At 43.7% G+C, this 144,179-nt stretch overlaps 2 protein-coding genes across 5 annotated transcripts; both read right to left on the bottom strand.

The window, feature by feature from the left end:
• Nucleotides 1-35,014: 35,014 nt before the first annotated feature.
• LOC147635504 (ubiquitin-like-specific protease ESD4) lies at nt 35,015-120,037 on the bottom strand. 4 transcript variants are annotated; one of them, XM_086802808.1, is made up of 9 exons: nt 119,023-120,037; nt 118,833-118,903; nt 118,540-118,633; nt 118,236-118,334; nt 118,008-118,100; nt 117,794-117,913; nt 113,336-113,439; nt 70,871-70,943; nt 35,015-35,842 (listed from the first exon to the last, which is right to left on the bottom strand). In XM_086802808.1, exons 1-9 carry the CDS (start codon nt 119,758-119,760, stop codon nt 35,780-35,782), a joined length of 1,455 nt encoding a protein of 484 aa, XP_086658934.1. In that variant the 5' UTR covers nt 119,761-120,037; the 3' UTR covers nt 35,015-35,779. The 4 variants fall into 4 exon arrangements, 2 of the variants coding, with proteins under 2 accessions (XP_086658934.1, XP_086658935.1); XR_015266660.1 differs by having other exon boundaries at nt 35,468-35,842; nt 113,389-113,439; XM_086802809.1 differs by lacking the exon at nt 70,871-70,943.
• On the bottom strand, nt 43,330-44,941 carry LOC147635505 (uncharacterized). Its single transcript, XM_086803241.1, has 2 exons — nt 44,612-44,941; nt 43,330-44,496 (listed from the first exon to the last, which is right to left on the bottom strand). The coding sequence occupies exons 1-2, from the start codon at nt 44,939-44,941 to the stop codon at nt 43,330-43,332; spliced, it is 1,497 nt and encodes a 498-aa protein (XP_086659367.1).
• Nucleotides 120,038-144,179: the final 24,142 nt, after the last annotated feature.

Raw genomic sequence — 144,179 nt, 5'->3', positions numbered from 1 at the left:
ATTTCCGTGCGTATGTGCACGTACGCAACGCAACCAAACACTCTCAAGCGCTTGTATGACGGAGGCTTCCCTGTCCATACTTCTTCTGGCACTTTCCCACCAAGCCTCGTGTTAGGTGACCTGTTTATAAGGTGAACGGCTGTCATAACAGCTTCAACCCAAAAACCATGAGGTAATGCAGCATGTGACAACATAGAACGAACCTTCTCCTGTATGGTCCTGTTCATCCTCTCTGCTGTCCCGTTTTGTGGAGGATCATAAGGAGTAGAGAGCTCCCTCTTGATGCCTTTAGCATCACAAAAGTCCTGAAACTGTTTGGACATGTACTCTCCACCATTGTCGAAACGCAAAGCCTTCAGTGTTTTGCCAGTTTGATTCTCAACATGAGCAACAAACTTCTGAAACACTGAGAATGTATCACTCTTCAAACGAAGAGGATAAACCCACACCTTGCGTGTGGCATCATCTATAAAAGACACAAAATATTTTGCCCCTCCCAAAGAAAGCTGAGGCATCTCACATACATCTGTATGCACAAGCTCTAACTGAGCATCTTTCTGTCCAAGAGCTTTCTTGTGGGGGCACTGTACTTGCCTACCATATATACAATGCTCACAAAACTGAAAACTTGAAAACTTTAGAGAAGGCAAGTAACCCAAACGAGACAATTGCTCCATTCCCTTGACACTCATGTGTCCCAACCGGCTATGCCACATAGAAATTTCCGGCAGCTCGGTTGCATTTACATTAGCATGGTGACAAACACCTGCATGCATAAAGTAAAGAGTGTCCACCTTAGAGCCTCTGGCAACAACCAGTGAGCCCTTACTAATCTTCCACTTTCCACGACCAAATGTGGTAACATAATCAGCATCATCAAGCTGTCCAGTAGAAAGCAGATTCTTCTTGATCTCAGGCACATGCCTGACATCATGGAGCATAAGCTATGAGCCATCTGAAAACACAAGCCTCACATCACCTCTGCCAAGAATCTTGCATGCATGGTTATCACCCAAATAAACCACTCCTTCATTGCCAGCAGTATACCTGACAAACAAGTCTCTGCAACCTGTGACATGAAAGGAGGCACCTGAATCAATGATCCATGAGTGCATACCATGACCACTTGTAAGAAGTGAATGCAAGTGAAGACGTAAAGAGGACCTCATCCTCACTGCCACCTGCATGTGACACATTGATTTCTTCAATTTTGACTCCACTTTTGCCCTTTGGCTTTACATCTTTGGCTTCATCTTTCTCTTTGTCTTTGCCTTTTCCCTTTTCCTTTTGATCATTTTTCCATTTGTAGCATTGCTTTTTAATGTGTCCCTTCTTGCCACAATAATGGCATTCCAAATCCTTTTTGGAGCGAGACTTGCTCCTTCCCCGTTCTTGGCTTTTTCCCCTTTGCTAGGATCTCCCACGTGCATTCATTGCATTGGACTTTCCAACAGAGTTGTTTTTCCTGTTCATCTCCTCTTGAAGGAGAGCACCCTCAACATCTGCATATGACAGCATAGCATGCGAATTGCTAGTGGCTGTCCTGAATGTGTCCCAACTCTCTGGCAAAGTGCATAACAAAAAAGTGGCTTTGAACTCATTGTCCATTACCAACTTTTGATTAATGACCTGGCTGACAATACCATTAAACTCATTTAGATGGGCTGTCATAGACGCCCCTTCCTTCATCTGAAGACCTATGAGTTTCTTCAACCAATACACTTTGCTTGAGGCACTTTGTTGGGCATACAAGTCCTGCAATCTCTGCCACATTCCCCAAGCTGTCTTCTCTTCACGAATGCTGAAAAGTAATGAGTCTGACACAGACAACATGATAGTAGATCTTGCCAGCTCATCCATATCTTCCCACTCTTCAGCAGTAAGAGAAGCGGGCATTACAGCCCTTTCTTTGATAGGCTTGTGCTGCTTTTTCTGAAGCAACACATTGTAGCACTGGGTTTGCCAAATATCATAATTATGCGAGCCTTCAAGCTTCTTGATGTGAAGCAATGAAGAGCTCTCACCTGTGGTTGCCATAGCAATATGCAACCTGTCAATGCCTGACTCCCTGCAAAATGTGCAAACACTGCACCAAAAGCACACAAAGTGCTCACAGTTGTTCTCCCAAGCTTTATCTCCCACTGCGGAAGCAAGAATGCAACTTTTCTCCCACTTTATGTGATGAAATCACCAAAATCTGGTTGCTGCAGATTTTGGACAGCACCTTAAATGTGCTCTATTGCCCTTCCAAAGTACTGTATAACAGTACCAAGTGCTCATAAATGATGTACCAAACCTGTACCGGCAAGTACAGCAGCTGAAATTGAACCTTTTGGTCACTCAAAACAGTGTACAACCATGCCAAAACTTGCACAAAGCTGTGCCAAATCTGTACCAACAGGTACAATAGCAATAAATACTCTCCTGGCTGTCCAAACGAGTAAAAATCAGACTTTTACAGTCCCGAACACTGCATAAAACAGTCCCGCACAGAAATTGGGCAAAAGCCCCTTGACTGCAAGCTGATTTTTGAGGATTCAAGGCATAAATGTCTTGCCTGCTGCTTTGCCAAGCTCAACAAGCATACGAACTTGAAAAGCCCCTTGAATTAAGATCAATTTCTGATCATACATGGTACATTGACGCACATGAAGGCATCCAGAGTGTTCACGATGCTTCCCCCTGGCCACATATACATCAAATACATGAAAGCCCCTTGATTTACAGGCACATTGAGTGCTTGTAAGGCATCAGCACATTATCCACAGCATCAAATGCGATTGCCTGCATGCAAATCAACCAAATCGGCACAAAAGCCCCTTGATTTGCACTGCAATTTGCTGCAATTTTGCCCAAATGTGCGATTTTTCACATCATACAGCATGTATGAGTGCTTAATTGCACAATTACATCAAAAGCCCCAAATTTCGACATTCAATTTCCTGCAAATTGATCCTGATTGTGACCAATTTCCTGCAAATTGATCCTGATTGTGACCAATGTCACCCAATTTTGCCAATTTCGCTCAAAATTGAGCAATTCGGCACCTGTAAATTGATTGAATTGATAAGAAATTTCCAAAATTGAAGGCAAATACCTCTTAATTTTTTGAATTTCTCTGATCTGTAGGCTGAATTTCAGTTGTTGCAAGAGAAAGAGGTTGATGATGCTACTGCTGCTTTTGCAAAAATGGGCAATTGAAGGAGCTGCTGTGCAGGTTCTTGGAGGTGATCCTTGCTGCAGATTTGATGGATGCTCCAATCAAGCTGATGCGTTTGCTGCTCGCAACCCGTGGCTTCAGACAAGCTGTTGAGTCTGATGAGAGGTGTGTTGCCTATGGCTTCTAAGACTCCACCTCTCCGACTGTTAATTTGCTTTTGCTGCGTTGTCCATGGCCATGCGCGAGCCTCCAGTAACGTCGATACAGAATTGTCGCTATGAACAGTGTGAGAGACGCTGCAGTTGCAGGAATCAAGCCTCGCGCAAGCTTTGAGCTCCCCATGTCATAGTTGTCTCTCGAGTCTGGAGTCTAGACATCAGTGCCTCCGCGTGCAGATTTAAGCTGATTACTGCTGTGCGCTTCAAAGTTGCCGCCACCTTCGCCTAGTGCTCGCTACACGTGTTTTGTTACCACACTCGCCTGGTTGCTACACGCGACAAGCGTGTTTTTATTGACGTCGCCTCTTCGCTCACGCCCAGCAGCCAGCTTGTATGTTCACCTTCATTGGACGCCTGGCTGTGGTTCGCAGCCTGCTTCTTCGCTTGATTGGCTGCGCCTGACTCCTTGTCCGCCTGGCTGCTGTGACCCTGATGCAAGCTGCTCAGCGCTCTCTGCCACAGCTGTAGTATGACAGCAGCAAAGCAAGCAGCTCGTTCAGCTATCAAGGAGAAGAGGGAAGAGGGAGGGATCACTAAGCTCTGATACCAGTTGATGGGAGAAGGAAGAATTAGGGTTAGGTCATGTAGGAGATATACACAGAGAAGCACAAGGGAGAGAGAGAGAGAGAGAGAGAGAGAGTTGTGGGGATAAGTCAACTCATGAGGCACGAGTGTGTGACTCCCCTATCACACATGTATATTGCACTAGTACACATAGTGCACTTAGTACATTAAAAGTACTAAGTGTACTATGTACTATAACTTATGGGCTTGTACACACTATAAGGGTGGGCATAATGCCTTTACCCCAACAATCACGATGCCACTCAAGTGGTGATAGCTCGAGAGCTTCTTAGAGCCATCAGCAAGTAGTGGGGGAGGTGGTGCGGTGTATGCTTTGTGAGAGGTGCACGATCACCTTCACCTATGATGATAAGTGACGTGCTCAAGGAGGGTGGGATGATTTGCTATACCGTAGATGAGGAGGGCAGACCTTATATGGATGACATGAGACGACGGGTTTATTATACCTTCCGTCATTTAGTCAACCAAATATATAAGGATGCCTTCAAACCAGGGGAAGAACAAAAAGACAAAGACTTCATGTATGTAGTTCAGCGCGTGCATGAGCAGTTTCCAAACCCACCAGGCACACGTTTTTTCGATGATTGGGCGAGAAATCGCATTATAAAGATCCTTAATAATAAGAGGTCTTGCACAAAGGGGTGCGTGTGAAAGAGGGAAAACAAATTCCTACCAACTACACCATTAAGGACTGGAAGAAGGCGAAGAAGGAAGCAAGGAAGAGTACTCAATAGCCTCAACAAATTCCTACCAACTACACCATTAAGGACTGGAAGAAGGCGAAGAAGGAAGCAAGGGAGAGTACTCAATAGCCTCAACAAAAGGCGACGCACGACGCGAGTCAACTACTGAAGTATGGTATGATGAAGTATGGATCCAGAGGAAAGGCAGCCTAGCTTGCACGATTTGTAAGTTTTCTCTTTGCTAATTTTCACTAAGTTTACTTCACGTATCGTCATGATATCTCATGCATATTGAAATTTGTTATATGTCCCCACATCTCACCCATTCTATACCCATTTTTTTTACAGACAATACATTGCTATAGCTTCTCATTGTATCCAGTGACATCGAAGTATTTTTTCATTGGTTCAATCCACTTTTCCACAGCCTCGCCCAAGTTTTTCCCTTCACTCTTGAAGGGACCTGGCTGTTTCTACTATCTTCAGCCTTACAAGAGCCAGTTTACTTTTCTCATTGTATCCAGTGACATCGAAGTATTCTTCCATTGCTTCGATCCACTTTTCCACAGCCTCGCCCAAGTTTTCCCCTTCACTCTTGAAGGGACCTGGCTGAGATCTGTCACTCTTGAAGGGACCTGGCTGAGATCTGTGAAGGGCTTTGCGAACATCGGGGTCAAGCTCTTCCTCATCTATGAGAGGATCTGGCTGCCAGGGTTGGCATGTCTCATGATTCTGCCAAAATGATACATCGTTAAATTTCTATTTAATTTCATCATCGAGATCCTAAGACTTAAGAAGTTCAAAAATAATTACTTTCAACAAGATAATCGATCTTATTAAAGATCTACGACATACGTCCGAGGAAACAGATCTTATTTCTTTAAACTCGATATTTGATAGTCACTTAGATAACTGGAAATTTTTCACAAAACATTCTTTATTTACATAAGGTTTGCAATATATACATAGAGTAACATGGCTCCAAAAAATCAAAACCTCCGTGGTATAAGCATGAGACGGCGATACTGGGCTACTAAGATGCCATGATACAATTGTTCCCTTACTGCTAAAGGTGCTACAATCTTACTTCCCGGGATAAAACATCTAAGAAGTCTATAAATATGACAAGAAAGCCTAAAATCTTGAGGTGTGGGGTGATACAAGATAACACCGCGAACCACCTTTAGCCTCAACAGGACCATGGCTAAAGAGATACTCTTCCTCAGCATTAGGCGGCGCTGGTTGCAAAAGGCGTGGACATATTGCCCTGCATGCCACTTATGTTGTCATCTCTCAGTCGAGTCCAAAAAATATAATTCCTCAAAATGATTTGTGAGTCTTGCTCTGCTTGTTCGAGGAGTCGTATAGCAGAGGAGAGGATATGCTCAAAAGAGAAAGCAGTCATATCTTGAGATTGAGTAGGATTGGGAATACCAGATAGACACAGAACGTCCATCTATAAAATCAAATTCATCGATTAAAAGTCTTCATTAATGAAGCTTAATCTAAATGAGAATACAACATGAAAATACATCTTTATAAGTTTTTATTAGAAATTTCTGATAAAATTTGTTTTTCCTTCTTAAGCTTTCAACAAAGCTCTAATACCAACTCTGAGACCCCTGCCCTCTCCGCGCGACCTTCCCCGAGGAGGCGCTGGTAGTGGAAGTAGCAGCCTCACGTGCGAGGCAGGGTTTCCCACTCAGGGCCTCGCCCATGAATGTCCAGACAAGAGACTAATCCGACGGTTCCTCCGAAACTGAGACCGAAAAAACTTCCCTCGCCCGAAAAGCACAGACGATTCTGCCAGGAAAATCATCTAACAAAAAATTTATCTAACAAGTCAAGGCCTTAACTAGCTTTTCTATTCCGACCAAACTCGTAGTAGGTCACATGGCCAGATCAAGGAAGGGACTTGCACTTGGCTCATAGAAATCACCGCTTTTTTTCCCTTAAGCGAGGCACAGCCACCCGCTGATTCTTTCCCACAGAACAAGAATCTTCTTGGGACTTATTCTAACTAATGTAACTTGAACGTATCTAACTGTACCGCAGGAATCCATCGATCCAGCCTAACCCCAATCGGCCCATGGGTTAGCCAACCGCCCAACCACTATATTGGTGGGATCTCTTTATATAAAAATTTGGTTGAGTTTTGTCCCGGGTACCAGGGAAAAGAGTTCCCATGCCCCCTAGCCAACACTCATGCAAAATACAAGTTAGACACACCACTTACGCACCTTGGCAGGCTTTGTCGCTGCCCACCGAGCGATGTCCTTTGACGACTCCGTGCCAACTGTTGCAACGTAACTCTCCTTAGTTTAAACCATAAGCCAAATGCTTCCTCCACCCAGCATTCTGGCGTAAGACAATCCCTTTCAAAAAACAGAGTTTCTATGCAAGTAAGAATATCCCATTGAGTTTGATTCCACAAGACCCTTTTTCTCAAAATCCAGACTTTCTTAATGAAAATCACGAATCTCGTATCTCGGTAATCCACCCATCAGTTACAACGAATTTATAACTTATTTTTCGTCGATTTCGGGTCTTAAGGAAAACTTCTCTAAATCAGTCCGGTAGTCCATTCTTCGTACTAAAGAAATGGGAATGGTCACAAGGTTTTGCTTAATTTCTGACTTGAGAGATGGGAAAACATCTTACTAGCCCACCATTCTCACGTGGTCGTGGTCTAACCATAAATTACTCAAATTTAATCCTAGCATTGATTCCTAAAGATTTTTCTTCTATTTATCTAATAAATTAATGGTGATTTCCAATCGTAAGGAAAAAAAATATGAAAATTTATTATTTCCTGGTCACAATAGAATTATAAATAGTTCTATTCAAGAATGATGGAATTTTATAAAGATAACTCTTTTTTTTAAAATCCATTTGTGAATATGCATAGATCATTTTATTGATTTATTCACATAGAAATATCTTAAAATATTTTTTTCTCCATTTTGATCCTCAACATTAATATACTATAATTTTCTACATGAAATTATGGTGAAACCTTCTCTTTTAACATTGAAATTAATTTATGCATTTTCTAATTAAAGTACGATGAAAATTTCTCTTTTCTAAAATAAATAAAAATACCCATATTTGAAATATGCCAAAAATTCCTCTTTTAATATTTAAAATATTTGTATCTAGAATATCGTGGGAATTCCTCTTTTTGCATCTAAATTTTTATGCATGTACATATATGTCAAAAATTTCTCTTTTAATATTTAAAATATTTGTATCTAGAATATCGTGGGAATTCCTCTCTTTGCATCTAAATTTTTATGTATGTACATATATAACAAAAATTCCTCTTTTCTCTATTTAAACAATTATGCATAAATACTACAAAAGAATTTTCCATAAATATGACAAAAATAGTTCTTTTAGCATAAAAATATCTATGCCTAGAATATGATGGGAATTCCTCTTTTTGCTTTATTCAATTTATGCATAAAAATAAGATTCATCTTTTTTCTAGAAAATTTTATCATAGCTTCGCTGCAATTTCTGAGAATGTTCAATGTTCTAATCTTAAATAAATACTCATAACTATGAAATGTGGTGAAAATTCCTCTTTTAAAATAAAAATTTATTTATGCATACATAACATAATTATAATCATAATTATAAGCATAATTACGATTAAATCTCTTGGTTATTCTTTAAAATATCCATTCATCATTCCTATGTGAAAATAATTGTAAAAATGTTAGCATAACTCTCTTTTTGACTGAAAATGAATTAAGCTTAGAATTAATCATCATTTTTAACTAGATTAAAATCATAAAAAAATATTTAATCTACTTCTCTAGCTTATCAAGCCTAGAGTTTTGGTTAAGATAATGAGATTATCATTAAGATCCATCCTTCTAACAAGGATCTAACCATAAAGATGATTAATCTTGCAAAAGGAGAGATTTACTAATAAAAAATATTATAATTAAGTATAAAGATTAGCATTAAACCATTTAAACATTATGAATCATTAAAAAGCTTGATTTCAAGAAAAAACCATTGATTAAAAAGCTTCCCAAGAATTAGAGGGGTTGGGAAGAAGATAACCATTGATAAAGATAGAAAAACACCATGGATTAAGGCTTACCCTTGATTTTTGGCTTGATTCTTTGATAAAGAAGTGAAGCCCACAAAGCAAGCTTGACCACCAAGATGGGGAGGGTAATCTCCAAGAGAGGATGGAGATTTGTGAAGCTCCAAAGCTTCCCAAAGTAGAGGTAAAATAGAGGGATAATAAAATTACACTAAAATAAAGATAATACTGGCATGTAAATACACAAAGATGAAAATACAAAGGAATGAGGGTCTATTTATAGGTGAGGTAGGCCACTAACCAAGTCCAACAGGGTTCTAGAGGCTTCTAGCTTCAGTTTGACCCAATTTGGACAAGATTTGGACCAGTTTGGCTCACTTTTTGATCTAGTTTACAGGAGGAGAGAGGAGAGATAAAAATATCTCATTTTTTTGAATTAAAAATTCAAGATAATGATAAAAAAAGGCACCTATTTCATGATCCCTCTCCCTCCTTACTGAGGTGTCAAAAATATATTTTTTAACTAATAAACCTTGCATCTATTGAGGTTGAGCTAAAGCCATATGAATGAGGCTCAAGGTGAGAGGGATTAGTGAAGGCTCCTTATCCCCTTCCCAAAGCTTTTTCAAGGGTTAATCTGCTTCCTGCTCATCACATGGAATATACATATTATCGTAAACATCCTTATAAAAATAGAACCTTAAGTTGGCCTCTACTTTACAGCCAGGCTTTTAGCCCAAGTTTGTTAGGTTTAATGGGGTCTATTTTGTTTGTTGACTGTTGGAGCATGAGAAGCTTTCTTTAACCCACATCATCCTAAGAGCTACCTAATCCACTATGCAAGTGCAAAGAAACCTTGTCTGAATGAGTCTAAACTTGAAGGGGCCTTTAGTTAACACAATTCTGGTCAAATAGTAATACCTTCAGTCTTGAAGGGATCCTCTCTCGATTCCATGGGCTCTACAAGATGTGGGATAGTCCAAAACCAAGATCCGTAGCTTCTTGAGGTAGAAAAAACTTGTTCTGGTGGCTATGAAAGACCAGGAACTTTTATAACCACAAGCTCAAAAAACTATTCCACTAGGGGTCTACCTTCATAGACTACTCTGTCTATGAGTTATTATCAAGCATAGAGAATTCCCTTTTTCCAAAGAGACTTAGGTTCCAGACTTAGAAAAAATTATGCTTTTTATTCAAGAGAAACCAAAACTAATGCAAAACTTGTTCGAATGGCACCAAAACTAAAAGTTGGGATGTTTGGAGTTAAGCACACTGTAGATGCTTCAACCCTAATTTTTCAATAAATAACTGCTAATTTTAGCAAGGACTACTAAAATAGGTAGTGATCCAACTTTGTCAAGTCAAATATAGTTATCATTGCACGAGAAGAGAGATAGAGCCATGCATGAAAATTAGGAGGGTTTTTATGTCTAGTTTAATCTCACATACTAGGTAGCAGCTCCAGATTTTGACTAGACATGGTTGGGGTATTGGGTCTTCTTTGTGCAAGATCATGTTTTGGGTCAACCTACTAGGAGATATGGCTAGGCATGTAAATTATTGAATTCGGCCCTAAAATCACAAGAGTTAGACTTATTCTCAGTCGAGAATAGCATGTCTAGGGGCTCTTTGGATTGGTCCTCAAAACATTGCTTAACATTAGTGGCACCTCAAAACTACTTTTTTGCTCTCTATCTACTAATTTTAGCTAGATGTGGAAACTAGAAGAGGCAAGGACGTAAGAAATAGGAACTTTTTAACCTTGCGAGTTTGAGATCAAACTTGGTAGATGGCAAGGTCCCATAGTTGTAAACAATGTACATTAGTCAAATCTAAGAAAAAGCAAATGGAGGGTGAATAGAAGAGGCAAGGACACAAGAAATGGTAACTTTTAAACCTTGTGAGTTTGAGGTCAAACTTGGTAGGTGGCAAGGTCCTATAGTTGTTAACAATGTACATTAGTCAAATCCAAAAAAAAGCAAACGGGGGGTGAATGATGAGAGCCATGAATGAAACTTGGCCTCTTTGATCTATTTCTTGGTCTGGGTCTCCCTTCTGCTCATGCACTCCACTCTGGGATCTAAAGTCGATGGCTTAGTAGTCCTACATAGGTCTACCTCCATGGTAGTCCTAAGTAGGTCTATCTTCATGCAAATGCTTGTCACACAGGAATGGATAATTCATGTGGTCTTTAGAACCAAACTTAGAAGTGCTTAGTAAAGGGGTGAAAACCCTCTTATAATTTAGCCCAAAGACCAGCTATGGGATTCGTCACCTAGACATAGATTGGCTAGTTGCCTATATCACTGGTGTCTAATCTAGGCACAAATGCATGCAAGCACTTGACAAACCAAATAGATGCAAAAGGAACACTAAATTCCAAACTAATTGTACTCAAGAAATCAGGTAATGAATTGGAATTCTAGAGCATATGGTGTAGACTCCATGGATGTCATGGATGCTTCCAACTTGGTTGTCTCCTATTCATCCCTTTGGCTACACTTTACTTCAACTAGAGATTCACAAACCTCCCTAAGCTTATGAGATCCTACCCAATAAAGAACAACAAACTGAAAAGGCATAAAAGTGTAATACCCAAGAGTAAAGAATCACTCAACAACTCCACTCATGCATGCATCAATGCTTAATGCATGCTTAGAGGTGTTGGAATAACTCCAAAAAGGCATAAAAGTGTAATACCCAAGAGTAAAGAATCACTCACCGACTCCACTCATGCATGCATCAAGGCCTAATTCATGCTTAGAGGTGTTGGAATGACCTCCAAGCTGGAAATTTGAAGTGTAAGCGTGGGATAGACAACTAGTTCTTGCATGGATGATGGCTTGTAGTAGTTCACGCTGCATGGATGATGGCTCGTAGTAGTTCAAGTTGCATGATGTGTTCTTTTCCCACACTTTAAAGCTTTCTTGAGCTGATTCTCCTTGTCCTTATAAACTTCAAAGCAATCCCATAATCTAAACACCAAATAAAATGTGCTAGAATGGGCCTGCTAGCTCCTAAAAGCACAACTAGACAACATAATGCATCAAAGCACCAAGTGTGTATGAAAGTACAACCACCAACACACACACACACATGGAGATGGATGAATGAGCCAGAGGCCAAGAAACAATAGCTTCTAGGGCCAAAAATGCATCCACCTCTGAGCTAGGAATAGGGAGTTCTTACCACACTTAAAATTTACCATTCTGTGGTTCTCTCTCTTTTTGATTCGGAACTCCACACTAGATTCTTTGGCTCACTCTCACCAACAAATGTTAGTAAACAAAGCTAAGAGATGAACGTCCATGAAACCTTCTAAGGATGCTATCATTGGATATGAATCAATGCATATAAGCTAAGAGATAACCATCCATGAAACCTTCTAAGGATGCTATCATTGGATATGAATCAATGCACATAAGCTCAAACAATGTTTGCAAAAATAAAATATGTAGTGGATAAGATAAACCAAGCAAAGATTAGATTAATCCCCTTGATTTAAGACTTAAACAAAAGTGATTAACTCATTATAATCTTTATACAGATGATAACATTAACCTACAATTACTCCTAACATATAATGCATTAACCTAAAAACTAAACTAATCACACCAATGCAAAGCTAAGTTAGCCTAGTTTAATATGATCTAGAACACTAATCAAGATTAGAGATCTAAAAATATAATATTTTACAACCTTAATCAACTCAAATTGAATCTATAAATGCGGCAAGGTTGATTCAAGCTTTCCAACAATTATGGTTTTGGATTTCTAAACAAAGTTTGAAATTAAAAGTTATGAGAAAATTAGTATTTGCTAGAAAATGGTTTAAAATATTGATGCTTGTGATTAAGAGTTAATCACTCATTAATCTAAGATTACTGAAAATCGATTTAAAAATTCACGATTGTGATTAAGAGTTATTCACTCATTAATCTAAGATTAACCAATCAACTAAATAAATAAATAAAAACTTATTAATGCGAATAAAATAATGATTGATTTTATTAATTGAATTATTAAAATAAATTTAGGTTAAATTAGTTATATGTGTAGAGTACTATAGAAAACTTAAAAAATGTGCTCGACACTAAAATCTAAGTAAAATAAACTCGAAAAGCTTAATTTATCCACAACTGCAAACCATGCAAAACCTCAAAACCACACAAAAATCAACACTAAAACACAAAATCAAGCCAAAAAATAGTGAAAATCCCATCCAAATCCATGGATGAAAGTAACCTCATTCATTCCTTTCTTTACCTTACCTTCATAGTCCCACAACTATAAACATAATAAAGCCTCAATGAAAGAAGATTAAGGTTAGAAAATTAATCATAAATGCTAAAGAAGCAACCACACCTCCCTGGCACTGACGCCAATGTAAAGCCAAACTCACAGGACTAAGGGATAAGATAAGACCACTATACCTACACAGAGAAGCATGTCAACCAAAACTAGTGAGCATACTTACCTGTTTGTTGTTGGCGAGGATGGCAGTGCAGCCTGTTTGTAGTCCTAAGGGAGGTTACCCATTTGTTGGAGCAACTAGTTCTTATAGGCATTGCTCACTTATCGCCCAAGTAGTTGACAATGAATCCTAAGGGCTGATCCCCCACAACAAAGCCACCATAGTAGTAGAGATAGTGATGTGGCTAGTTGACCCCGACTCTTGGATAATCTCAAGTCCTTCCCATCATCCTCTATGAGATCTTCTTGTGGGGTTGGCAATGGTGCTTTATTAAGGTTGGGCCTTCCATGGAAGGATTTGATGATGCTAGTGACAATCTCTATGGTCAAGTGGGGATGCCTGTGCGATCATTACTTACACATGGAAATGTGGGTGATGCCATTATTTAATTCCATATGTGTGAGGTATGTTTATCGGGGATATTTTATGTGCGGGATGTGCCTTTTATTTGAATCACTTTATAGGAATAACGAGTTTAATCAACTGTTGTGCATTGGTATGATAGTCAGGATTAATGTGTTTATTCGGCTTTATACACTAACTAATATTATTTTGATGTAGGTGATGATTGAGTGGCGAACTATTTATTAGTCATGGATGGAACATTTATTGGACAACAATGAGATATCTTGGAAGACATGTGAATACCTATTATGGTTACATATTTTGGCATTTATATTCTTTTTGTAAGGCTAAGGCCTCAAACCTTTGTACATACCAATTAGTATTTATACTTTCGCTCGGTCACAGATTGCATGGCATTGAGGTTCCTGAGTATATGCAGTGGTGGGGGGATATATGCTTTGTATGAGTATGTGACAGGCAGGGTCCGAGCTCCAGGCAGACTATCCGATGTGGTGACCAGCACGATAGGGGTGAAGCAGGGATGCCCGCTTCACCCACCCTCTTCTTTGGACTATACATTGATGTGGTCTCCGATTATGTAGACAGATTGAGAGGCCCAGGGGCATGTCTAGCAGGGGTGTTGATACCCATCTTGTTATATGCTGATGATATTGTTCTAATCTTAGACTCTCCGGAGGGATTACAAAGACACCTGGATCATTACAGGCTTTCTGTGTGGATAGGTATCTAACAGTAGTGAACCTTGGGAAAACCAAGGTTATGGTGTTTAACACCACACAAGCATGGGTGACGAGATCAGAGTCTCATTTCACTTTTCGACGGGAGCCGATTGAGTACGTCAGGTCATATGTCTACTTGGGAGTTACTTTCACATGACCGCGTTTCTCCTTGAAGGAGGCAGCAGCAGCTAGATTAGCTCGAGGGCATGCAGCCTTGGGGGCACTCGAGAGGCAGTGTGCACACATACAGTTTCAAGAGCCGCGTACCAAATTGTGGCTATTTGATACGCTTGTCACATCGACCCTCCTATTATACGGAGCTCCAATTTGGGGGCCCAACATACATCATAGATCTCAGAGAGGGATGGATAAGGGATGGAGGCAAATGGAGAGACCACTGTTTATGATGATTGCCCGCATGATTCGGAGCAAATCATCAGTACCACATGAGATTGTTCGGGCTGAGCTGGGTGTCGCACTAGTAGTGACCGAGGCCCTATTGCAGACAGTTACCTTTTTACAGCGGCTATGGGAGATCCCTCAGCAGAGGTACTCCCGATTGGCATTGGCCTCATCCATATAGTTGGCAAAGGATGGAGATACTCATTGCTGGTACGCTCAGATGAGATCATGGTTTGACCTACATGGTTTGCGGATAGAGGCACTACCACCTTTTAGTACAGTCTGGATTGTCCATTTTTGGATCTCACTCGCTCAAAGCAAAACCACATGATCATGATGGATATCATTAGAGTGGAAACAAAGAGGACATGGACTAGTCCCCTTGAGCCCTTAGGCACGAAAATGGCTCATTACAAGAGCCATTTTCTACACCTCTCACCAAATGATTTTATCACCCGCCCGGCATACATGGATGTACACCTATCACATGGGATACGTTGTGCCATTGGACAGATCCAGACCTCATCACACCAGTTGCGGATTGAGATAGGGCGATATGTGCATTAGATCCTAGATGATCGCATTTGTCAGCTATGCTACCAGGAGGCAAAGACAGAGGAGCACTACATTTGCCGATGTACAGTCTATTATGAGATTCGAGGGAGATATCACTGCCTCTTCCGAGAGGGTTTTGGGCCATTACGCAAACCTGAAATCCAAGGGAGATAAGATATCGGCTCATCTTATCACTCTAGGAATGAGGTGCTTGCTTCAAACCATATAAAGCTTTCTTCATCCATTTGATGCATTTCCCAACCATTTGCTGCAGCCATAGCAATGAGTGCTCTCACTGTTCCCATCTTTGCAACTGGACTAAATGTTTCATCATAGTCCAAGCCTTGGGGTTTGTGCATAACCCTTAGCTACCAATCTTGCTTTATGTCGCTCAATGGAACCATCTGACTTGCATTTCACTTTGTAAACCCATTTGCAACCAATGACATTTTTGTCCTGTGGTAATGCAACCAAATTCCATGTTTCATTAATGAACCAATGCGTCCATCTCAACATCCATTGCCTTCTCCCATACATGCTTCCCAATAGCTTCTGTATAGCATGTAGGTTCCACATGCTTCACAAAGAGGTCATATATGCATAATACATAGCAAAATCACGATATGTCGACCTGTCAACTGGATACCTGACCCTTTGGGATCTCCGCAATGCTTGCGGATCACTCTGAACACCTGTCACTCTAGCATGTGGAGGCACATATCTATCCTACCTTGCACCAGGTGTGCGTAAAACTGGTATGCCAAGTTCCTCATCCAAACTCTCTGAACTTGACGACTCATAACCTATAATGCCAATTCCTTCAACTTTCTTTTTCCCTTTATCCACAGCACTACTCCCAGTGCTCACACTCTCATGTCTCAAGTGTCCTGACCATGGACGTATAGTGCTACTCTCAGACTCTACTGGCCCAGACATAGAAATAGAACTTGCTTGTGGCAAGTTCACATGCACATCAGCATCAAGAGAATCAATGAAACCCTCATCCTTTGCTTTGTACCAACTAGCAAGTTCATCAAACACCACATCCCGTCAGATAACCACTTGCCTAGTTTGTGGATTGTAACATTTGTATGTCTTGCGATCCTGTGCTTGCATAATCAACAAACACACACTTCTCTGCCTTAGGATCCAACTTCCTCCTTTTCTCGTCAGGCACATGTACATAAGCTATGCAACCAAACACTTTGAGGTGTCCAATGTCTGGCCTAAAACCTGTAAGCTGCATCTTTGGCGTACTTCCATGTATGGCTGGTGTGGGTGTCTTATTAAGTATATACATTGCAGTGGCACATGCTTCTGCCCAATAATAATCTGGCATGCTCTTTTCAGTGAGCATTGCCCTGGCCACTTCACAAATGACTCTATTCTTTCTCTCAGCAACACCATTTTGTTGAGGTGTATGCCTGCAAGTTAACTGTCTTCTTATGCCATGCTTTCTCAAGAAATGCTCAAAAGCATGTGAGGTGTATTCCACCTCCATCTATCCTCAAACATTTTATCCAAGAGCCATATTGCTTCATTGCATACAGCAAAAGCTTTGAAATCCCATAAACTTTCCCAACACTTCACTTTTCTCTCTGTGAGAAAGTAAATCCAAGTCATTCTGCTGAAATCATCAATGAATGTCACATAATATAAACTGCCTTTAATGGATGGGTTTTGTGCAGGACCCCATACATCGCTATAAACTATTTCAAGTGGCCTGCTACTCATGTTGCCTTCTCTAGGAAATCGCAACCTCGCCTACTTTACAAACATGCATATTCCCATCATACTTGAATCTAGGCAGCCCACTAAAAATTCCTCTTGCCTGCATGTTCTTTAACCTTTGTATATTCACATGACCAATCCTCTTATGCCATATGTCAATGTCCTGTACCACATTTCGGCTTGTAGAGAACATGGTTGATTTCAACTCAGGAATCCCATCATCCAGCTTAAACAACCTGCCTTCTTTCTTGCCTTTGGCAATGACTCTACATCCATTTTTGAAATCCTCAACGAAGCAACCATGCTTGTTGAAACGAACCTGTAATCCCTGTTCCACCATTTGACCTAATCCCTGTTCCACCATTTGACCAACTGAGGCCAAACTTTTTATAATAGAAGGCACATACAAAACATCTGCCCCCCATAGACTTTGTTTCACCATTATGCATAACCAATGGTACACTTCCAACATGTGTAATGGCATGTTGGGTATCATCTCCTGTCTCCACACAGCCTTTCACATTCATAGGCTTCATATGCTCAAACCATTTACCATGACAAGTCATATGGTTTGATGCTCCAGAGTCCATATACCAAGTGTCATCATTTTCACCATTCGACATCATAGATCCCACAACATGTTTCATGGCAAACAAGTGATTTGCACTGCCATCATTACTGCTTGATACATAATTTTCACCACCATGTTGTGCATAATGTCCACCATGTTGTGCTCTACCCCCTCTCAAATCATTTTTGTTTGCGGAAACAATCATGTGCCATATGACCAAATTTCCCACAGTAATGGCATTCCACATTTTGCATAGATGTTTGTTGGCCTTGCCAACGTCCTCTACCACGAGGATTACCTCTGCCTCTCTGAGGTGTATATACACGACCACCTCTAGCACCATATGTAGGCTGAAAATTCTGTTGTGGTGACCTGTCCTGCCATCCACGACCATTACCACGGCCACGTGATGCAAATCTCCCCCTGCCTCTAGATCCCCTTTATGGAATAGAAAGCCTGATTTCTGCCATTATCATCATGGCTAGTAGATGCATCATGAAAGGAATCACTGAGTTTGATTTCCTCAACAAGCAAGAGTGAAACCAACTCATCAAAGTCTGGTAAACATGTACTCTGAACCGAGATGGATATATCAAAAGACTTATACTCCTTGCCAAGACCACGCAAGGTAATGTCTACCAAATTATCATTAGGCATGGGGGCATTGATTGTTGCCAATGCATCTGCATACTTCTTTATCTCTTGTACATAATCATTGATGCTCCTTCCTTTCCGTTTCACATTATGAATCTGTTGTCGCTTGCAACTGAGACTTGCAAGCACTAGTGTCTGTATCAAACAGCTTTACTAATGTATCCCATGCATCCTTGGGATTCTCAGCATCATGTATATGTATGAGTATAGCATCTAAAATACATATAGACAGATAATGCAAAACTTTGTATGCTCTTTTTGACCATTGCTTATTATGAGCTACAACCTGTTTTGCTGTGTAGGTTTTCAGGGTAGTTCCGCCGGCTCTGGCTCCGCACCTGTAATAAGATTCCAAAAACCTTTTCCCTTCAGAAAACTTTTGATCCTGTACTTCCATGCCTAGAAGTTCTGTCTATCCAATTTTTCACCCACAATTTGTACTGGATTATCCGACATATTTGCTTAATGCAAATGTAAGCTTCACAGCTTCTTCTTCCTCTTCTCTCACTCACTCATAAACCCTAATAGAGAGCAGCAGGCTCTGATACCATGATGAAAAATAGGTAGAGGAAGAGGAGACACACACATAGAAGCAAACCCTAATGTATATTGCAAACCCTAACCATAGAGGGAAGCCATCTCCCTTCTCACACAATGCATAAAGCCATAATCCATAATACACAAGACACACACTGTGTTGTGTCCACACATAGCTAACCCTAGCTAATGTCCACACACTATGACCAGCTGGACGCGGTCATTTATGTCTCACACATGCTGCTACCTAACATGCCAGCACATAGCACAGCTGGCACATGCTGACATTGAGCTTGAATCTCAACAGAAATCTACTCTGCAGTGGATGTTGCCAGAGTCTTCCTTAAGGAGATTTTCAAGCTGCATGGCTTACCCAGAAGAATCGTGAGCGACAGAGATTCTAAGTTCACATCAAGGTTTTGGACTGCATCCTTCAAAGCAGTAGGAACTTCCCTGGATCTCAGTACAGCTTATCATCCAGAGATAGATGGTCAGAGACTGAAAGAGTAAACCAAGTAATTGAAGATATTCCTCGGTCATGCTGTGGTGGCAGAGAGCCCAAGAAGTGGTTAAGATACTTACATCTAGTGGAGTTTGCTTACAATGCCTCTTATCACTGAAGTATCGGGATGAGCCCATTCAAAGATCTGTATGGACAAGATTGCCTCACACCATTAACTTGGTCCGCCCCATTGATCAGGGTGTCGAGATGTCCATACAGATGCTTGATGATATGGAGCAACAAATGCAAGAAATCCGCAAAGATATCAAGGCTGCCCACGATAGACAAAAGCAGTATGCTGACAAGAAGATATCAGAGAGAATGTTTGAAGAAGCAGATATGGTCTTCATTCATGTACGACCCAAGAGAAGTTCTTCATCTCTAGGGAAGTACAAAAAACTGTCTTCGAGATACTGTGGGCCGTACGCCATTACTAAGAAAGTAAGAGATCTAGCTTATGAACTTCTTCTACGTCCCCATCTCAAAGTACATAATGTATTCCATGTCAGTTTACTTAAAAAGTATACCCAACCCGAGTCATGTGTTGGATGATGAACAATTGACTTCTTCGAAAGGCGCCAGATGGTACTCCAACTCAAAGAAATCCTTAATGTTTGGGAGAAGGTTCTTAGGAACAGAGTCCCCAGAGAATTTTTGGTCTAGTGGAAGTTCTACCCTTTAGAGGACGCCACTTGGGAGAAAGAAGAAGAGCTGGTAAAGGATTACCCCCACTTTGTGGTGCGAGATGAGGACATCTTGTGTTTTTCAAGTGGGAGAGGATGTAAGGTTCCTCCTCAGCCCTAAAATATGTATAAGCTCTCATCTCAATCCCCTGTAATCATCCCCTATTTCAGAATGCAAGAAAACATTGTTTTCCCTTGTTTTTGGCCTAGAGAGAGAAAATGTTCTAGAGAGAGATAATAAAAAATTGAGATATTTTGGATACAAAGTTTCTCCTAATATCTAAGATGAATTCCCCTGAAACAGAAGTTCAATTTTTTTTCAATGTGCATTAGAAATTAATTGAATATGTGTATTAAAGACCTTAGCCTAAGGTTCCACATTTTGACTAAGGTCTAAATAAGGTTCTAAAGAGCCAATAGGATTAATCCAAGTGTTGGGATGACAAAAATACAAAGAATAAAAGAAAATACCCCAAAAATGAGTAAATGCTCACATAAGATAAAGAGTTGACCAAGCATTGGGTTTATTAGTAGCATAGTTTATTTTTATTATCTTTTTCTATTAATTTTTTTGAATCTAATTTTCCTTTGTTAAGTGTAGGTGTATATACATATATGCACACGTGCACCCAAGGCTTATTTTTAATTTTCTATGCATTTGAACCTTGTTCTCTCTATTCAAAAATGATTTTTCGGCCTCCTTGTGTTGGGATTACAACTTTCTCATCACATCAAGAATTTGATTGAGACTAGGCACATAAGGCTTCAACAAGCTTACATGAAATACATTGTGGACCTTAACATGGATTGGGAGTTGTAGCTTATAGGCACTTCTGCTCAAACACTTGATGACTATATAGGGCCCACACTATCTTGGGTTGAGTTTCTTATATTTCCCAAGTGATAGAGAGCTACACTTGGGTTGTACCCATGGAAGAACTTTGTCTCCTTCCTTGAAGATCCTTCAGACCTCCTTGTGTCGCCGTAATGTTTCTGCTAATCTTGAGTAGCTTTAATATCTTTCTGGATAGCCTTGGTATGCTCTTCCATCTCCTCAAGAAATTTTCCAGAGGCTTCGACTCTTAAGGTTGGCTCAGAGAAATTTAGAGGAGGTAAGCATTCTTGCCCATAGAGTGCCTTAAATGATGGCATCCCTACGCTATAGTAATAAGATGTATTATACTAGAGAGAGGTATTGAATCCATCTTCTTGGCTCCTGCCCTCAAATGTCTTTAATTACTTGGTTGACTCTCTCAGTCTGCCACCCATCGGTCTCTGGATGGTAAGCTATACTAAAGCAAAGTTGAGTACCCAAGGCCTGAATAAGGACTTCCAGAACTTTGAAGTGAAGTCAGAGTCCCATGACTATCCTTTTTAGTAAACCATGAAGCTTGAAGACCTCCTTGATGAATAATCGGGCAACATCAAAAGCTTGAAGACCTCCTTGATGAATAATCGGGCAACATTAAAAGCTTTGAAGGTTTTCTTTGTCGATATAAGATGAGCTACTTTGGTGAGCAAGTCCACCACTACAAAAACGGAATCATGTCCTCCTTGTACAGTGGGGAGACTTGTGACAAAATCCATACTAATGCATTCCCACTTCATTGGAGGAATATCCAAGGGTTGAAACATTCCAGGTATCTTGACTCTTTCAGCTTTGATCCTTTCACATGAGAGACATTGCTTCAAGTATCGAAGAGCATCATTTTTCAAGCCTACCCTAATGATAGCTCCTCCATAGAGCATTCAAGGTCTTTGCATAGCCTGGGTGCCTTGCAACGGGGCTATCATGAGCTTCATGGAGAGTATTATCTTCTTTAGGGAAGGGTCCTTAGGAATACACAGCCTGTGAGATTGAAGTAGAAGTAGCCCTTAATTAGATTTTTCTCTTTCTTTGAAGTTTCGCCTTCTTCGACTAAGTTCACCATCCTTTGGTAGTCAGGATTATGAAATGACACTTCTTTCACCTTGACTAGTAATGGGATCATTTGGCATAGAAATTGCACTCAAGAAAGATTTGTGGCTAAGTGCATCTGCTACCACATTATCCTTCCCAGGGCAAAATTTGATGTCAAAGTCATATTCTTGTAGGATTTCAACCCATCTTCTCTGCCTCATATTGAGGTTAGGTTGGGTGAAGATCCACTTTAGACTCTTGTGGCCGGTTATACAAGCTGGAACTTGCGTCCCAAGAGGTAATGTCTCCATAACTTGAGGCAATGAACAACTAATAAGAGTTCCAAATCATGGGTGGCATAGTTGGCCTCATATTGCTTCAGCTTGTAAGAAGTATAAGCCATCGGTCTTCCTTGTTGGGCTAAGACACCACCAAGTCCGAGACTATTAGCATCAGTAAACCACCTCAAATTCCCAGGTAAAATCAGGAAGTTTCTGGAGGACTGGTGCTGAGGTAATGATGGCTTTGAGCTGATCTGACTTGATGGATTGGAAAACCACACTATTTTTGTAATCCTTCTTAAGAAGATCGGTTAAGGGTGTAGCTACCAGGGAGTAATCTTTGATAAAAATCATGTACCATCCTATGATTCCCCAAAATCCATGAACTTCGCGGACTGAATTAGGGGGTGGCCACTCTAGTATATCTTTGACCTTGGCAGGATCTACTGAGATACCATCTTGGGAGACAATGAATCCAAGATACTCAATCTAGTGAGTAAAGAAGGTACATTTACTTTTCTTAGCATAGATTTTATGTCTACGCAGCAATTGTAGAACTCTACGCACATGCTCCTCATGCTCTTCCACTGACTTGGAGTAGACTAGAATGTTGTCAAAAAACACAAGAACAAATTCATCCAAGTAGGGACGGAATATATCTTGGATTAGGTGGCTGAAAGTTGTAGGAGCATTGGTTAATCTGAATGACATCATAGTAAACTCATAGTGGCCATAATGGGTATTGAAAGATATCTTGGATATATATGCTTCCTTGACTCTGATCTAATAGTAGCCAGATCTTAAATCTATCTTAGAGAAAACCTTGCCCCCATGAAGCCTATTAAGAAGCTCGTTGATGCGAGGGATAGGGTACTTGTTCTTGATAGTGACTTGATTTAGCCCCCGATAATCTATGCACAGACAAAGAGTGTCGTCCTTCTTCTTTTGGAAAACAATGGGTGCTCCCCAAGGATAACTGTTGGGGTGTACAAATCCTTGCTCAATGAGTTAATGAAGATGCTACTTGAGCTCAATGGTTTTAGGGAGAGACATCTTACAGGGTCTTTTGGAGACAGGTTGAGCACCATGAATTAGCTCAATCTCATGGTCAACTTCTCGAGGCGATGGTAGTCCTGTAAGCTCATTTAGGAAAGATGTCATAGAATTCTTGGAGCCAAGAGGGTTCTGATTCTTTATAGGGTTCAACAGTGTTGTTGAGCTTGATAAGGAAAACTTGTTATCCCTTATGTGCTCCCTTGAGAAGATGTTTTGCTTTGACTACCCTAGACTTGGTTTTACCTATCTTCCCCTGACCTAGTACTACTTGGCTATGCTCATTTTTTAAAGTGATAAGCCCCTCGGGTTACAGTCAATACTAGCATTGTTTGTGATTAACCAGTCCATCCCAAGGATGCCACATAAATGCCTAATGGTAGGACTCTAAAATGGCCATGAGTTTGTTCACTACCCAATTCAAAATAAAGGTTTCTTATAGAGTGGTGAGATACTACTTCTTCCTCCCCATTAGGTAGCTCTACAATCATTTTCCTAGCTGGTTTTTGATCCAGGTTTAATTTTCGTGAACACCTTAGAGAAAGAAATAAATGGGCACTGCCACAATCAATCAAAAGCTGGAATGGCTTACCATGATGCGCAGTTGGGTTTTGAATAACACCATGATGCGCAGTTGGGTTTTGAATAACACCAAATTGCTCGTTAGGATCTCGATGCTCTACCGCTGTATGGATGGTGGCACACACTTCTTTGGCCAATTCCAAAGTTGGTTCTTCATTTATAGCACATGCGCAAGCAACTACCTTGTGACCTTTGCCACATCCACCACCTCTTGCACCTTGGCAAAATGGGGGTTCCACAACCTTGATTTGCTCGACCACTTTGAGGAAAGGATGTCACAAGCTTGGGGCAATTTGGCCTTAAAGTGTGCGAGCTCATTGCAATGGAAACACACAAAGAGGTTGGTTGGCTAGCCTCGGATGTAGTTGGGAGCATTTGGCTGGGGCTTTTTGTAAGACTGATCCTTAGGGTTTGATTCAGGGTGAGATCTCTCATGGGGCCTAGCTTTTCAAGACTTTAGCTCCTTCACAAGAGGTTTGGCTCGTACGAGAGCAACTTGCAATGTACTCAGCCTCATTGCTTCGAGGCGAGAATCCAAAGGTTTATTCAAGCCTTAGTAGAAGTGGGCTACTTGCTGGGAGGTATTCATGGATGGGGCATATTTCTGGAGAGTGATGAACTTAGAGCAGTACTCCTCCAGAGTTAAGTTGACCTGCTTGAGGTTGAAGAACTCATTCATCTTGATAGACTCATGAGATGGGGGAAGATACCACTCCTTCACAGCTTGTTTAATGTCATCCCAAGTTTGGGAGTACTTGGTAACTTCCTTATCGTGTTCGTGGCACCATTGCTTCCACCAGAACTTAGCGTCCCTGGTGAGGCAAAATTGTGTAAGCATTGATTTGTTCACAGCTCTTGTATTGGCGGCGGCTAAGAAGTAATCGTCTATTGTTTCAATCCATGCCTTGGCATCCTTCTCAATTTTTGAGCCTTCCCCTTTAAAGGAGGGAGGTTGCATCTGTTTGAGTAGGAGTTTCTTCTCCTATGTGTCTGTGTATAGCGCATTGGGGGGAGGAAACTAATCGTCCTGGACATCATTGCAAAATTAAATTTAGGATCACGAGACTTATACCTTTGTTAACCCATTCCTAGGGTTAGCAAGAGCTACTACCATTATCTTATATCAAGGAGTAAAGGTAGATACACCAAAAGGTCATACCATTCAAGATACAGGGATAATATTGATAATAAGGATTTCAAACTAATTATTCAGTCTCATTTGTAATTAAAAAAATAGACTCCTAGGCTTGCTCTAGGGCATAAGACTCGTGCGGTTCACGTAGGTAAAATATGGGGCTTCTGTCGTGGTTTCTAAGATACGAAAAACTAATTGAAGGGGAGGTAGACTCTGGATTGTATTGTGTTCCATAACAGCTACTCGGGCATCGGGTAAGACTTGCATTACTTGGTTATACACCCAATTGTTATGTGGTATATGGTTCCCTTCTATGGTCACGTAACTATTTGGCCTAGGGGTACCCATGAACCAAAATAAGCGAACCATTTTCAGCTTTTCTCGATCCAACGAACTCGCTTCAAATCGATAGTGAGATTCCCAATTCGTCTGCTCGGATGATAAAGTATCTTGGCCCATGACTCTAAAAGTGGTCTCTACCCCCCTCTTTGGATATAGGAGGGATGAGGGAGGGACAAATTCTCAAGTATTTGCATCATCGTATCACAAAATTTAAAATTTGAGGAACGACAAGCTGTCTCGAAGATGCATTGGAAGACTAGGAATCTGGGGTAAGCGTCTTCCTCCTCCTACAATCATCAATTCATTTACCAATCAAGTTTCCTAAGTAAGGTATTTCATTAAGCAACATCTAATTGAGGTAAAACATATGCTTCAAAATAACCCTAAATAAAAAATCCTAAGAACTAAAATCTAGCCCTGATAGCAATTGTAAGGTCCCCAACCTAAAAAGAGGAATCCTTAAGATCATCTACTAAGCCTTTAAAAGAAATTCCTAGCATCGAGACCTTGCGAGGATACGAGTACTAGGCAAGACCTAGCTCTATCTTGCAGGGGGAGCGTGGTCCCCTAAATAGTTCTAAAAATCGAATCACCCATAAAGTGATTAACCTATCTTGGGCAACCTCTATCCTTGATTCCTAGAAGCAATACCTTTATCGCCATCTATGCGAGTAGTCCTCTAGAATAGAATTGCCTAGGGACTTATTTACCTAGCGTAGTGTAATTGATTAGATTTGTTGGAAAGCTACCTGACTAATTAGGTCCACCCGTCCATAGGATGGTGCTCAGGGCGATCCACCCTCCCACTTTCCACCCGTCGCCTATCATTTTTGTTTTCTAATTAATCCTACCACACTGTGTGACATATAGGGATCTTACACGATGTTCATTAAAACAACCACTTAACTTAAAGCAATGACACAGCAATACTAGAAGACAAAGGACTTAATTAAAAAAATAATTCCAAAGGTTCAATTCCAGCTATAGTCGGATCCAGGCTCTCTTATTATATGTTTTATTCTGCCGATGATCTAGAATTTGGCTTCCACTCTCCATAGACTAGGCAATCCCTACGGGACCATACACCTCGTCGTTGGTAAACCAACGAGAACTTAAGCCGGCCTATTGCCCTCTCATGCTCCATCACTTGATCCTATCGCTTCTCAGAGGGATGTCTACGTGCTAGGGTGGGCTTATTTACCACACTAGCATATGCCTACAGAACTAGGCAGTATCCATGGTTCTCACCAAACTGGCGAGTTCCAACTTCCCAATGGTATGAGGGATACCTTGGGCTGAATTTAGGCCTCGCTAACATCGTCGCCCGGCTACACAAGCACATGAATAGGGTTAGCATCAAGGCGGGGAGAAGATGTACTTGTATTTTAATTTAAGAAAGATAGCAACATAATAATTCAATCCAACCGTATAAGATATGAGATACCACATTCTCTTTTCAAGAAAGCAACAAGAGGAGATTTGATATTTTTAAAATAAGGGAAAAAAATAGCATCCTTTATCTTTCTTAATTAATACTAACATCAAGGATTAATCCAAAAACCTCTTTCTAAATAAGGGAAAAAAAATAGCATCCTTTATCTTTCTTAATTAATACTAACATCAAGGATTAATCCAAAAACCTCTTTCTAAATGATTTTTAAGCTAACCTGGCCATTTCCTCCATGAGGGACTCCCAAGGGAAGAGTTGGGGCTGCGTTTGGAGTATTCCCTCTTGCGTTGTTATCGTGCACGCTTCTTGAGGCAACATTTTGGCATCTTCAAGGAGGAGCCATACTATCCACTCTCTCATAGTTTGCATAATCGTGAACTCAACGCTCGAGACGGATTGCGATTTGGGGTTGGTTTGCTCACTTTATGAGCAAAAGACTCTTCCGTGTGGAAACCACCTCTTACAACAAAAGTGGGCTTGCTAAAGTCTCTTTATATTTGGGGGTAAAAAGTAGAGTGTTATTAAGTTGAGAGAAAGGGCTGGCTGGAAACTAAACCAGAGGGCTTCGGGGAGAAGAAGGGTTCTCCCCTTAAGTCAATTCAAACCGTGACACCCCCTCCATAAGACAAAAGGGCTGGCTATGAGAGCTTGGCTGGAGAGAGTTTAGTTGGAGAGGGCTGCTAGACAAAGGTTGGCTACTCTGTAGAGAGCAGTCGGGGAGAGCTTCCATGCATAGAGGCGGCTGTTGGGCGGGCTGGGGGGAGGAGTGCAGCCCATTCGTCAATCGAACACCCGAACATGCATTTATTAAGGTCGGAAGTTTACCGTAATTTAACTAAAAATTTATGTAAATACTTATTCTGGTGTCCATTTGTAAAATCCATTATTATGGTAAAAACGTGCATAGATTTGAAATTTGGACTTGAAAATTTTAAGATTCCAAGTAAAAATAGCTCAATTATTAAAATGTTGATTTTTTTGCTATAAAAATAACCATAATTTCATTTATTAAATGGACATATATTATTATTGAAGATGGGCATGTTACAAATAGAGGGCACCTTGCTTGAAAGCTTATCACAACATCGCAATAGTTCCCATGACATAATTAGGGAGGGTTTGTGCTAATCATTTTTTGATAACTTTACTTTTATAATGTGCAAAATGCAATAAGAGCTCTCATTTTATGCAATGCACTCCATGATTACATATACGTGGGATGCTAAGTTATTAAGTTTACATAAAGAAAGTCACATGTATGATGTTATGTACATAGTCTAAAGTAACAATCTTTTGAGAATAAGGCATTTTGAATATTCCATGGGTAGCTAGATGTAAACGAAGAGGCCATGTATATGAGACAATTTTTAATAATAAGAAACACAACAATCCCATTAAGCAATTTGAGTATTGAGTTTGCTCTTGTGCTTTGTACATGCATGCTTTTCTATGTGCATGTGAGTGGGATTGACTTTTCCACTTGAGAGTATTTTGTGTTATTCTTCATCTTCACCTTCTTTCCCCCCCCCCCTCAAGAAAGAGGTTAGCATAGGAAGGTTAAGTGGAGAAATCCATTGCTCTAATCTCTTGCTTCCACATATTGAATTCGGTCTTTAAAAGATTGACAACACAAAAGGGGATACAATCAAGGACTCTAGCTTTTCGGCAACATGTAGGTTGCTAATCAAGTTACAAATTGGTAGATTCCATGTAATGACTTTTTTCTTGTAAGGTTATATAGTTCCTACAAGTGAACAAGCATCCCCAATAGATCCTTGTGTTTTGAGAATTTTAAAGCCTCATAAATTTTTAAATGCTCTACAGCTCAAGTCTAGTTTTAGAACCAATTCTTGACTTATTTAAGATCAAATTATAAATCCAAGTGAGGTGGTTATATTAAAGAAATAGTGCTTCAAGTGTGTGTAATTTGGTACACTATGGTTGCTTAAATCTCAATATGATTATCATTGTTTCTCATATTATTATAATTAATAAATGAGTATCTTCTTTATTTAAGACTCCTTCATGTAAGGTTTACATTAGTTATAGTGGGAGAGGTCTATGAGTTGTCCATAGAGCGAAGTTGAATTCAGATGAGGCAAATGTATGGTAGCTCATGGATGATATTTATTTCAGATACATTGAGCAATTTAAATTGATCATGAATCCGATCTGTTGGCTAGATAATTTATAGAACTAAAAGTTGGAAAATGGATTTAGTGGATTTGGAAGTAGATCCAAAGGACAATCCGGTGATTTAACTATAAACCCCCAAGGACCAAAGGTGACATCCACCATGGCTACTCAAACCATAGAAAATAAAGAAAACAAGTAGTAGACTCATGAGCAAATGTATACTGGCATGCTAAAGAGATCACCATTGTCTATGAGCAAGCACATGATTATGCTCATAGAGCTATATGATGAAAATTTGGCTTTATACTAGCAAAACTACAGCTCGAGAAAAACCAAGCTAAGATGGTGGAACAATAAAAGATAAAATAGATAGCTTGCTGAAGCCTGATTAAGGGCATAATTCCATGCTACATCATGAAATTAAAGAAATACGAACTTTAGATTAATCTAATAAAAGACGAACATGAAGAACAATTGGATTTGGATTTGGTCAAGAAATCAAGAAGAATATTCACTTTCTAACTCAATTAAAGTCTTGGAACAAGAAATACACAGATGACACATTCATTCAACATTATGCTAAATTTATATTTTCTCATAATTTGGACTTTTCACCTAATTTGAATACCATAAAAATGATAGTCCAACATTTTAGCAAGAATGTGCAGCCTATTGCGCTCATCAATCTCCTATTTCCAGCTATTGCTAAAGGTTCATTTGGATCCCACTTAAAAGCAGCTTCTGTTTGAGCAACTTCTCAGCCAAGTGGTGCTCTGCCCACTCGCACATAGGGGTGTAGTCACTTGACTATTTGGCTATTGAAGGCAGCTAGCTAGGTTTGAACAAACATGCAGTTTTTCTGATCCAAATCGACTTGATTTACAAAAGCCATTTTCATATCATCTTGAAAGTGTTTTATAAATTGAATCATCCAAAAGCTACTATAATAGACGTTATACTTAGGCATCCACATGATACATGAGGGTTGGGTTGTTTTGGATATGCTATTTCTTACCTTGAGAGTGACCTATACAAATATGTAAGTCTGATCTTTGCCCATGGTTCGGAAAACTTACCGGTGTGCTAAGTGTTAGCTTAGAATATAACCCATAATAGTATTTTATACTTATTAGTTTATACAGAGTCTTAGTTTTCTTAGTGCAATTTTAGATATCAATAGTCATACATGATTCTGACGACGTTATGTATCACTAGGGATATCTTGTAAAAAGTGCGGAGCACAAACACACAATATGATGAATACATCAATAGTCTGCATTATAATCTTTTTGTCTTGTTCATTATATGATTATCATTAATTATCTATATGTTTGTCTCTAAACTACTTGGTTAATATATTAATATTCCCATGTTTGATATCCACCACTAACATACTCTATTGTCATGATTAGATTTATATTATGCACATCATACCATGTCCCTCCGTGGGTAGAGGTAGGGATTGCCTACCTCTTGTTGGAGTGATTTTAAATTCATCTTTAAAATGTTTCATCAGCTTAATGATGAGATTAGGATCTTCTTTCTTCCCTTTAGATTTTCATCCCTTTGATCTATCGCTTTTGGATCCCATCTCGAATGATGCCTTTCTCTAGGAACGCACATACATTAAAGATCTAGTGCTTTCGAGCATAAAGTGCATCATGAAATTTTCACTTTGTAAACCTTCAAGGAAAAGTGAGATCAAACATGTTTGGCTAGATCTCTCATCAAGATCACATGTGATGTACATATAATTAGCCATGTTGATGTATTCTTTGATTGTTTTATTCTCTTTTTGCTAAAGCGTGTCAAGCTAGTTTACTAAACTCCATTTGGCTCTAGTTTTGGTGTAAGGGATTAAAGAGGATTATTTTAAATCTTCATAAGTTACTTTGGCATCTAGTTCCAAGGTTCCCAAACCATTTGGTAGCCTCGTGCTCTAGGGTAAATCCGAATGCTTTGATCTTTGTGGGATCATCATTCACATCCAAGGCATCACTAACTTGCTAAAAGGTTTTTAGATTAGTGTGTGTGGTTCCTGACCCACCAAAATTTGCATCACCTTGGACACACTCAAGGCTCTAAAGTCTCTTTTGTCTCATTCCCTATCTCGAGGACCAGGAGGTGTAACTTAAGGAATAGTAGGTTCTATAATTGTAATCACTCTTGCAATGGCCTTAGGTACTGGGCATCATTAGCAAGACATCCTTTCTACTAATGGTACATCATGATGAATTGGAGGCTCAACATGAATAGGTCTTTCTAAAGGTGTCGAGGCTGGGACTCCTATGCTCCTTCTCCTACTAGAATTGCATGCACCCTTAAAGGAGTGCAGGTGGGAGCTGGAGATGTAACCCTACCATCACTTTTGGACTTTTGCTATGTACATGGGTCTCCTAGAAGTAGTTGTCATTGTTGTTGATATCATTGGCATACTTCTCACTAAAGAATGTGCATAAGTGTGTTCCCATAGGAAATAGGTGGTGGAACAACTATATTGATGTATGGCACACAACTAGGATACCCATCACCATGGGTCCCAGTGAGAGAATCACGCACTACCTAATCATGAGGAGGTGAAGGTGTAGTTGGAAGTGTTATTTCCACTCTGTCACTTTAGAAAGTAAATTCCATAAATCCACTAGAGGAGGCTACACTGTTAAGACATTACCCCGAATTCATGAAGAGATGAGGACATCTCAATTTCTTTAAGGGGTGAAGAATATAGCATGCCCATCTTCAATAATAATATATGTCCATTTAATAGATGAAATTATGGTCCTTTTTATTGCGAAAAATCAACATTTTAATAATTGAGCTATTTTTACATGGAATCTTAAAATTCTAAGTCCAAATTTGAAATCTATGCGCAGTTTTATCCTTATAATGGATTTTATAGCACTCAAAATAGACACCGAAATAAGCCTCTACGTAAATTTTTAGTTACATTGGTAAACTTTCCACCTTAATAAATGCATGTCTGGGTGTCCGATTGACAAATGGATTGCACCCCTGCGACTAGGAAAACACCTCGGACAATTTCACTGAAAAAAATTTGGCACAGCCATCAGACGCGTCGACACACATATCAAGGCCAACACCTCAAAAAGATGCCTCCTTGGACCATACACATACCAGGGGCCCATACAAATGGTCACATATACGGACCAAAGTCCACCCACCCTAACGTGAGGTCCTCCCTGGCGCCACGTGGACACCCATGTGACCACTAGCCTAGAAGGTACATGTGTATTGCACCTTTGGCCCGCTTTACAGGGACCACTCTTTCTATAGGCCCATTCAACTATAGACCGACGTACTTTCATCGTACATCGTCCTTTCCACCCCTCTTTTTCTCTCCTTACCCATACCCATACCAGACCCTATATAAACCCTCTAGCCCGAGCACCCCCCTCTATGCCTAGTAGCCGCTTTTGTGTGTGGAGGCTAGTTTGGAAGAGGAAGAATAGAAAGCATGCAAGGGGACTCATGAAAAGCCATTTTCCCCCTTTATCTTGATCCCTTTAACTTGTAAAACTAAAATATATTGTCAGATGTTTAGCTTTAAGATAATTGAAGAAATCTTTTTGCTCACGATTTCCATTGCCCCTCCACCATATGGAGAGTTGAACGTTAACCTATTAGCTTCCTCCTCCTCCCAAGCCTTTAATGTGTCTACTTGAGTAGTGCTTGCCACCATTTCTTGAATCAGAATTCCCAAAACTTCTTGATCGAAATTCTGAATTTCATACCAGAATTCCTTGAATTCTATTACCTTGATCCACAGATCAATTCGAAGGGTCTCAAACTTAGTTTCAGATTTGGCGGGAGTTTTGAGTGTATTTTTCTAAACTGGTCACACCTTCTTTCCTCAAAACGGAAGAAAGAGTTTGGTCTTGGTCATAGTCTGATTCAAGGTTCGAGTCGGATAAGATTTTTCCTGATCTATCTTTCTCGAAAAGGTTTGATAATTCAGTACTATTTTACTGAGTTGAGTTCCTCATTCTCCTCCTACTTTGTGCCACCTTTTTGCCCTAAAAAGGTGAAGAAACTCTTTACTATATCATTTTTTTCTTCCACACATTGCTAGGTTTACTTGAAACAATCCTTTATTTTTTGCCATCAACTAAAGTGGTCACTTTTGCTTGAGTTTGTTTTGGGTTCAACTGATATGTTAATCTTAACTCATTCCAAACATGAGCCCAATCATGTTGTCCATCCTATACATGATATGTGCCAATTTTTCTATTTTCAATTGCCACATGTGGGAATCCCATCCTTCTATGTGTTGCAATGCCATATGTTACCATCCTATAGCATTTGTAACACTTATGTATGTGTCAACCCCCTTATTATATTGTACCCTCTTCTCATGGCATGTAACATGTCTCTTTTCACATTGTATCACAATTTCAATGTTCCATGTGACAGATTGTCACCTTTCTAAAACCAACATCTTCTAAATTTAGCATGAATAAGGTGATCTCATCTACGTAAGGTGATAAATTGAAGTACTTCTCAAGCGCTATCTAAAATCTAATATTTTATTTCACCTAAACGTTATTTTTTTCTTCAAAGTCGGGAGAGTATAGTATGGAAATTGGAATTTAGTACCAACAGGTGGAGCAAAGCAAGGCGCTCTAGTGGAGTGTTTAAATCAGCAATTGAGATGCTAACTTCCTACAATGATGAGATTAGGCTTAATCCCCATTTATCGAGTGCTTTATTCTTCATTATCGATCTCACCTTGTGTAAGCGCATGATTCGACTCCATAGCTTAATATGCAATGTACTTCAAAATTAATTGAACATAACAACCTTTCATTTTGATGGACAATATACTCTCGTATCTTCTTCTTCTTTGCCATAATTGGAGTCACTTGCCACTTGCCCTACTCATAAACTGTTTATTTATGGGGCTCACCTAATACCTCCATGACAATTGACCATCCAATACTGTGATAATCTCACCATACTTTTGAGAGGAAATTGGACCTAGTTCATGAGAGTATTTTATGAGCGCCATCAACTAGAAATCATTAAAGGCAAGCAATTCCCATGACTAGGAAAATGATAGCACATACGAAGGAGAGAATTACAATGCATATAATTTAAATTCACATCTTTTCTTTTATTGTCGTGTTTTTTTGTTGACTACCAATTAGCTTCATGAGGTCTCCATAATGTTAGCTAAGAAATTAGATTTCCTTCCCTCATTCAATACTTCAAATGTTTGGGACTTGCTATCCTTTTAGCTGCTAAAACGTGTGATCATTTTATCTTCAAATGGATGTATTCTTCAAAAGTGGAGTGATTCCCAAGACTTCTGCATGTTGAGGCTTCAAATTGTTTTCACCTATGGAGGCATGGGCAGAGGCGTTCTCATCAATGAGTCTGACAACTGTCTAAACTGTTTCATTCAACATCTGTAAATGTTGTTAAAAGTTATTGGATGATAAAGATGAGAACTATGACTACAATCCTCTGAGCCTAATATCTTTGAGAATTGGGTCCATGTCTTGGAAACCATGGACACTCTTCCACAAAATCTTGGAACAAGGTTTGCACCACTAGACGGGACCAAAATCACCTCCCTATTTATGCTCCCTCTTGGGAGCCACCAATGATTTTGACTGTGGAGTAGCTAGTGATTCATCTAACGAGTGGACTTTTCATTCTCATAATACATGATTTCCTTTGTTGCATCTCTTGATCTATTTTTTAGTGACACGAAGCTATTAGAGCACTCAACGTTCTCTATGCAAGAGGATAGTAGGATGCATGATACTTTACAATAAATTAAACTATCATTATTTCTCCCATGGGCGATCAAAAAATAAATTACAAGATCAGAGCTGCCACCACTAAATGGAGTTCAAATGGAAATTTGACTTCTATATGTATTCCATCAGTGCTTGGTGGCGATGGCCAAGGAGATCATGACTACACCAAAACTTACAAACACCCTCGCACGCTAATTGTACGAAAATATACAATCTTCACGTGGCTCTCTTCCATTTGATTTGGTAATACAGAGAATGAACACAAACACAAAAGGCCATCTTCAAGGCAGTCTCAAAAATGCTTCATAAAAGTAGTTGAGAATCCACCCTCTTCCTTGTCACTTCCCAGTTTTCTCTAACCAAATGCAAGGTGTTTATAAATGAGAGATGATTTATCGGCATCCAGAGGGCCACATATCACCATATTTCTGCTGTGAGCACAATGACTAAAAAAACTAGATCAAAGTTGGTAAGCCATTTTGTTCATTGCCATCAAATCCCCAACCCAAGGTTTACAACTGAACCCACACATCTCTACATTATTTCCCCGGCGGCAGATTTTCCTCCAATCAAAAGCTGGGAAAATTCACAAGTTAAAGAACAATAAAGCAATAATAGGTTAGTTTTGGCCAAGTATGAAGGATATTGAATAATGCTGCACTTCGGTCAGAAGTGAATCATTTGAAATCCACCAATTTCTGCTACTGGCAAACCATAAAGGCCCATCATTGGCTGACAGTCAGCCTTTGGAAAAAAGAGGAATGGATGTCACCCCCAGAATGGGGGCGGGGGGGGGGGGGGAGCTGCACACTGTTTTCATGCTACCGTAACCACACGTTCTTTCTCGGGATCAGATATTTGAGAAGTGTGACGCCTTCACACACGTTCTTTCTCGGGATCAGATATTTGAGCAGTGTGACATCTTTACTTCTCTTCCATGGCACATTCATTTAAAAAATATGTTACACACCCTTTCAACACATGAAATTATGTTATGGGGCGTTACACAACTTCACTACAGCATCTGAGTGAAGCCACACTCAAAACATGTATGCCCACCCACCAAGAAGAACATCCTGTCACAAGCCTCAACAACTCAAGAGATAACAAGACATTTTGAAGCTTTTGGGCATCTAAAATAGTAATGGTTATGTTCACTCCAAGTCCCAGCAACGTCTATTGAAATGTAAAACAGGCTCCAATTGCTCACAATGCCATCACCTAGCCTTCAATTGGAGAAGTTCAAGTACAGTTCTTTTCCTAAAATACTCCATGTGTTCCTGCTTTAACCAAGCACACAAATGTATCAAATGGCAGAATACACATTCAAAAAAGTGGTTATCTTTTTCTGATGTGCAATTCTCAGGAGTAGACCATTTACTTCCGTTCACACATTTACAGTGAAGGAACAGTCAATCAAACAGGAATAGCCATCTTACAAATGTGAGTCTATCCCAACACACAACTTTGCAGAGAACAATGGAAAGAAAGAGAAGCAACCTCTACTGCAGAATACTGAAACAACAGGAATGCATGATTTTTTTCCAATCGACATACATACCACCAGAGTGCAATGTACAACGCAATTGAAGAAGAAGTAAAGCCTTTTAGTAAGCAAAGCAACACTCGTATTCTCATCCACACCCAAGCATACATTTCTCGCTAGGTTACCCAAGCAGTGATCTCACTTTGGAATATCATGAGCAGCCCAAGGCTCGTTTCCTTGTGAGGATCATGTTCAGTGACAAATCATGGGCAAGGCCATATGTTCTACACCTCACATATTATCACAGCAGCACCATGGGACTCCCTTCAGTTAATGGACAAGATCCAAAAGCCTCTTGATTGTTGTAGAAATCTTGTGTCCAGAAGTTTGAGCTTCAACTTGTACCTGCATAATTGAAGAGGCTTGGGCAAAAGGGTAATCTTGTAGAGCATTACGAAGTGCAAGCCCCATAAATTACTACATCCTCATTACAATCAACACGTCTTCCCATCTTTTAGCAGCCAGGCAAAGAAGAGAAACATACACACCTTGGTCACAAGCCCCCAAATAGCAAGTAGCAACCCAAGAACTCCGCCACCCCTGGCAGCGAGATGGTAGCGCTGCAGCAGTGGGGCTCAAGGTGGTGGCACAGACAGGGCAGGAATGGAAGCGGCGACGGCGGTAGCTTTGATACCAAATGTTGCACAGGCTAGGGAGACACCCATTGGTGTGAGCATTTGCAGAGACAATGAGATGAGCGAGAGATATGACGAAGCTCACAATGTTGCCCGACTCAATGATGATTAGATTAATGATGATGTTGTGAATCCTTCACCAAGTACAATGCTTTTATAGGCTTAGAGCCCTTATCTTATGACTCAATCACACACACTGAAACAATGACACATGGCACGTGCTGACATCACTGCTTACTACATACGTTTTTGGGTGAAAGCACTGTTCTGTTTATTAATTAAATGTACAAAGGAGTGTGTCTCACTGCAAGACACACACTACTCAGAAACAGTGATAAAACACCTTTAACTAATTGTAAGGAAGCTCTCCAAGACCATGGCAATCTTGAAGAGACAGAAGAAGAGATCTCCTGAAGTTAGTGAAAATCAGCAGTATGAAAGATGAGATGATTCCAGGCCATGTAGATGGTCCACAAAGCCTAGAATCTCATCCAAGTAAGAAAGGGTGTATAACACACAATATCTAGCCTTTAGAGGCTGGCACTACGGCCCATCCTCACCATGCTGTCACCAGCCTGGACATTTCCCAGTATGAAAGGGGTCTGGTGGACTCCAGGATGCCTAAATATTTGGAAAGTACAAGCTTTGGGAATGGGGGATTATCCTAGAATACAAAGGACCACACTCCTAAAATTTAGGAGAGTTGCTATTTTTGGCCCGACTCCGATGGAAATTCTGTTCGCGTCATTACATCTGGAATTGAGTAGATACCAACAGTTGGCAAAGTGCCTATGACAGAATGTCTACCAGTTGGGATATTTTTAGAGGTAAAGATTATGGAAGGACCCATCTCTTAGATTGGGACATGTGGCAAGAAACTGGACCAAAGTGAGATAGGCCCAAATCTATAAATTGGAGTCCTCTCTCTTCATTAATGGAGGCTCTCTTGCTCCACACTAGCCTCTACCACCGTTACAGGTTGCCCTAATGATGGCTACTCTCTTTCTCTCTCTCTTGAAGGCTGCCCATGAAGAATACCGGCTGTTGGGGACTGTTTTGAAGGTTTCCATCGCGAAGAAATACTCAAGCATTTGATGTCACCAGCCTGGACATTTCCCAGTATGAAAGGGGTCTGGTGGACTCCAAGATGCCTAAATATTTGGAAAGTACAAGCTTTGGGAATGGGGGATTATCCTAGAATACAAAGGACCACACTCCTAAAATTTAGGAGAGTTGCTATTTTTGGCCCTGGAAATTCTGTTCGCGTCATTACATCTAGAATTGAGCAGATACCAACAGTTGGCAAAGTGCCTATGACAAAATGTCTACCAGTTGGGATATTTTTAGAGAGAAAGATTATGGAAGGACCCATCTCTTAGATTGGGACATGTGGCAAGAAACTAAGTGAGACAAGTGGCCTGACACTTGTTATAAAGTGGATCAAAGTGAGACAACTGGCCTCACACTTGTCACTTCAGCTATTGTGTGGCTCTCCACTTGTCATTGTAGCCTTCTCTTGCCATTTTAGCTCATAGGAGGCCCAAATCTATAAATTGGAGTCCTCTCTCTTCATTAATGGAGGCTCTCTTGCTCCACACTAGCCTCTACCACCGTTACAGGTTGCCCTAATGATGGCTACTCTCTTTCTCTCTCTCTTGAAGGCTGCCCATGAAGAATACCGGCTGTTGGGGACTGTTTTGAAGGCTTCCATCGCGAAGAAATACTAAAGCATTTGTACTTGCTGTACCTACTGTACCAGCCACCGTACCGACTGTACCAACCACTGTACTGGTGCCACTCTGTACCTGCCATTGTACCTACTGTACCGATTGAATGGAGAGTTGTACTTGCTGTACCAACTCTATTGCATGAAGACCCGTGGTTTTTGGGGAAGAATCAGTACCCACACGGAGGTATATGGATTATATTGTTGGCTCGGCATTTCTACAGCCTATGTTCCGGCTTAGTTGCCTTGTGTTGGGCTGTGTTATGGCATTTGTATATGGATAATCCGGCATCTCCTGTGGGGAGAGTAAGGCCCTCAAAGCTTGTACATGATATTATTCTCCTTGGGTAATAAAATACTCCAAGGGAGGGGGGGTCGGCCCATTCCGGCCTCTATGCGGTGTCACTCGTGCAAGCTCCATTTTCAGCATTTGTGGATGTTTTGTCCAGCTTTATGTTTTATGCAAAGTGATGATGGATATGTGTTAAGGCAGTGGCCATGTTTAAATGTTTTAATATGCATTGATGGTATCAACAAGTGTGTCAAAGGCCCTAGTCCCTCGGGCACCCGCCGCGAGCCACATTGGTATCAGAGCATAGGCTTTCTTGGAAGCGGAGGCTTCCTTCTATCAATAAGGAAGAGAAAAGATCTCAAGTGGGGACCACACTTACCATCATTGCTATTAAGCATGGCCAGCCACTTCAGAGCCTATGAAGCAAGAGCATGAGCAATAGACAGCTTGGTCTAAGGATTTATGAATTCACAAAATTTATCTTGGAAGTGTGGAGTTGGCTTTATGTGCACACGTTTAGCACTCTTTCCATATGGATATTGTGGATTATATTATCAAGCTTACATGCAAGCTATATGAAGATATATCTTAAGGACATGGTGACGAGATATTTCTTTTGGCTTCATGATCAACCTGGCAAAGAAAAGCTAAGTATACTTTGAGTTTGCAAAGTTGGTGCTTTTGCTATTTACTATGAAGTGTTTTTGATGTTCACTAACCCTTGTATAGCCATGCAAGGAGAAAGGTGGTGTTGTTTGCCTTGAGATGGTTTCAGGGAAACATTGTTTATGGCTCCCTTTAATGGGATGAATTCTTTTCATGGCTCCCTTTATTGGGATGGATTATATCTATGGAGATTTCTTTCTTGGACGAGATTTATATAGATATTGGGCTTCACAAGCAATTTCTATGGACGAATTTGTCCGAGTTTATAGAGAAGAAATCTTTGGTTATCTCATTGATATGATGCTTTTATGAATAAAGTCCACCTCTACTCCAAGGTGTGTGGTTAGCACGGAGTATGTGGTAAGAGTTATGGTATACAAGAATTATGGTATACAGGTCTATGGATTCCTGGACTTCTTTTCTAGGGATTTGGATCCATCCTCAGGTTTATGGATTATGTTTATGATTCCCTTTTACTCGGATGGATTATTCTTTTTGGCTCCATTTATTTGGGATGCATTGGACTTATGAAACTCATGGTTCACATACCCTGTGTAGTGATCTCTTGTCCTACGTGCTCTCTTGAAGATTGTTTCTACCATGTGTGGGTGAAACAATAGAGAGCAGATGGAAGGGAACATGGGCACTTCAGAGGGTAGTGTCGAGCACAACATACCCTGTGTAGTGTTCTCTTGTCCTACGTGCTCTCTTGAAGATTGTTTCTACCATGTGTGGGTGGAACAATAGAGAGCAAATGAAAGGGAACATGGGCACTTGAGAGGGTAGTGTGAGTTGGTGGCCGAAATGCCTACAAACTATTAGTGGCCGAAATGCCTATAAACTGTGTGGCAGAAATGCTTATGGAACACCAGGCTATCTATGCCTGCGAGTGATTGTTTTATCTTGTTACTTGAGCCCACCTCTCATCCAAGGTGTGTGGTCAGAGTACCAACACGGAGTGCAAGTGGTAAAGTGGACATGACGCCTAGTTGGCACGGAACTTATATCTATGCCAAGGGTCATATGGACCGATGCCTTGTTGGCAGGAGACTTATTTTGTCTCGCCCATTTACTTGGGACATGGATTATGATATTTGGACTTATGGGACTGATTTGTCTCGCCCATTTACTTGGGACAGTCACTGTACCTACTGTGTTAACCATTGTACCTACTGTACCGACTGAATGGAGAGTTGCACTTGCTGTACCAACTCTATTGCATTTGTATATGGATAATCCGGCATCTCCCGTGGGGAGAGTAAGGCCCTCAAAGCTTGTACATGATATTATTCTCCTTGGGTAATAAAATACTCCGGGGGGGGGGGGGGTCGGCCCATTCCGGCCTCTATGCGGTGTCACTCGTGCAAGCTCCATTTTCAGCATTTGTGGATGTTTTGTCCAGCTTTATGTTTTATGCAAAGTGATGATGGATATGTGTTAAGGCTGTGGCCATGTTTAAATGTTTTAATATGCATTGATGGTATCAACAAGTGTGTCAAAGGCCCTAGTGCCCCGGGCACCCGCCGCGAGTTACACATGCTAACAACAATTATATTATCCATGGTCATAGAGAACCCTCGTCTGTGTAATTTTCTTGACAAAAGTCAAGACGTGCTTCCCTCATGGGTCAAACTTGTTGGGATTCGGAGCTTTATGTGTGTGCACCATTCCTTAGAGTGTTTTTTCCTTGAGGTGCACTAAGTTAACTAGTAATTACAGAATGTGCAAATTTTGGTTATGTAAAATAGATATCATATCCTCTTCCAAGACTGGATGACAGAGGACAGACCAAAGTTCTGGTTTATATACGGAGTTGGATGGGTACTAGGCTTTAGTACCAGAGATGTTAACCGAACGGGGCATGTTATGCAAATGTGTAATATACACAGCATGACGGTATGACCTACACTTACGCCTTTGGCTCACACGTCCTCTAGCCCAACATCATAGCAAATGTTGGAATGGCATTTGTTGTAGTCTTATGTAGAGTTTTTATTTTTGCATGTTATGATGATAGCAGGTTTCCTTTGGGCGCATTTCAGGTGCACCTTTGTTTCATCTTAGATTTCAAGTGAGACAGGCTATCACTTACTCTATGTGAGATGGATTTCTTGATAGAACTTGATCATCCGAGGATTTTATCTGTTGGATGGGGCTTGAGTTTCTAGTGTGCAGATACAAAGGTGGAAGTGGGTGTATAGTCATTCCTTGGGAGAGTTTAGAAACTTCATATGGATTTATTGTTTCTTTCGATAAACAGTACTATTCTAGATAAAGGTAGCATTTCCTTGGTAATCTTCGGAAGACTGCAAGCTGAGGAGTGATAAATTTGTAAGACATATATGGGATATATTGTGGTGGTGCGGAATGCTTGGACCTATGGGTTTACAAGATTCTGTCTTGAGGCAGATGTTTTAGCCTTTGATGGAATAATTCAGGATTGCAGGATGCCTAGCCACTCACGTGGCAGATGTCCCTTCTTACAGCCTATTACTATGGCTATTATCTAGGACTATGTAGCAAGGTATTGACTGGTGGGGTGATACTAGTTCGACCCGATAGAGTGTTGATGCCCGCAGATTCGTGCTTTGCATCTTGCTACCTTGACACAATGGTTGTGTGGAACTTAGATTTTTGGATACTTCAAGCAATTACAGTTTGACTCCGATAGGTTCCTACTTGTGATGATTGCCCTCAGTCTTTCAGGCAACAGAGAGGATGTATCGGATCCTGGTGAAATGTTATATGCATTTGGACACCAAGAGACCACTTTGGTTGGTCGGAATTGCCTATGATTATGCTAAACATATCATTTCTCGCGTACATCTGTTTAGCACATAAGTGGCACCATAACTGCCTCCAACCAAAAAACATGAAGTAAATCATGGCCTTTAATCATGAAACGCGCCATCTCTATGAGAGACATTGTTACATGCACGGAAGCTCCGTATCTTCTTTCAGCCCTAAACACTAAGATAGGAACATCCTAATGCAAAACGCAAATAGAGGGAGAGAGAGATGGCTGTGTATTCAGTATATTCATATGGTACAAAAGATAGTACCAAACCTGTGGCCTTTGGCCTTCCAGAAGACAAAACATAAAGCCTATCTAGGATCTGCCCCATCTGCGGGGAGATGAATCACAACGAATCTTGGACTTGCCTTTTATAGGCACTTGGAAGCATTTCCCAACAAGCTAACTTCTGGTCGGCTAGTTCCATGGGACAAATAAATACATAAAATGTTATAAAATGCTGCCGGCACCTCATAAGCTTGGCCGACAAGGTCTATGTCCTAAAGAACAACTTCCGATGCCTGTCAAGGCTTGGTTACTGCTCTAAATCCTATTGCTTATCAGTTGCCCAAATCAAGGATTAGGTTGGATCAGCCATGTCCAAGTGTGTGCACATGATAAGACATGTTCTTCCACTCAACCATACCATTTTGCTGAGGTGTGTAAGACACCGTGCATTGATGTTTTATACCTCTTTCAGCAATATATACATGAAACTCCTTTAACATATACTCCCCCCCTCGATCTGTACAAAGCATAGTTGCATGCATTCTTTGCATGCGCGCATTCGCATTCGAGAATGCCAAGTTTGCAAAAGAATGCAACGAGGGTGGTTGAGTATGCATTCGTGGCATGAAACTTGAAAGCTGAATTAGAACTTCAAAATGGACATTGAAAGTTGAAACTGAAAAAGTGCTGGAAATGTACTCACATTATGGCCATAAGTGTAGTACAAAAGTAAGAGTACTAAAGAGTAAAGTACTCTAGTCCCAAGGCTAAAAGCCCAACACACTAAAGTGTGCTCACAAGGGGAAAAAACCCTTGTCCAGCCAAGGTAAAAAGTGCCCGTGTATGAGACCTATCACCTACTGAACAAAATGTTTAATTATCATTCTTCATCCTCCTTATCGGAGGAAGAAGATGAAGTGTAATCCTTATCCGTCTCCACATCGCTAGCTTCAACCTGGACATAATTGGCATTTGTTGCTGCATGCATGTTCTCTATATTCTCATCCTCTATACTCTCACGAACCTCTTGTAAAGCAACAAGTCTGTCATCATCTTTCTCCTTGTTGATCATCTCCAAAGTTACCTCCAATTTCTCAAATCCTCTAGCCTTGATTTTGGATACCAATCGAAGATTGGTGTGTATGTAAACCAATCTCTCAGTGTTTGATGGTTTGAGCCTGTTTCTCTTTTTGGTATGTATGAGAGAGAAAGTGCTCCAGTTTCTCTCGCATGGGAAAGCCGTACTTCCCAAAGAAAGCACACGAATGGCAAGCTGCTGTAACTTAGGTGTGCTTGCACCAAAAAACTCCCACCACTTTACTCCTTCATGCATTCTACTTTCATCTAAGGCAAGTGGGCGAGAAAAAGTACCCTTTAAGGACCTGTAATCATCCAATTCATCTATCAATGCTCCTTGCTCTGCTACGTTCCTATGTGTATAGCGCTCTATGAGCGTCATCCATCCATTTTGAACTTCCTCGTCTGCCTCTTGTCCCTTACCTCTCCATATAGGATGCAATACATAGCCTGCTGCATGAAGGGGAGAGTGCATCATGTCCCAACGACCAACACATAGAGCTTTAACCTCATTCAATTTTGTTACATCAACACCAACCATATTCTGTATGCTCTCTATCATGCGATCTGTGAGCTCATAAACCAATCCCATTCTAGCTCCTTCCCTGTCACACATTCGAAGAATCTTCAAAATGGGAGCCATTATTTTCACAATCTCCTTTGCATCGTGCCAAAACTTGGTTTCCAATGCCTTGCTTGTGATCTCCAAGCCAATAACTCTGTTCTTAACAGACTTTGCATTTGTCCATTCATCACTTACCACCATCTTTCTTAAGCCATTGTAAACCCTTTCATCAAGTAAGTTTGATAGCACAATAAATGTGTAAGCAAACCGTGTGTCTGCTGGCTTTAAAAGCTCCTCCTTGCTGTATGTTCGAAACATTGTCAAAAGTGTAGGCTTTCTTGTGATGAACTTCACAATCTTCTTTGCGTGCAAGAACAGGTGAAACCCAGTCCAAGTTGCCAATGTCTTCAAAAAGAAGGTCTAAGCAATGACATGAGCAACGAGTAAAAAAGATGTGAGGCCATTGCTGCTCAATAAGCTCTCCAGCTACCACACAATTTGACGCATTGTCCATGCACACTTGCATAACATTACTAGGTCCAACATCGAGAATAACATCTTTGAGAATACCAAAGATGTACTCTCCAGATTTCATTTGGCCGCTTGTGTCCACAGCTTTTAAGAACACACTACCATAAATACATGATGCAAGTACATTTATTATCGGTCTTTTCTTGGTATCAGACCAACCGTCACATACAATTGTGCATCCATATTTCTTCCACTTGTCCCTTATACCCAGCAAGTCTTTATCTATGCATTTGACTTCTTCTTTAAGCTCCTTAACACGCAATGCTTCATATGTAGGTGGCTTATACAAGGGCCCTGCTTCACCAATGGCTTTGACCATGTCCAAAAATAGGGACTTCTCACTTTACAATGAGCAATGTCCTCTGCATAGAAAAACCTCCTCACTGCAATGGTTGCATTCTTTCTGGCTTGCAATTGCCATGTATCTGCAAGCTTTCCTTGTGACTGGCCAGCTTTATAGACTCTTTGTCTCTTGTTTGCTACATTCGTAACATTGACTGTACTTGAAGAACCACATGCATTTGATACAGACCCAACATTTGATGCGCCTTGTGATTCTCCCAAATCAACCACTTGTGCATCAATGGCATTATCCCCACCTAGAGGTAGTGCTCCCACATGTAACCTTCTGCATACATCTTTCACATTTCTAGAGCATGTGCACATTTATCAACACCATTGCCCACAATGTTCAAGATGTGAGCACGTATGCCGAAAGGCCCTCCAATCCACTCGTGGGGACAATATTTACATTTGCAATGATACAATCCCCTCCCTGTCTGCTCCAAACGAGTGACAAACTCCCACTCAGGACCAGATTTTTTCCCCATTCTTGAAGCTAGGTGATAGGATCTGATTCCTGAACAACCAAATGGCAAACAAGAGGTTTCAATTTTCAGCATTGCAAAAAGGCCCAAATTTGGGGAAAAATGTGTTTTTTTTAATGTGTTTAAAAAAAGGCCCAAATTTGACAGAGCACTTGCAGGTGCTCTGTCAAATTTGGGCCTTTTTTATTTCAAATTCATTATTCAGCCTATAAAATGTGTTTTTAAAAAAAGGCCCAAATTTGACAGAGCACCAGCACATTTGCTAGTGCTCTGTCAAATTTGGGCCTTTTTTTTAAAACACATTTTATGTATTACAAATTACAATTTGCAATTTACAATTGCCAATTGCATTACAATGTAATTTTCAGTACCTCAAGCCCTGTGCTCATTGTATTACACTTTGCAAATGTCCACTGCCCAATGCTCACTGGCCCTTGCCCATAGGCTACAGCCCTCACTGCTCAGGAGTCAGCCCGCACTCCACACTGCACAGCCTTGGCCCTTCAGTGCTCACTGCTCAGCCAGCTCAACCCGCAAGGTCATGCTCACGAGTCACTGCTCAACCCGTTGCCCACTTGCGAGACGCTACCCAGTGCCCATGAAGTCGTCGCACGCAATATATAACACAAAACGTTAAAAAATATGTAAAAACAGCCAAATTTTGGCCCGGCCAAAATTTTTAATGGAAAAAAAAAATCCACGTTTGCAAAGGCCACACATTCACAAGCATGCTTCAGATGTTTGCATGAAGGTGCATTCGCGAATGCAGGTAACTATGGTACAAAGAGTGCCAACTTTACAAGCAAACACATTTTCAACCATAGAAACAAAGTGTTTGAAGCATGTAAAAACCTCTGACTTTGCTTTCAACGGATACACCAAGGTGTGCCTGGAGTAGTCATAATAAAATTCACAAAATAAAGACATCCCCCGTTCGATGGTATACTCATATGACCACATATACCGCTATGTATAAGCTGTAATTTCTGGACAACCCTTACCGATCTATCTTTCAGGAATGATGCCCGTTGCTTCTTGTCCAAAATGCACCCCGCACATACATGTTAAACAGGGGCTTCGAATCGGGCATGCCATAGCTAAGTGTCACTCATAGCACGTGTGGCAGTAAAACTCAACAAGTATTATGTGCCAATCTCTCATACATGCCCAACCTACAAAGCCCATGGCTTAGACTACCGGATACCACAGTGATGTCTCCATCACTCCGGTCATGAATTGTACACCTATCATCAACAATATGACCACTAGGCTTGCCCTAACAATGGTAAGAGACTGACAGCAAGTTCTTTTTAATGCCTAGAACAAACAAGACTTCCGAGGGAGTAATTGCCCCACCATTTACAAGAGTGAGAACAATCTTACCAACTCCTTTCACTGGATACGAGAAGCTGTTTGCACATGTGATTGTGCCTCCTTGAGGAGCAGACTCAAGGGAGGAAAACAAGTCATGCTGAGAAGTAATGTGCTTGCTAACACTACTATCGAAATACCAAACATGTTGATCTATCACTAACATGCATACATCATGGACAAAAGGATCATAACTGCAGTGCACAATGAATGGCCAATCATTCTATGCATATTTCGTTCACTCCTTTTTAGCAATTCGTGCTAATGCATTAGCCACAGCTATACTTGACTCTTTCTTCTTCTCCTTCTCCAGCCTTTTTATGCATTCATTGATATAATGGCCTGGCTTCCGACAAATGTTGCATTTGCCTTTCTTCTTAGGCGTATCACCCCACTTCTCAGTATCCTTACCAAAAGACTAGATTGCTTCTGCCTTTGGCTTATAGCCGCCCTGAGAGAAAGGCTTTGCCTTTACTTTTTCGACGGACAATGAATGCCTAATCTCCCACACGCATACTACTAGTTGTTCGGTTTTGCCGAGATTGCTCTTCTTGTAAGAGCTGCAACCAAGTCATCGAACGGGGATTACCCTTCATCATGAGCCAAAATGTGGATGCAAAACCCAGTTATGAATCCGCTAAAGCTGTGAGAACAATAGACACCAATGAACTATCCGGATAGGCCTCTTCAATACATGCAAGCTGCTCCCTAAGATCTTTAATCCTTGTGAGAAACTCATCCATTAAATCTCCCTCATCGGACTTTAATTGCTTCCGCAAGTAGGCCCAAGCCTACTTGCGCAGTTTTGCATGAGCGAATACAAGGAATAATGCTCCTTTTCACCGAAAGTGCCACCAATGCATGTGCCTATGTATCTGTGTCCACTTGGCTTATTCTGATGTAGGAGGTGCGGAGACAGATGTCACAGTTACATTAGAACTAGTGTCACCATCCAAAGTACATGTACTATCATGTGCTTACGAGATAGAGCGTGCCTCATGTTGGGGTAAAGGCATTATGCCCACCCTTATAGTGTGTACAAGCCCATAAGTTATAGTACATAGTACACTTAGTACTTTTAATGTACTAAGTGCACTATGTGTACTAGTGCAAAATATACATGTGTGATAGGGGAGTCACACACTCACACTTGATGAGTTGACTTATCCCCACTTCTCTCTGTGTATGTCTCCCACATGAAACCCTAATTCTCCCATTCAACTGGTATCAGAGCCTGCGTGTACTGTACGGACCTTGCATCAGAACTGGTCGCCTGTGTGTGCTGCGTGGGCAGAATCTTGTGTAGGTGCTAAGGCACATGTGAAGCTGCCCTGTGCAGAACAAGGCAAACCAATTCGTAGGAGACAGCGCTGGACTTTAGACAGCGTGAGCAAAGTAGCAAGGCGTTGGTGGCCACAAGGCGTAAACCCGGTGATGAAATAGTCGGCTGGTGGAGCTTCGCTAGAGCTGCTGGTGAACACGGCAACATTGAGTCGGCGGCAACAAACACGGCAACATTCAACTGGTGGCGTCGGCAGAAGCGCCAGCACAGCTTCGCCGTGGCCACCGCTACACGCGACGTGCGACGGGTAGCCCTGGTTGCCTCGCGAATATCTGGGAACAGCTATCCTCAACATCTCACTGTACTGGGCGAAGACGGCTAGGAGGTCGCCTTCTGTGAGTCCTTGCAGTCGAATAAATCGCCTGAGGAACTGCCGTCTGCACGTTTGCCCCTCAATCCTCCTCCCACCACGTCAACAACAAGCTGCACCTAAACTCTTTAGTGCAGCCTGCAAAAGCCCATCAGCAATCGCTACCTTTTTTTTCTGCAACAGAAATCAGCACGACCCCCCCCCCTTCCTGCAACAGAAATTTTCAGAGGTACATGCTTCAATTTTTTTTTGGGATTTGCAATTGAGCAAGTACAATAATCAATTGAGCAGGTACAGGTGCCAAATTGCTCAAATTCTGAGCAAAATTGGCAAAATTAGGTGACATTGGTCACAATCAGAGTCAATTTGCAAGAAATTGGATGTCAAAATTTGGGGCTTTTGATGTAATTGTGCAATTGGGCATTCATACATGCTGTATGATGTGAGAAATCTCACATTCGGGCAAAATTGCAGCAAATTGCAGTGCAGATCAAAGGGCTTTTGTGCCGATTGGGTTGATTTGCATGCAGGCACTCGCATTTGATGCTTTGGGCAATGTGTTGATGCCTGTCAAGCACTCAATGTACCTGTAAATCGAGGGGCTTTTATGTATTGGATGTATATGTGGCCAGGGGGAAGCATTGAGAGACTCTGGATGCCTTCATGTGCGTTAATGTACCACGTATGATCAGAAATTGATCTTAAATCAAGGGGCTTTTCAAGATTTTATGCTTGTTGAGCTTGGCAAAGCAGCAGGCAAGAGTTTTATGCCTTGAATCCTCAGAAATCAGCTTACAGTCAAGGGGCTTTTGCCCAATTTCTGTTCGGGACTGTTGTATGCAGTGGTCGGGACTGTAAAAGTTTGATTTTCACTCATTTGGACAGCCAGGAGAGCATTTACTGCTGCTGTACTTGCTGGTACAGATTTGGTACAACTTTGTGCAAGTTTTGGCATGGCTGTACATTGATTTGAGTGAGGAAAAGGTTCATTTTCAGCTGCTGTACTTGCCGGTACAGATTTGGTACATCATTGGTGAGCACTTAGTACTACTGTACAGTACTTTGGAAGGGGAACAGAGCACATTTAAGGTGCTGTCCTAAATCTGCAGCAACCAGATTTTGGTGATTTCATCACATACAGTGGGAGTAGAGTTGCATTTGTGCTTCCGCAGTGGGAGATAAACTTTGGGAGAACAACTGTGAGCACTTTGTGTGCTTTTGGTGCAGTGTTTGCACATTTTGCAGGGAGTCAGGCATTGACAGGTTGCATATTGCTATGGCAACCACAGGTGAGAGCTCTTCATTGCTTCACATCAAGAAGCTTGAAGGCTCACATAATTATGATATTTGGCAAACCCAGTGCTATAATGTGTTTTTCCAGAAGAAGCAACACAAGCCTATCAAAGAAAGGGGTGTAATGCCCGCTTCTCTTACTGCTGAAGAGTGGGAAGATATGGATGAGCTGGCAAGATCTACTATCATGTTGTCTGTGTCAGACTCTTTACTTTTCAGCATTCGTGAAGAGAAGACAGCTTGGGGAATGTGGCAAAGATTGCAGGACTTGTATGCCCAGCAAAGTGCCTCAAGCAAAGTGTATTGGTTGAAGAAACTCATAGGTCTTCAAATGAAGGAAGGGGCGTTTATGACAGCCCATCTAAATGAGTTTAATGGTGTTGTCAGCCAGGTAATCAATCAAAAGTTGGCAATGGACGATGAGTTCAAAGCCACCTTTCTCTTATGCACTTTGCCAGAGAGTTGGGACACATTCAGGACAGCCACTAGCAATTCAAATGCTATGCTGTCATATGCAGATGTGGAGGGTGCTCTTCTTCAAGAAGAGATGAACACGAAGAACAATTCCGTTGGAAAGTCCAATGCAATGAATGCACGTGGGAGATCCCAGCAAAGGGGAAAAAGCCAAGAACAAGGAAGGAGCAAGTCCCGCTCCAAAAAGGACTTGGAATGCCATTATTGTGGCAAGAAGGGACACTTCAAAAAGCAATGCTACAGATGGAAGAATGATCAAAAGGAAAAGGGCAAAGGAAAAGACAAAGACAAAGATGAAGCCAAAGATGCAAAGCCAAAGGGCAAAAGTGGAGTCAAGATTGAAGAAGTCAATGTGTCACATGCAGGGCACAGTGAGGATGAAGTCCTATTCACGTCTTCACTTGATGCCCATTCACTTCTTACAGGAGATGGTCATGGTATGCACTCATGGATCATTGATTCAGGTGCCTCCTTTCATGTCACAGGTTGCAGAGACTTGTTTGTCAGGTATACTGCTGGCAATGAAGGAGTAGTTTATTTGGGTGACAACCTGCATGCAAGATTCTTGCCAGAGGTGATGTGAGACTTGTGTTTTTAGATGGCTCACAGCTTATGCTCCATGATGTCAGGCATGTGCCTGAGATCAAGAAGAACCTGCTTTCTACTGGACAGCTTGATGATGCTGATTATGTTACCACATTTGGTCGTGGAAAGTGGAAGATTAGTAAGGGCTCACTGGTTGTTGCCAGAGGCTCTAAGGTGGACACTCTTTACTTCATGCATGCAGGTGTTTGTCACCATGCTAATGTAAATGCAACCGAGCTGCCGGAAATCTCTATGTGGCATAGCCGGTTGGGACACATGAGTGTCAAAGGAATGGAGCAATTGTCTCGTTTTGGTTACTTGCCTTCTCTAAAGTTCTCAAGTTTTCAGTTTTGTGAGCATTGTATATATGGCAGGCAACTCCAGTGCCCCCACAAGAAAGCTCTTGGACAGAAAGATGCTCAGTTAGAGCTTGTGCATACAGATGTATGTGAGATGCCTCAGCTTTCTTTGGGAGGGGCAAAATATTTTGTGTCTTTTATAGATGATGCCACACGCAAGGTGTGGGTTTATCCTCTTCGTTTGAAGAGTGATACATTCTCAGTGTTTGTGAAGTTTGTTGCTCTTGTTGAGAATCAAACTGGCAAAACACTGAAGGCTTTGCGTTCCGACAATGGTGGAGAGTATATGTCCAAACAGTTTCAGGACTTTTGTGATGCTAAAGGCACAAGAGGGAGCTCTCTACTCCTTATGATCCTCCACAAAACGGGACAGCAGAGAGGATGAACAGGACCATTCAGGAGAAGGTCCGTTCTATGTTGTCACATGCTGCGTTACCTCATGGTTTTTGGGCTGAAGCTGTTATGACAGCCGTTCATCTTATAAACAGGTCACCTAACACGAGGCTTGGTGGGAAAGTGCCAGAGGAAGTATCGAGAGGGAAGCCTCCGTCCTACAAGCACTTGAGAGTGTTTGGTTGCGTTGCGTACGTACACAGGGAAATGCGCACCAAACTTGATCCTAAGTCTCACAAATGCATATTCCTAGGATATGGTGACAGAGGTGAAATGCGGTATAGACTTTGGGATCCAGTGAATAGAAAGATTATTCGCAGCAATGATGTCATTTTTTATGAAACATGCATGTATAAGGAGCCTGCAAGGCAACATGTAATATGCGGAAGCTTCGGAGAAGGATCGGTACTTCAAAACTCAGAAATCGGCACTCTTTTCGCGACGGAATTAACGCACAAACTGAAAGGAGATGTGCAGAAAATAGAGAGAGAAGGGGAAGATGGAGAGGACACAGTATTGGGTCCCAATTACCCTCTGTAGGGCCCCCACCACGGATGGTGTATTTGCTTTATTAGAATGATGTAAATTTGAAAACAAATACAGAAAACTTGACCTTTTCTTGGCTGGAAAATCCTGCCCTTGACCTTCAGAAGTCCACCCCTTTGCTTGGCAATCTCCTTGGCTTGACTGGCCCTTGATTGGCTTGAGCACTTGGTGAAAACTAAGATGAATGATGGGATTTAGGCCTACCCTATTTATACTCCTCCTCAGGAACAGTCGGCCAGTTGAAAAAACAAGCTATGTCCCACGACTGGTGAAATTCAGCAATAAATGCTGAATTAAATCCCAAAAAATACTACCTTTTTTCCCTAACAGGCCGAAAGTGATGCGCCTGCTTCTGATTGGCTGGACACCACTTTTGTCCACAATCCCAAGGCTGGGCAGCTTGTATGGGCTGCCCCATACATGCCCTACAGCCATACAAAGGCTGTAATCTCTTGGAGATTGCCTTATCTGTGCCCTAGGGCTGTCCTACAGCCCCTCCATGGCTGGTGGGTTCAGCCTGGGCCTTCCTCGCCCTCATGGGGGTGGTTCTACACCATTCCCATGCCCACACTCAGATCCGGGGTAGTCCTATGGGCTGGCCCCTTGTTCTAAACATAATCTACTCAGTGATCTGGCATCCGGTACCATACCAGATACACAAAACCACTGACATCATTCTAGAGGGAGATTCACAGCGCGGACTAGCACTGTTTCATGTGCAGGACAGTGCACACCTGACCTTGGACTCATGTGCAGGACAATGCACACTTGACCTCGGACGACTGAGAAGGATCCCTGGCTGACTCGTCCCGGACTGGGCTCACATGGGACCAGTTCACCATCCCAGGTCCTGCACCTTCTGTACAGAAATGTTTACGTGGCATCCAAGTGCGGGATGCACGTGACATCCCCTTCTGCTTAACTTGACGGAAGCTGCATAGCCTCCAAATAATCCGTCAATAATGCCGAATAGTCTTCGAAAAATTCTTTGTCGAGCCATACCGCTTCATGAGTTCCTCGGTCCTGAAACTTCGTGAGGAACTGTCGTAGTCTTCGGCCTGAGCCATGCTTGAAACGGTGCAGAAGGATCTGTTCAGGAACCATTACTTCTGCTTCATCAACAATGTCTGGTTCCGCTTCGTCTTTGACCTCTGAAGGGGGTGGACCTGCGTATGGCTTTAACCAACTGACATGAAAAACATCGTGCATAGTCCAACTCGGAGGTAGCTTTAACTGCATAGACACCTCATTAATCTTTTTCCGGATGGGAAATGGTCCGAAGCTCCTGAAAGACAACTTTGGGCATGGCTTGCCCACCTGCTTCAATCTTTGCTTCATAATCCGAAGATACACCCAATCCCCTTCCGAAAACTTCATGTCGCTTCGGTCTTTATTGGCCTGTCGAGTGTAGGCCTCTTGCGCTTTAGCCAATTTGTCTTTAACGGACTCTAGGATCTCCTGGTAAGACTCCATCACTCTGTTCGCCTCCGGTACTGAAGACGAAGTCCTGGTTAACAACGACTGGAAAGGCCTTCCAAACGCTGCCTCATATGGAGTCCTGCCAATAGCTGAAGAAAAAGAGTCATTCAAAACAACTTGAACTAAAGGCAAAAACGATTCCCACTTACCTTGCTGATCGTGGACATCACACTTCGGCACATCAAAGGCCAACTGGTTGTATATCTCTGTCTGGCCATCTGTCTGTGGGTGGAATGCACTGAAAAAATTCAGCTTAGTACCAAAATTATCAAACAATGCCCTCCAAAAATGACTGGTAAACTTGGCATCTCGGTCTGACACTATGGTTCTACGAATCCCGCCAATCGGGTACCAATGCCGAATGAATAGCTGGGCAACATCCTCGGCGGTCACATTGGCCCTACAAGGAATAAGCATAACAAATTTGCTGAACCTATCAACAATAGTTAAACACTGCGTATTACGCTTACTCGGACTGGGAGGCAGATTTGTGACAAAGTCCATCGAAATGTCCTGGAAAGGACCCTCAGGAATTGGCAAAGACTGGAACAACCCTATCTTCTTTCCACGAGGAGCTTTCACCTTTTGACAAATGTCACAGCGTTGTACATATGTAAACACATCACGCCTCATCTTTGGCCAATAGTATTGCCGTTCTAATTTCTCCAGAGTCGAATTCATGCCCCTATGACCACCTGTAATGGCGTCATGGGCATCATGGAGAAGAGCTGCCCGGAATGATTTCATGACACATAGTCGGCCTTTGTAGAAAAGCCAACCATCGCGTATCAGAAAATGGCATGGTCCTGTGGCATCCAATGCCTGTTCCCACTGTGTACCGAATTCCTCGGAATCCGCGTACGTGTGCTTCATGTCTTCTAGTCCTGTACCAACAAGGTCAAGTCTAGTGGTCTGAATCGCAGATACTTGTCCCTTCCTGCTCAAAGCATCGGCCACTGGATTGGCCTTTCCTGGAAGGTACTCAATCATACCACCGAACTGCTGGAATATCTGACTCCAGCGGTGTTGTCGATCACTCCACTGTGCACTTGGCATCGTCTGAATCCAGCGCAATGCTTGATGGTCAGTGCGAACCTCGAAGTCACGGCCATATAGGAAATGTTTCCAATGTTTCAAGGCCTGTATAACTGCTAGGAGTTCACGATCATAGACTGAGTAGTTCTTTTCGGCGGGCAGTAACTTACGAGACATGTAAGCTACCGGATGACCATTCTGTTGTAATACACCTCCAATTGCGATGTTACTCGCATCGGTGATCACTTGAAATGGTTCGTCCCACGAGGCAAGGGCTAAACAAGGCGCTTCTGACAAAGCCACCTTGAGGTTCTGGAATGCCTCCAACGCTCGTGGAGTCATTCGAATCTTTTGCCTTCTTGTTTTCACTCCCTTTAGCAGATCGGTGAGGTCTGCCAAGAGATCGGAAAACTTGTCAATGTGGGTGGAATATGCCTGGCATATACCCACAAATGATCTAATGTCATAAGCTGTCTGTGGTACTTCCCAGTTAACAATCTCGGCCACTTTAGCCGGATCCAGTCGAATGCCTTCAGCACTAGTTATATATCCCAAGTAATGTACCTGGAACAGATAAAATTCTGACTTCTTTTCATTGACGTAGAGCTCGTTGCTTTCCAGCAACTTAAGGACTTTCTCCACATCAATGTCATGCTGCTCAACTGTAGCTGAAAATATGAGTATGTCGTCCAAAAATATGAACACAAACTCTCCAATCAACTCCCGAAAAACACGCATCATCATGCGGTTAAATGTAGCTGCGACGTTCGTCAAACCAAATGGCGTGACCCCAATATCATAGTGGGCCCGTTCTGTACGGAAGGCTATTTTGGGGATGTCCCCCTCTACAATCCGTACCTGGTGGTACCCACTCTTTAAATCTAATTTAGAGAACACCTTAGCTCCATTCAGCCTCTCGAGAATATAGTCAATTCGAGGCATCGGGAATCTGCTCTTGATAGTCAGCTTGTTGAGTGCACGATAATCGACACACAACCGAGAAGACCCATCTTTCTTCTTGACAAACAAGATCGGTGCTGCAAATGGCGACACGCTGGGGCATTTGAAGCCAGCTTGCAACAATTCTTGGAGTTGGCGGTCCAACTCCGATTCCATTGTCTTAGAAAGGCGATACGGAAACTTGCTCGGGGGTTCCGAGCCTGGGAGGAGGTCAATCTTGTGATCCTCTGGTCTGGACGGGGGGAGCTCGGGAGGGAGACTGTCCCGAAGAAAAATCTTCTGGAACTTTTCATGGAGAACCTAGTACTTCTCGGAAGCACTGGTGGCCACCGTCTGGGCTGTTTGGATGTAAATCATCGCACACTGTGCGCCTTTCCTGACTGCTCGCTTAGCCTGCAAGTGGCTTATGAGCGGAAAGTTTGGAATACCTGGCTCACACTTAATGGTCACCGGGGTGTTTGACACATTCCGATCGATCTGGAACGTGTGCTTGTCCCACTTGACATCAGGAAGAAACTTGTGAAACCACTGGATACCCAAAATTATGTCTGCTCCTACAAGAGGGGCAATCATAAAGTCACGCACAAACTCTATGCCCTGAATCACTAACTTAGCACCTAGAGCTTCATACTTGACGCTCGTTGTCATACCTGTGCTAAAACCCTCCACCTGTTTGTCCACCGGAGTCAGCTCGAAACGGGCACGCCTAGCGGCCTGTTCCGTGACCACATCCTCCGTGCTGCCGCTGTCAAACAAGACAACGACTCTCTGGCCACCTATGTAGCCAAAGGACTTGAGCAATTCGTTGCGCTCATACTCCTGGTCATGGGCGCCCTTCTGCTTATCTTCGAGGTCTCGGCTAATAATTGCTCCAACTAAAGCACCAGGGGTTGAAGAACTAGGGGTAGCCGCTGGGGTCTGTGTGGGAGCTGTGCTCACCACGGAAGGTGTGCAGGCGGCGGCGGCCTTTGGAGGCTTCTTCGTACAATCCCGAGAAGTATGTCCTTTTGTGTGACAAAAGAAACATCTACCCTCCTTCTTGTACTGAGAAAGCTCCTCAGCACTCAACTTGCCACCTGTCTTGCCTGCCTCCGCTTTCTGGTCTGGAGTAAGCTTAGACGCATTGTTCGAGTTCTTGGAGCCAGAGGCTCCCGGGCTCTGTCCTGGGAAAGACCCCGTCTGGTTTTGGCTTTTGCCCCCCGAGGCGTTAGCCTTGGGAGAAGCCGGCTGGGAAGTTTTGGGCTTGCCACCATTGTGTTTCATTTCTGCACTCTGCGCAAGCGAGAGTGCGTCCTCAAAGGTGGCTGGCCTTAACATACGCACCTCCCATTGGATTTGCGTGTCCAGGCCATACAAAAACTACCCTTTCTTGTCCGAATCAGATAAGCCTAATTGTAGACACAAGGTCGAAATTTTATTGGCAAACTGCATTCTGACGCGCTCCCCTGAACTCGTCTTCGAGTCGCTCAAGGTAGTGGGGCGGTAGAAACCGCTGCTTAAGGTCGCGGACGAACTCGTCCCACACATAAGCTGCCATACCTGCTCTGGTGTGGGCATGAGCCCACTCAGTCCACCAAGGAATGGCCTCACCTTCCAAGTACCAACTAGCTAAGATCACTTTGTCAATATCTGTTTTCCTAACTGCGGCAAAGTAAGCTTCAAATTGATGGAACCATGAATAAAGAGTAGTGGGATGAGTTTACCATTATACTTACTGAAATTCATTTTCTCGGGAAAATGATAAGAGGGCGCCGCCGGTGTCAATCTGGCGTCCAAAGCTCTGAGGTAACGCTCGTGTTCCACTCGTCGCATGGCGTCGTCTTCTCGTTGTCGAATCTCCAATGCACGCATCTGCATCTCAAGCAAGGAGCTTGGCTGCGGCTGTGACCCCTCGAGAGGGTCCCTGTGACGAGGATCTGGTACCTGGGGTACGGAAGGAGAGGGAGGAGGAGATGGAAAACGCGACGCTGGAGAGCGAGAACGCTCCTCCAGAGCCAAAATCCACGCCTTTTGCTCATCCAACTTGGTTGTCTGGTCTGCGATTGCTCGCATCATCTGCTAGACCATGTCTGTGACACTCAAGCCGGGTGCCGTCGCTGGGCTGCCTGGTGCACTCTGGTCCCATGGTTCTGGTTCTCTCTCGTCGCCAAAGCTCGCCATAGCGGGAAAATGCAATTCCTTTCCGGAACGTAATCTGACCATCCACTATCTGTGTGGGAGACTTCCGGAGGCTTCCGGAGGCTAAAAACCAACCGTCCTTCGAGGGACAGGAGTCACTCCGAAAGGGGTAGTCCACCGGCGTCTAAAAACCAACCACACGAGCGAAAAAAATTTCTGGTTTTCTTTGCTGAATCTTTGTCCTTGAAGTAGGCTCTGATACCACTGTAATATGCGGAAGCTTCGAAGAAGGATCGGTACTTCAAAACTCAGAAATCAGCACTCTTTTCGCGACGGAATTAACGCACAAACTGAAAGGAGATGTGCAGAAAATACAGAGAGAAGGGGGAGATGGAGAGGACACAGTATTGGGTCCCAATTACCCTCTGTAGGGCCCCCACCACGGATGGTGTATTTGCTTTATTAGAATGATGTAAATCTGAAAACAAATACAAAAAACTTGACCTTTTCTTGGCTGGAAAATCCTGCCCTTGACCTTCAGAAGTCCACCCCTTTGCTTGGCAATCTCCTTGGCTTGACTGGCCCTTGATTGGCTTGAGCACTTGGTGAAAACTGAGATGAATGATGGGATTTAGGCCTACCCTATTTATACTCCTCCTCAGGAGCAGTCGGCCAGCTGAAAAAACAAGCTATGTCCCACGACCGATGAAATTCAGCAATAAATGCTGAATTAAATCCCAAAAAATAGTACCTTTTTTCCCTAACAGGCTGAAAGTGATGCGCCTGCTTCTAATTGGCTGGACACCACTTTTGTCCACAATCCCAAGGCTGGGCAGCTTGTATGGGCTGCCCCATACATGCCCTACAGCCATACAAAGGCTGTAATCTCCTGGAGATTGCCTTATCTGTGCCCTAGGGCTGTCCTACAGCCCCTCCATGGCTGGTGGGTTCAGCCTGGGCCTTCTTGGCCCTCATGGGGGTGGTTCTAAACCATTCCCATGCCCACACTCAGATCCGGGGTAGTCCTATGGGCTGGCCCCTTGTCCTAAACCCAATCTACTCAGTGATCTGGCATCCGGTACCATACCAGATACACAGAACCACTGACATCATTCTAGAGGGAGACTCACAGCGCGGACTGGCACTGTTTCATGTGCAAGACAGTGCACACCTAACCTTGGACTCATGTGCAGGACAATGCACACCTGACCTCGGACGACTGAGATGGATCCCTGGCTGACTCGTCCCGGACTGGGCTCACATGGGACCAGTTCACCATCCCAGGTCTTGCACCTTCTGTACAGAAATGTCTACGTGGCATCCAAGTGCGGGATGCACGTGACACAACAAGAGCCTGGCAGAGTCATCTTTGATGATGATGGACATCATGGACAACAACCAAGGGCTGTAAATCAGCCATTACAGCAGCAAAACCAGCCCTTAAATGGTGCTGAAAATGGTCCAAATGGACAGCTAGAGATGGCAGAAGATATCCCTATGGATATGCCATAGCTAGAGGAGATACCGGGCATGATTTTTCAACCTTATGGCATGGAACAAGAGCCACCAATAGGTGATATGCAGGCTGGACAGCAACCTGCAAATGATGGTCATTGGGTACGGAGGTCCACAAGACCCTCCAGAGCCCCTGACAGGTTTGTTCCAGGGGTTGACTACTTGATGCTTACTGACTGTGGGGAGCCCTCATGTTATAAGGAGGCTTTACAGAGGGCAGACAAGGCTCTTTGGGAGCGTGCCATGAAGTCAGAGATGGATTCTCTGCACAAAAATGGAACATGGAAGTTGGTGCATTTGCCTACAGGCAAGAAGGTTTTGCCATGCAAGTGGGTTTACAGGCTCAAAGTTGCACCTGATGCAAAACCAAGGTACAAAGCCAGGTTAGTGGCTAAGGGCTTCAAGCAAGAATATGGTGTGGACTTTGATGAGATCTTCTCTCCAGTGGTCAAAATGACCACACTTAGAGCTGTATTAGCTTTGGTTGCTCATGATGATCTGGACTTGATTCAGATGGATGTGAAGACTGCTTTTCTTCACGGTGATCTCCATGAGGAGATATATATGCAACAGCCAGAGGGTTATGCAGTGAATGGAAAGGAGAAGCTTGTATGTAAGCTGAAAAAGAGTCTTTATGGGCTCAAACATGCACCAAGGGAATGGTATCATAAATTTGATACATTCATGAAATCCCAGGATTTCAGGAGAAGTGACATAGATCAATGCTTATACACCAAGAAAGCTTTGGATGGCAGTCTATTGATACTCATCTTGTATGTTGATGATATGTTGATTGCCGGGAAATCTCGTAAAGAGATGGATGCCTTGAAGAAGAGGCTGCATCAAACCTTTGATATGAAGGATTTAGGTGATGCAAATCACATTTTGGGTATGCGGATACTTCGGGACAGAAATCAGCATGTGTTGTATTTGTCTCAGAAGGAATACATTGGCAAAGTTTTGCAGAGGTTCAATATGGACGGGGGGAAGAAGACTAGTACTCCTTTGCCTCCATATGTGAAACTCAGTGCTATGGACAGCCCACAGTCGGATAGTGATAGGGCTGATATGGCCAAGATTCCGTATGCTTCAACTTGTGGCAGTCTCATGTATGCCATGGTTGCTACTAGGCCGGACATTGCATTTGCAGTGGGAGTGGTTTCTAGATACATGGCCAAACCTGGCAAGAAGCATTGGGAAGCAGTGAAAGGTGTCATGAGATACCTGAAGGGCACACAGGATATGTGCATATGCTTTGGCAAACAGGATGCATTAGTGCATGGTTACACGGATTCGGATTATGCCGGTCATCCAGATAACCAGAAGTCTACTACCGGTTATGTGTTTACATTCACAGGAGGTGCTGTGTCATGGATATCCAGGATGCAGAAGTGCACTGCCTTATCTACTATAAAGGCCGAGTATATTGCAACCACAGAGGCTTGCAAGGAGGCATTATGGCTATCTCGGTTAGTGGTTGATTTGGGTTATACAGGGGATATTCCATTGTTGCATTGTGACAGTCAGAGTGCCATCCAGTTGGCAAAGAACCCTGTCTTTCATGCAAAGACGAAGCATGTGGATGTGAAGTATCACTTCATCAAAAACAATCGTAGCTCGCTGAAGCTCCCGCCTCCACCCTGCGCTGCGCACCCATCGCCTCCCTCGCGTTCCTTCCACCCCCGCCTGCCATCGCTTCTGTGCCCCCCCCCCCTTCTTCTCGCCGTTGCGCCCCGCTGCTGCGCCTCCCCCCTCGCCATCTCGTCCCCCCCCTCCTAGCCTCTTCGTCTGTTCGCCCCCCCCCCCCCCCCCCCCTCTTCGCCTGTTCGCCCCCCCACCCTTTTTCGTCTGTTCGCCCCCCCCCCTCTTCGCCTGTTCACGCCCGCCTCCCTTCAGCAGCGCCCCGCCCCCCCTCCCTTGCGCGTTGTTGCCGCCCCCCCCCCCCCCCCCCCCCAGGGCTTCTCCTTCGTTTTTTTCGCCCCCTTCCCTCCTCTTTCGTGCTGAGTTTTCACCCCCAGGGGGTTTGGTTTTTTCATTTTCATCCGGTCTTCCGCCTCTTTGTGTGCAGCCCGTTTCTTGCAGGATTTCCGCTTTCGCCTCGCCTTCGCCTGAGCTTCAGACTCTAATGGAGACTCCTCTCGCCTCGCCTCAGAGGGACTCATCCGCAGCCCCCTCGCCCGCCCCCGAGGACATCCCCATCAGGCTTTCTCTTTCGCCGGAAGAGGAAGCGAGCCTCACCGCAGAGGTGGAACGCCTCCACGCTCATTCCACCATCTGCCGTATAGTCGGCACTCGCCCCAGCAGAGGGGAGATCAGGGATCTTCTTCAGGCTCGCCTTCTTGCAGATGTGGGCAAGATCCTGGATGTACAGCTCCTAGGCCGGGGCCATTATCAGATCGAGTTTCGAGGCCGCCCAGAGCGTTGCCAAGGTCCTTGCCACGAGTCCTCTGGACATCAGGGGTGCTCGGGCTTTCTTCAGACCTTGGCAGCATGGTTTTGACCCAGCAACGGCGGAGCAGGGAGAGCGCCTCTTCCATATTACAGTTTGTTTCCCTGGTCTCCGCCGGGAGTATCTTCCGCTCCTCTCCAGGCTCGGAGCATTGGTGGGCTCGGTACTAGAGACGGGCCCCTCAGCAGCTTCTGTGGTGGCCAGAGCAGCTGGGCTACCTTCGGTCAGAGTGTTGGTGTCTGACATCTCCTCCCTTCCTAAGGTCATTCAGCTACCTAGGATAGGGGGGGGGTGGATAGATCAGAGAGTGGAGTTTTCGGGGCTCCCGAACCAGTGCTTCATTTGCAGGCAGGTCGGTCATCTAGCCAAGGCCTGCCCTCGCAGGAGACCTCGACCCTCACCACAGCAGCAGGCTACTGATAGCCCGCCCACAGATTCGGCTCGACAGGCTGCCTCCGGGACACCTGCTCAGGCCACAGAGACCTCGGAGTGGCAGCCTGGACAGGGGCGCCGCCGAGGGAGACAGCCACAGCAGCACGCCCAGAGACCGCTGCAGCAGCAGCCACAGTCTCAGCCTCACTGGGTTCCCGTGAGGAACAGCTTTGCTCCCCTTCAGGAGGAGACCCCTGCAGCGACTGAGGACCAGGAGATGCCAGCACCCCCTCCCCCACCCCCGTCCCCTCCCACCGCCTCGCTTCCACCTTCGCCTCCTCCCGTCTCCGCTCCGGTTTCGGCAGCGGCTCCCTCTCCACCTCCCTCGCCTCCCCCTCCTCCCCCTCCGCCCGCCTCACCTTCCCGGGAGGCCCTGGCAGTTCCCTGGCGCTCACCTGCAGTCCGGAGAGCGCTGAGCACTGACCTCGCTCGAGCATCACAGAGGAGACCTATGCCGATTAGGGCCTCACGGATTTCATCTATCCGCAGTCGGCTGAGTCGCCTTGGCATTAGACAGCGCTCGGAGGCTTTTGATTATACCTTCACACGGCTTTTTGGAGCAGAGGGCCCCCATGAGCCAGCACCCATCCGAGTTCATGTAGTGATACCTCCGGCCCGCGGGGAGGAGGCACTAGACTCAGCGGTGGCCTTCTCGTTCCCTCTATGTGGACCTTGTGACCGGGAGTGGACTCTAGAGCTCGCTCTCAGCACTTTGAAGACTCAGGCAGTTGAGTTTTCTCATCACATGAGCGATCTGGAGGTGACAGATGTGATAGGCCGACTTTGGGAGTTGGCTCATTTTTTCTTGGATCCCGGGAGTGTGGATACCTCAGGGATTCGGCATTTGGTCGTGCGCATAGTGGCAGACTTGGCACGCGACCCTGGATATGTGAGTATACACGAGGTTGCTCTGTCAGAGCAGGAGGCAGTCGCCATTGGCCACAGCCACTGGCGCCTGATCCGGGATTCTTGCAGTACACCGGGTGGGCAGATTCGCAGCCGTTCGGATGGGGACTACTCTCCATCCAAGCCGCTTGCGAAGGCCCGCCGAACGGCTGAGACAGCATCCACCTCAGCAGGGCATCCATGAGGATCATCTCATGGAATGTACAGGGCCTTGGCGGAGCACACTTTATACGCTATCGAGGTTGCTTGAGGCAGGAGCTTCAGAGATGCTTGGTTGGTGGCAGCATTGATATTTTGATGATGCAGGAGCACCACTTGGGTGAGAGCAGGATCCGGAGATATGGTTCGGTGATGCCTGGTAGATGGGACACTTTTTGGTCTGCAGGGTTTGGTCCTTTGGGTGGACAGGGAGGAGTATGCATGGTTATTGCAGATGTATGGCGGCAGGCCATTGTGGATCGAGGGATCATTGTGCCTGGTAGAGCACAGTATGTCATTCTGAGGATGCATGATGAGCTATTGGGTGTGCTCAACATCTATGCGCCCAATCATGCTAGTGCCAGAGCAGAGTTCTGGACTGAGGTTACAGATGCATTGCCAGAGGCCGCACATTGGTGTGTTGGGGGAGACTTCAACATGCTTGAGGACCCGGCAGATAGGGTGGGAGGCAGTCATGTTACAGTGCACGGCACGGAGCTTGCAGCTTGGGACCGGTTTTGCATGTCACTGAGGATCACTGATGCATGGCAGCATGGGCTTTCTCCCGGTCTCAGGACAGTCTTAGTTTCTCTCGGTCGGATCGCCGGCAGGGAGGGACTAATCTATCACGGATTGATCGCTTTTATGTGGGCGACCGGTTAGGGGAGCGAGGGGGCTCCGTCGGCATTCTCGCTGGCACCTCATTTTCAGATCATGCGCCAGTTATATTGACATTGGAGGAGGGGACACGGGAGCCCAGCTTGCAGTTGAGGATCCCAGAGAGGGTACTTACAGATCCCAGTCTCGCTGAGGACATTGAGAGGATCTGGCATGATAGTCAGTGCTCTGACCAGGATGCAGCGGGCCAGTGTGCCCAGGGACTCATTGATCTTAGCTCTTTTCTACACGCTGCAGCTTTGACACGACTGGGAGAGATTCGCAAGCGGGAGCAACGGCTGAGACGCAGCCTTGCTTCGCTACAGCGCCTTCTGGAGCAGCAGCCTGCATGTGAATGGGTGGCGTCCCAGCTAAGCCAGGCACGCCAGGAGGTTAGAGAGGTAGAGGAGCAGAGACATGAGTTTTACTATCGTCGTCAGGCCTCTCAGTGGACGCAGCTTGGTGATAGAGTGACTGGAGAGTTTTTTGAGATCACTGGACCCCGTCGTGCGCGAGCAGGAGTCCGCCAGCTTGGTAGACCGGATGGATCGGTAGCTACTGAGCTCGGGGAGATCAGAGCCATTGCTACTGCATTTTATAGTGACCTGCTTTCAGCGGAGCCAGCCACTGAGGATCGAGATGTTTGCAGGCAGACTGTGTGGGCCCATGTGCAGAGGAGGGTCACAGACCATATGCGTACAGTTCTAGGTGCGCCTCTGTCAGAGATTGAGCTTGCCGAGGCCTTGAGGGTCCTGCCGCGACATAGTTGCCCAGGGGAGGACGGACTGACGCCGGCCTTTTTTATGCGCTATTGGGACCTTTTGGGGCCAGGCCTCCGCAGGGGCTTTCAGCATGTTTTGGACACTGGGGTGATGCCGCAGAGCTTTTCAGAGGGCTTGATCTATCTTATCCCCAAGGGGGAGGGAGTATCAGATGACATTCGGCATTGGAGGCCTATTACGATCCTCAATACTGTCTACAAGGTCTTAGCAAAGGCCTTGAGTTTGAGGATCCAGCCCTTCCTGGGGGAGTTGATTCATGCTACTCAGACAGGATTTGTCAAGGAGCGCAGTATCCTTGACAACATCTTTACTTTCTGGGAGGCGACGGCCCGAGCTAGATTTCTTGGCGAGGACTTGGTTGTGATGCTTCTCGATTTTGAGAAGGCATACGATAGAGTTGATTGGGGTTTCTTAGAGGGCACTATGCTTCGCCTGGGCTTTGAGCCAGGATGGATCAGAGGGGTGGCAGCTCTGTATTCCACAGCTCGCAGCCAGGTGCTGATTGCAGGAGGACGGGGGCCGAGTTTTGAGCTGACCAGATCAGTCCGTCAGGGTGTCCTCTCGCCCCTTTCCTTTTTCTCTTCTTTGCGGAGGCTATGAGTATGTATTTGACGGCAGAAGAGGTTGGTTTGCGAGGACTGCTGCTCCCAGTCCGGGGGGAGGACCTGCTTGATGCTGAGTTTGCAGACGACACGGGCTTATTTTTGCATGGCCATGAGGCCAATCTTATTCGGGCTGAGCAGTCGCTCCAGGTTTTTAGTGCAGCTTCGGGAGCACTGATCAATTGGCGCAAGACAGTGGCCTTTTGGATCAGTAGCGCTCCCACTCCGGCATGGAGTCCGGACCCCGGTTTTAGATGGATTCCTCCAGGCACAGCAGTGCGGTATTTGGGATGCCAGATTGGCCTAGATTTGTCACCTGAGCAGCAGATTGCCCCGCTTCTTCTGAGCATTCGAAAGAAGCTATTGTATTGGAGTACAGCTCGACTATCCTTGGCTGGGAGGGTGGTGGTGGCAAATCAAGTGTTATTAGCGACCATGTGGTACATTACGTCTTGCTGGATTTTCTCGAGCTCTTGCATCAGCCAGGTACAGAGGCTGATCAGGAACTTTCTGTGGTCCGGGAGGGACGGTCAGCCAGCTCGGGCAAAGGTTGCATGGGCAGTTATTACACTTCCGCTGGCTCAGGGCGGTTTGGGCATTATAGATCCAGTCGATCAAAGTAGAGCCTTATTGGGGAAGCTTATTGTTCGGGGGTTGCTTCCAGGCGCTGAGCCTTGGAAAGAGCTCCTCTTGCAGCGACTGCAGGCTCGGGCGCCCCCAGCAAGGGGTACTTGGGCACCAGAGATTCGCTGGATCTTCATAGAGATGAGGAGGACAAGCCTCAGTAGAGGATGGGAGGACAGATTTGCTTTGAGTATCCTGAGAGCTTGGGAGCTGCTGAGACCGGGGCTCTCTCAGCGGCTTTCTTCTTGTGTTGAGGAGCGGGCCAGACAGCCACTCATCTGGAGCCCAGCGGTTCGCACGGAGCAGGGTCACATGCTGGGTTCTCGGCCTCGTCTAGCCTGGGGACCTTTAGCGGCAGGCCCAGCTCGTAGTTTTGGAGACTGGCAGGCTTTCTGCAGTCTACCAGAGGAGATCCAGGTGGAGAGGCTAAGTCACTTCAGAGGGGGGTTGATTATGAGGGATGATATACAGGAGGCACTCACAGAGGAGTGGTTCACGCCTCTCGAGCCAGTGGCCCCACGGTGGATGGGAGCCTTTACACAGTTGGAGATCCTGATTGCTGTCAGAGCTAGCACTGAGGATGGCAGATGCCTCTACTATGAGATTCAGGATGAGGCCAGACTCCAGAGAGTGGAGGTGGAGTTGCCTTTGGTTGCAGAGTGCACCTTTCAGAGGATTCGGATAGTGGCCACCACTTCTCGGAAGTGGCATATTGACCCCGACCCTGCTTAAGTGCTCCCGGATTGGCGCATATGGGCATATGCAACGCGCCCCTTGGCCCGGCTACAGTGGGACCCCGGGGAGTACGAGTGGCATGATCCTTATGCATTCCCTGAGGCCACAGAGATCACCTTTTTCCAGTATACTGTTCGGCTGGGGCGGCATATTTTGACGGCGAGGAGGACGGTTTCTCCAGCGGCAGCGGGGCATTGGCGACTACAGGGACTCTCACAGGAGTTCCTGGAGGATTTCTGGGCTCGGCTCTGGGCTAGTGGGCAGGCCCGCAGGATCTCGGCTTTTCAGTGGCTGGTCGCCCACAGGGGCTCAGCAGTTGGCACTTGGCTTGTTTACAGCGGTCTTCCGGCGGCCTGCGTCCGATGCGGCCACCCTATGGAGACACAGAGACATTGCCTTTGGGACTGCCCTCAGGCACAGCAGATTTGGCTGCGGATGCTGCGTATTCTGGCCCCCCTCTCTCCAGAGGGTATGTTTACGTGGGGTGCCGCTGCTTGGTCGACTTGGTCAGGGCCTGCTATGGGCTATGAGATGGAGCAGGGCAGTCAGGCCATCAGATTTATTAGGGGCCAGCCTCGCCTGGTTCCGGCACCGGATTTCTCGTCCGCCAGCTGGACACAGGAGAGGGATTTACGATGGGAGCTCCTCAGCAGCCTCACCATCTGGTTCACCTGGAGGGCCCGGTGCTTTACGGCCTTTGAGGGGAGATTGGAGCCACCAGCAGAGACTGTACGGGGGATTTGGCAGGAGTTGATACACACCCTGCGAGGACAGTACGACCGCATCCGGGGAGACTCGGATGAGGCGATCTTACGGCGCCAGGCCTTTCACACCACTTGGCGCTGTGGCCCTTTCTACACCTTACACACGGGATCCCCCCGTTGGCACTACAGGCCACCTGTTTGGCTCTTCCCCCCCCTATTGTATGATTTAGCCGCTCAGTTCTTTGTACTGATGCTTGTATTTTGCAACACCCAGGGGAGAGTCTCCCGAGCTGCCATGATGTATTCGCTGCTCTATCTCTCTTAGGAGCAGGAGAGATCTTTTGTAGCCCTTCGGGCGTTTTTTATATAACTAATGAAAGGATCTTTTCTCGGAAAAAAAAAAGAAGTATCACTTCATCAGAGAGGTGATAGAGAACAAGCAAATTCAGCTTGTTAAGATTCATACGGATGACAACCCGGTTGATCTGTTGACAAAGAGTTTGCCTCCGGAGCGGTTTGCTCATTGCAGACACTTGATGGGCATTGGATGAGGCCAGTTTCGCCTTGACATGGCCTTGTATATTATCATGTACATGCTGATTTTTCTTTTCCTTCATTTAAGGGCACTTTGCCTTAAGTGAGAGGTTGTTGGGGTAAAGGCATTATGCCCACCCTTATAGTGTGTACAAGCCCATAAGTTATAGTACATAGTACACTTAGTACTTTTAATGTACTAAGTGCACTATGTGTACTAGTGCAAAATATACATGTGTGATAGGGGAGTCACACACTCACACTTGATGAGTTGACTTATCCCCACTTCTCTGTGTGTATGTCTCCCACATGAAACCCTAATTCTCCCATTCACCTCATGCCAATGACGACATTCCAAAGCCCTTTGGCAACCAACACATAATGCATCATATATATCCATAACACGCAGTTGATCCCGTCAAGCTTATGCTCAGCAATACATCACTGCCTGCCATTTCAGCCTGCAAATAACTTATCTCTGACACAAAATGCAAATATCCCAACTCCCTGCAGATAGTGTCAATCCCACTTAATGCAACCGAGATGGCTACCAATAGATCACTAAGCTTGCAAAGTGTATGAACAATGACAGTGTATAGAGTGCGGAAATGTTAATTGGCAAGAATATAAAAATCGATGATAATGTTGACAATGTTGTTGAATCTGTTGATGAGCTCAAAGATGCTATGTCGAAGACGATGATGGCCCTATCTACACACCAAATGCTGTTGCAATGCAAAAAACCCAAAATCGAACAAAGACAGTTCAAACTGAAACTCCTCCGAGATGTCTACGAAAACCTTATAACATGCAAACGCACCTGAAACGTGGTGAAACTTTATTAACAACACACTACATGGCATACCTTCTCCACCTAAGAGACCTACTGTGATACCAATTATTGAAGTGGAGATCAAGGTAGCAAAACACACATGATGCAACAAGTAAGGAGAGAGATAGAAGCACAACACTCAAAGTAGCTTGATGAGAATGAGTGAAGTACAAGTGAAGTGACATGATAAGGTCACTTATACACACTCATAGTGTGTACATACGCTCGTGAAAAACAAAACCTCCTAAAGAGGGAAAAATGTCTCGGCCCATTATTAGCCTACGTCCATACATCACTACCACCATATAAATGGCTATAACTATGGTGTTGTCATTAAACTTCTCGCTTAGTCAAGCAATTCACTACTATCCGAATGGTGTCATGCCCTCTATCTGTCCTAGGCAATCCAACATTAAAGTCCATGGAAATACCTTTTCATTTCTTGCCAAGAATCTCTAACAAATGCAACAAGCCACCCTGCCTAAGATAGTCGGCCTTATTGACTTGGCATTGTTAACAATGATGCACATATTGCTCAACAATTGTTCACATCTGTGGCTAATAGAAATCTCTCAAAGCCTCCGCTCCTCCATCTATTGGACTTTCTTTTTAGAAGACGCCCTCGTCAACGCTAGTGCGGAAGCCTATTGAAATAGGTGCCGATCTGCTAGTAAAACATATCCATCATTGTCAATCTCTTCTTAGCAAGATCAGTTGGTTTGAGCATCGTTGCACGATCCAAGTTGGCAATGGCAGGGAAGTTCTCCCTCACTTTCTCCCCATAGAGTATCCTAGGCATGATCCAATTTGTACTAAAGGACTTCCTCCACATTGCTTTCTAGGGTTGGCTTAGGCATCTACGCCAACTCTTCTTTGCATTTTAGCACCTAGACTTGGACCACTTTGTCAGCGATTCACACAACAAAATCTGAGATTCTTGCAATGGAATTCTTCCAAGATCACCTATGGACAAGCACAAGATTAATCCAGATTAGGGTTCCACGGGGCTAGCTCGCAACCCAACCATAGATTCCCTACACCACAAGATTTCCCCCTAGCATAGGGACTAAGGCTTTGTCCATACAAACCACACACCAATCAGCCCTGGTGCCCCATACTACCATGACCTGCCCTAAGGGGCACCATACGCATCAAAGATGGACAATCGGGAGTGGGTTGCACCCATGGTCTAGGCACAAACCATCTTGTCACAAGACAATACAATAGAACAATACACTCACCACGTAGCCCTTATATAGCTTTTTCCAATAAAAACTATACTTAACTTATAAGTCATTTTATAAACTTTGTAAGCCTTAAATTAAGTCCGTGAGATCCATTTCAAAGCGTGAAAGATCTCTGCACTTTCACGTCCATGAAAATGGTCTGTGGGCAAAAAAAAATTAAACTTAAATTTAATTAAGTCCATGAGATCCATTTCACGATGTGAAAGGTCTCTCCACTTTCACATCCGTGAAAAGGGTCCATGGACAAAATAAATAATTAAATTTAATTAAGTCTGTGAGATCCATTCAAGAGAAAATAGCTGAAATGTTAGACCTGCAGAGCCACCACAAAGCCCCGCTTTCAATTATTTCCCCAAACTAAGCTTCAATTTGGTTGACTCAATAGTAAGAATGTGAGTTCTATAATATTATTTACGAATACTACATGCATAATATTCTTCATGTTCTTCTTCTTAGTTGGCCCAATAATTGAGTTTTGTTGTGGTCTATTCCACTTCAGGTTTATTTTCTAAGTTCACTTTTCTATCTTATTTGTGGACTTTATTGCTTTCTCCGTACGGGCACACTAATTCTCATTTCAATAGCTTCACTTCTTCAATACGTTTTGGCCATCCTAATTACTTTCATTTTCATGAAATCTCACATTTTTATGCTTTTTCTCACTGTTCGACTACTTGATTTAATGTCTTTGCATAATACTTAGGAGAATGCTAAGCTCATCAAATCCTCCCACAGAGACTGAGTGGATTTCCTGTAACACTAATCAGCATCCATCTTTATATCCTCTTCCAATCAAAACACTGAAAAGAGACATCCCCAAGCCTTTAGCAGACTTAAGGTTGAATATACTAGCAGATTGAGACAAAAGGCAGCAAACCCCGTGAAAACGAATCTAAGACAAAAGTGAGCTTTTTGCAACTTCAAGCTGTACAGGCTTACTTGGGTAAATTTTAAATGATCACCGCGACTGTAAAAATCAGCATACTTGATCATGAACATACCACAATCACACCTGAAGATAACAATAGAGCAAGCACAACAAAATTGTTAATAGTACATTCCACAAAGTCATAGTCCAAGAAACAATTCAAGGAACTTGTAATGTTTTTTAAGTCAGGATATATACACAAAATCTAGCTACACACGTAACAAACACATGCGTGCACAGATGAACATTGTAAATGAAGATGTAAATAAGATATGGGATGAAAAATCACACAAGAACAAACAGAGAGAAGAGGAGGAGGAGCAAAAGAGAAAAGAGAAGGGAAATTAAGAAGAGAGGAAAGAAAAGAAAACAGAAGGGGAGCGTAACATGGACAAGAACTGTAGGCCTTTCTCTTGAAAGTGCAAATGAGAAACAGAAGGAAAAATGCAAAGGAAAAACTTGAACTAACTCAAAAACACTCACAGATACCCAAAAAATTACGCATTCTCTGCAATTACATAAGGCCTGTCTGTCTAAAGAACAAATGAGTAACAAAGGGAAAGATGCAACATAGGACTTAACCTAACTCAAAAGCATTCACAGATCCCTAAAAAGCTAAGCACTCTAAAACTTTTGTGAGCATTTGTCCAACGTACAAGCCTGCAGGAGAATGGTTTAAGATTGAAAATAGAGAGAACCCTGAAAATACATTTGTGTCATGAACAACTGTCAAGGTTGCACTAAAGGAAGTTTGGTTCTTGAAACTCCTTTGCAACACAATACTGAAAATATACAGAGAAGAGGAAGACATGAAAGAGAAAATATACAAAAGAGGAAGACACAAAAGAGAATCACAACCAAAAACTTGAAACCTAGCCTACTATGTGATGCCAAAAACTTGAAACCTAAGCTACTATGTAACGCCAAACTGAATAGAACTGAAAATATTTACAAAGAATTATGCTAGAATTATTGAGAACTAGATGGCAATTTTGTGAAAAGTGCAAGAAACCCTTTTATTCCTCCCAAGCCTCCGACTGATTTGCTTTTATCGCTCCTGATAGGGCTGAATCTACTCGTGGCTGGCTACTCTAAAGAACAGAGAAGATGTGTAGAATGTGGAAAGAGGGATCTTACGCAAAAAGTGGGCCAGCTGTTAACTGCAATCACGGTAATCTAAAATGGCACATGCTTATCTTGGAAAAGCATGATCATCCCTAACACTCCACTTGGATCTGACTTGGAGCAACAGGAATCGGTACTACTACAACAGGATCTGACTTTGTGTGACTAGTGTGTGGAACGAGACCTCTCAGCCACTCAGGGGCTTGGTGCCCATGCATGAGATGAATGTACAAGCTTAGGCAAATGCGAGACTGTCCACTGCAATCTGTGCATTGCATTCCTTGAAATACAGTAAAGATTAGTATGTGTTTATACACCCGTGTAAAGGCCAAGGGCTTGGAGGATGCCTAGAACCACCACTGGGGACAAGTATGTGTGCATTGCTAAAGCTACATGTGAACACGTGGTAAATATTGTAAAACCTTTTATTCTTGGGAACATAAGTTTGTTTTGAAATATGTTCACACCACACTTAATAAGTGGACAGGCACCTGTTAGGTTTAGGGTTAGCAGCCTGCAGACAAGGCACTCATAGGGTGCGGCAGATTCAGTCGTGAAACTCTTTGGAGAAGAGAAATGTGCCACTCAATAATGATAAGTGTTGTACACAAAGAAAGGACAAAGGAGGATAATAAGTACGACAGCTTGCCAATGCTTGGTACATGGGCAATGCATAAATCTACTCAATTGTGACACCCCATACTGAATGTTTGGCCACGTGTTACATAGGTAGATTGAGCATCCAACAGCCTGCTGATATAGTGTCTGATCAAAAGGCTCTCCAAAATCTTGAATGCTCAGAGTGGAATCTGTCTCAACTAGTGTAGACACAAGCTTACATTCCTCAAGATCAAACCTTTTAGTAGTCTCTGTATATACTTTGACTACATCATGACTATCCAATCATCACGCTGTAAGAATTAAATGCCAAAATAAAAATGCAACGGGCCCAAATCCAACGTCTCAAAAGAAGCTTATCATTCAGCCTTAAAGGTTGAAATCTTCTCAACATCGGCGCCACTGAGTAGCATGTCATCAATGTATAAAACAATGACCAACAAATTTCCTGACGTAGAGTGTGCTCTCTGTTGGACTAATAGAAAACCCATGAGAGACTAAGTATGCATGTATCTTCTCATACCATGCTCTGGGAGCCTACTTAAAGCCATGCAAAGCCTTCCATAACCTGCACACTTTGTGTTCCTCACCCTTCCGAACAAAACCACGAGGCCGAGAAACGTATACCTCCTCATGCAAATCACCGTTCAAGATGGCGGTTTTAATGTATAATTGATACACATTCCAACCATGATGTGCTGCTATAGCAATGATGGACCTGATGGTGGTCATACGAGACGTGGGTGCAAAGGTTTCATCATAATCTATGCCTTTCTCTTATGCATAGCACTTTGCTACAAGTCTAGCTTTGTATCACTCCTACCATCGTACTTTCTCTTGATCTTATAGACCCACTTCGTACCAATAGCTTTCTGCCAAAAGACAAGTCAACTAAATCCCAAGTGCCATTCTTCCAAATGGAATCATATTCTTGGTGCATGGCGGGCACTCAATTCTCATCCCCTTGTGCTTCATCAAAAGAGACTACCTCTTCATCACACAAGTTGCTCATAACAACATGATCCAAACACACTACAAATGCAATGTCCACTGAATGCAACCTGTATGGCTATTTTATTCACGAAGGCTCTTCTTCGTGAAAAGCTCCAAGCTTTCCGGAAATCTTTAAGCTTATTGCCTTTTGGGGATTGATCAACCATATCCTTGTACATGTTCACATCATCACTCTAGGGGGGTTTGTAGACATGTATGTCATGGGCAGTGGTGTGTGAACACTCTAGGACTAACTAGGGCACTTTTTCCCTCACTAGAAGGCTTTTTCCCCCGGCATGGGAACACCCTCTATCTCTTATTATTGGGGAAGTGGGTTTTCCGCTACTTACAAGACACTCAGTTCCTTTGTCGCAACCCTGTGAATTTGTACAGCATATCCGAACATTGGGCACGGTGGTCAGTTTGCAGGACAAGTGTGCAGGACATTTATTAAATGTGCACACTTGTGGTCTAGAGGACTCTAGGTATTATTATTAAGTTTCCCTTTTATAACCCCATGTGGGGGAGATAAATGTTAGGAGGGGACAAAGGGTTAAAAACCCATTAAAATCAAAGAACCCCTTTTTGGGGAGCATCGTGGCCCATTTGAGGGGAGTCGACTGCAACTTGAGGCATGTGTGCTTTTTGACGGGCTGGGAAGGCTGGCGACTGGCGGGCTGCAGAAAAGTGCAGGGCTGGACTGCACGTGGGTCTCTCTCTCTCTCTTCGCCCGCTGTTCTGTTCTGTTCTGCGCCCCCCCCTCCCGCTACCTGCCTGCGCCCCCCCTCCTTTCTCTATCTCTTCGCTGTTCCGCCTGCGCCCCCCTCTTTCTCTCTCTTCGCTGTCCCGCTACCTGCCTGCGCCCCCCCCCTTTCTCTCTCTCTTCGCTATTCCGCCTGCGCCCACCCCCCCCCCCCCCCCCCCCGCTGTTCTGTTCTGTTCTGGGCCCTTTCCCCACCCACCCTTAGCCAGGCCCCCAAGGCAGCAACATAACTCTCTCTCTCTGCTGAATCTCCTCTCTTTCCCTTTCCCCTGCATGACTTGACCCCCCCCTCCCTGTTGTTTTGCTGCTGTTTCGTGCTGCTGTCATGGATTAATTTTCAGTCCATTGGCTGTGGGAAGTTCTGCAAAAAGTCATGGCCAAGACCGGGTTTAAAGAGGAGCTCGTGAAGGTAGAAGACAAGCTCGGCACAATTATCAAAGAAAACAAGAAGATGGTTGACTCTTCCGTTACCGCAATCATAAACCGCCTCTCCAAACTCGAGAAGGGATTTGACAAAATCCAGGAGCTCGAAGAGAGATCTTCCAAGCAAGAGGCTGAGATTTCAGCCTTAAAGGAGGAACTAGTGGAGGCCAAACTGCATGCTAAAAGTCAAGCGGCTGAAATCTCAGCCCTCAAAAAGGAGTTGGAAGCCACTTCAAAAAGCAAGCTTGAGGATGGAGAATTTCAGCCCTCCTTGATTGAAGAGCTGAATACCATCAAGGAACAAATGAGGATCATTCGAGAGGAGGAGGAGCAACATAAAGAGAAGACATCTTCATGGGTGGAGGTGATCACAAAGACACAAAAGAAGATGGACGAGGCCGAGAAATGGATCGAGGTCGCCAAGAAAGGGAAAGGTAAAGAATCGCCACCCATCCCCACTCCCACCATCATCAACATGACCCTTGAAGAGGAGCAAAGGAGGAAGACCCGGGCCTTACATGTACGAGTGTCCGGTCTAAAAGACCGTGATAATGCGGAAGGGGAAACCAAGGAGCTCTTCTCTATGATGGGCATTGAAGCCACGCACACAAAGGCATGGAGAGTGGGAAAGAAGAGGGAAGGTAGTGGCGAATCTCCTTCTAAGGAGAGAGCACTTATCATTCGTTTCCCCTCCATGGAAGCCAAGAAGGACTTCTTGAAGAGACGTCCTACACTCAAGCAAACGGGAATATTTCTTGGAGATGACCTCACACTCTCGCAACTTGCCCACATGAAAGAAGTTATGCCCGAGATAAGGGCAGCCCGAGAGAAAGGGAAAGTCGCCTTCTATAGAGATGGTAGAGTGGTGATTATGGAGAGGCGCTCTTCATGACGGCGCGAGACCTATGGGACTACACTCAAAGTTGCTACTTGGAATTGTAATGGATCTCTACGCCTTGATGTAGGGGCTTTTGAGGATAGTTTCACTGGGAGGGACATCATCTTCTACTGTGAGACGCATCAGGCTCCTGGACAGTCCATGCCACATGTTAGTGGATACCGATGGGAGACAGCTTGTAGACAGGAGACTCGTTCAGAGCATAGAGGACGGGGCTCAGGAGGAGTGGCAGTATTGTTTAGAGAGGAGCTACAGCCACTGATACATATAGTCCGCAGAGATGAGCAGGCTAGGTACATGTGGGTTAGACTGAGGGCAGAGACCGGCAGATATCTCTACATTGCTATATGCTATTTTGCTCCTAGTACATCAGTGTATGCATCACCTAGCGGGCAGTCTCCCTTTTCTATTTTGGATGATGACATTTGGGAGTTCTCCAGGGATGGTGACATCATTCTCTTGGGAGACTTCAATGCCAGGACCGCCCATAGCCAGACAGTATTTTATGATACCTCAGAGGAGATGTTGAGGGAGCTTGATGTTAGGGATATGGGCCTATCTAGACTCTCACACGATGAGGAACATACAGTGTATGGGCGGTATTTGATAGACATGGGGACTGCACATGGATTGGCCATCCTGAATGGCCTACAGAGATTCCCAACATCGGGCGGTTTCACTAGCTTTCCACATCGGCATGGTGCTAGTACAGTGGACTATGTTATGGCTCAGCCCAGTCTCATTCCCTCTTTTCAGGATTTTATGGTAGGCACTAGGCCGGTTGGAATAGCAGTGGATCATGCTATCTTGTCCTTCACTCTCACATTTCAGTTCAGCACCGCTCCATTGGGATAGGTCTCCACACACACTCGTTATACCTTTACGAGGGAGACTGACACCGTATACACGGATGAGATATACAGACGCCTATGTGCCGAGGAGCCGGGACGGCCATTAGATGAGCTCACTCAGATATTGATAGAGACGCTTCATGCTGCAGCATCAGAGGCATATCCCCATAGTCAGCCTACACGGAGACGATCTGGGAACATGCCCCAGAACAGTTGGTATGATGAGGAGTGCAGAGAGATGAGGATCAGATTACAGAGAGAGGTGCTCATGGGTGTTACCACTCACAGACGGTCACGGATTACCTTCCGGCACCTAGTGCGACGGAAGAAGAGGGCTTATCTTGCTCAGTTAGAGAGGGATTTGTACCAGTTGTTTATGAGTCAGGACTCAGGCGAGGCATGGAGACTATTCCATGAGCATTCACCATCACCAGCCATTACCTCCACAGAGATTTGGGGTGAGTATGCAGCATCCCTGTACACAGCACCAGGACAGCCGCCCCTGCCAGACCCATCGGAGCCATGCCCAGAGACGTGTGCTTTCTTTACTGCTGAGATGGTAAGGAAAGCTATTGACAGGATGAGGACTGGGAGAGCATATGATCATGATGGTTTGGTAGCAGAGCACTTTATTCATGCCAGAGATATGCTTGCAGAGCTTATTGCTATGATGTTTAACCGAGCCATGTGTGAGGGTTTTCCTGAGACTTGGAATATGTCCACGATTGTGCCTATCTTCAAGTCAGGGGATCCCATGCTTCCTGGGAATTATCGTACCATCATGATTGGTCACACATTGGCTAGATTATATGCATCTATTCTTGAGCAGGAGTTGAGTAGATGGGCAGAGAGAGAGGGCATACGTGCATCAGGGCAGGCAGGGTTCAGGAGAGGTTTCTCCACTCTTGACCATATCTTGACACTCAGAGCTATTATTGAGGAGGGCAGATTATATGGCAGGAGGATTTATTGTTGCTTTGTGGATTTCCGCAAAGCTTTTGACACAGTACCGAGAGCCAGACTGATGCGCAGACTACAGGAGATGGGAGTGCCCACAGAGCTGATTTGGGGAATCATGGCTTTATACAGGACAGTTGTGGGGCAGGTACGTACTACCCAGGGTATATCTGAGATGGTTCACTCCACTATTGGGGTGAAACAGGGCTGCCCCCTTTCCCCTACCTTATTTGGGATGTATGTGGATGAGGTTTCGGACTATGTAGAGCGGGAGGGTGACAGAGGAGCACAGCTAGCAGGGACATGGATTCCGCTGTTATTGTATGCTGATGATATTGTGCTGATCTCAGATTCTCCAGAGGGGATGCAGCGTCATTTGGATGCATTGCACATGTTTGCAGAGGACAGTGGATTGTCTGTTAACCTTGGTAAAACCAAGGTGATGGTGTTTAACACCACAGCACAGTGGGTTAGGAGGTCAATGCCCACCTTTACATATGGTCAGGAGACAGTGGAGTATACAGATGCATATACTTACCTTGGTGTGGTTTTTAGTGGCCCACTATTTTCCTTGAGGAGAGCAGCGGAAACCAGATTGACCAGAGCTTATGCAGCATTGGGGAGACTAGAGAGGATGTGTTCGCAGGTTCAGTTTCAGGAACCTCGAACAAAGCTGTGGCTCTTTGACACTTTGGTCACTTCAGCCATGCTGTATGGAGTGGAGATATGGGGACCCTCAGTGGATCACCACAGCCGAGCTGGTAGCACTGATGGATGGAGACGTATGGAGAGGTCCTTGGTTTCTATGATTTCCCGGATGATTAGGGCCAAGGCCTCCGTACCACATGATATTATCCGTGCAGAGATGGCTGCCCCCCCATTGGTAGTAGAGGCACTCACTCGATCAGTCTCCTTTATACATAGCACTTGGGCTCTCCCTAGAGACAGATATGCTCGCTTAGCCCTGGAGTCTTCACGACAGTTGGCATCACAGGGAGACGGATCATGTTGGTATGCACAGATGACAGCTTGGTTCCAACTGCATGGCTTTAGTATGGACAGGCTACCTCCATTTCAGTACTCCCTGGATGCACCCTCCCTCTCTCTCACACGGGCAGAGATTACCAGACTTATCAGGCAAGACTTAACTCAGCTGGACACTAGGAGGACATGGATACAGCCGACACACGAGCTTGGTACGAAGATGGCTTTCTATAGAGATCATCTTCTCCAGCTCACGGAGGATGGGTTTGTGATTAGACCCAGCTACATGGATACTCATCTTTCTCATGGGGTACGGTGTGCTATTGGTCAGATGCGCACATCCTCACACCAGCTAGAGATTGAGACTGGCAGATTCAGAGGAGTACCAACTGAGGCCAGGATTTGTCAGCTATGCCAGATGGAGCCAGAGACAGAGTTACATTACATATGTCACTGTCCAGTATATTATGAGATACGAGGCCGTTTTCACTGCCTGTTCAGAGAGGGCTTTGGACCACTTTCTAGAGTCATGAGATACCAGGATCAGAGATGCCTCGGATTGTACTTGCTGGAGCTGCGTAGACATAGAGAGGGTCTCCTGAGAGGGAGGGGATCAGAGAGGGAGAGACACCTACAGAGGCAGATTACAGACTTCTTTCGACCAGAGATTGAGCAGTCAAGTCAGCAGGCATTGCAGCTAGCCCCAGAGTACAGCCGCACCAGAGGTACACTGATTGATCGGGCTATAGAGCTGGGGCGGTCCAGGCGCCCCAAGATGAGAGGCCCATCTCGACACCGGCGGAGACTACAACAGAGGATCAGGATCATACTAGCACGGCATGGGAGACGTCCAGTCAGAGTACTCACCATGGAGGACATTGAGGATATCCGCCATCGACCGATGAGAGACATCTTTGGATAGTGATGTGTATGATGCTTACCTTTGTTGCTGGAGTTTTCCTCCTAGATGTTATCCATTAGGCGTTCCTGGTACCGTACTTTTCCTCATAGTTGTTTCAGTTTCAGTTAGTTGTTTAGTTGTTTTTAGCTTTCCTTACACAGACATTGTATCAGATCCACCAATTGTTGTAACCTTTTTGGTCTCATAGGTCATTTTGGCCTTTTGAAGACGTTAATATATCATTTCATTTCATTTTCTCTCTCTCTCTCTCTCTCTCTCTCTCTCTCTCTCTCTCTCTCTCTCTCTCTCTCTCTCTCTCTCGGCTGCGCAGGTCTTTAGGGGCAAGTCGGTGGCTGCAAGACAGGAGACGGGCTCAACTGCAACAGCCCGTGCTTCTCTCTCTCTCTCTCTCTCTCTCTCTCTCTCTCTCTCTCTCTCTCTCTCTCTCTCTCTCTCTCTCTCTCTCTCTCTCTCTCTCTCTCTCGCGACTATTGGGCTGCAGGACAAGAGGCGGGCTGGAGAGCACGAGGGCTGGACTGCTTCTCTCTCTCTTTTGGAAGGGGGCAGGCAGGCGGGCAGTCTGCAGGTGCACAGCCGAACAGGTACTTCTCTCTCTCTCTCTCTCTTGTGGAAGGTGGTGCGAGACTGAAACTGGTTGCTAGAGGTACATAACTGCAGAAGTACACAGGACTGAACAGGGCATGAGAGTCTCTTTTCACTAGCTTGAGACTGTCTTAGAGGTGCTCCTCTTGCCCTTTGTAAAAGGAAGGGTTTGGCAGTTCTGAGGGTGGAAACATGGCAATTCTAGCATGTTTTTGGAAGGGTTCTTGGGCTGTTTTATGGCAATGTGCATGGGTCAATTGGCTGCGTTTTCAGGGCCTCATGGATGTACCTTCTTGCCAGATTAGAGGTGAAGTACAGTGTGGTGTTTTGGGCACAGTGTTGTGTGAAGCCTCTATGCTGAGAGGGCCAAGGGACTGGCAGTTTGGACATGCATATGTATAAGCCATGTTGGGCCATGATGTATTCAGTTGAACTCTTCCTTGAATGTGAATAAAGAAATACCAAAAGGGGCGCCAAGCTTTGGGGCCAACAAGTGTCGTTTTTTTTTGTGTAGGAGCACTCTAGCTCCCTTTTTTTCTTTTTTTCTTTGCTGATTTACAGTTGTTTTTGGGCGGCTATTAGTCTACCGCACTTTGGTTTCTACTAAAGGCCGGTTTCATCCTTTGCTTATTCTATCCGCGGGCAAGTTGAGTCACAATTGCATGCCTTTACTGATTCGGATTGGGCACGATGTAACGACACCAGAGTGTCCACTAGCATATTTTGTTTCTTTCTTGGTGGTTCATGCATATAATGGCTCAGCAAGAAACATCCGAACATGGCCACATCTAGCTATGAAGCTAAGTACAAGGTAACATTTACAGCTACCAATGAGTGTGTACAGCTCAGACACTTTTTGGCAGATCTTAGTGTTGGACAACAACCCTCCACTCCTATCTACATTGACTTTCAGAACACATTGGCAGTTGCGAGGAACAGTGTGTTTCATGCTCGCATGCAGCACATTGAGGTGCATTATCGTTATGTCAAGGAGAGGCTCCATGCAATAGAGATCAACTTGGTTTATGTCTCTACACTTGACAATGTGGCAAAGTGGCCCACTGCTGGCTATAAACCTGCAAAACGTTCGGGTGTCAATTTTGCGAAAAGCCCCAAAAAATTGGCACCAATGGTGGTCCAATTTGTCGATTTTGGACTCAATTTCAAAAAAAAAAAACCTCAATTGCAGGGACTGCAAGAGGTCCAATTTCGCAAGAGGATGCCAATTTTTGCAAAAGCCTTGAAATTTCCCTCATGCAGAAATGTTTTGACCAAAGCATAGGTTACAAGTGTGCAGCTGCTAACATGGACCTGTACAGCTGTTGTACCTGCCGATATGGAGCTGTTGCAAAGTTGCACATGGTGTGCTCAGCAGCAGGCGGGCAGGTCTGCACACATGTACAACTGCTGCAGGTGTACGGGTGGCAAGCACATGGTGTAGCATGTACGGATTTGCGCATATGTAAGATTAGGTAAGGCTGACTCGTGTGTACGGACAGACGAAAAAAAATTATATTACACAAGGCTCAGACAAGGCAAGTTAAACCTTCAGCTCTTATACCAAATGTTAGGTTTAGGGTTAGCAGCCTGCAAACAAGGCACATGTGGGGTGCAGCAGATACAATCGTGAAGCTCTTGGGAGAAGAGTCCATAATGATAAGTGTTGTACAGAAAGGATAATAAGTACACCTAATAATAAGAGATAGAGCGTGTTACCCATGCCGGGTGAAAAAACCTCCTAGTGAGGGAAAAAGTGCCCCGGCTAGTCCTAGAGTGTTCACACACCACTACCCATGACAAAGATGCCTACAGCACCTCAGTCCACTGGGCACCTATCTCATTAGTGTGGCGTGAAGGAGTCACAACGCCCACATGCAAACCACCAAAACTTGGCACTTCTTACAAAGTACATGGCAGGTGGCTGCATGGGCCAACTCCCCCTCCATTTATAGAAGTACCTGAAGAGTTGGCCACAACCCATCGCCACCCTCTGAAGCCCATTGCTGCCTACCACCCAGCTCCACCAGCAGCTACCCACTGCCACCTGAAACTGCCTGCCAAAACAGGCTGCTCTGGCCTATTCTGCAGCCCATCTCCTCTCTGTTTTGCCCCCTTCACCCCTTGTGAGAACTGTTGGCAGCCTTCCTCCTCCACTCCACCACCTGCTGCCTAGCCAGGAGTGCCTACCACCACCTCTGCAACACCAACTCGCAGCCCCTACCTTCACTCTATATGCTGCTGTCATCTGGGCTGTACATAGAAACTAATCTATTTATTTATCTTAGCCACATGCAAGAGCACTTCCTTAAGCTTAAACTTGGTATGAGGGGTGTAACATGCAACGGAATTATGCGTAATGAAGGATCCTGTCACACAAAGTCTCACACTGCCTTCTTTATACTGAGTTTCACGAGTCTTTAGCAATCCACTTTTACCACTTCAAACTTTAAGAGATGAGAGAGAGAGAGAGAGAGAGAGGGAGAGAGATCTGTACACCTTATTGGGTCCCAAATCACCCACTGAAACGCCCCCTCCTATTGCTAAAAGTATCTGCTTTGTTATCTTTGAAGAGAATGACTTTATGACTGACTTGGGACTGTAGATAAGCCAAACACGAGACCTTTGAAAGACCAAGAGTTGGGCTGAACTGTACACTACTATAGAAGCACCAATGATGACCGATCTCAAGCCTATGCAGTCTTCCAATGGAATGTAGGAAGGCTGCAAATCTAAGGCTCAGATAAGGGGCTGATTGAGACTGTTATAGGCTGTGTTTATGTGCTGTAAATGAATGAATGAATGCGTTTTACCTTCACCAAAAGGCTGTAGCAAAATGATGAGGTGTATGAGTGCTGAAAACTGTTTGTGTGCTGAAAACCCAAGGTACTGAAGTGCTTCTTCTAGCTGAATGCTGATGATGCTGCGTTTTGATGATGTATGGCTGAATGCTCAAGCGTTGATGCTCCTCCAATGATGATGAGATGGAATGAATGATTGCAAGGCTATGCTATTTATATGCTTCTCATGTGCTGGTCGGCTGGCTGAAAGCTGGCCGACTACTACACGACTTGCATAAATGGATAATGTTGGAATAATATGGTAAAAATGCCAAATAAATGCTAGTAAAAATAGTAGATGGTATTCTAAGGCTTCTGCAGTAGTCTATGTGGTCTATGTGAAAATGAGATGAATGATATGCAATATGCAACCATGATCTAATGAAAACCCTAAGGCTTCTACTGACTCTATATGCATGAATGATTCTCTCCAAGTGGGTTAAGGGACTTGACTGACTGACTGACACTCTAAGGCTGAGGAATGACCTACGTAGCTCGTGTCTTAACATATCCTGGAGTCTGGACTGAGGATTATAATGGGGTCACGACGAACGACAAATATCAAATCCTAAAAGGTTCTACTACAGTACACAATTGCAATGATGATGAGCCATCTTGTCACCATGCACTACAGTGCAGAGTGCATGTGACATTCCCTCCTGCTTAGCTTAGAGGCAGATTCATGGCTTCCGAGTAGTCCGCCAATAACTAGGGGTACTCTTGAAAGAACTCTTTATCTAGCCAAACTGCTTCGTGGGTACCTCGATCTCGAAACTTCGTATAGAACTGACAGAGTCTTTGACCGGAACCATGCTTCCAACGATGAAGAAGGATCTACTCAAGCTCAATGATCTTTGATTCGTCTACCACGTCTGGCTGTTGTTCATCTCAAACATCAAACACTTCTGGTCCAACATATGGTTTTAGCCAAGAAACATGGAAAACATCATGCATCATCCAACCGTTAGGCAACTTCAATTTCATGGAGACGTTACTTAACTTTTTAACCGTAGGAAAGGGTCCAAAACTACGGAAAGAAATCTTGAAACAGCGTTTGTCCACTTGTTTCAATCTCTATTTCATGATGCGCAAATAGACCCAATCCCCTTCCTTGAAGTTGACATCTCGTCTAGACTTATTTGCCTATCTGCTATAAGCTTCCTGGACTTTGGTCAAGCGGTCTTTAACTGACTCAATGATTTTGGAAAATGCTTTCGTCGTCTTGTTAGCCTCAAGAGATAGAGACACCATTCTCCTCAAAAGAGAAGAGAAACAGCGACCAAAGGCTACCTCCTCATACGGAGTACGTCCGACACTGCATGAATGAGTATCATTCAAGATGGCTTGAACCAATGGAAGATAATGTTCCCATTTGGACTGCTTGTCATGACAATATGACTTCAAAACATCAAAGGCCAACTGGTTATAGATTTCTGTCTGGCCGTCTATCTGTGGATGGAAGGCACTAGACAACTATAACTTAGTCCCAAACTTCTCGAACAATACCCTCCAAAAATGCGAGGTGAACTTGGAATCCCTATCTAATGTAATGGTGCTAGGAAAACCACAAATGGGGTACCAATGCTTGAGAAAAAGGTGGGCTACGTCCTCAGCTGTGGCCGTATGCTTACATGGGATTAGCATGCAGAACTTACTAAAGCGATCCACAATGGTAAAACACCGAGTGTTACAAGATCCGGTGGATGCTGGTAGAGGTCCTACAAAGTCCATAGAAATGTCTATGAAAGGTCCGTCGTAGATAGGCAAAGATTGAAGTAACCCAGCCTTTTTCGCATGTGGAACCTTAACTTTTTGACAAATCTTACAAGCTTGAACATGTGAAAAAACACCACACCTCATTTTTTGCCAATAAAAGGACCGTTCCAATTTCTGGAGGGTAGTGTTGATACCTATATGGCCTCCAACTAAGGAGTCATGGACATCATGAAGAAGAGCTGCTTGCTTTTCCCGAATGACACAAAGGCGGTTCTTGTAGAACAACCAACCGTTCTATGCCAGGCTCAGAAGTGAGAGCCAAACTGTATTGAGTACCAAACTCAGGGGACTTGACATACTGATCTTTCATGTTATCTAAGTCTTTTCCAAAGATTTTGAGAATGGTAGACTCTTGCATGGTCTGGATACTGGCCTTTCGACTAAGAGCATCTGCGACTGGGTTATGCTTACCAAGGATGTACTCGATCATTCCTCCAAAATGTTGGAAGATCTGACTCCATTTAGCTTGCCGATCACTCCATTAGGCACTTAGCATGGTTTGAAGCCACTTAGGTGATCTGTTTTGACTATGAAAACCTGTCCATAAAGAAAAGACTTCCAATGTTTGAGCGTTGTGATCACACCCAAAAGCTCTTTATCATGAACTAAATAATTCTTTTCTGCGACATCCAACTTTCTACTATAGTAGGCCATGGATCTATTGTCCTGCTAAAGAACTGCACCTATGGCTACATTGTTGGCATCGGTAATGACCTCGAAAGGTTCATCCCAAGATATTAGCTTCAAAACAAGCACCTCTGAGACTACTTTCTGGAGTGCACAAAATGCATCAAGCGCCTTGCTTGTAACTCTGACTTTTTTGTCTACGAGTCTTCACCCCCTTGAGCAAGTCGGTGAGAGGTGCTACAAGATTGAAAAACTAGCGAACATGAGTGCTGTAGGCCTAACAAAGACCGCTCATTAACAAAGACCTACAAATGAACGGATCTCTTGGACAGTCATAGGAATACCCAATCCAAGATCTCTTGAACCTTTGAGGGGTCCAATCGAATCCCAGCGGAACCAATGATGTAGCCCAAGTATTGAACCTCTGTAATACTAAAGATAGACTTTTTGGCATTTATGTAGAGCCCATTATCTTGCAAAAGTTGCAAGACTTTCTCCACATCCTTCTCATGCTTCTCCGCAGTGGCTAAGAATATAAGTATGTCATCAAGAAATATGAAAACACACTTACCAATGAGGACTGCGAAAATCCTGGACATCATTTTATTGAAGGTTGCGGGTGCATTGGTAAGTAGGGCATGACTATGAGCTCGTAGTGACCACGCTCTGTCCGGAAAGCTATTTTTGGAATGTCAGCTTCAAAAATGCGGACCTGATGGTAACCACTCTTGAGGTAGATCTTAGTGAAAAATTTTGCACCGTCTAAATGCTCCAAAATGTACTCAATCCTTGGCATAAGAAACTTATTCTTAATGGTGAGTTTGTTTAATGCCATGTAGTCTACACACAGACATACAAACTTATCCTTCTTTTGGACAAATAGGATGGATGCAGCAAATGGTGAGGAAGATGGCCGAACGAATCCGGCTCGAAGGAGCTCAGATAACTGCTTTTCTAGCTCGCCCTCTAAAGTCTTGGAAAGACGATAGGGGAACCTGCCAAGAGGTTGGACCAAATCGATATGATGGTCATCAGGATGGAATAGGGGGAGATTGAGCAGGAGATCGTCCCTAAGCATAATGTCCTGGTGTCTAGACAGGAGGTCTGCTAACTGTGGGACTGGAGATGAAGATGAGATAGCCGCTATTGAAGAGGTAGAGGCTATCTGAGCACGAACATAAATCAATGCTCCTTCCGCTCCCTTGCAAATAGCTCGTCGGGCCTGGAGATGAGAAATCAACGGGATGCCAAGAATGCTACTATCCCCACGAATCATGACGACCTCAGGAAAACCTTTACAGATAGTAAAAGTGTCCTACCCCCAATCGGGAATAGGCTCATACTGACGAAACCACTGGATTCCTAAGATCATGTCACACCCCAAAAGAGGTGAGACAATGAAATCTCGTTGGAATGAGGCCTTTTGAACTACAAAGGAAAAATATTGAGCCTTTTGAGAAATATGGGTGTTGTAACGCGATCAGCATCTAAGACTGCCCGCTCGCTGAAGCTCCCGCCTCCACCCTGCTCTGCGCGCCATCGCCCCCCCCCCTCCTCGCGGCCTTTGCTTTCCTTCCGCCCCCCGCTTGCTCCCCTCTGCTCGCCGCTGCGCCTCCCCCCTCCTTCCTCGCTGCTGCGCCGCCCCCCTCTCCTTCTTCGCTGCTACGCCTCCCCCCCTCTTCGCCATTTCGCCCCCCTCCCCTCTTCGCCAGTTCGCCCTCCCTCCCCGCTGCCGCCATTTCGCCCCCCTCCCCTCTTCGCCAGTTCGCCCTCCCTCCCCGCTGCCGCCATTTCCTCCTCGCTGCCGCCATTTCGCCTCTCCCTTCAGCAGCGCCCCGCCCCCCTCCTTCTCGTTTTGTCGCCGCCCCCCCCTCTGGGCCTCTCCTCCGTTTTTCGCCCCCCCCCCTCCCTCCTCTGTCGTGCTAATTTTCACCCCTTGGGGGTTTTTGTTTTTTTCCTCATTGTCTTCCGTCCTTCCGCCTCTTGGTGTGCAGCCCGCTTCTTGCAGGTTTTCCGCTTTCGCCTCGCCTTCGCTTGAGCTTCAGACTCTGATGGAGACTCCTCCCGCCTCGCCTCAGAGGGACTCTTCCGCAGCCCCCTCGCCCGCCCCTGAGGTCATCCCCATCAGGCTTTCTCTTTCGCCGGAAGAGGAAGCGAGCCTCACCGCAGAGGTGGAACGCCTTCAGGCTCACTCCACCATCTGCCGTATAGTCGGCACTCGCCCCAGCAGAGGGGAGATCAGGGATCTACTTCAGGCTCGCCTTCTTGCAGATGTGGGCAAGATCCTGGATGTACAGCTCTTGGGCCGGGGACATTATCAGATCGAGTTCGAGGCCGCCCAGAGCGTTGCCAAGGTCCTTGCCATGAGTCCTCTGGATATCAGGGGTGCTCGGGCTTTCTTCAGGCCTTGGCAGCATGGATTTGACCCAGCTGCGGCGGAGCAGGGAGAGCGCCTCTTCCATATTACAGTTTGTTTCCCTGGTCTCCGCCGGGAGTATCTTCCGCTCCTCTCCAGGCTCGGAGCATTGGTAGGCTCGGTTCTTGAGACGGGCCCCTCAGCAGCTTCAGTGGTGGCCAGAGCAGCTGGGCTACCTTCGGTCAGAGTGTTGGTATCTGACATCTCCTCCCTTCCTAAGGTCATTCAGCTACCTAGGATAGGGGGGGGGTGGATAGATCAGAGAGTGGAGTTCTCGGGGCTCCTGAACCAGTGCTTCATTTGCAGGCAGGTCGGTCATTTGGCCAAGGCTTGCCCTCGCAGGAGACCTCGGCCCTCACCACAGCAGCAGGCCACGGATGGCCCGCCCACAGATTCGGCTCGGCAGGCTGCCTCAGGGACACCTGCTCAGGCCACAGAGACCTCGGAGTGGCAGCCTGGACAGGGGCGCCGTCGAGGGAGACAGCCACAGCAGCACGCCCAGACACCACTGCAGCAGCAGCCACAGTCTCAGCCTCACTGGGTTCCCGTGAGGAACAAATTTGCTCCCCTTCAGGAGGAGACCCCTGCAGCGACCGAGGACCAGGAGATGCCAGCTCCCCCTCCTTCACCTCCCCCTCACCCATCCCCTCCCACCGCCTCGCTTCCACCATCGCCTCCTCCCGCCCCCGCTCCGGTCTCGGCAGCGGCTCCCTCTCCTCCTCCCTCGCCTCCCCCTCCTCCCCCTCCGCCCGCCTCGCCTTCCCGGGAGGTCCTGGCAGTTCCCTGGCGCTCACCTGCAGTCCGGAGGGCGTTGAGCACTGACCTCGCTCGAGCATCACAGAGGAGACCTATGCCGATTAGAGCCTCACGGATTTCATCTATCCGCAGTCGGCTGAGTCGCCTCGGCATTCGACAGCGCTCGGAGGCGTTTGATTATACCTTCACACGGCTTTTTGGAGCAGAGGGCCCCCATGAGCCAGCACCCATCCGAGTGCATGTAGTGATACCTCCGGCCCGCGGGGAGGAGGCACTAGACTCAGCGGTGGCCTTCTCGTTCCCTCTATGTGGACCTTGTGACCGGGAGTGGACTCTAGAGCTCGCTCTCAGCACGTTGAAGACTCAGGCAGTTCAGTTTTCTCATCACATGAGCGATTTGGAGGTTACAGATGTGATAGGCCGACTTTGGGAGTTGGCTCATTTTTTCTTGGATCCCGGGAGTGTGGATACATCCGGGATTCGGCATTTGGTCGTGCGCATAGTTGCAGATTTGGCACGCGACCCAGGATATGTGAGTATACACGAGGTTACTATGTCAGAGCAGGAGGCAGTCGCCATGGGTCACAGCCACTGGCGCCTGATCCGGGATTCTTGCAGTACACCGGGTGGGCAGACTCGCAGCCGTTCGGATGGGGACTACTCTCCATCCAAGCCGCTTGCGAAGGCCCGCCGCACGGCTGAGACAGCATCCACCTCAGTAGGACATCCATGAGGATCATCTCATGGAATGTACAGGGCCTTGGCGGAGCACACTTTATACGCTATCGAGGCTGCTTGAGGCAGGAGCTTCAGAGATGCCTGGTTGGTGGCAGTATTGACATTCTGATGATGCAGGAGCACCACTTGGGTGAGAGCAGGATCCGGAGATATGGTTCGGTGATGCCTGGTAGATGGGACACTTTCTGGTCCGCAGGGTTTGGTCCTTTGGGTGGACAGGGAGGAGTATGCATGGTTATTGCAGATGCATGGCGGCAGGCCATTGTGGATCGAGGGATCATTGTGCCTGGTAGAGCACAGTATGTCATTCTGAGGATGCATGACGAGCTATTGGGTGTGCTCAACATCTATGCGCCCAATCATGCTAGTGCCAGAGCAGAGTTCTGGACTCAGGTTACAGATGCATTGCCAGAGGCCGCACATTGGTGTGTTGGGGGAGACTTCAACATGCTTGAGGACCCGGCAGATAGGGTGGGAGGCAGTCATGTTACAGTGCACGGCACGGAGCTTGCAGCTTGGGACCGGTTTTGTATGTCACTGAGGATCACTGATGCATGGCAGCATGGGGCTTTCTCCCGGTCTCAGGACAGTCTTAGTTTCTCTCGGTCGGATCGCCGGCAGGGAGGGACTAATCTATCTCGGATTGATCGCTTTTATGTGGGCGATTGGTTGGGGGAGCGAGGGGGCTCCGTCGGCATTCTTGCTGGCACCTCATTTTCAGATCATGCGCCAGTCATATTGACTTTGGAGGAGGGGACACGGGAGCCCAGCTTGCAGTTGAGGATCCCAGAGAGGGTACTTGCAGACCCCAGTCTCGCTGAGGACATTGAGAGGATCTGGCATGATAGTCAGTGCTCTGACCAGGATGCAGCGGGCCAGTGTGCCCAGGGACTCATTGATCTTAGCTCTTTTCTTCACGCTGCAGCTTTGACACGACTGGGAGAGATTCGCGAGCGGGAGCAACGGTTGAGACGCAGCCTTGCTTCGCTACAGCGCCTTCAGGAGCAGCAGCCTGAATGTGAGTGGGTGGCGTCCCAGCTGAGCCAGGCACGCCAGGAGGTTAGAGAGGCAGAGGAGCAGAGGCATGAGTTTTACTATCGTCGTCAGGCCTCTCAGTGGACGCAGCTTGGTGATAGAGTGACTGGGGAGTTTTTTGAGATCACTGGACCCCGACATGCGCGAGCAGGGGTTCGCCAGCTTGGTAGACCGGATGGATCGATAGCTACTGAGCTCGGGGAGATCAGAGCCATTGCCACTGCTTTTTATAGTGACTTGCTTTCAGCGGAGCCAGCCACTGAGGATCGAGATGTATGCAGACAGACTGTGTGGGCCCATGTGCAGAGGAGGGTCACAGACCATATGCGCACAGTTCTAGGTGCGCCTCTGTCAGAGATTGAGCTTGCCGAGGCCTTGAGGGTCCTGCCGCGACATAGTTGCCCAGGGGAGGACGGACTGACGCCGGCCTTTTTTATGCGCTATTGGGACCTTTTGGGGCCAGGCCTCCGCAGGGGCTTTCAGCATGTTTTGGACACTGGGGTGATGCCGCAGAGCTTTTCAGAGGGCTTGATCTATCTTATCCCCAAGGGAGAGGGAGTATCAGATGATATTCGGCATTGGAGGCCTATTACGATCCTCAATACTGTCTACAAGGTCTTGGCAAAGGCCTTGAGTTTGAGGATCCAGCCCTTCCTGGGGGAGTTGATTCATGCTACTCAGACAGGATTTGTCAAGGAGCGCAGTATCCTTGACAACATCTTTACTTTCTGGGAGGCGACGGCCCGAGCTAGGTTTCTTGGCGAGGACTTGGTCGTGATGCTTCTCGATTTTGAGAAGGCATACGATAGAGTTGATTGGGGATTCTTAGAGGGCACTATGCTACGCCTGGGCTTTGAGCCAGGATGGATCAGAGGGGTGGCAGCTTTGTATTCCACAGCTCGCAGCCAGGTGCTGATTGCAGGAGGTCGGGGGCCGAGTTTTGAGCTGACCAGATCAGTCCGTCGGGGGTGTCCTCTCGCCCCTTTCCTTTTTCTCTTCTTTGCGGAGGCTATGAGTATGTATTTGACGGCAGAGGAGGTTGGTTTGAGAGGACTTCAGCTCCGAGTCCGGGGGGAGGATTTGCTTGATGCTGAGTTTGCAGACGATACGGGCTTATTTTTGCATGGCCAAGAGGCCAATCTTATTCGGGCAGAGCAGTCGCTCCAGGTTTTTAGTGCAGCTTCGGGAGCATTGATCAATTGGCGCAAGACAGTGGCCTTTTGGATCAGTAGTGCTCCCACTCCGGCATGGAGTCCGGACCCCGGTTTTAGATGGATTCCTCCCGGCACAGCAGTGCGGTATTTGGGATGCCAGATTGGCCTCGATTTGTCACCAGAGCAGCAGATTGCCCCGCTTCTTCTGAGCATTCGGAAGAAGCTATTGTATTGGAGTACAGCTCGACTATCCTTGGCTGGGAGGGTGGTGGTGGCAAATCAGGTGCTGTTAGCGACTATGTGGTACATTACGTCTTGCTGGATTTTCTCGAGCTCTTGCATCAGTCAGGTACAGAGGCTGATCAGGAACTTTCTGTGGTCTGGGCGGGACGGTCAGCCAGCTCGGGCAAAGGTTGCATGGGCAGTTATTACACTTCCGCTGGCTCAGGACGGTTTGGGCATTATAGATCCAATCGATCAGAGTAGAGCCTTATTGGGGAAGCTTATTGTTCGGGGGTTGCTTCCAGGCGCTGAGCCTTGGAAAGAGCTCCTCTTGCAGCGACTGCAGGCCCGGGCGCCTCCTGCAGGGGGTACTTGGGCACCAGAGATTCGCTGGATCTTCATCGAGATGAGGAGGACAGGCCTCAGTAGAGGATGGGAGGACAGATTTGCTTTGAGTATCCTGAGAGCTTGGGAGCTGCTGAGACCGAGGCTCTCTCAGCGGCCTCCTCCTTGTGTTGAGGAGCGGGCCAGGCAGCCGCTCATCTGGAGCCCAGCGGTTCGTACAGAGCAGGGTCATATGCTGGGTTCTCGGCCTCGTCTAGCCTGGGGACCTTTAGCGGCAGGCCCAGCTCGTAGTTTTGGAGACTGGCAGGCTTTCTGCAGTCTACCAGAGGAGACCCAGGTGGCGAGGCTGAGTCACTTCAGAGGGGGGTTGATTATGAGGGATGATATTCAGGAGGCACTTACAGAGGAGTGGTTCACACCTCTCGAGCCAGTGGCCCCACGGTGGATGGGAGCCTTTACACAGTTGGAGATCCTGATTGCTGTCAGAGCTAGCACTGAGGATGGCAGTTGCCTCTATTATGAGATTCAGGATGAGGGCAGACTCCAGAGAGTGGAGGTGGAGTCGCCTCCGGTTGCAGAGTGCACCTTTCAGAGGATTCGGGTAGTGGCTGCCGCTTCTCGGAAGTGGCACATTGACCCTGACCCTGCTGACGTGCTCCCGGATTGGCGCATATGGGCATATGCAGCGCGCCCCTTGGCCCAGCTACAGTGGGACCCCGGAGAGTACGAGTGGCATGATCCTTATGCATCCCTTGAGGCCACAGAGATCACATTTTTCCAGTATACTGTACGGCTGGGACGGCATATTTTGACGGCGAGGAGGACGGTTTCTCCAGCGGCAGCGGGGCATTGGCGATTGCAGGGACTATCACAGGAGTTCCTGGAGGATTTCTGGGCTCGGCTCTGGGCTAGTCGACAGGCCCGCAGGATCTCGGCTTTTCAGTGGCTGGTCGCCCACAGGGGCTCAGCAGTTGGCACTTGGCTTGTTTACAGCGGTCTTCCGGCGGCCTGCGTCAGATGCGGCCACCCTATGGAGACACAGAGACATTGCCTTTGGGACTGCCCTCAGGCACAGTAGATTTGGCTGCGGATGCTGCGTATTCTAGCTCCCCTCTCTCCAGAGGGTATGTTTACGTGGGGTGCCGCGGCTTGGTCGACTTCGTCAGGGCCTGCTATGGGCTATGAGATGGAGCAGGGCAGTCAGGCCATCAGATTTATTAGGGGCCAGCCTCGCCTGGTTCCGGCACCGGATTTCTCGTCCGCCAGCTGGACACAGGAGAGGGATTTACGATGGGAGCTCCTCAGCAGCCTCACCATCTGGTTCACCTGGAGGGCCCGGTGCTTTACGGCCTTTGAGGGGAGATTAGAGCCACCAGCAGAGACTGTTCGGGGGATTTGGCAGGAGTTGATCCACACCTTGCGTGGACAGTACGACCGCATCCGGGGAGACTCGGATGAGGCGATCTTACGGCGCCAGGCCTTTCATACCACTTGGCGCTGCGGCCCGTTCTACACCCTACACACGGGTTCCCCCCGTTGGCACTACAGGCCACCTGTTTGGCTCTTCCCCCCCCCCATTGTATGATTTAGCCGCTCAGTCCTTTAGACTAATGCTTGTACTTTGCAGCACCTAGGGAGAGTCTCCCGGGCTGCCATGATGTATTCACTGCTCTTCTCTCTGTTAGGAGCAGGAGAGATCTCTTTTGTAGCCCTACGGGCGTTTTTTACATAACTAATGAAAGGATCTTTTCTCGGAAAAAAAAATATATATATATATATGGGTGTTGTATACCCATCCATATCCAAGTGATAGGACACTAATGTACAGCTCATTTTTGTAGCCAACTGGGGAGAGATGGCGTCCTTAGAACTGCCCATGTCAAATAGGACTACAAACTGGCGGCCCTTGGCAGAGCCATAAGCTTGGATGAGGATTTTCTGTGCAGCATCACTCTCACCCTCCTGCTTAGCTTCAAATACCACGGATGGCATAGAATGCACAAAAGGTAAAAGCTGAACCGCGTTTGTGGTAGTAGGCAGGGCTCGAGGAGCAGGAGATGCTGTGGCAACTGTGAAAGAAGGTGGTTTGGAGGCTTGCTCCGTTTGCCATTTCTGGCAATCCTTCTTACCATGCTCAATGATATGACAAAAAAAACATCTGTTCTCTGACTGGTACTCCGGAGGAAGATAGCCTCTAGTGATGCCTGCTTTAGCCTTTTCCTCGGGGGTTTTCTTAGGTCCTTCTTGCCCCTGAACTAGAGCTAGAACTGTCGCCCTTCTTAGAGTCTTCAAAAGAGGCAATACCTTTCACCGGTTGCAAAGCAGATTGCTATTGCTGGGTTTTGGTACTAGATTGCGGTTGCTTAGGCTTGCCTCCATTCATCTTCGTTTATTTATTTTGAGCCAAAGTCAGAGCCCGATCATAAGTTATGAACTATGACGGATGTTAGGATCTAATCCATGAATGAATTGATTTATCTTGGCCTGCTCAGATAACCCTAACTACTGTGCTAAAGTTATAACCTTACCGAAAAACTGAAGCACGGGTGACAAGTTTTGTCTGAGTCCATAGAACTCATCTGCCAGGTTGGTCAAATACTCGGGAGGGAGAAATCTGGTCTTAAGGTCATGGACAAAGGTATCCCAACGAAAAGCTGTGACACCTATGATGTGGTCTGTATGGATACTAGACCAATGCTGCCACCAAGTGACTGCCTCACCCATGAGGTGGGGAGTGTCAAAATACGCAGCAGAGATGATAACCAAATCTAAGACCACAAGAGCAAGTAGAGTGCAGAAAATAACAGCACAAGAGAAGGAGAGAGATAGGCGTGTAACTCTGCTCTATATACACAAGATCCCGGAATGATACAAGACGAATATGGCAAGGGGCTATGGGGCCATTTTATATGGCCCCAAAGAAGCAGTCGGCCTGCTTCAAGGACAGCCGACAGGGCCTGTATGTCCAGGACTTGCTGAAAGCACCCAGTCGGCCAACTCTATCAAGTCGGCCAGCTCATAGGTGTAGTCGTGGACCTGAAGCATCAGTCGGCCAGCATCTGTGTACTCCAGCCACCACAGGGCAGCCACCCAAGCCATAGAAAAATAGGGAAAAATACGGGGAGTGAGGAAAAATGAGAAAACACCTAAAAGGACGGACACACCCACAACAGAGGCCCTGGTGTCTCAGTAGAGACAGGAGATGACTTCTAACACCCCCTCTCAGCTCCTGGCTATGAAACCATCCCCAGGGAGCTGGAGTGCCGCCTGAGCATAGCCTGAGGTAGAGACTTCATGAAGAGGTCCGCCGCATTGTCCTCCGTCGCACAATAAAGTAGCAAGATGTCACCAGCCAAGATCTTCTCACGTACAAAGTGATACTGTATCTCTATGTGCTTGGTCCGGGCATGGAAGACCGGGTTCCGAGCAATAGCTATACAACTCTAGTTATCACACTGGATGACTGTGGGCTCCTTCTGTGGAAACCCAATCTCGCCTAGCAGCCTCCGTAGCCACACAACCTCGCAAGTAGCACCACAAGCAGCCCGGTACCCTGCCTCTGTCGAAGATACGGCAATAGTTGGCTGCCTCTTACTGATCCTGAGCCGAAGGTAAAATTGTAATCTGAAGTAGACCTCCTCGTGTCTCGATCTCCTCCCCAATCTGAGTCACTCCAACCTTGGAGTCTAACTCCATCCCCTCCTGTGTAGAAGAGTCCTAGATCCTTCGTGCTCTGCAGATACCGCAAGATCCGCAATCCTGCGTCCCAATGAGACTTCAATGGCATCTGCATAAAAGAGCTCAACAGCCCCACGGAGAAGCTCAAGTCCAATCTGGTGTTCAGCAACCAGATCAATGAACCAACCAACTTCCGATACTGCGAGGCATCAACTGGCTCACAAGGATCATTAACAATTAACTTTGTATTTGGGTCCATCGGCGAAGTAATAGGCTTGCAGTTCTCCATCCCAAAGGCCTCAAGCAACTCATGAACATACCGCTGCTGAGAGATGAAAAACCCCCTCTGGGTCTGCCAGATCTCCAATCCCAAAAAGAAGTGGAGTAAGCCTAGGTCGGTCATCTCAAGGCAGCCTTCGTCACGCCAATGTGCTCCACATGACCGCCGGTGAGAATGAGATCATCCACATAAAGGATTATAATCGTAACCATGCTGCGTTCCCGAAAGAGATATAGGTTGGGATCTGCAACCGATCTCTAAAAACCAGTCCGAACAAAGAAAGAATCGATCTTTTGATTCCAAGCCTTGGGAGAGCCTGTTTAAGACCATACAAGGCCTTACGTAACCTGTAAACCATCCCTTCAGATCATGGAACAACAAAGCCTGGAGGCTAGTCAACATACACCTCCTCTTGCAGGTCACCATTAAGGAACGCAGATTTTACATCCATTTGATACACATGCCACCTATGAGAAGAAGCAAGGGCAAGAACGGTCTGAATCGTGGTCATCCTTGCCGTCGGTGCAAAGGTATCCTCGTAGTCGTTGCCTGGCCACTGAGCATAACCTTTAGCCACGAGTCTGGCTTTGTGTTTGTCCACCGACCCATCTGACGCATATTTGGTCTTAAAGACCCATTTGACACCAATGACTAACCGTTTCGGCGGCCTCGGTACCAACTCCCATGTGTTGTTCTTCTCGATGGCATCAAGTTCCACCTGCATGGCTTTCCTCCAAGTATCCTGTGAAAGGGCTTCCTTAACGGAAGTGGGCTCCTTGTCTCCCACTTCCGTGTTTTTGGGAGCGATGCATATGTACATATTCCGAAGAAGCAGAGGGAGAAGCTTGACTCCAAATTCCGTAAGCTTATATTTGTGGGGTACCGAAGTCGTTGGAGACCGGTTGAGGATATGGACAGTCGTTGCCACAGAATCTCCCCAAAGTGGACGAGGAAGATCACGATGCTCTAGCATGGTCCTCACCATCTCCACCACAGTCTTGTTTTTGCGTTCTACAACTCCATTCTTTGAAGGCGATCCTGTATTGGCCAATTCCCTCTTGATGCCATGATCTGCACAAAATCTGACGAAAGCATTCGAAGAGGATCACCTCCTTTGTCGGCCCTGAGAGTCTTTACCTGCAATCCAGACTCTTTCTCCACCATCACGTGCCAATCCTTGAACCATGCAAAAGCTTGGTCCTTCTGTGAAAGAAAGTAGACCCACGTGAATCTGGTACAGTCATCAAGCAACAGCATGAAATATAGAGAACCTCCCAATGATGGTCCACACAAGTCAGTGTGAATCAACTCCAATGGTTTTGAAGCCCGCCTGGAAGCCTGCTTCGGAAAGGATTCCCTATGCTGCTTACCACATATGCAAGAACTGCAACGTCCTTGCCTGCTGCCAACATCTGGCAAGCCAACCACCATCTGGTCCCGGAAAGCTCGTCGCAGTGCATCCACATTTCAGTGGCCAAACTGAAAGTGCCACAGATCTCCGACCTGAGAACCTGTCAACGAGGAGAGTGTAGAGAGCTTGTAGATACCATTCTCCACACCGCCTTCCCAAACAACATGGCCAGTCTCACGGTCCCGTAGAGCAACTCAATGCTCCTCAAATTCCACCCGAAAGCCAGTCTTGCATACTTCATGCACTGACAGAAGATGAAAACCAAGAGCAGGGACGTAAAGAACACGGGAGGAATGCTTACCCCCCTTGCTGTCGGGAACAATCTCCATTCGGCCCTCATTGTGTATTGAAATGGTGGAGTTGTCACCAATGAAGATGCGAGTCTTGGAAAGGAGTCATATGCCTGGAAGCACCACTGTCAAGAATCCATTCCCGGGTATCCTTTGCGGTGAAGCCAACTGCCTCCTCGCTCGAAGACGATGAAGCATCTGAGTCCATCATCTCTAAGTGCACAACTACCAGAGTCTTTGCAGCTGAGGCTGAACAATCAGCACTCTTCCCAGTCCGCTTAGGACACTTCCTCCAATAGTGGCCTTTCTCGCCACAATCATTGCAGGACCTCTCGGCCTTCAGTTTCTCTCGATCCATGTCAAGCTTATTCTCAGAAGACTTCTCCGATGAAGCCTTCCTTTTGCCCTTCTTGTTATTCCGGCCTTTCGATCGTTGGCCAGTTAAGGCCTCCGAACCTCCCCTGTGAGGAGGGTTCGTGAATTGTTCCTCCTGGTCCAAGACCATGGGCACAAGCTCCCCCCACGTAATGGTGCTGAGCCTGCCACTAGTAATCAAAGAAGAGTAGAAAGCAGAATACTGAGAAGGCAAGTGGGACAGCAAAGTGATGGCTATATCTTCTGATGATATCTCCTTCCCAGCCTGAAGGACTTCCTGATGAAGGGCCTGCAGCTTGTTAATATGCTCCCGCATCGTCGACGACTTTGCAGGGTTCATAACCCGCATCTGTACTTCCAAGGAAATCCTCTTCATGGGCGATACCCTGTTATAAAGAGAAGCCAAGTGCTGCCATATGCCTCTGGCCAGCGTCATATGCTTTACATGATTGATTACTTGTTGTGTGCAGTTGAGGAAGATAAATGAACAGACCCTAGCGTTGACACGATCCCACAACGGTGCCTGTGCCTCCCGGTCCTTTCTGGTTGACTGTAACTCCCCTTCCTCTGCTTCCGGCCGTGGAACCCCGACAACGATGAAATCAGCAAGGTCATATGACTCCAACACAGATTCCATCATAACCTTCCATATGCCGTAATTGTTCCTGTCCAACTAACGGTCCACCGGGAACGTGGGGAGTGTTGGGATCTTCACATGCTTCTCAGCTATCTCTAACAAATCTGCCATTGCGAGGATGTAACTGAAAAGGGTGGGTGGGTGGGGGAAAAAAAACTTATACCTGCAAGTGGCTGTCCAGCAATTCAGCCCGCCGTCCTCTTGCTTCTTCTCTTCCCAAATAGTCCCAAACAATACACCAATCAGCAATGCAACAATCCCCCTCTTGCTCACACAACTCCCAAGATCTATCAAGAGCCTAGGGCTCTGATACCATGTCAAAATACGCAACGGAGATGATAACCAAATCTAAGACCACGAGCAAGTAGAGTGCAGAAAATAGACAACACAAGAGAAGGAGAGAGATAGGCATGTAACTCTGCTCTATATACACAAGATCCCGGAATGATACAAGATGAATATGGCAAGGGGCTATGGGGCCATTTTATATGGCCCCAAAGAAGCAGTCGGCCTGCTTCAGGGACAGCCGACAGGGCCTGTATCTCCACGACTTGCTGAAAGCACCCAATCGGCCAACTGTATCAAGTCGACCAGCTCATAGGACTTGAAGCATCAGTCAGCCAAGCATCTGTGTACTCCAACCACCACAGAGCAGCCACCCAAGCCATAGAAAAATAGGGAAAAATTCGGAGAGTGAGGAAAAATGAGAAAACACCTAAAAGAGCGGACACACCCACAACAGAGGCCCTGGTGTCTCAGTAAAGACAGGAGATGACTTCTAACAGGGAGCTGCTACGTGGACTTTGTCTTGAGGATCTGTTAGCTTTGCCAATGGAAAATAAGCATTAAATTGATGAATAAATTGATTGACAGCTAAATGATCACACTTTCCATCATACTTACTAAAATTTGGTTGAGTTCGGATGATGGTTGTTGATGTCGCGGAATTCTCGCTGGTGGTACCTATGGATAGGGAAACTGAAGAGAGGTGCTGATATTTCAAATGCAAGGCCTCTTTTTCCCATTGGTGTGTTCGAGTAACATGCGCTCTCGATCGAGCTCTCGTTGGTGCTCCCGAGCGGAGAGTTCAGCCCGACGTCGGTCTTCTTCAAGCCTACATTGGGCTTCCTCATAGTCCCGTCTATCTTCTTTTTCTCTCCGCCGTCTAGCTTCTGTTAGCAGTCATCTCCTGTCTATACACTATGTCAGGGCCTCTGTTGTGGGTGTGCCCACCCGTATTAGTGTCTTCCCATTTTTTCCCCTCTCTCCGTATTTTTTCCCTATTTTTCAGGAGCTGAGTATGGGCTGTCGGCTGCCCCATATGCTGGCCGACTGTGTCTTTTGTACCCGACTTGTGTCCTGCAATCATGGCCAACTGCATGCACCTGGCCGACCAGGTATTTGCTAGTCCAGGTGGCAGTCATGAGCAACCAAGCTACTGTCGGCCTGTTTATGGGCTGGCCGACCAGTAGCCAGGGGCCATATAAAATGGCACCTTGCCCCCACACTCCTCCTATTTTTTCCGGGATTTTATGGGTGTATATAGCAGAGTTACACAAGCTTCTCTCTCTCTTTCATCTGTGTATATAGCAGTTGTCTTCATTTCCGTTGTGCATTTTGACATGGAACCAGAGCCCCGGGTGGCTTGAAGCTTGGAGACAGCGGGACGTCAAGGGTTTGCTGATTGAGGTGCTGATTGGAGACTGTTTGGGCTGTACGGGACTTGGAGATCGGGTAGAAGGCGGCCATCACCGTTGGACAGCCACCTTGCATTCTATTTGCAGCCGCCTCCTCTTCTTTTTTCCCACCCACCCTCCCTTCACAAGAGCTTGTGAACCCTTGAAATGGCAGATTTGCTTGAGATGGCTAAGAAACACGTGAAGATCCCGACACTCCCCACCTTCCCAGTGGACCGACAGTTGGACATTGATGCTAATTAACACAAGATTAAGACAGAGGAGAGATGTAATATGCGGAAGCTTCGGAGAAGGATCAGTACTTCAAAACTCAGAAATCAGCACTCTTTTCGCGACAGAATTAACACACAAACTGAAAGGTGATGTGCAGAAAATAGAGAGAGAAAGGGGAGATGGAGAGGACACAGTATTGGGTCCCAATTACCCTCTGTAGGGCCCCCACCACGGATGGTGTATTTGCTTTATTAGAATGATGTAAATCTGAAAACAAATACAAAGTACTTGACCTTTTCTTGGCTGGAAAACCTGCCCTTGACCTTCAGTCCTTCACCCCTTTGCGTTAGCAACCTCTTGGCTGTCCTGGCCCTTGTTTGCTTGATGCACTTGGTGAATTATGAGATGATCTCATTGAATTCTTGGCTGGGCTTTTATACCCCCTTTTGCATCCAGTCGGCCAGCTTCAGAAAGCTCCACGACTGGGTATTATTCAATAAACTGAATTCACACTATAATAAATGCTGTCCAGCCTGCGCTTATGCTTGTGTGGGACAGTACCAGGCTGCGCATGGGTGTGGGACTGCCCCTACACCTGGCTGACCTGCTGGTTAGGGTTTCCAACCCTGTCGGCTGCCTGTCCAGCAGCAGTAAAGCTGGCCGACAGCCCTTCCAGCCCATGCCATGGCTGGTGGGCACAGCTTGGGCCCTCCTGGCCCCTTGGGGGTGGTTCTACACCTCCCCCATGCCCACACTACAAGTGCAAGTGCAAATCTTCGCACTCGGGTAGCCCTACGGGCTGGCCCCATCTCTACATGCAAACCTACATGCCTATAGAGGCCTGGCATCCAGTTGCAAACCAGATACACAGAACATCTGACATCATTCCAGAGGGAGACTCACAGCGCGGACTGGCACTGCTTCATGTGCAGGACAGTGCACACCTGACCTTGGACTCATGTGCAGGACAATGTACACCTGACCTCGGACGACTGAGATGGATCCCTGGCTGACTCGTCCCGGACTGGGCTCACATGGGACCAGTTCACCATCCCAGGTCCTGCACCTTCTCTACAGAAATGTCTACGTGGCATCCAAGTGCGGGATGCACGTGACATCCCCTTCTGCTTAACTTGACGGAAGCTGCATAGCCTCCAAATAATCCGTCAATAATGCTGGATAGTCTTCGAAAAATTCTTTGTCGAGCCATACCGCTTCATGAGTTCCTCGGTCCTGAAACTTCGTGAGAAACTGTCGTAGTCTTCGGCCTGAGCCATGCTTGAAACGGTGCAGAAGGATCTGCTCTGGAACCTTTACTTCTGCTTCATCAATAATTTCCGCTTCGTCTTTGACCTCTGAAGGGGGTGGACCTGCATATGGCTTTAACCAACTGACATGAAATACATCGTGCATAGTCCAACTCGGAGGTAGCTTTAACTGCATAGACACCTCATTAATCTTTTTCCGGATGGGAAAGGGTCCGAAGCTCCTGAAAGACAACTTTGGGCATCGCTTGCCCACCTGCTTTAATCTTTGCTTCATAATCCGAAGATACACCTAATCCCCTTTCGAAAACTTCATGTCCCTTCGGTCTTTATTGGCCTGTCGAGTGTAGGCCTCTTGCACTTTAGCCAACCTGTCTTTAACGGACTCTAGGATCTCCTGGTAAGACTCCGTCACTCTGTTCGCCTCCGGTACTGAAGACGAAGTCCTGGTTAACAACGACTGGAAAGGCCTTCCAAACGCTGCCTCATATGGAGTCCTGCCAATAGCTGAAGAAAAAGAGTCATTCAAAACAGCTTGAACTAAGGGCAAAAACGATTCCCACTTACCTTGCTGATCGTGGACATAACATTTCAGCACATCAAAGGCCAACTGGTTGTATATCTCTGTCTGGACATCTGTCTGTGGGTGGAATGCACTGGAAAAATTCAACTTAGTACCAAAATTATCAAACAATGCCCTCCAAAAGTGACTGGTAAACTTGGCATCTCGGTCTGACACTATGGTCCTAGGAATCCCACCAATCGGGTACCAATGCCGAATGAATAGCTGGGCAACATCCTCGGCGGTCACATTGGCCCTGCAAGGAATAAGCATAACAAATTTGCTGAACCTATCAACAATAGTTAAACACTGTGTATTACGCTTACTCGGACTGGGAGGCAGATTTGTGACAAAGTCCATCGAAATGTCTTGGAAAGGACCCTCAGGAATTGGCAAAGGCTGTAACAACCCTATCTTCTTTCCACGAGGAGCTTTCACCTTTTGACAAATGTCACAGCGTTGTACATATGTAAACACATCACGCCTCATCTTTGGCCAATAGTATTGCCGTTCTAATTTCTCCAGAGTCGAATTCATGCCCCTATGACCACCTGTAATGGTGTCATAGGCATCATGGAGAAGAGCTGCCCGGAATGATTTCATGACACATAGTCGGCCTTTGTAGAAAAGCCAACCATCGCGTATCAGAAAATGGCATGGTCCTGTGGCATCCAAAGCCTGTTCCCACTGTGTACCGAATTCCTCGGAATCCGTGTACGTGTGCTTCATGTCTTCTAGTCCTGTACCAACAAAGGTCAAGTCTAGTGGTCTGAATCGCAGATACTTGTCCCTTCCTGCTCAAAGCATCGGCCACTGGATTGGCCTTTCCTGGAAGGTACTCAATCATACCACCGAACTGCTGGAATATCCGACTCCAGCGGCGTTGTCGATCACTCCACTGTGCACTTGGCATCGTCTGAATCCAGCGCAATGCCTGATGGTCAGTGCGAACCTCAAAGTCACGGCCATACAGGAAATGTTTCCAATGTTTCAAGGCCTGTATAACTGCTAGGAGTTCACGATCATAGACTGAGTAGTTCTTTTAACTTACGAGACATGTAAGCTACTGGATGACCATTCTGTTGCAATACACCCCCAATTGCGATGTTACTCGCATCGGTGATCACCTGAAATGGTTCGTCCCACGAGGCAAGGGCTAAACAAGGCGCTTCTGACAAAGCCACCTTGAGGTTCTGGAATGCCTCCAACCCTCGTGGAGTCATTCGAATCTTTTGCCTCCTTGTTTTCACTCCCTTTAGCAGATCGGTGAGGTCTGCCGAGAGATCAGAAAACCTGTCAATGTGGGTGGAATATGCCTGGCATATACCCACAAATGATCTAATGTCATAAGCGGTCTGAGGTACTTCCCAGTTAACAATCTCGGCCACTTTAGCCGGATCAAGTCGAATGCCTTCGGCACTAATTATATATCCCAAGTAATGTACCTGGAACAGATAAAATTCTGACTTCTTTTCATTGACATAGAGCTCGTTGCTTTCCAGCAACTTAAGGACTTTCTCCACATCAATGTCATGCTGCTCAACTGTAGCTGAAAATATGAGTATGTCGTCCAGAAATATGAACACACACACTCCAATCCACTCCTGGAAAATACGCATCATCATGCGGTTAAATGTAGCTGGGGCGTTCGTCAAACCAAATGGCATGGCCACAAATTCATAGTGGGCCCGTTCTGTACGGAAGGCTGTTTTGGGGATGTCCCCCTCTACAATCCGTACCTGGTGGTACCCACTCTTTAAATCTAATTTAGAGAACACCTTAGCTCCATTCAGCCTCTCGAGAATATAGTCAAATCGAGGCATCGGGAATCTGCTCTTGATAGTCAGCTTGTTGAGTGCACGATAATCGACACACAACCGAGAAGACCCATCTTTCTTCTTGACAAACAAGATCGGTGCTGCAAATGGCGACACGCTGGGGCGGATGAAGCCAGCTTGCAACAATTCTTGGAGTTGGCGGTCCAACTCCGATTCCATTGCCTTAGAAAGGCGATACGGAAACTTGCTCGGGGGTTCCGAGCCTGGGAGGAGGTCAATCTTGTGATCCTCCGGTCTGGACGGGGGAAGCTAGGGAGGGAGGCTGTCCCGAAGAAAAATCTTTTGGAACTTTTCATGGAGAACCGAGTACTTCTCGGAAGCACTGGCCACCGTCTGGGCTGTCTGGATGTAAATCATCGCACACTGTGCGCCTTTCCTAACTGCTCGCTTAGCCTGCAAGTGGCTTATGAGCGGAAAGTTTGGAATACCTGGCTCACACTTAATGGTCACCGGGGTGTTTGACACATTCCGATCGATCTGGAACATGTGCTTGTCCCACTTGATATCAGGAAGAAACTTGTGAAACCACTGGATACCCAAAATTATGTTTGCTCCTACAAGAGGGGCAATCATAAAGTCACGCACAAACTCTATGCCCTGAATCACTAACTTAGCACCTAGAGCTTCATACTTGACGCTCGTTGTCATACCTGTGCTAAAACCCTCAACCTGTTTGTCCACCGGAGTCAGCTCGAAACGGGCACGCCTAGCGGCCTGTTCCGTCACCACATCCTCCGTGCTGCCGCTGTCAAACAAGACAATGACTCTCTGGCCACCTAAGTAGCCAAAGGACTTGAGCAATTCGTTGCGCTCATACTCCTGGTCATGGACGCCCTTCTGCTTATCTTCGAGCTCCCGGCTAATAATTGCTCCAACTGAAGCATCGGGGGTTGAAGAACTAGGGGTAGCCGCGGGGGTCTGTGTGGGAGCTGTGCTCACCACGGAAGCTGTGGAGGCGGCGGCGGCCTTTGGAGGCTTCTTCGGACAATCCCGAGAAGTATGTCCTTTTGTGTGACAAAAGAAACATCTACCCTCCTTCCTGTACTGAGCAAGCTCCTCAGCACTCAACTTGCCACCTGTCTTGCCTGCCTCCGCTTTCTGGTCTGGAGTAAGCTTAGACGCATTGTTCGAGTTCTTGGAGCCAGAGGCTCCCGGGCTCTGTCCTGGGGAAGACCCCGTCTGGTTCTGCCTTTTGCCCCCCGAGGCGTTAGCCTTGGGAGAAGCCGGCTGGGAAGTCTTGGGCTTGCCACCATTGTGTTTCATTTCGGCACTCTGCGCAAGCGAGAGTGCGTCCTCAAAGGTGGCTGGCCTAAACATACGCACCTCCCATTGGATTTACGTGTCCAGGCCATACAAAAACTGCCCTTTCTTGTCCGAATCAGATAAGCCTAATTGTAGACACAAGGTCGAAATTTTATTGGCAAACTGAAGGACTGGTTGCGCGTTCTGACGCGCTCCCCTGAACTCGTCTTCGAGTCGCTCAAGGTAGTGGGGCGGTAGAAACCGCTGCTTAAGGTCGCGGACGAACTCGTCCCACACATAAGCTGCCATACCTGCTCTGGTGTGGACATGAGCCCACTGAGTCCACCAAGGAATGGCCTCACCTTCCAAGTACCAACTAGCTAAGATCACTTTGTCAATATCTGTTTTCCTAACTGCGGCAAAGTAAGCTTCAAATTGATGTAACCATGAATAAAGAGTAGTGGGATCGAGTTTACCATTATACTTACTGAAATTCATTTTCTCGGGAAAATGATTAGAGGGCGCCGCCGGTGTCAATCTGGCGTCCAAAGCTCTGAGGTAACGCTCGTGTTCCACTCGTCGCATGGCGTCGTCTTCTCGTTGTCGAATCTCCAATGCACGCATCTGCATCTCAAGCAAGGAGCTTGGCTGCGGCTGTGACCCCTCGAGAGGGTCCCTGTGACGAGGATCTGGTACCTGGGGTACGGAAGGAGAGGGAGGAGGAGATGGAAAACGCGACGCTGGAGAGCGAGAACGCTCCTCCAGAGCCAAAATCCGCGCCTTTTGCTCATCCAACTTGGTTGTCTGGTCTGCGATTGCTCGCATCATCTGCTGGAACATGTCTGTGACACTCAAGCCGGGTGCCCTCGCTGGGCTGCCTGGTGCACTGTGGTCCCATGGTTCTGGTTCTCTCTCGTCGCCAAAGCTCGCCATAGCGGGAAAATGCAATTCCTTTCCGGAACGCAATCTGACCATCCACTATCTGTGTGGGAGACTTCCGGAGGCTTCCGGAGGCTAAAAACCAACCGTCCTTCGAGGGACAGGAATCACTCCGAAAGGGGTAGTCCACCGGCGTCTAAAAACCAACCACACGAGCGAAAAAATTTTCTGGTTTTCTTTGCTGAATCTTGGTCCTTGAAGTAGACTCTGATACCACTGTAATATGCGGAAGCTTCGGAGAAGGATCGGTACTTCAAAACTCAGAAATCAGCACTCTTTTCGCGACGGAATTAACGCACAAACTGAGAGGTGATGTGCAGAAAATAGAGAGAGAAAGGGGAGATGGAGAGGACACAGTATTGGGTCCCAATTACCCTCTGTAGGGCCCCCACCACGGATGGTGTATTTGCTTTATTAGAATGATGTAAATCTGAAAACAAATACAAAGTACTTGACCTTTTCTTGGCTGGAAAACCTGCCCTTGACCTTCAGTCCTTCACCCCTTTGCGTTAGCAACCTCTTGGCTGTCCTGGCCCTTGTTTGCTTGATGCACTTGGTGAATTATGAGATGATCTCATTGAATTCTTGGCTGGGCTTTTATACCCCCTTTTGCATCCAGTCGGCCAGCTTCAGAAAGCTCCACGACTGGGTATTATTCAATAAACTGAATTCACACTATAATAAATGCTGTCCAACCTGCGCTTATGCTTGTGTGGGACAGTACCAGGCTGCGCATGGGTGTGGGACTGCCCCTACACCTGGCTGACCTGCTGGTTAGGGTTTCCAACCCTGTCGGCTGCCTGTCCAGCAGCAGTAAAGCTGGCCGACAGCCCTTCCAGCCCATGCCATGGCTGGTGGGCACAGCTTGGGCCCTCCTGGCCCCTTGGGGGTGGTTCTACACCTCCCCCATGCCCACACTACAAGTGCAAGTGCAAATCTTCGCACTGGGGTAGCCCTACGGGCTGGCCCCATCTCTACATGCAAACCTACATGCCTATAGAGGCCTGGCATCCAGTTGCAAACCAGATACACAGAACATCTGACATCATTCCAGAGGGAGACTCACAGCGCGGACTGGCACTGCTTCATGTGCAGGAGGACAGTGCACACCTGACCTTGGACTCATGTGCAGGACAATGTACACCTGACCTCGGACGACTGAGATGGATCCCTGGCTGACTCGTCCCGGACTGGGTTCACATGGGACCAGTTCACCATCCCAGGTCCTGCACCTTCTGTTCAGAAATGTCTACGTGGCATCCAAGTGCGGGATGCACGTGACAAGAGAGATGATGAGGAGAGAGATTAGGTGTCAGGTTTTCTTGTATTACTATGGTACAAAAAGGTAACTTGATGCTTGTACATGATGTAGGGCCATGGTCAGCCCCATAGGGGTGACCTAGACCACTTCTACATGGGTCTACTGATTCTAGATGAATGAATGATGAAGAATGACTGAATGACTGAATAAATCATGCTGAAATATGATTTATGTTTATATATATCTGTGAGGCTGCAGTCAGCCAGCTGTCCACCTGTCGGCCTGTTTGTCTTGGACAAATAAACAAGAATATTTTGCTTTAATGCTGCGCTTGGCTCCACATGATGCCCTGCTGACAGGCCACTGAGTCCCCTATTGGCTGCCGACAGCAGGCTGAATCCCCCCTGTTGGCTGCCGACAGGGTTCCCAACCCCATGTCCACGATGACTATGCTGACGATGGTATTTATGCTGCTGAATCTGATGATGATGCTGATGGTCTTGATGCTGATGCTTACAATGATGATGAAGATTATGGTTCCGATGCTTTGCTACTGATGATGTTAATGATGATGTTGATGAACTAATCAGGGATTAAGCCAGTTCATGCTGAAGATTAGCCATGGCACGGGCGTGCACATCACAAGTGTGCTCTTAGCACTTAATTATTCTAATACCTTTAATTTTTACACATTCACCACTACAATATTCATAGACCTTTGCACCATATCCACTTATTATACAACCTACCAATAGCTCTTTCTCAAAGCCATGTTACACCATGTGATATATGCATCCATGCACAAGAAAAGTCATCTAGCAAAACCCAATATGCAGGAAAGCAACCCATGTTGCTCCACAACTAGTACCTGAAAGTACCACGATTCGATCACAAGGCCCTCTGTCAACACCTCAAATCAAGGGTTGAACTGAGGCCCTGTTCCAAATCAGTTCAACAGTTAGTAGACCCTCCTGTTTCTCCACGTCTTTCAACCGGAAATTGCTCCTTCCACCGCTAGATTTGGCCCTAGTTACCATGAGACATAGAGTTTTTCCCGTAAAGGTGCAAAAATTCAATCAATCTCTGACTGTTACGAAAAAATTTCAACTAGCTTCTGGTATGGCACACTTAACAATCAACCTTCTCTCCTTATCTCAATCTCCTCTCTTCCACCAGAAACTGTTCTCACAGAGAATATGTTCCTATGGAAGTCCTTAGTGGAGATCCCTACACGTATAGAAAAGCTTGCAAAAAAAGAACTCCCAATGCTTGGGCCACTGAGGTCGCGATCATCATGCCATATGAGGAGGAAGGTGGGGGACTAGCCCTTCGAGTCTCTCACCTTTGTATTTCTACAGTGCCAGTTCCAGCTTCTCCTACAAGTCGCTGGACTCCGTGTTCTAGCCACAGATGGGAGATTTGCAGTAGTATAGTCGCATATATGGAGTGCTCAATGCATCCAAGGCACCCTCACCCCGCCAATGGAGTCTATCCGGAGCATGTGGCTCGATATCATTCATACCTTCCAAGGTCAAGTGGGGGCAACTTCAGAGTGGCTCAAACCGCATGAAGATTTGGTGGCATAGTCCCTTTCTTACAGATAGTGGTGACAAGCCCACATGGCATTACAAACCACCTATGTGGTTATTTCCCCCTCCCCCCATAGTATGAGATAGCCTTCTTCTCCTAGAGCGGCCAGCCGGAGGAGAATTGCATCCTCCCCTTTTATTCATCTTGACTCTCGTTTCCCATTTGGGGACGGATTTGTACTTAGCCATTTTGGTTGTTTTTCTCAGTATAACTAATAGAAGGATCTTTTTCCTAGAAAAAAAAAACAAAACTCCCAAACCCTCAAGAAGCTAAACCAATACCTCTGAGCCCATAGCTCATAGCAACTTGTTCTCCCAAGTTGCATCAAAATCTTGGCCCAAAAGGCCCAACTACTCGAGTCATCTCGCATTTCCAGTGCAATCCATAATAAGGCGATAAGCACTTCTGGATTCGAAATGCAAAAACTCTAAGTAGCTTGTCTCAACTCAGATAAACTGGTCCAAGCCACTTTTCACCCCTTCAAATCGGGTGTGAACTCAAGGCAAGCTTTTCACAATAGCTTCCTCATGTCACAGGTTACTTAGTACTAGAATCTCAACAAAGCTTGGAGACTTTGCATAACAATATAATAAGCCCCGGAATCAAAGAGATCCTATCAACCACTTCTTCCAATTTTCCTATCAAGACGCAACTGATTGAATCTTAGGGACTACATAAGACCTGAGAAGATTGAGAACTTCTAAGTTTGAGACTTTGATTTAGAGACCATTTGGTTGTGCCCTAGGTTTTGGGACGTCAGTGATTTACCGACTTTGTGATGCTTTTGATTGAGGATCCCACAAAGATCAGTGATGCTTCGAGGTGGCATTGGTTCTATGGAAGCATCTGGTGCATCATGGGTGGATGAAATTCCATGGAGGCACTCGATCCGTGGATTCTAGAAATCACAGGGAAATCCACCTGTTTTATGAGGGTGCACACCATGGACATGGATTGGGTGAGATTTGTACTTCCTTGTGAGTGGAAGCAAGCCTCTTGTTGAGGGAGTGGAGTTGATTACTTGTCCCAGGGTTAGGCTGAAGGTTAAACCTTTACTCAATCAAATTTCTTGCTCTTGTGAGAATTTGGACCTATCTCATGAAATCCTTTGATGCAAAACTAAGGCTCCCTCTTTGTACACAAGGTACAAGCTTTTACATCAGTTTGGCCATCACAAGAGAGAGTATGTGATGAATTCGATGTTTTCAAAGCACTTGCTGGCGTAGGCCAGTATTCCCAAAGGTTTACACAACTCTAGTGAATGCCATGCTTAAGACACCCAAGAATATCTGTTTTCTTGTCGTCCCTCACAAATTGGCATCACTCCTCACAGGGTTAGCTATCCATAAAAGCATAGGCATCTGTGTCTAAAGACTTAGAAGCATCGGCAAACTCTACATGAAATAGATCCTGGCGTCCCATACCACCAAGACATAATCCATGTAAAACCCCGTTAGGTACACAAGTCTAAGGTGGAACGGCCAGTTTTCCCCTAGGACTGGACCTTGATGCAACCAAACCTTCCTCTGGATGCCATGGTCAAAAACCTATAGATCAACCTAGTGCCACGCCAGTCCAACCCTTCTAAACTCAAATATAAAAGATACCACCATGTCCACAACCTCAGCTTCCCAACCATGCCAATATCTAGCCACCGGTAAACTGTCTAGGTAAAAGGTCCCTCGCAACCTTATAGCTCCGCACTCGAAGACCCTCAGCTTTCTAGGTCTAGACCTCCGTACACTCGGCCACCCATTAACTGCATGGGTCATACAATGGATACAGTGGTCTTGGTATCATCTCTCCACCCCTTTAAAGGGTTTGATCTCCGGTTTGCCCCCACATCACCCCTCTTGATGAAAATCATGGCATATGGACGGATCATATCAAGCCACGATTTGGGAGCAAGCACCACCGAAATATAGCACTTCTACCCACTGTCATGAATATACAATTCACAACATAGAAGGCATGGATGGAGTTTTAAAATTGGACTCACCACACAAATTGACAATCAATAGACCTCAAAATTAAATTCATTAAATGGGGGGTTTTTACAAAAAGTACATAAGTACACAAGCGAACAGTCCATCAAAATTCTGGTTCTATGAAATCGGCTTTATCAAGCCACGTTGGACCATGCAATAACATGTGGGTCCTTACATTAATCCCACCTAACAAGAACCTCCTGCCACAAATTGTCCATCTTTCTGTGATCATCGGGACTGTGGTTCATCAACTTCAGGCTCAGTCATGTCCAACCCCGTGAGCTTCTGGACCACGCTTTCCTAGTCGTCCTCTTGCAAAGCAACAGGCAGAGGATAGAGCATAGTTGCATGGAACAGGAACAGGAACAGGAGTGTAGTACGGAACAGGAACGGGTATAGAACAGAAGTGAAACGACATAATGTCAAAATAACCGAAACAGGGGAATGGAAACAAGAACGGCACGGGATGGGATGGGAATTTCTCTGGTCCACATGGCCGGAACGGCCGATTCCTGGGACTCTTGGATAGAGTTCAAGCCATCTTGGTGGCTTCACTGACTCCAAGTCATTAGTAGCCACACGTTCCATAGGCCAAGCTGGTCAACCATCGGCGTAAAAAGTACATCGCTACAAGCTGTCCACAACCTGTTGCTTACAAAGTCAATCCCGCTGTCCAAGCGTGTCCACAACTAAAGCTGCCCCACCTAAATGTTCAGCCAAGAAAATGGTATCAAAAAGTGCCTGGAGATTACTGGCGCTAGCTTTAAGTGAAAAAATCAGTAGTAGAAAAACATGCATGAGGTTCAGTAAGGGAGGAGAGATGATCGCCCAGTGCTTTTTAGCAATGAAGTGTGCTTTTACAACACAAACCCATGCCCACTGCAGTTTATCAGCAGCCCACACTTAATCACACGAGGGGCCAAGATGAGTGTTTCCAGAAAAATCCAAAAATTACTAAAAAGCATGCGTCCATCAATAATACACTCTTTGCCCCCATTTCTTAGGTATTTAAAGTATTAAAAAACAATTTTAATCATGTACACCCAAAATAACTCCACGCACTTGCTTTTTGGGAGAGGCCATGTAGTACCTGTGGTGTGCCTATAGCTCGTCGACCACAGGCAGCCCAAGTCTAAACGCCCACACAAAAGCGTGGGCATGCCCATGTGTACAGCCTGCACAGCCAGTCCCTATCCACGCCTCTTCTTTACTGCACACTTCTCCAAGCAGGTCACCCATGCACATGGAAGTTCCCAATCAACCATGGACACCTAAAAAGCACTGCTGAACTATCCCATAGCATACAGGCAGTAGGCTGCAGCACACCCTAAACAAGTTCAAATTTTGTGCGTGCTGCTCCCGTGGAGGTTGCGCACAACACTCAGCCTGTTAAGGGTAACCAGCCTTCTGCACACAGATTCTGGACAGCCACACCCTCTTCTCAGTTCCACAACCAGGCCTTATAAGAAACCCCAATTCCACGTGCATCAAAGACCACAAAAGCACCAACAAAACTCAACATGTACACGGCAAAAAGCACTTGCTTTTTCATGGATATGAAGATACCACTCCGCGCACACCCAACCGCGCCATCTTCTCCTTTCATGCTATGTTCCTTTCCGTTCTCTGTCCTGAGTGTCCATACCACCTTAGACCTTGTAGAATGAGAAACAAGCCTCTTGGCCTGAATCTGGAGGATTTTCCCTTGGAGTTCCTCATGCTTCAAGCCAGCAGATCTGGCTCCAATACCAATGTTAGGTCCATAAACCCTAGATATGCCCACTAGTGCACTGTCTAGCCTGAAGATGTAAAGTGTCCAACACACCCAAGATCTGGCTAGAGGCCATGTTCTCTTATGTAGCCACCCTCCAAATTTATAGTTGTCCATCCTTAGACTATATCAATGCTACATCATTATTTCAACAGCAAGCAGCCGATTCCCAGTTCTTCCCATTTAGAAACTCTACAGCAACACAATTTTTTGCAGGTATCACCACCATATAGACACCAAAAGCAGGCATCCTCCAAAATCATTTCAAACGGCCTATTCCATGAGATACCTAAGTTATTGAGCTATATGACAATCAATAATATGAAGGCTGACCAAGAGCTATTTAAAAATCTTCTCTATCACCATATTTGCTTTTACTTTTTCACTTAATCAGTCTGAAATTCTAGTTTCGAATACCCATTCAGTTGTTCAGGTATGTCTTTGGGATAATCAAGATCCCAGGTGCTCACATCCAAATTTTGATTTTGTTTGTCCTTTGCTTCATCTTTTAAATATCTTGCCTGCAAGAAAACATGACAACCAAATCACATAGCAGTGAGCCTATCTTTGCAATATTTGACAAAGGAAAAAAATCAGTACTCAATCAGGAATTTAACATGACTATTGAAGACAAATCCAACAAAAAAAGCACATCAAATTAGGTGTTTAAAACGTCATCTGAGCTGACACTAAATATCTTGTATGTAGATGTGCTGTTCTAGTGACATTTATTAGGCAGGAAAAGTATATATGCACGACTTTGCAAATAACATTACCAAGCTCACCCCAAATGTACAGTACTGCACAAACACACGTGTACAAATCTTTAGGTACAGACTCACTGGGATGTCACATTGATTGAAAACGCTAAATGCCAAACATCTAGAGAGAATTTTACCTTATAGACGTCTTGATTTTTTTTTTAAAGCCTATCTCCTTCAGTTAAGTGCAGATCTCGGAGATACTCAGCTCTCACACAAAAACGTGTTTACATAGTTGCATCAAGTGAGCTACATGGATATCTGGTCCCTTTGGAGCCACATCAAGGTACAAAATATAAAATGGGCCAGTTAAAGGGGTGGCAACTCGCCCACATCCAGACGAAAGTCAGGTTTGGCCTACTTGTAACTTAGTACTAGTGCTATGAGAGTGCTAACAAAGAAAGATGAACAGCAGAAGACTTGACAAAACTTCATACACAAGTAGTCTACTCTAGCATGTTGAATAAATTACAAAAACTTTCCATACAACAAATGTAAGTATATCCCTAGAAAGTATATCCCTAGAAGGTGGTCAATCCCAGAAGTAAACCCTGGTTGATGAACACCCTGCTTCCCTCAAGCACACACATACTCCTGCACCCTCTGACTGCTCAATTCACAAAGATGAAGCCCAATTAACTAATTAATTGATGAATTGTGGATCTGAAGGTCTTACTTACAGGCTGAAGTCCTCATGATTTTTTTCAGTTATAACCACTCAACCACTGGGGAACCCTGTGGGACTCTTCAGGTCTGTGCCATTCAGCTACTGTGGCTGTTGCAACAGTCCACGCTGTATGCTGCTGTCTGCCTTGCTTCCTGGCCTGTTTCCACACTGCTGCCCAGCCTGGGTCATTCAGACCTGTCTGCCTTGGGCGCCTTCTTCTGGGCGGTCTTTGCCCACGCAGGCACCCAACCTGCCATTGCTATACATAGGAGGGAAGTAACATCAGAACACTGTCATTGTTTGCCCGCTGCTCAGGCAGCACTTCACCAGTCCCTTGGAGTCTTGGACACACCCCCCCCCTCCCCCTCTTCCTCGCTGTTTCGTTCCCTTAACCCCTCTCTTCTGCCTTTCCTTTTTGCCATCTTTTCAGCTCTCTCTCTTCCTCCCTTCATTAGCCTCGTCATAGACATGGTATGTTCGCCCTAGGAAATTAATTACCCTTCTTTCTCCTACCTCAGAAGGACCCCATGGCAGCTGCTCCGATGCTTCCAATCATGGCTATCCTCAACTACACTATTTTGACAGCAAACGTTCAGCTCCTTTCACCTTCAGAAGCTTTGCTATCTTTGTGGGCAGCATCTCACAAAGCTAGACCAGCCAGTGGCCAACCTCAAAAAATAATCTGCACGCCACTTTGCTCAACAAACAGGGGCACATTACTGACATTCAATTTTTTGACTGTCATAACTACCAGTTAGGAAACAGTTGGACTCCCAAATCACTAGCTACAGTGTTCTTCAGATAAACCCCCTCACATTACACAGTGCTACAGCATTATTTTATCAATGGCAACACAGCTTCTCACTCACAAAATCTGGCAATCTGCTTCCCGAGCCTGCACAAGGAATACCATGAGGAGCTTCCTATCAACTTGTGATCTGTGTCAAGTGGCATCAACTCTAGTCTCTAGCACACCATGAGCCCATATCTTCCTCCTCAGAGAACTCTTGCAGCATGTCTCTATCCTTCTAGCCTCAATGGCTCCACCTTCACTTACAATTTCACTGCATTGAGTTGTCCGGTTTGGATCCACCTGCACCCCACGCAATGTACAGGAAGAGATTTCAACGTGTTCAAGTCACCTCTTCGCGACAAGCCTGTGGTGCACTGACCCTGTCGCCAGCAACAAGAGAAAGCCCTGTGAGGAGCTTTTGTTTGCAATTGTAGGGCAGGATGCCTCAACTCCTTCAGTTTCGCTGAGCCCTTAAGAGGGGATCACCACAACCCCTCCCTTATCTTTGCCAGGCTATTTCTAAAATACAAAATCTTCAAGCTTGTGCTAATTGCAATGTTAAATAATATGATAAGTTGATGGTGCAGATCTCCTGTTGATGCCATCACTCATCGAGAGTACTATGGTGCCAAAATGCAAGAGCTTCACAGCTTTCTTGAGCAAAGTTTGTGCTCCTAATTTGGCATTTGTGAAGTACCTTCAACTACATACACACACACAAAGAAGAAGGATTGTCTTAGAGCTCAGATAGCTGATGATCGCATCTTTGTTAAGCAAAATTGCAAATTGCAAATTGCTACCAAAGGTACTGCACAAGTTAGACCCACAGTCCGCGCTCAATCAAAGAGCAGACACCTCTAAAACTTTTGACTTGGAGCTCGAAAAGCTAAGGATCTCGTGTTAAAGAAAACTTGCAATTGCTAATGCTCGAGTTAGATCCATGATAAGGTGTCCTCCCTCAATCAACCCCTCTAAAGTTAATCATCAATCTGAGGTTAGTCATCTACTTAATGGTAGAGGAAACAAACATTTTTAAACAAGTCTTAAAACATGTTCTCCCACCTAAAGACCTGTATGAACCCAAGTCAAAATAAGCTCAGAAACATCACAAATGTAATTCCTCTTTTCAACAAATATCAAACTTTGTACATGAAATTTAGACTAAAACGAACCAAAAGAAACAGTCCAAATCACAAGTTTTATTATGACTAAGCTTACTATCCAACAAATTAAGTAGTCCATGGATTAGAACATGTAAGCTTGCTACATGTTAAAGCCATGGCGGAGCACACAAAGAGACTTTTAGTGACTTGGTAAGAGAAATATCTGGCAATCTCAAAACATGCACAGTTTTCACTGGAATTGCTGTCATCTGAGACAATGGACATAGTCCCAAGACTCTACTCAGTTTAGGTGCCAATGCCTTCCAAGGATCAATAGTAATCACATGTATTTTGGATGCCCACCCGCCTATTTGAGGGTCCCTGAAACCCCTTTCTCAACAATACGAATGGGTATTCTCACACATTATCCATAGCAGACAAAGACAAGTTTGAAAGCCCAAGTAGCTGTGCTCAGGGCTGGCAAAACAGCATTGTGACCAACAACGTGAACTTGTAGCATCCTGCACAGACAGTGGGCTGGACAGCAGCAACAAGGCCAACTAGACAGGCACGTGGTCTGTCCAGAGCTGTCTGCCCTCCTTGTGTGTGTCAGAAGAACAGCAGTATGAACCTGCACAGCCAACAGAGTAACTTTTAGCATTCTTGCAGGACAGTGGACAGCAGGCTGGACAGCTGCAACAAGAGGAACGACAGACATGGGAAGCCAGCAAGGGTTTTTACATGCAGTCTAGCCACCCACACGCATGTCCGGACATGCAGCCCAGCAACCCCTTCCCACACCAGCCTGTCTTCCCACTCTGTCAGCCATCGCCATCACCCTGTCTTCCAATTCAGCTGCCCTTCTTCAGGTGCTGATGCTGGCCACAGATCCTCTGCCCGAGTGTGGCCTGTAGCCTGAATTGGCATCCTTCAGAATGTCTTCTTTTCATTCATAATCTGCTTAAACCAAACCAGCCTCCAGGACACAAACTGCACTAACAACAAAGATCCAACAAAAGAATATACTATAGCTTGTGCATAGTTGAGGATGATCATGAATGTCGCCAGGGTTATACAGAACCTCTGGAACTTACAAACACATTTCAATAAGTTTCAAAAATAAGGGGGAGGTTCTGTACACCTAAATAGAAGCAAAAATAGTGTTGCATTGTCAATAGGTTAGAGACCAACAACAGTAAGTCTCAAGAGCCTTGCCAATATGTGATAAGCTTCAGGAGACGGTTTTAAAACTTGAAATGGGTGGAATTCAAAAACTTCAGAGGACGATCGCTCCACATAATAAAGTTTTGTGCACGTACAAAAAGTTTCAGACATAAAGGAGGGGTAACAAAACATTTTCAAAACAACCGTGAATGTCCCATAACATAAGGTGTCACAAAATGCATCCACTGGAGCTCACAAAGCCTCACGAGCTATCATGTAACATTCAGAATCCACCAGATGTCTGTCTGGGAGGCATGGTAGCTTTGGCCCTCAGAAAATTTAGAAAATACCAGCAGTACAGATAATTGAGATCAATTAAACACTTACAAGAACTTGTAAGACATTCCCATCGTGCCCTTTGAGAGAATCAAGATACTGAAGGTTTTTTTCACGCACATTGATAACCGCCAAGCACCAATGGATGTCTTTGTGGATCGGAACAAAAATCTGAAATACACAATTTCAACAATAAAAGAAAGTACAGAAATGCTTACATGTAGTTTAGCCCAACTGCTAGTCTTTAGTGTAAAACAAGTCATACCTTGTCACAATCGAGTAGATTATACCCAAGCTTCTTCTGTGTTGTCCATCTTCTAACTGCTTTAAAATCATAGGAATGTGCATCTTTGTAGAGCTGGAACAGTGTGACAAAAACAAGCAAACTATTGTAATACAATCTTCATAAGCCTTTGTTGAAAGAATAACAAATTTGCAAGCAACAAAACATTTTGATCAGCCTGGCAGACAAAACTAAGGCAATATTAGACACCTTATTGAAAAAAAATGTGTTGAAAAAATGGCATTTCATATAAATTTTGGGTTCTCGAAGCTCTCGTTCCTTCAGCAGCTCCAGATACAAATTTATGACCTGGTAGTAGTGGGGACAACAAACACTCAATGAGTAATCAAATCACTACAATCTTACTCGTCCAACTTTCCACCCATCATGGATGGACAAGAAAATTTGCTTGTCCAACTCCACGCCCATCACAGATGGACAAATATTCTTGCCTGTCCCACTACCCGCCCATTACTGAAGGGATTCTAAAGGTTTCTTAAAGAAGAAAACTTACTTCATCGTTCAGCCAGACTCCAGGTTTCAAACACTGCATAGCTGCCCTTGTTAAGTCGATGTTCGACCGCTCATGCTTCGCAAGAACTTCATGCCTGTGAAAAGTTATTCAGATTTAACTTAGCTTCAATGTCCCAAAAACCGCTCCCTTTCAGCAAAACTGCCTGCAACTTGGCAGCGCAGCTACAGTTCTCAACAGAACTGATATTGGCAGCACTGTGCTCCGATCTTATAAGTTTGTAGCATCAGAGGAAAGTTCAAGGCTTCGTGTGTAAGAGTTGCTGAAGAGAGTACCTATTTGCTCCATTCAAGGCCTGATGCACCTCCTCTTCTTCCTCTTCTGATAGGGGTGTGAAAGCAATAGACTGCACATTACATGATGGCTAGCTATGTCATTCACATAAAGGCCCTGTCGTTTGGCACACTAAAATTGTCCATGCAGTAATGTACAACACAGGAGGAGTGGGAACATTGTTGAACATACCGTTGTTATCTCTTTGTCCTCAGAAGTATCCCTAATTCTTAAGTGAAAGAGTGTCTCTTTGGTGTGCCGAATGGCGTCCAACGCAGACTTTGTCAAGCCAATCTGAGAATTCAGATATTTTAAACGACTGTTCCTGAGGTTGGTCTCCTCTAATATCTTCTTATACACAGGAAGTTCTTGCCTCGGGCTAGAGGAGGTAATCTTGTGAAGCTCTACAAGGTGGCCATCTTGGTTGGCAGCAGGTAGCGCTGGTGGTGGTGCTGCTGCTGCTGCTGCTGCTGCTTGGGGAGGACAGCTTTGCCATGGAATTGCTTCAATGCTCCTCTCCAGATCCTGTCTCTCCCTCTGACCACCGGAAACTTCACGATCAGCAGCAAAGACATGAGATTGTCGCTGTGTGAAGCGGAGGGGGGCATTCGACTGCAGCGGGACAGCGGTGTGGGCCATCCTAGAGGCATCATCTCGTGTAGATTTGGCCCCAAAACTCCAAGTCCTCGTTGAGAGGGGGTTCCTCCGTACAGCTTCAAACCTTGGGCGAGCAAAAATCCTCAAGTTATTTTTTTCGGTCTCAAAATTAGTTTCCAGGATGCTGCGAAGCCCATTGTTGATGCTGCCCTTCTCATGCTTTGGCAACAAGCTTGAAAGCCAGCTTTGGCCTTGAGGCTCGTAGCGGCAGCGCTGCCTCTTCCGCTGCGCTGTGGAGCTCTCCATAGGGTTCAGGTAAGCACCGAGATTCATTTCTCTCAACCAAAAAAAAAAAAGCAGACAAACCCATTTTCACGAGCTCGCGACTCCAACTCCATGAACGGCCGGAGAAGGCCTCATCATGTCTGCTGTCTTGCAAATTCAGATTCGAAGAGCGTGTCGTCCCCGCGAACTTCTGAGATGCTGCCTGCTGTGGGAGAGAAGACTTATAACATTGCGATTTAGTGCACTATACAGTTTACGGAACCCCCAGACTCGAGAGTCGAAAAGACTCGGCCAGCCTTTTTTGCCCTTAGTTGCCTCTCATGTAGTGGAGTTACCTAGAATGCCTTAGTTTCTTCTCATGTGTACAATTACACAAGGGAGCATAGAATGGCATCTAGCCCATCATACTTGAATGCCCCAGTGCTCACAAGCATACGTCTGTAAGGACAAAATTCCCACCTATCAATGACTGGTCTGACACCTGGGATCTGTCAGCAAATATCACGTGACTGCTTTCCCCGTATGGGGACAACACCACATCTCGAGCACTAAGACAACGGACTTGCATTGACAAACCCATTGTTTGTACAACTCGATCACGTGAAGGTGTGAGTGACAACTTCCTAATAAATCGAACTCTTTTGTTTTTTGCCGTGGCTCTTCTCAAGGGAGGGTCACCTTGCTTAATGGTGGTATTGATGAAAACCTTAGCATGTGAAGCACTCGTACATCGCATTATTACTATGTAAAATAAACACAGATTATGTCATTGATGCTAATCCAAACATATGATGCGATTGTTGGTGGATGATTCATTCTCATTAATGTTTTGAAGAAACAAAGACGACATAATAGATTGTTCAAGGGTGGCATTGATGCTAGCCTAATGGTAAAAAGTATTCAATAGTTAATGATTCATTCTCATTGTTGCTAATAAAGAAAAAAAGCCAATGTTTTAAAAGGACATGGAATCGATAACATGCCATTTCCCCATTTAGATAACACTTTTGTTGATGAAAGTGGAAGATAGTGAGTTGTTATAAAGCCATATATCATGTGAGAATATACATATATGGTGGGCACTTATTTTAAAATTGTGTTAGAATGTTCCCCCTACTTCTTTAATATATGTTGTTGGTTTGGCGACGGTGATGATAATATTTTGGAGCCTGTATATTGTGTGAGAATATACTTTCATAGTGGTCACTTATTTTAAAATTGTGTTTTTAAAGAAGCAGTGTTGGAACGTTCCCCCTGCTTCTTTAATATTTTAAAGAAGCAGTGTTGGAACGTTCCCCCTGCTTCTTTAATATTTTAAAGAAGCGGTGTTGGAACATTCCCCTACTTCTTTAATATTTTAAAGAAGCGGTGTTGGAATGTTCTCCCTGCTTCTTTAATATTTGTTGTTGGTTTGGCGATGGTGATGAAAATATTTTGGAACCTGTATATACAATGAAAACGAGAGATATGAATTTTAATCTTAAAAAAATAAGGCTAGCAATTCTCTTTTTATGTCCATTATACACGCATCCTCCTCTTTATTAGCTAAAGCATTAGGAAGTCCTTTGCAAGCAATACATGTGCATGAGTCCAAACTACTTTGCAATCAAGAGAAGGTGCCCATGGGAAGATTTTTACTAGTAGAGCATCCTACCATTTTTTAAAAATTTACATATGTTTAACTACCCTTAGCACCCAATGTCATTACAAAATATAAATATTTGAAGGTGATGTGTGACTTCATTGTAGACTTCTAGAAGTATCAACCATCTAACTCATCTTTGACCTCATCCTCAAATCATGATTAGAATTTCTCCTAGGTAACCTAGCATCAATAAAGGCTTGGATCTTTTGATTTCCCTTGACTACTATCACAGTGCCATGTATCTCTAAGAACATTTGTTGATCACATTTAAGGACATGTTCAAAACAACCTTCTTAACGAGCTTTTTGTACGTTGTTTAATCAATTCAAAAGAACAACTTGTTATTTTCTTGTCATTTTCTTCCATGCTACAAATTTGTCACGTTCAATAGTGTAAGATCCCCAACCTATAAAAGGGGAATCCTTAAGATTGTCTACTAAGCCTTTAAAAGAATTTCCTAGTCATTGACATCTTGACCATGTGGAGATACAAGGATACAACTACTAGGTAAGACCTAGCTCTATCTCGTAGGGGGAGCATGGTCTCTGAAATAGTTCTAAAAATCGAATCACCCATAGAGTGATCAACCTATCTTGGGCAATCTTTATCCTTGATTCCTAAAAGCAACACCTTGTTGGAAAACTACCCGACTAATCGAGTCCATAGGATGATGTCGTTAAAGCAATCCACACTCCCACTTTCCACCCTTTTTATTTTCTTAGTTCAATATTTAGGGATCTTACATGATGTTCATTAAAACAACCACTTCACTTAATCCTACCACACTGTGTGATATATATAAACAAGTTCATTAATTAGGGATCTTATAGGATGTTCATTAAAACAACCACTTAACTTAAAACAATGATACAACAATACTACAAAATAAAGGACTTAATAAATAATAATAATTACAAAGGTTCAAATCCAACTATAGCCGAAAAAAGGCTCTCTTATTCTATGTTTTATTATGTCGATGATCTAGAATTTAGCCTTCTAGTCTCTATAGACTAGGCTATCCCAACGCTCCCAATCCTCAGAGGGATAGCTATGCACCGGGGGGGGGGGAGGGGGGGCTTATTTACCGCACTAGCTTGTGCCCGCACAACTAGGCAATATTCATAGTTCTCACCAAACTGGCAAGTTCCAACTTCCCAATGGTATGAGGAATACCTTGGTCCGACTTCGGGCCTCGCTAATGTTGCCGCCCGACTACACAAGCATAGGAACATAGTTAGCATCAAGGCAGGGAGAAGATGTACTTGTACTTTAATTTAAGGAAGATAGCAACATAATAATTCAATCCAACCTTATAAGATACGAGAAACCATGTTATCTTTTTGAGAAAGCAAAAATTCTATATGAGATTTAGTATTTTTAAAATAAGGAAAAAAAATAGCATATTTTATCTTTCTTAATTAATGCTAACATCAAGGATTAATCCAAAAAACTCTTTCTAAATGATTTTTAAGCTAACCTAGCCATTTCCTTTAAGGGAAGAGTTGGGTCCATGTTCGGAGTATTCCCTCTTGTGTCATTTGTCATTGTCATGAACGCTTCTCGAGGTAACATTTGGCATCTTTGAGGAGGAGCCATACTATCCACTCTTTTGTAGCTCGCACAATCGTGAACTCAACACTCCATAAGGATTGCAATTTGGGGTCCGTTTGCTCACTTTATGAGCAAAAGACTCTTATATGTGGAAACCACCTCTTAGAGCAAAAATGTGCTTGCTTAAGTCTCTTTATATGGGGGGCAAAAAGTAGAGTGTCCTTAAATTTAGAGCAAGGGCTAGCTGGAAATTGAACCAGAGGACTGGGAGGAGAAGAAGGGTTCTCCCCTTAAGTCTATTCACACAGTTTAGGACACCCCCTCTGTTGAAATTTGAGCATAATGATGAGCTATGGTGGATCAAACACTAGAATCAACATCATTAACAAAGTGATTAGCAAATGATTAAGACGTAATTAGTGAATAATTAGCAAATAGATTAATGTAGGCATGGATACTCAAAAACCAGCAAATTCTCATTAGGGCAATGCCTCAATTTATAGAGTTTACATCAAGCATCAAATCCCATTGATTTCTCCATGATTCACTCCACCTCTTTTCCCTGATTCTCTCCACCTCTTCACTTTTCCCTGAATATCTCCCAGAATAACTCCACACTCCTAAATTCTCTCATGCTACCCTTTATTCTCTCCCAGTAGATTCTTCTCACCTTTTCACAGGTTCTTTCACAATTACATCTCCTCTTTTACAGCCTCTATCCAAGAGCTTGTTCCCACACACACCCTATTCACTTGTATATTTCAACACCTCCCCTCAAGTGAATAATCCTAGCACACCTGGACCCTATACCAAGTTTCCCTCTTACTTGATAGCCCGCAACTAGTGCCTCAAGTCCCTAAACTCCATAGTCCTTTTGACACTCTCTCTCTCAATGTGTCCAAGGCTACTATAAGTGCCCGTGACCTTGACTAAAGTGCTCACACATACATCTACCACGTGGCCTACATCATCGGTGGCTCAGAGGTAGTTTTACTTTATTGGGGCAGGTTACATTGGGTTGTGGGGTCTCTCTCTCTCTCTCTCTCTCAGAAAAGATGATCCGACTCCACTTCCTTTGGAGCCTCCATGAAGTTTGTCGATGTCCTTCCTTCTTCACTGGGTTTGCTGTAGCAGTCTCTCGCCATGTGTCCTGGCTTTCCACATTTGTGGCAAGTGAAGGTCCTCCCTCCTACTTTACCTCTTCCTCATCCTCGTCCTCGAGAGAATCCTCCTCGGGTGAAGAATGCTTTTTCCTCTCCTGCTGTTGAGTCGAGCCCTTTCTTCTCTTTGCCTCTGCTCTCTTGCTCTAGTAGAGCTGCTTCTATCTCATGTATCTTCAATTCAGGTACATTCTTTAGTGTTGCTACAATGTTTTCATAATCTCCTTTGTCCACACTCTTCAGAAGTACAGCTAATGCTTCATCATCTTCTACCTTTTTGCCAATAGCTGCCAGCTGTTGCTTAATGCTTTTATATTTGTTCAAGTGTGTGATTAAAGGTTCACTTTCCTTCATGTCCAATTTGTAGAATTGCATTAACAGATTTATCTTTGAATTTTTTGCTTGTGCACCAAATAATTTATTGAGTTCATCCCATGCATCTTTTGCCCACTGTATTCCTGTGATATGATGAATGATTTCATCATTTAAACTGAGTGCAATAAGTCCCAATGCTTTTTCATTCCTGCTCTTCCACTCATTTTTCCCTCTCTCCGGGCATTCATCTCTCCCTTCAACTAATCCCCACAGATTTTTCCTCATCAGCAAATACATGGTTTTTGTCTGCTATGTAAAAAACTGTTCCCCATTAAATTTGGCTATTTCCTGTGCTGAACTCATGGTGATGTGAAGGGGGTCTTACCTCTTGATCCAATTTCAAGATTCAAGGGCAGTGTCTACCCTTTTACAACTCAATCTGGTGTTTAATAGATGATTACAACAATTTTATCAGCATAAAATCACCAGAAATTACACTAAATTAAGGGTAACCAATTTGTACGGGATGGTTGGAGTATCAAACCAACTCCGATTTGCAATCTGAAGCTTTAGGGATCTGTATCAGATACCTAATGGTTAATTTGAACCCTCAATTGTACCAAAATACAGTGATTAGCACTGATTAATCACTGATTAGCAAGTTAATACTCTGTTTTGTGTGCAAAAAACAGAGTATGCAGGGAGTCCAGATCTGGTGCCTTCCACTTCAAATGAGCTCAAATGCTTTCAAAGGCATCAATAGCAATGAGTCTAGTAGAGGATTAAGCCAAGAAACACAAGATTTGACGAAATATTGAAAGCTTAATCTCTGTTTTACCAAAGTCACCTGCAGATTTGATGAAGAGCTTGGATCTCACTGTAGACATGATGAAATTGAATTCTGTCTTCACCAGCTTGTAGAGCATGCTTGAAAACCCCTTGGGCTAAGAGGAATTAGAGAGATGTGATATGTGGAAGTTGCAATGTCAAAAACATCTCAGAAAAAAAAGCGTCGACGAAAATCGCGAATTCTCCTGATTCCTTTGGCGATTTGCTGCGCCGTCTTAATGAGCTTGTAGCCAAAGATGTTAGCTACCATATGCTAGAAGCACAAGACCTAATTTTGACTGTGCAAGGAGAATGGAGTCCTCCACTGGCTGGGGGTGAAGGGGGAAGTGAAAAACTAACTAAAAATTTGATTTTTTGCTAATTATCTACTAATCCTAATTAATTAACTAATGGGCTCATAAACCTAATTGATTCTAGGCATGGCTCTGATACCATGTTGAAATTTGAGCATAATGATGAGCTATGGTGGATCAAACACTAGAATCAACATCATTAACAAAGTGATTAGCAAATGATTAAGACGTAATTAGTGAATAATTAGCAAATAGATTAATGTAGGCATGGATACTCAAAAACTAGCAAATTCTCATTAGGGCAATGCCTCAATTTATAGAGTTTACATCAAGCATCAAATCCCATTGATTTCTCCATGATTCACTCCACCTCTTTTCCCTGATTCTCTCCACCTCTTCACTACTTTTCCCTGAATATCTCCCAGAATAACTCCACACTCCTAAGTTCTCTCATGCTACCCTTTATTCTCTCCCAGTAGATTCTTCTCACCTTTTCACAGGTTCTTTCACTGCCCAAGTGAAGGAAGAGGTCTGGGAAAGGTATACATAGGTCATCAAATTATCAGTGCCTCCTTATGCAAGGCCCTAGTTTGAGGTCCCAATAACTTAGGAAGAATTGGGAAAATCTCTAAAAATGGAAAATTTCTTGGACTAGACATTTCACCGTTGAATGGTACCTAAGTGGAAGCATGGTAGGGTAAAGTCTCTTGGAAAATGGAAAATCTCTTGGACTAGATGTTTTACTGTTGAATGGTACCTAAGTGGAAGCATGGTAAAGTAGATGTCTTGGACAACACTACTTTTTAGGTTAGTAAAGCACTTTTAAATGGAATCTTTTAATATAATCTATAAAAAATGTTCAAACATATTTTATTAGTATAAAAATAATACACGTAACACAATTTTCAACATATTATGAAAAATATTGAGTGCTATTAATGATTTTATCCATCTTTGGGCATGGAGTATAATGACACATGATTATTGAAGGAGGATGGTTGAAACTAGTTTGGGAGAAGGTGTTTTATCATATGGTTTCAACATGGGGTTATCATATACATATTTCATGGGGTCCAAATTAAAAATCCATACGTTGGGATAAGATCCACCAAGTGAAAATACAATCAAGCATGTAACGTCTATCAAGACATTCAACTACTAAATTTACATAAAATCATCTTAAAATTAGTAGTACTTGCATTGAAATAACCATAATATTGGCTGAAAACTTAGTATTAGACAGTTTAATGTTTGCCTTTTGAGACTTTTGCTAACAAAACCATGCCCTAAAAAGTTTGCACAAAACTTAGGAAATTAGTCCTTCACATAGCAAAATAACTATATTCATGCTACAAAATTTTGGTGTTGACAAGGGAGGGAATAAACTAACAATAAGGAACTAGAGACCCATCAATATGTTAAATGTGTCTTACAAGATTATTGCTAAGACTCTAGATTAAGGCTAAGAAATTGGGTAAAGGAGATCATCAAACTAGAACATAAGAATTTTATAAAAATGAGATAGATCTTGATGCAATCATCACATTTGGAAGGCTTCAAAATAGATTGAAAAAGAAGAGGTAAACTTGGACAAAGCCTATGATTGAATAAATTGGGGATTTTTTTCCTTTGTGCTTAAAGTTTTGATTTTGGTGGAAAAAATGATTCTAACGGTTTAGTTGTTGCTATGAGACATCAACCAAATCTAGTCAAAGGCCAATAACCTTAAGAAAAAGTGTCAAGTAAGGTTGTCCACCATTATCTCTTCTCTTGTTTAACATAGCCATGAATGCTCTAGCTTGACACCTTTGAGGAATATAGGGGTGTGTGTGGCTCTCAAGAAAAGGTAATTTTGAAGATCATTTTATCGATAATATCACTCTCACTCTATTGGGGGATCCCCTCATTTGGAAAGCATAGAGCTTTAAGATCAGTGGTGGTGAAAAGTGAAAAGACGGTTATATTTGGTATGCCAATGAACATAGAGAGTTTTATGTTTAGTGGCTACTGAGTTTTATGTTTAGTGGCCATTTGTAATAATGAGGCAAGGGCACACCTCAAATTGAGTTAGGTCACTATCCATTTGTCGTGAGGTAAGGGCCCACCTTAAATTGAGTTAGGTCACTATCCATTTGAGGGCCCACCTTGAATTAAGTGAGGCCACTATCCATTTGTAGTGAGGCAAGGGACCACTTTGAATTGAGTCAAGCCACTATCCATTTGTAGTGAGGCAAGGTACAACCTTGAATTGAGTTACGCCACTATCCATTTGTACTAAGGCAAGGGCCCACCATTTATAGTGATGCACGGGCCCACGTCGAATTAATTCAGGCCACTATCAATTTAAGGTGAGGCAAGAGCCCTCACCTTATATTGAGTAAGGTCACTATCCATTTGAATCCTTAAGTATAAGGATTTTTGTCCAACCATCCTTTTCCATGTATCCATCTCTTGATTCATGGTTTGCCTTATCCTTATCCCCATCAAAATCCCTTAATTCATGGTTTGCCTTATCCTTTTCCCCATCAAAATCCCTTGATTCATGGTTTTCCTTGATTTTTCAAACAAGCCTCAATACCATTCTCTCATAAAGCCAACCAACTCAAGTTAATATCTTTGTTTTACTCTCCTCAATCCCCATCTTCTTCCAATATTTTCCCAACTCAACCACTACCTTGTTCTAATATCTCATATATCCCCCTAGGCGTTAATCCCTTTTCCATCCAAAAACTTTGCCCTTATATGATCAAGATGACTACATACTAAAAACCATATAAAGTCACCTTGTTCACCCTTGAGTCTTCCCCCCCTTCCTTCTTATTGCAACAATGGTTTGAACTACACCAAGCATGCCAAATTCATTCCAAAGATCAAAACCAGTCATGATAGCTTCCAATCGTCCACATACCAATGGGACTTCAAAAAAACCTCCCCAAGACTTACATTCTATAGGTTTACTACTAGCGGTGATGGGACCAAGTGAGACAAGGATTTAATCATCCATTTAATCCATCGACCAAAACTTACTATGCCCAAATCAGTAGTGGATTTTGTAAGACAAGCTCGACCATATGTTGTCTATTTAATTATCTCTAAAAATTGGTAAAGTTAAGCACACTAGCAATTAGAATGCGCTTTATTAATGCCTCTCTTGAAGAGTGAGAAATGAATTATATCACCTAGTGCATTTCTTAGCCACAATTTTTTGGGACCCATGGGCCATTTCCAATGTTGATTGAGAGTACAATTCTTGCTCAACAGGATGTTTAGGACCCTCGTGATCTCTCCATCTAGGATGAAGCCACCATTATTCCCAAATTTAAAGTTTTTATTAAAGGTAGTGGGGTCCACAATGTGTCCTTGTAAATTGCAAAATGAATCCTTCTTTCTTGGAAATGTAAAAAGGTTAATAAATTTCATAAGCCTAGAAAGAGTTTGAAGTGGATATAGTTTTTCAAAATGAATCGATCTTTCAAATTTTTGGAAATGTAAAAAGGTTAACAAATTTTAAAACCTATTCTTTGCCGGTCTTGCGTGCAAGACAACGAGCATATATTAAAATTCAAAATGTTGATTTTTTTTCAAAGTAACCCCAAAAACTCACATCTACAAAAGATTTCTGTTATTGGATTTCCAAAAAGTAAATCAAATCGCAACAATATGGATTTTATGTATTAGTTTTATTTATTATTATTTTCATTATAATTAAGAATATTGTATGTATATACATACATTTCTCTCTAGGTTCATCAACTATCTCAAGTGGGTGAACCCATAGATCGCAAGTTGCACAAGAGTTAGCATTAGCTACTCAAGTCTTAACATCAATGGGTATCATTTTTGAACACAAGTAGCTGCCATAGGCAAGGTCATACAAGATAGTGTACTTTGAGACTTGGAGCTGAAGTAGTGCCAAGGATAAAAATTTGATGAGATCAACGATTTGATTCTTTGGTTACATTGAGTTTATTTTAGAAATCGATTTTGTCTCTTTTACCGCCAATTTGCTATATTGCAATTGGTATAAATCCAACACCATAGAAAAAAACGCATCTATGAAGATTGACAACTTTGGTTTTCAGTTAGTAATACTTCCATGTCTTTGAGATGTATAGATAGTGAAGACCAACCATTTGTGATGCTAAAACACATGCACTAGGTCTTTTTTATTCGTGATCATCAATTGGACCTAAGATGGAGTGTAGTCATCGATTATGTTCCAAGAAGGCACAACTTACAAGATGGAGTTGATGAAATCGTTGACTTGTCTGTGTCAAATGACTTTTCTTGTCCCATGATGGTTCTGAAAGACTTCATTGATTTTGTGGAGGAAGCTAATGAAGATGGGGATTCACTCACTAGGCATGGTTTGGAGCCATAAGGGATCTTCTCATAAGTAATTTTGTTCATTTTTTCTTTGTATTCTTTGATGTAAGTGCAACTTGAGAGGGGTTATTAAAAAATAAGTTGCAATCATGTAAGAATCTCTTAGGTTCCAAATGATTTCTTACAATATTCCATTTGGCCCTAACCCTACATTCCTCAAGATATTGGACTTATAATGATTTTGTATAAATAATATTGTAATGTAAGATATACATTTGGTAGGATATCTTGTGTGTGCATATGTGTGTCCAAGTGATTGTATTTTCAGATTGCACCCTTGCTGGCTCTTCCACATTCACCACACTTGTCAATGACACTCTAAAGCATAGTATCATTTCTCCAAACACTAAATTTGGGATCTTGCGGTGTTGCTAAACTCTAGAATATGCTAAACTATAGAATTTACCACCGCACTTGTATGGGACTTGGATGTTTCAAGTTGGGGTCTATTGATGCAATGCTTCTTTGGATTCTACTCTACGTGATTATTTCACTAATGCAATTTTCTTTTAAAGTGTGTAACATACACACTTTAAAAGCACATATTTTTCTACATGATTATTTCATAAATGCAATTTTCCTTTAAAGTGTGTAACATACACACTTTAAAAGCACATATTTTTCTACATGATTATTTCATTAATGCAATTTTCCTTTAAAGTGTGTTACACTACTAAAGCACATACAATTAATGTTGGAAGGAAAAAGAGGGCTTAAAAGGCATCTTTTTTCCTCTCAAAAAATGAAGAGAGAACTTACAAGCTAGAGTTGATGAAATAGTTGACTTGTCTATGATAAATGATTTTGTGGAGGAAGCTATTTTGACGGTGGTGATGTACTCACTTTTGAGCAACCACCATTACTTCTATAGACTTGTATAATTGGTCTTTTTTCTCCATTGTCCACCATTATTTTATCTCCATAATGTATTATGAATTTCTATTTTTTAGTATGTATATAAAAGTTGACTAAAGTACATAAGATAAACATTTTGATATCTCTTTATTTCAAATCAAAATTGTACAACAATAATTGTGATCATCTCATTTTGATAATACTCCATGTTTTTTATTGCATGCGTAAATGTGTCAATGCCAGGTTCCACTCTTTCAATACATGAGTAAATATGTTAATATTATCAAGTTCCACTCTTTCAATACATGAAAAAAATATGTCAACATTACGTTCCACTCTTTCCATACATGAGTAAATATGCCAACTTTAGGTTCCACTCCAATTGATCCAATGTAGATTAAAGGAAGGCACCTTCTCCTTAGCAAACAAGTCCACAACTATATCACCCTACTTTGTGTACATATTTAGTATGCGGTCATAAATATAATGAGATTGTTGTGCCCCTCATGAAATACACCATTATCTCTGTTGGTTTATAACTATCTCAATCAATATAATAAAAATCATTATAATAACAATTGATAATTATACATAATAATCAATGATGGGTTCATGGTTGAAGAAGTTACATCTCCAAAGAGATCTATCTAATCTATGGAGACCCTTGTGACTCTAATGTATGTAATAAAATATGTCCCTCTTTGGAGAGAGATGGCGATGTTCTTCAAGGGCCTGTGTTGTCGACCTTCGCTCCTTGCAAAATGTACTAGACATAAATTATACTGTTGTTGACCTTTGCTCCTTACAAAATGTACTAAACATAAATTATGTTGTTGTTGACCTTCACTCCTCACAAATGCACTTAGACATAAATTATGGACCTAAAAAATATGAAAAACCATGAAAGTTTTTGGACTATGAAAATACAAGTTAAAAATAAACAATATAAAATATGTCGATTATTTACTTAATTGAATGCCCATGTATGTAGTCATAAATATAATGAGATTGTTGTGCCCCTCATGAAATACACCATCATCTTTGTTGATTCATAACTATCTCAATCAATATAATAAACATCTCATTATAATTACAATGGATAGTTACACATAATAATCAATGATGGGTTCATCATTGAAGAATTTACATCTCCAAAGAGATCTATCTAATCTATGGTGGTGGCGACCCTCATGACTCCAATGTATATAATAAAATATGTCGCTCTTTGGGGAGAGATGGCAATGTCCTTCTAGGGCCTGTGTAGTAGGCATCTTCACAATTAAGGATTTATTATATGTATATTGTTGTCGACCTTCGCTCCTTGCAAAATGTACTAGACATAAATTATATTATTGTCGACCTTTGCTCCTTGCAAAAATGTACTAAACATAAATTATGTTTTTGTTACCTTCACTCCTCACAAATGTACTTAAACATAAATTATGGACCCAAAAAGATGCAAAACAATGAAAGTGTTTGGACTATGAAAATACAAGTTAAAAATAAACGATATAAAATATGTCGGGTATTTACTTAATTGAATGCCCATGTCTAGTACATCTATAAAATATATTACGGTTGTTTACTTAATTGAATGACCATGTCTAGTACATCTATATAAGTAGGTTCGGTGCATGTGATAGTTTGTGTCCACAAGTACTTAATTTGAACTTTCTTTGCTCCATCTACCACATGTACCATGTCATTTAAACAATGCAAGACTCCCTCATAGCTTAGAATTGAATGTGTGGTTTGAAAGATGGATATTATGTCCTCTATGCTCAACTTTTGATTTCATCCAAAACTCCATGTGAAGCTATACTAGTAGGAAGGGTTGTAAACACCAAGCATGTTGCTTGTCGTTGTGTGCTAACATCATGATGAGATGATTGTGAAGAGTTAATAACTCCAATAATAATCAAAGTGGTTCTAGTGTGTGAATAGCCACTAGTGTGTGAGGGTTCTTTTGTGTGTGGGAACAACCTCTTAAGAGGATCTTATGTAAGAAATGATGTATATAGGTGTGACACCTCACAGGGACACTAATATTTGGGTTATCTTGTGCCCCCTCTTGCTGATCACTCTTGTTTAACCTTATGAATATGTAGCCATGTTTGGTAGTGATGTGTGTGAACACACTAAGACCAATTGGGGGCACTTTTAGGAGGTTTTTTCTCCCACATGCTAGTATACACTCATCTTGAGTATACTTATCATCTTGGGTGGTGTTAACCCTCATAAGACACCTCTCCAACATCGATGCCATCCATTGGCAACCGTTACTTCATTTGGCTGTTGACATTAAAAATACTAACATTGTATATTTTACGTATGTAATCACCACTTGTCTACATATTAACCCTCATGGGACACCTCTCCAGCATTGACGTCACATCAATTGGTAACTGTCACTTCATTTGGCCGTTGACAAAAATTAAAAATTCTAACATTGTATATTTTACATGTGCGATCGTCGCTTGTCTATGAAAGGCGTGCCACAAGATTAATTACGACGATTGCATTCTTAGATTAAGTGTTTGCACAAGCCTAGGCAGCCTTGTATAGCCACCATGGAGCTATTTTTGAAGTATGGCCAGCTAAGGTGTGAAGGCTAGGGCCAAGATAAGGGTCAATTTGTATTCTCACCATTCATTCTCTTATGCAACTAATAGAGTGCTCTTCTTCTCTACGCTCTTGCTTTTGTGTCTTGCCTAATTCAATAAATGGCGCCTCTACCGGCGGGGGGAATAGCCCTACCACATAGCCACAATGCATTTTGAATATGTGTGTGTGTGTGTGTGTATGAATGAATTCTATTATATTTTTGTTTTTTGTTTTTTCAAGAATGGTAGAAATGAATTGCTGAAAATCTACTCATTTTGTGGCATTGTTGACATTGTTGTTGAAATCTGCAATTTTTGCAATTTCTATATGTCCAATTTCTGTAATTTCTACATGTTTCTCAATTTTTGCATATTTTTTTATTTTCTATGAGTTCTGCAATTTGTGCATTTAGGTTGACTCTTCTCCCACATATCATTTACAAGTTCAATTTGTGATTTCTACATTTTTGGTTTTTTGTATTTTTTTAAATTTGAAATAAAAAAACAACCAATTGAACACAAAAGTGAAAGAATTGGGTTAAATAGACCACAAAATTGGTTTCCTAGCATAGTGTTTATCCCAATTTCAACTCCTTACATGGAGAAATTGAGATAAAAATAAAAATTAGGGGTGATTTGGCAGACAAAATTTTTTGTATTTTTTTAAACATATTTTACGTTTTTGCATTATTATTCATTAACGTTAGTTAATCACGCTTAATCCTTTGTCTAATTTTGGACATCTTGATTTGCTGACCGTATTTAATGCATACAGGCTTTTAGGTCACTAGTCAAAAAAGTCCAATAGTCTGTTTTGAGTGACTGGACGCATTTAATGGGGCCTGTATACATTTAATGCATACAGGCCCCAAGTCAAAGATTCCAAGCAAACCCCTTTTCAGTAAAACCAAAAATTGAAACCGTAAACAGTAAACAAAAAAAATAAAAAAGTTAAAAAGAAAAAAGAAAAAATATAAAGTGAAAAGTAAGAAGGTAAAAGGTTCAGGGGCAAAAAAATATAGATTTTTTTCGAAAAGTGCACGTATAGACTTACCTAATATATGTTTTAGACTGTTGTAGAGCATGTTGATGTAGCTTACATGAAACCCAAAAAATTTATATTTTTACAGAGTTAAGGAGCTTAACTATGGGAGCGAGTGTGCTTGTGCGAGATTGATTTGGAAAAAATACACTATTTTTGGTTCCAGACAGGTTAAGAAACACAAAAGAATCCAAAAAAAAAAATTCAATTAAAATTTTTTTTAAAAAAAATTTCAAAACTTGTTTGGGGCATTTGTAGGACACCCCATATTCATATGCACCTACGATCTGGGAGTGTATTAGACACCACAGTGATCTAGGCTGCTAGTGCAAAAGGAAGAAGAGACTTTACAAGTGGCATAGCAACGATTAGCAACCCAAACAGCACAGTATGCCAAAAAGAGTCCTAAGCCAGGACTACGCAAGTAGTGCCCGACAGTCTCGACACAAGCAATAACATTGTGTCTATCTTGGGGAAAGAGCTAGGCTTTCAAATCATGGATCAACGTCTTCTCACAAAAATGATTGGGATTATGACACATCCACAGAGACTCTTGTGGATTTCACCACAGGCCAAGCTTATTGTGTTAGTTGGGAAGGGATTTTCCAATCAATATCTTAGGCCACAACTGAGGAGGAACAATTGAAGGGTGTCTGTGATTGCATATATAGGGTCCTTGAACATGAAAGGATCCAAATACCTATGGCACAAGTTGGGACATCCAAAGAAAGAGTGCCCACAATGAGTGAAATGGTAACACCTCATGTGAGCCCAACAGATCCTACTTTTGTATAATCCCTCTGCATGTGAGTACTATTTGCATGTGCTTACCCTTTCTCTCTCCCTCTCCCTCTCCCTCTCCCACCCTATTCCCTCTCTCCTTCCTTGCCCTCTTCCACACTCTTAGCTCTTCCCCCCCTTTCTCTCTCTCTCTCTCTCTCTCTCTCTCTCTCTCTCTCTCTCTCTCTCCCCCACCCTATTCCATCTCTCCTCCTTTTTTCACTATGTTTGCATGTCTCTCTCTCTCTCTCTCTCTCTCTCTCTCTCTCTCTCCCCCCCTTTTCTATCATATCTCCCTCCCTTTCTTACTATGCTTTTATTATCCCTTTGCATGTGTTGGCATGTCATTATCTCTCATTAACTCTCACCTCATCTTCAACCCTTCCTCCCTCCCTTTCTCTCTCTATTTTTGTTTCACGTCGTCTTACTTTCTCTGTGTATGTGTGTGTGTGTGTGTGTGTGTTACATTATCTTTGCATGGGGATCGCATGTCATTGCATAATGTCTCTGCATGTCAATACTCTTTGTATATAAGGCTCCTCCTTAGCCCTAAAAGATGTATAAGCTCTCATCTCAGTCCCCTGTAATCATCCCCTATTTCAGAATGCAAGAAAATATTATTTTTCTTTGTTTTTGGTCTAGAGAGAGATAATACAAAATTGAGATATTTTGGATACAAAGTTTCTCCTAATATCTAAGATGAATCCCCCTAAAACAGAAGTTCAAAAAGAAATTTTCAATGTGCATTAGAAATTAATTGAATATGTGTATTAAAGACCTTAGCCTAAGGGTTGTCCACATTTTCAAATTTTTTTGACTAAGGTCCAAAAAAGGTTCTAAAGAGCCAATAGGATTAATCCAAGTGTTGGGATGACAAAAATACAAAGAATAAAAGAAAATACCCCAAAAATGAGTAAATGCTCACATAAGATGAAGACTTGACCAAGCACTGGGTTTATTAGTTAAAAATTAAGGTTTATTAGTTAAAAAATATATTTTTGATACCTCAGTAAGGAGGGAGAGGGCTCATGAAGTAGGCACCTTTTTTTCATCATTACCTTGCATTGTTAATTCAAAAATAGAGATATTTTTATCTCTCCTCTCTCCTCCTGCAAACTCGATCAAAAAGTGAGCCAAATCTTGTCCAAATTAAAGCTGGAAGCCTCTAGAACCCAGTTGGACTTGGTTAGTGGCCTCCCTCACCTATAAATAGACCCTCACTCTTTTGTACTTTCATCTTTGTGTATTTACATGCTAGTATTATCTTCATTTTAGTGTAATTTTATTATCCCTCTATTTTACCTCTACTTTGGGAAGCTTTGGAGCTTCACAAATCTCCATCCTCTCTTGGAGATTACCCTCCCCATCTTGGTGGCCGAGCTTGCTTTGTGGGCTTCACTTCTTTGTCAAAAAATCAAGCCAAAAATCAAGGGTAAGCCTTAATCCATGGTGTTTTTCTATCTTTCTCAATGGTTATCTTCTTCCCAACCCCTCTAATCCTTGGGAAGCTTTTTAATCAATGGTTTTTTCTTGAAATCAAGCTTTTTAATGATTCATAATGTTTAAATGGTTTAATGCTCTTCTTTATGATTAAATATAATATTTTTTTATTAGTAAATCTCTCCTTTTGAAAGATTAATCATCTTTATGGTTAGATCCTTTTTAGAAGGATGGATCTTAATGATAATCTCATTATCTTAACCAAAACTCTAGGCTTGATAAGCTAGAGAAGTAGATTAAATATTTTTATGATTTTAATCTAGCTAAAAATGATGATTAATTCTTTTAAGCTTGTTTATGATTAAGATAAATCATATTAATTCATTTTAAGTTGAAAAGAGAGTTATGCTAATATTTTTACAAGTATTTTCACATAGGAATGATGAATGGATATTTCAAAGAATAACCAAGAGATTTAATCATAATTATACCTATAATTATGATTATAATTATGTTATGTATGCATAAATAAATTTTTATTTTAAAAGAGGAGTTTCCACCACATTTCATAGTTATGAGTATTTATTTAAGATTAGAAAATTGAACATTCTCAGAAATTGCAGCAGCAATCTATGGTAAATTTTCCAGAAAAAAGATGAATCTTATTTTTATGCATAAATTTAATAAAGCAAAAAGAGGAATTCCCATCATATTCTAGGCATAGATATTTTTATGCTAAAAGAATGATTTTTGTCATATTTATGGAAAATACTTTTATAGTGTTTATGCATAATTATTTAAATAATGAAAAGAGGAATTTATGTTTTATTTATTGTTATATATGTACATGCATAAAAATTTAGATGCAAAAAGAGGAATTTCCACGATATTCTAGATACAAGTATTTTAAATATTAAAAGAGAAATTTTTGGCATATTTCAAATATGAGTATTTTTATTTATTTAAAATAGGAATTTTTAGTGTACTTTAATTAGAAAATGCATAAATTAATTTCAATGTTAGATGAGAAGGTTTCACCATAATTTCATGTAGAAAATTATGGTATATTAATGTTGAGGATCAAAATGGAGAAAAGAATATTTTAAGATATTTCTATGTGAATAAATCAATAAAATGATGTATGCATATTCACAAATGGATTATTAGAAAAAGTGGTATCTTTATAAAATTACATCATTCTCGAATAGAACTATTTATAATTCTATTGTGAATTTTTTTCCTTACGATTAGAAATTACATTAATTTATCAGATAAATAGAAGAAAAATTCTTAGGAATCAAAGCTAGGATTAAATCTAAGTAATTTATGGTTAGAGACTACGACCACGTGAGAATGGTGGGCCAGTAAGATGCTTGCCCATCTCTCGAATCAAAAATTAAGCAAAACCTTGTGACCATTCCCATTTCTTCAGTACGAAGAATGGACTACCGGGGCTGATTTAGCGAAGTTTTCGTTAAGACCCGAAATCGACAAAAAATAAGTTAGAAATTTGTTGTAAAACTGATGGGTGGATTATCGAGATACAAGATTCGTGATTTTCATTAAGAAAGTCTGGATTTTGAGAAAAAAGGTCTTGTGGAATCAAACTCAACGGGATATTCTTACTTGCATAGAAACTCTGTTTTTTGAAAAGGATTGTCTTACGCCAGAATGCTGGAGGAAGCATTTGGCTTATGATTTAAACTAAGGAGGGTTATGTTGTAACAGCTGGCTAGGAGTCATTAAAGTACGTCGCTCGGCAAAGCCTGCCAGGGTCTTGACCAGCCTCGGTATGGTTAAAATGGTGTGCTTCTGGTACAATGGGCGAAGGCTGACGAAGCGATCCTTGAGTGAAGTGGTAGGACACCTAAGGAGGTTCCTAGAGGGTTCTGACCAGGCAATGCACGGGCTCGCGGTTGCTAGAACACCCATGCGTATGTCGAGGAAGATATGGATGGACTAATAAAAGGAATTATCTATGTGAATTGGAACTTGAATTTGGATCTCGTTGGTTGACTAGCTGGTCTTCAAACGGAGAGTCCGGGTGATGTTTTGATTGTAAAACAATGGACTCGATATTTTGGAGGATTATGATCAAAATACTATGGTTTCATTTCAATACTGCTTTAAAGACAACTGAATCTGTAAAAGGCAATTTCATATTGGGTGTGTAAGTGGTGTGTCTAAATTGTATTTTGCATGAGTGTTGGGTAGGGGACCTGGGAACTCTTTTCCTTGGTACCCGAGACAAAACTCAACCAAATTTTTATATAAAGGGATCCCACCAATACAGTGGTTGGGCGGTTGGCTAACCCATGGGCCGGTTGGGGTTTGGCTGGGTTGGTGGATTCCTGCCATAATGCAGAGAATCCACCAACCCAGCCAAGGTCCTAAAATGCAGAGACTGACTCCTTCGTATCAAATCAATCAAGGTCCCCCTCTTGCCAAAATCAGGGCAACCCCAGAAGAGTGTCAGCTCAGCCTGTAGCCTCAATGCAAAGTAGTCTCAGAACTCCCTCACAGAATTGGGGAAACCAAAGAGAGAGAGTTCCACCTCAGACTGCAGTAGCAGCAACAGCTAGAGGCGTCACAATAGCTGATGAAGTGGAGGAAGAAAGAGGACAAATTTATACCGCCATTGAAGATCAAGGAAAGAATTTCCCTTGTAATCATCGTAGTCCCTTGTAATAATCCCCTATTTCAAAATGCAAGAAAATATTATTTTTCCTTGTTTTTGGCCTAGAGAGAGAAAATATTCTAGAGAGAGATAATACAAAATTGAGATATTTTGGATACAAAGTTTCTCCTAATATATAAGATGAATTCCCCTGAAATAGAAGTTCAAAAATAAATTTTCAATGTGCATTAGAAATTAATTGAATATGTGTATTAAAGACCTTAGCCTAAGGGTCCACATTTTTAGAAATTTTTGACTAAGGTCCAAATAAGGTTCTAAAGAGCCAATAGGATTAATCCAAGTGTTGGGATGACATAAATATAAAGCATAAAAGAAAATATCCCAAAAATGAGTAAATGCTCACATAAGATGAAGAGATGAAGAGTTGACCAAGTACTTGGTTTATTAGTTAAAAATTAAGGTTTATTAGATTAAAAATATATTTTTGACACCTCAAGGAGGGAGAGGGCTCATGAAGTAGGTGCTTTTTTTTTCATCATTACCTTGCATTTTTAATTCAAAAAAATGAGATATTTTTATCTCTCCTCTCTCCTCCTGTGAACTAGATCAAAAAGTGAGCCAAACTGGTCAAAATCTTGTCCAAATTGGGTCAAACTGAAGTTAGAAGCCTCTAGAACCAAGATGGACTTGGTTAGTGGCCTCCCTCACCTATAAATAGACCGTCATTCCTTTGTATTTTTATCTTTGTGTATTTACATGCAAGTAATATCCTCATTTTAGTGTAATTTTATTATCCCTCTATTTTACCTCTACCTTGGGAAGCTTTGGAACTTCACAAATCTCCATCCTCTCTTGGAGATTACCCTCCCAGCCTTGGTGGCCAAGATTGCTTTGTGGGCTTCACTTCTTTGTCAAAGAATCAAGCCAAAAATCAAGGGTAAGCTTTAATCCATGGTGTTTTTCTATCTTTATCAATGGTTATCTTCTTCCCAACCTCGCTAATGCTTGGGAAGCTTTTTAATCAATGGTTTTTTCTTGAAATCAAGCTTTTTAATGATTCATAATGTTTAAATGGTTTAATGCTAATCTTTATACTTAATTATAATATTTTTTTAATCTTAATTAGTAAATCTCTCCTTTTGAAAGATTAACCATCTTTATGGTTAGATCCTTGTTAGAAGGATGGATCTTGATGATAATCCCTTTATCTTAACCAAAACTCTAGGCTTGATAAGCTACCTAAGCTAGATTAAATATTTTTAATGATTTTAACTAGTTAAAAATGATGATTAATTCTTTTAAGCTTGTTTATGATTAAGATAAATCATATTAATTCATTTTAAGTTGAAAAGAGAGTTATGCTAACCTTTTTACAAGTATTTTCACATAGGAATGATGAATGGATATTTAAAAGAATAACCAAGAGATTTAGTGATAATTATGCTTATAATTATGATTATGATTATGTTATGTATGCATAAATAAATTTTTATTTTAAAAGAGGAATTTTCACCACATTTCATAGTTATGAGTATTTATTTAAGATTAGAAAATTGAACCTTCTCAAAAATTGTAGTGACTCTATGGTAAAATTTTCTAGAAAAAAGATCAATCTTATTTTTATGCATAAATTTAATGAAGAAAAAAGAGGAATTCCCATAATATTCTAGGCATGGATATTTTTATGCTAAAAGAATAATTTTTGTCATATTTATGAAAAATACTTTTATAGTATTTATGCGTAATTATTTAAATAGAGAAAAGAGAAATTTTTGTTATATTTATTTTTATATATGTACATGCATAAAAATTTAGATGCAAAAAGTGGAATTCCCACGATATTCTAGCTACAAATATTTTAAATATTAAAAGAGGAATTTTTGGCATATTTTAAATATGGGTATTTTTATTTATTTAAAAGAGAAATTTTCATCGTATTTTAATTAGAAAATGCATTAATTAATTTCAGCATTAAAAGAGAAGGTTTCACCATAATTTCATGTAAAAAATTAAGGTATATTAGTGTTGAGGATCAAAATGGAGGAAATAATATTTGAAGATATTTCTATGTGAATAAATCAATAAAATGATGTATGCATATTTACAAATGGATTATTAGAAAAAGAGTTATCTTTATAAAATTCCATCATTCTCAAATAGAACTATTTCTAATTCTATTGTGACCAGGAAATAATAAATTTTCATAAAAGTTTGCCTTACGAATGGAAATCACTGGTAATTAATCATATAAATAGAAGAAAAATCCTTAGGAATCAAAGCTAGGATTAAATCTTAGTAATTTATGGTTAGATCACGACCACATGAGAATGGTGGGCCAATAAGATGCTTGCCCATCTCTCGAATCAGAAATTAAGCAAAGCCTTGTGACCATTCCCATTTCTTCAGTACGAAGAATGGACTACCAGTTGATTTAGAGAAGTTTTTCTTAAGACCCGAAATCGATGAAAAATAAGTTAGAAATTCGTTCTAACAGATGGGTGGATTACAATGGATTCATAACTATCTCAATCAATATAATAAACATCTCATTATAATTACAATGGATAGTTACACATAATAATCAATGATGGGTTCATCATTGAAGAATTTACATCTCCAAAGAGATCTATCTAATCTATGGTGGTGGCGACCCTCATGACTCCAATGTATATAATAAAATATGTCGCTCTTTGGGGAGAGATGGCAATGTTCTTCTAGGGCCTGTGTAGTAGGCATCTTCACAATTAAGGATTTATTATATGTATATTGTTGTCGACCTTCGCTCCTTGCAAAATGTACCAGACTAAATTATATTATTGTCGACCTTTGCTCCTTGCAAAAATGTACTAAACATAAATTATGTTTTTGTTACCTTCACTCCTCACAAATGTACTTAAACATAAATTATGGACCCAAAAAAGATGCAAAACAATGAAAGTGTTTGGACTATGAAAATACAAGTTAAAAATAAACGATATAAAATATGTCGGGTATTTACTTAATTGAATGCCCATGTCTAGTACATCTATAAAATATATTACGGTTGTGAATGACCATGTCTAGTACATCTATATAAGCAGGTTCGGTGCATGTGATAGTTTGTGTCCGCAAGTACTTAATTTGAACTTTCTTTGCTCCATCTACCACATGTACCATGTCATTTAAACAATGCAAGACTCCCTCATAGCTTAGAATTGAATGTGTGGTTTGAAAGATGGATATTATGTCCTCTACGCTCAACTTTTGATTTCATCCAAAACTCCATGTGAAGCTATACTAGTAGGAAGGGTTGTAAACACCAAGCATGTTGCTTGTCGTTGTGTGCTAACATCATGATGAGATGATTGTGAAGAGTTAATAACTCCAATAATAATCAAAGTGGTTCTAGTGTGTGTGAATAGCCACTAGTGTGTGAGGGTTCTTTTGTGTGTGGGAACAACCTCTTGAGAGGATCTTATGTAAGAAATGATGTATGTAGGTGTGACACCTCACAGGGACACTAATATTTGGGTTATCTTGTGCCCCCTCTTGCACTCTTGTTTAACCTTATGAATTTGTAGCCATGTTTGGTAGTGATGTGTGTGAACACACTAAGACCAATCGGGGCACTTTTAGGAGGTTTTTTCTCCCACATGCTAGTATACACTCATCTTGAGTATACTTATCATCTTGGGTGGTGTTAACCCTCATAAGACACCTCTCCAACATCGATGCCATCCATTGGCAACCGTTACTTCATTTGGCTGTTGACATTAAAAATACTAACATTGTATATTTTACATATGTAATCACCACTTGTCTACATATTAACCCTCATGGGACACCTCTCCAGCATTGACGTCACATCAATTGGTAACTGTCACTTCATTTGGCCGTTGACAAAAATTAAAAATTCTAACATTGTATATTTTACATGTGCGATTGTCGCTTGTCTATGAAAGGCGTGCCACAAGATTAATTACGACGATTGCATTCTTAGATTAAGTGTTTGCACAAGCCTAGGCAGCCTTGTAACCTATTTTTGAAGTATGGCCAGCTAAGGTGTGAAGGCTGGGGCCAAGATAAGGGTCAATTTGTATTCTCACCATTCATTCTCTTATGCAACTAATAGAGTGCTCTTCTTCTCTACGCTCTTGCTTTTGTGTCTAGCTTGCTTGCCTAATTCAATTTGAGCTACTATATGCTCATTGTGTATGTATGAGTGCATGTGAGAGAGGGAGATTAAGTGAGAGGAGGGTCGTGCTTTCATTGGAGTGTGGTGGCAGCGTTGGAGTGGAGCTTTGGAGTGTGGCTGTGAGGCAACATTGTCTCCTATGAGAATCCGAGCACAAGCATTCATGAGGTGAGCTTCTTGGTTGAGTTGTTTAGGCTCCCGAGTGTGGTTGGGCAAAGCCCTACAACCTTGGTTAGTTCCTACACTCTTTCTATGGTCCAAGGGCTTCCAATAAATGGTGCCTCTACCGGGGAATAGCCCTACCACATAGCCACAATGCATTTTGAATATGTGTGTGTGTGTGTGTGTGTGTGTATGAATGAATTCTATTATATTTTTGTTTTTTGTTTTTTCAAGAATGGTAGAAATGAATTGCTGAAAATCTACTCATTTTGTGGCATTGTTGACATTGTTGTTGAAATCTGCAATTTTTGCAATTTCTATATGTCCAATTTCTGTAATTTCTACATGTTTCTCAATTTTTGCATATTTTTTTTTATTTTCTATGAGTTCTGCAATTTGTGCATTTAGGTTGACTCTTCTCCCACATATCATTTACAAGTTCAATTTGTGATTTCTACATTTTTGGTTTTTTGTATTTTTTTAAATTTGAAATAAAAAACAACCAATTGAACACAAAAGTGAAAGAATTGGGTTAAATAGACCACAAAATTGGTTTCCTAGCATAGTGTTTATC

This window comes from Cibotium barometz, chromosome 9 (genome assembly GCF_041138505.1).
Source record: "Cibotium barometz isolate CiBa-2024 chromosome 9, ASM4113850v1, whole genome shotgun sequence".
Classification (NCBI taxonomy): Eukaryota; Viridiplantae; Streptophyta; class Polypodiopsida; order Cyatheales; family Cibotiaceae; genus Cibotium; species Cibotium barometz.
This window is presented reverse-complemented; position numbering and strand designations above follow the sequence as displayed.

Bases quoted from the DNA above. Each gene is read 5' to 3' on its own strand.
- LOC147635504 (XM_086802808.1), bottom strand. From the start codon at position 119,760: ATGAATCTCGGTGCTTACCTGAACCCTATGGAGAGCTCCACAGCGCAG. The intron at 118,335-118,539 runs GTAAGTTTTCTT...CACTACTACCAG, and splicing joins GAGTCTGGCTGAACGATGAA to GTCATAAATTTGTATCTGGA. The intron at 35,843-70,870 runs GTAAGCCTGTAC...TGGTTAAAGCAG, and splicing joins ATCATTTAAAATTTACCCAA to GAACACATGGAGTATTTTAG.
- LOC147635505 (XM_086803241.1), bottom strand. From the start codon at position 44,941: ATGGTCAAAGCCATTGGTGAAGCAGGGCCCTTGTATAAGCCACCTACA. The intron at 44,497-44,611 runs GTGTGCATGGAC...TTCTTTTTGAAG, and splicing joins GACCTAGTAATGTTATGCAA to ACATTGGCAACTTGGACTGG.